General features: G+C 40.5%; 4 protein-coding genes and 1 non-coding gene across 11 annotated transcripts; 2 read left to right on the forward strand and 3 right to left on the reverse strand.

Moving 5' to 3' along the window:
- Nucleotides 1–12,366: 12,366 nt before the first annotated feature.
- On the reverse strand, nt 12,367–26,078 carry LOC121404392. The gene is made up of 4 exons (XM_041593732.1): nt 25,843–26,078; nt 25,485–25,800; nt 25,118–25,408; nt 12,367–12,477 (listed from the first exon to the last, which is right to left on the reverse strand). The coding sequence occupies exons 1-4, from the start codon at nt 26,076–26,078 to the stop codon at nt 12,367–12,369; spliced, it is 954 nt and encodes a 317-aa protein (XP_041449666.1).
- An 8,788-nt stretch (nt 26,079–34,866) lies between these two features.
- LOC111073820 (S-adenosylmethionine decarboxylase proenzyme) lies at nt 34,867–68,087 on the reverse strand. 7 transcript variants are annotated; one of them, XR_005967957.1, is made up of 8 exons: nt 67,921–68,078; nt 55,027–55,113; nt 53,055–53,223; nt 52,722–52,997; nt 52,570–52,662; nt 52,314–52,439; nt 52,191–52,250; nt 36,288–36,370 (listed from the first exon to the last, which is right to left on the reverse strand). XR_005967957.1 is itself a non-coding variant. In XM_041593727.1 (7 exons), exons 1-7 carry the CDS (start codon nt 68,022–68,024, stop codon nt 34,906–34,908), a joined length of 1,041 nt encoding a protein of 346 aa, XP_041449661.1. In that variant the 5' UTR covers nt 68,025–68,076; the 3' UTR covers nt 34,867–34,905. The 7 variants fall into 7 exon arrangements, 5 of the variants coding, with proteins under 5 accessions (XP_041449661.1, XP_041449663.1, XP_041449664.1 ...); XM_041593727.1 differs by lacking the exons at nt 52,191–52,250; nt 52,314–52,439 and adding an exon at nt 34,867–35,061 and having other exon boundaries at nt 36,215–36,370; nt 67,921–68,076; XM_041593729.1 differs by lacking the exons at nt 52,191–52,250; nt 52,314–52,439; nt 67,921–68,078 and adding exons at nt 34,867–35,061; nt 67,242–67,264 and having other exon boundaries at nt 36,215–36,370.
- A 5,175-nt stretch (nt 68,088–73,262) lies between these two features.
- On the forward strand, nt 73,263–85,457 carry LOC111073822 (protein daughterless). Its single transcript, XM_022366334.2, has 3 exons — nt 73,263–73,683; nt 73,789–73,897; nt 82,357–85,457. The coding sequence occupies exon 3, from the start codon at nt 82,396–82,398 to the stop codon at nt 84,442–84,444; it is 2,049 nt and encodes a 682-aa protein (XP_022222026.2). The 5' UTR covers nt 73,263–73,683; nt 73,789–73,897; nt 82,357–82,395; the 3' UTR covers nt 84,445–85,457.
- A 26,864-nt stretch (nt 85,458–112,321) lies between these two features.
- On the forward strand, nt 112,322–120,925 carry LOC111073823. Its single transcript, XR_005967958.1, has 2 exons — nt 112,322–112,714; nt 120,610–120,925. It is a non-coding gene; the product is annotated as an uncharacterized LOC111073823 (transcript).
- Nucleotides 120,926–138,760: 17,835 nt separating this feature from the next.
- On the reverse strand, nt 138,761–140,703 carry LOC121404393. The gene is made up of 2 exons (XM_041593734.1): nt 139,482–140,703; nt 138,761–138,921 (listed from the first exon to the last, which is right to left on the reverse strand). The coding sequence occupies exons 1-2, from the start codon at nt 140,701–140,703 to the stop codon at nt 138,761–138,763; spliced, it is 1,383 nt and encodes a 460-aa protein (XP_041449668.1).
- Nucleotides 140,704–144,179: the final 3,476 nt, after the last annotated feature.

Consider the following 144,179-nt stretch of genomic DNA (forward strand, 5'->3'; position numbering starts at 1 on the left):
GGATTCCCTCATTGCTGATCATATGGCCGAGATACTTGATTTGGGTTTGAAAGAATGCGCATTTTTCTGCATTTATCCTTAGGTTTGCTTTCCGGAGTCGGGACAAAACCACTTTCAAGTTGCGTAGATGTTCATTGAAATCTCGCCCCACGATGACAATGTCATCTAGGTACGCGAATGCATATGGCTCCATGTCTGTACCAATCACGGTGTCGAGAGCCCGCTGAAATGTTGCCGGTGCCGAGTGCAGACCAAAGGGCATAACCTTCCATTGGTAGAGGCCCCGGCCCGGTACGGTGAAAGCTGTTGCTTCTCTACTTCCGTCGGCCATGGGGATCTGCCAGTATCCGTTTTTCAGGTCGAGGGTGGTGATGAACCGCGCGTTTTGTAACCGTTCCAGAATATAGTTGATCCTCGGCAGCGGGTATGCGTCGGGGATGGAATGCGTGTTGAGTTGCCGGTAGTCCACGCACATGCGCCATTTCCCATTCTTTTTACGGACGAGTACAATTGGGGCACTGTGGGGGCTCCGGGAGGGCTCGATGAGGCCTTCCGAAATCAATTGGTCCACTTGTTCATCAATTATTCGCATCATTGCTGGGTTCTTAGGATAGTACCGCTGTTTTATGGGCCGGTTATCCCTCATGACAATAGTGTGCTTGGCGATGTCCGACGTTCCGTGGAGGCCATCAAATTTTGGTAACTCCTCCTCTAGAAATGCTTGGATCTGCGGCGCTAAATCTGGCGGCCACGGCTCCGGGACTGGTTCAGGCTCATGTTCTGTTGGGTCGGCGGCTTCGGAGTCAGGTGGTTGGCGTGGGTCTTCGGGTAAGAGGGTTGTATCGAAGGCGCTGGGCGGTTCGATCCTCCGTTGGTAGTCGCTTATGTGGGCGACGATGGGTGTGGTGTCGACCATGGGTACGATGTTTTGGTACGCCGGGTGTAGTACTCGTGTTATACTACAGCCAGACTGGTACGTGAACAGGTGAGTCGCGATGACGCCTCTGGTATCGCAACAACGACTTGTATGGGCGACGAAGATCTCGGACATGGCTCTAGGCATGGCTCGGTGCATGACGCTAAAAATCATGTCAGTACGCGGAAGGTACTCCATTGTGTGGGCGAGGATCGGTGTGGCGTCGGCCGTGGGTACGACAGGGTTGCGGTCGGTGTATCGTGGGGCCATCGTACTGGTTTCCGGGCCCGCGTTGAGGGGCTCTGTGGATATCAGTTCAATTATGGGCCCCGACCAGGGTGGGGTCAGCGTGGCTGTTTCCCTTGTTGCTGGGCTGTTGATCTGTTGCTGCCGTTGTCGGTGTCGATGTTGTTGTCTTGGTTCAGGGCTGATTGTCGTCTCTGAGGGTGTTTCTATGTTCACTTTCTCCTGGGAGGAGAGGGTACTTACATGCTCTGTTGCTGGACTTGGACCTGGGCTTCGTGTGTCGAGCGCCGGGTTCCAGTGCGTTAGTGCTTGTCTCGTGGGTGAGATTCTCGTAGTTTCTTTGGGGTATGTGTCCCCTGTGGTTGGCCTAGGACGCGGTTGCTCCGTAGTGACCGTGGGACTCGTTTTCCCGTTTGCTTGATTGTTGTTTCGTGTTGTTGGTTTCGGCTTCATGTTCGTGGGCCGGCGCTTTGCCTCTGCTGGGGCTGGGCTGGGTGTCGTTTTCTTCGTGGCGATATGGGTCGTTTTGTTCGTTGGGGTTGGTCGTGGTCGTGTGTTCGTTGAGGTTTGTATGGGTGTCATGTTGGCGTGGCTGGGTGCCGAAATTGTTGGGATAGGTTGCGGACGTATGACGGCCGCCGTTGGCTTCAGTTTCTGGTGTCGGGGTTCGTTGCCTTGTACTCTGTTGGTCGGAACGGTGTGGATATGTGGTGTGTGGCACTGATCTCGTAATTGTAGAAGTGTGGTACCGCACTGGATCGTTGTTTCAATGGCGCATAGGAAGTCCATGCCGACGATAACTTGATCCAACATGTTTGGTAGAACCAGGAGGGGTATTTGAACTTCTCTTTGATCCAGTCTGATGTGCGCCAGTAGAATTTTGGTGATCTCTCTGACCGAGCCGTCGGCCAGGCGTATGCGGACGCATGCATCTTGTAGGTTGGTGTTTTTGTCTCAGTTGTCGGGCGAGGTTTGCACTGATAAAGCTTCGGGATGCCCCTGTGTCGACGGTGGCTTCCGTTGCCTTTCCTCCTATGGTTACCATTGCCACTATCCGGTTCTCGTTCATGTGTAGCGGGGTTTTTATTCGTGGGTCGGGGCAGACGTCGTTCCCGGCTGATCCCGTGTCAGTCGAGGACGCGAGTCGTTTCCCGACGTGTTCTGGCGACAGCAATCGATGGTCCGGGTGCCGCGCTTGCCACATTCCCAACAGAACAGGATCGAGGGATTTTGGCATTCATATGCCGCATGCCCTGCTTCACCACACCAGCGACAGGCTGCGCGTGGGTTGGCGATGGGGGTCGTAATCATGCGATGTGCTACCTCGGGCTTTGCCGTACTCACTGGGTTGGATGGCTGTCTTCTTGGTGAGTCTGCCGAGTCCCAATGAGGCTTCCGAAATGGTGTCCGATTGGAATCGTCGCTCCTCTGATCTGTAGTAGGCCGTGCGTATCTGGGCGCGTGTCGTGGTGGTGCGAGAGTGCTCGGGATGGTCCGCTCTTGAATACTCTCAAACTCTGTGGCCAGCAGTGTTAGCTGTGACAAGTCCTGCAGTTCGTGGCGGCGCACGTACATCTGGTAGGCTGGGAGGGCGTTGTCGTAGATCCTGGTTAGCTCCTTGGTTGCGTCGTACCCAGCGTGGTGCATAAGTAGACGTATCTCGATGAGGAAATCTTTGAACAGTTCCCCAGCCAATTGCTTTCGGGCTCGGATCCGGTCTTCTAATTGTTCAAAATACCGTGGTGGCAAGAAGAACGTTAAGAATTCCTGGCGGAAATTTTCCCATGAGGAACTTTGTAGGCGGCTGGTGCGGAACCAACGACTGGCACGGTCTGTGAGAAGTTCGGCCATGGCCCGCGGCAGATGGTTTGTGTCCACCCCATACGAGAGCGCGCGTTCTTCGAGCAGTTCGATGAATGATAGAGGGTCATCTTGGCCGTCAAACTGGATTCCCCACTTTCGGATGCGTTCCGCCATTGGTGCAGCGTGGTTGTAGTGGTGCCCTTCCATGGGTCGGTCGATCGCTGGCAAGATCCTTGGCACGGGTGCTGGGTGGGTCTCTGTAGCTAGGGGCCTTGGAAACGGGGCAGCAGGAGTGCGGTATTCGGTGGCTGCGGGGACTCGTAGTCCAGTCTTAGGATCCATTTGGAGAGTGTCGGATGGTCCAGGAGTAGTGGGCCGTGGTGACTTGGAACGAGAGCGTGAGGCTGGCTTGGCATAGTGCCTCTCGAACTCTCCTAGGCGGACCCAGGCTTCTTGCGCGAGTGGCCCGGCGACTAGAGCGGCAAATTTCCTTCGGCGTTCATCGACCGTTCCTTCGCTGCCGAATCCGAATTCTTCGGCGAGGACTTCTAGTTCGTCCCGACGGAGTTTGTGGATCCAACCGGTGCTGACCCCTGGATTGGTAAAGTGTCCCGCAGGGTATACCTCCTCTGGTTGTTCGTCGTCGTGATGTTCCATGTTGATTTCTGTTGATTTTTGGCACTGAGTCACTGTTAAACGGCACTTTTAGGATCGGCACTGCGTATACTTTCGCGTTTGTTTTCGCGCCCGGATTATGTAAGTGCGCGGACTTGTTATCGATTCAATTTCCTTTTTGATGGCAGTGGGTCTTTAATCCACGAAGTCCCTGATTTCGGTTTTCTTGAAGTTTCCACGAAAAATCCTTTAAAGTCCCTGCTCGGGCGCCACTTGTAATGTCCTATTTCAGGCTGAGGTATGCATCAGTCTGTCCAGGGTCCTGAATTACAAGATATTTATAATTCACGAGGACTTTATCGGGAAACCAGGAACTTTGCCAGAAACTGAAATAGAAATCACAACACTTTTTGGTTCTTTTAATTTTAATGGTTTTCTTTATTTTTCCGTATGATTATTCTACCCGGTTATGTTATGTTTACTTGCACTACGACGCGGATGTTGATTTGACTGACTCTCGCGATGGCTGATTGACTGCCTCCGACGATGGCTGGTGGACTCCCCTTTTTATAGATCGGCCGGCCTTCCATGAATGTCTTATAGATATCTTATTTCTACTCCAGACCGTGGGAAGGGTTCTTACATAAATCTCTCTGGCCGAAGTATAGCCTGCGCGTGCAGACGGACTGATCGGTACCAGATGGTTACCAAATCATTCCCTGCAGTCAGTGTCCAATATCCGATAATCGATGGTTACCTAAGCACTCGCCTCCCAATGTCCCAGGTAAGGTGATCGGTGTGCACCAGTACCGTGGGAAAGGAATTTCGTTGGCACTTCGGGAATATATATTGTTAGGAATATTTATTTATTTAATATTATTTTAGGTTCTTATTGCGTAAACCCCTTCTGCTGGTCTCCTGTCTTTTGCCGTGTGCTGAGGTTGCATTTTTGCTGGGTGTTGATCGCTTCACCGGGGAGTAGCGTTGGCTGCTTCATCTGTTTGTGACGAACCATGGGATCCATGGTTCGTTACATCAGAAAAAGATGGTTTGGATCCTTGAGGAAAAAAAACGTTCGATTTTGTCGAGTAGTGTAATCAACATCACATCAAAGAAGTCTGGATACAAAATTTGGTTGCTACAGCTCTTATAGTCTCTTAGATTAAGGCGCTTATCTAGATAGATTGACGGACGGACATGGCTATATCGACTCATCTATTGATGCTGTTTAAGTATATATATTCTGGGAAACGCTTACTTACTTTTACTTTTACTTACTTTTGTTTGGCCTAACCAATTTAAGCACCACCCCAAGGCCAAGTTGCAATATGATGCAGTTTCGGCGGCGGTCATTGTCGCTGCCCAAAAGTGATGCGTCTGCATCTAAACCGTGAGAACCTTACGTAACGGGCATTGGGCAGGTACCACCGCTGACCGAAAGCTGACGCCTCATATTGCATATTGACTGTGGGAACCTTACGCAACAGGGCTTTGTTTCCCACGATAGAACACCTGCATGGAGGCAACTCGCCCCAACGATTTTGTATAAATATAAGCTTCATTTAAATAAAAATCAATTATAACTTTCACCTCCAAGCGTACTACATGGCGATCCTGCCATTATTATATATGTATCAGCGGCGTTATAGCGCCAGATATATAATATAATACAAGCTTATCAGCCAAACCGTTTATACCAGATATACCCAAAACCAGCCCAGAAATCACCAAAAACCAAATATTTTGAAGAAACCAATCTCAAGGGTGCCAATGCATCTGCCGGGGAGGTCGATAACAGCAGAAAAATCAATGTGGAGTCCTGTGTCGATGAGGTGCTGAACCATCGTCTACGGCGACAAGAAGTCGTAAACCCTCTACCTGAAGGATATTTTGTGCCGCTTCAAGGAGCTGAAGCTCTTCACAGACGAGTCCATGGACTGCGACTGCATAGTCTCCTTGGTGGAATTTCGTTACATTCTACATTTTGCTTAAAAAGACTCGAGGTCTAACCAATAAATAAAAATTCATGACATCGGAAGGAGAGATACAATTCTTGACAGGGGAGCCTTCTATCCAGAAGGACCCACCAGGAATAGAGGAAGTACTGGAGCAGTACCCGGAGTCAGGACCAAAAAGACTCACCATCGAGGAATACAAAGCAAGGCAGAAGACAGCCAAGCAGCAAAGGAGCGAGGAAGCGACCCCGAGTAAAACAATTATGAAGGCAAGGAGAGGAGGAAAACAGGCTCGCCTGATCCGCACTCGTCGCCTACTAATCGAGTGCGAAAAGGCCGCACGAGGATCACCGGATGACCAAAGGCGCTACAAAGAGCTGCTGGACGCCACCAAACTGGCGCTTCGCGATGCGAAGAAACGGCATGCTGGCCAAACAAACCAGCGCCCTAAATTAATTCTTAAATTTATATATATATATATAATATTTTTCCTTTTTATATGTATAAGTATTAAGTAAAATGATAAAATAAAAATATTTCTAAAAACAAACAAATTTTAATTAAGAAAAACAAAATTTTTTTAAATACTAAATATTAATAACTACAATGGGGAAAACGCAATTAAAAGTAGAAAACCCCAATGCCAATGTGGTGAACAAGATACAAATTGTTGATCACACAGATAGCATCAATGAATTGTGGTTTCTTCTGTTAATATTAGTAATCATGGCAGCAATAAATCGAATAATCAAAATTTACAACATGCATCATAGAAGCCTGAAAAAAAGGTATATGTTTCGCGCTGATGCACTAGATAAAATCTAGTTTAACTCTTGATAAAAATTCTGCAACCCAGCTACCACTCGGAATGGAATTGGAAACATTAAGACAAAAAATTAGAAACTTCAAGGTGGAATTTGATAAATCATATAAATGTCTAAATAAGACTGTTCGGCTAAGCGCCGGCCCATGGCAGCACAATGAGCAATGAGACCATATGTAACATCTCTTAAAAGTAACGTCTCTCTTTATTACTGTTTTGTTTGCTTTGCTTATGCTCTATCTGGTGCTTTGCTCTCTGTCGGCGTTCGACAGCCGCTGTGGGGGAGGCTCGTCAGAGAAAGCAGAAGAAACTTCAGATTCGATCATCACCGTAGTTAAACGTTTTGCTGTCTGGCACAGTGACCTGCCTGCCACAGAGTTCTAAACTAAACCTTACATAAACCTAACAACTTCAACAGTCTTGAACCGGCCCCCGCGTCTTCAATCGACCCATCGTTAACTCTCGTTATCAAATCCGCACACCTTTCGCTAGTTTTTGGATAAAACATATGTATTAACTTAAGTACAATAAACTGTGAATATATTAACTGAACAATCATCGTCTCTTAAATAATCTGGCAAAACAACGCTATTGAAGAAGCTCAGTAGCTCAACATTTGGTGACCCCGACGTGATAGAAACATAAACTCGTTAAATTTTATCACAAAAAACATAACATTTTCGTTGGATAAATTTGCTTTGAAGCACGGATTTTCGGTTTGTCGTATGTGCACAAGCAACAGAAACGGTTCTCGCGTCATCTGCTTTGGGGTCTGCTTGCTTGCTGCTGTTTCGTTTCGGTTTCGTGCTCTCAGTGTGCATGCCTTTGTTGTTGTCGGATGCACAAGTGCAGTGCGATTCAAACTGTTAGCTCACGCTGCTGATCTGTAAAACTGCAAGAACGTGTGTTTTGAACGCTGCGATCGATTGTACAGTTCATGTAAAACTGCTCGAGGTTATTCACCGGCTGTTAACCTCTACACTCGCTCAGTGACTCTAAACCCAGCTTTCTACTGAGCATACACGATGGCTTCTAATAGCACCCCTTCAATCTCGCACCCCTCACCTTTGTTCGTCGATTCGGAAGCTGCATTCAACAAGCGCAAGGTGCAATCCATGGTAGGAGCAGCATGGAGAATGGAAACTGCCGTCGGCAAGGAGAGGATTGGCGAACTCAGTGAGGAGGAGTTAAATGTGCGACTAAAGTTGCTAGCGGATCTGGTCGCTTCGTTCAACGAGCACCATAATGCCCTGGAGAGGATTGATCTCGATGAGATTGGCAGTCCCTTGAGGGAGGAGTTTGACGAATGCGTGGTCATGCTGGAAATTCGCATGAAGCGAACAAGCGGCAGCCCACAATGCTCCCATGCTCAACAATGCGGACGGATCATGTTGGAGAGGCCCCAGCTACAGTCATAGTGCAGAGTCGGCCTCGCCTGCCGGAATTAAAGCTTCCCGAATTCAGCGGGGGCTACGCGCAATATGATGCGTTTTGGGGCATGTTTGCTTCCATAATTGACAAGGATTCTGACCTAACGAATGTGGAGAAGCTGCAGAACCTACGATCCTGCCTGAAAGGACCTGCTCTAGACGCAATCTCTTCGCTAGAATTCAGCCACGCCAGCTATCCCATCGCCCTAGACCTTCTTAATAAACGATTCAATAACAAGCGTTTAATATTTCAGGCACATGTCACCGACATTTTGGGTGTGCAGCGTATTGAGACCTCGTCTGTGTCCCAACTCCGGTCATTGTCAGATACTGTGAATGCCAATCTGAGCGCCTTGCAGAGTGTGGGGACCAAAGGACCAGATAGCTGACTGCATTCTGATACATATCCTGCTACAGAAAGTGGACAGCGCCACACAAGCCAAGTGGGAGGAATGCTCGTCAATGGATAGCATACCCACAAGCCAGCAATTTACCGCTTTTCTGGAGCAGAGATGCCAGAGGTTGGAGACTCAGGAGCACGCTAAGGACATGTACACTAATAGCAATCGGAAACACTGCCTAGTTGCAACTACCTTCAAGCCGATTGCCTGCGCGCTCTGCGGCGACACCGGACATTCGATATATCGATGTTCTCAATTCAGCAACCTTTCTCCTCGACTTCGGCTCCAGGAAGCAAATAAGCTATCCCTATGCACCAACTGCCTCCGATCAGGCCATCAGCTAGGTGAATGTCGTTCACGATCCTGCCGAGTATGTGGTGCTAAGCATCACACACTACTTCATTTCGAGTCTTCGTCCTACACTTCTCAAGCCATTCTGCCTCAACTCGTCAAATCAACATCGACTCTACGAATTCCCGCGATACCCTCTGTCGCTGAACATGCCGTAACATCGTCAGCCACGTCGCTCTTGGCCCAAACTCATCGACGGGACGCTGTGATTTTGCCCACTGCCATAATCAGCGTAAGGAGTCGCTCCGGGATGTTGATTCCTTGCCGTGCCCTGCTCGATTCTGGATCGCAGGTGCATTTCGTCACTTCTCGTCTGGCTCAACAGTTGCAGCTACAGAAGAAAGAGTCGGAAGTTTCCGTTTCTGATCTAGGCGACTCGTGTGCCATATCCGAAGGATGCTGCGTCGATATCCAACTGGAATCACACGCGTTCAACTATGCCGCGACCATTACGGCACTTATTGCTCCAACCATTACGGGTAACCAACCCAACGGTATCCACGACATTAATCGCTGGAACATGCCCTCCAACATACCTCTGGCCGATCAGAAGTTTCACCAGCCCCAGCCAGTTGATATTCTGATTGGAGCGGCTCTGTTCTTCGAGCTTCTATGCCCTGGCAATATCAAGTTGGGAACTGGACTGCCACGTCTTCAGGAGACCAGACTGGGATGGATAGTTGCAGGAGAGGTTTCTCCGTCTCTCAAGGCAGCTCCACTTTCTGCTTCTCTATTTTCAGGTAGCTCATCTGAAGTGGCCCCTCGCTCGATCCAGCATAGGGTCAGAAATAAAGTCCGGAGTAGCGGTACTGAAGACGGAGCTGAAGACAACAACAGTGCTGCAAAATAAGGATGTTAAAGACCCGTGCTCTTCAATGGGAGGAGTATGTTCGGCTAAGCGCCGGTCCATGGCAGCACAATGAGCAATGAGACCATATGTAACATCTCTTAAAAGTAACGTCTCTCTTTATTACTGTTTGGTTTGTTATGCTTATGGTCTATCTGGTGCTTTGCTCTCTGTCGGCGTTCGACAGCCGCTGTGGGGGAGGCTCGTCAGAGAAAGCAGAAGAAACTTCAGATTCGATCATCACCGTAGTTAAACGTTTTGCTGTCTGGCACAGTGACCTGCCTGCCACAGAGTTCTAAACTAAACCTTACATAAACCTAACAACTTCAACAGTCTTGAACCGGCCCCCGCGTCTTCAATCGACCCATCGTTAACTCTCGTTATCAAATCCGCACACCTTTCGCTAGTTTTTGGATAAAACATATGTATTAACTTAAGTACAATAAACTGTGAATATATTAACTGAACAATCATCGTCTCTTAAATAATCTGGCAAAACAACGCTACTGAAGAAGCTCTGAACTCCATAACGGCCAGGTCACAGATGTTCTCAGACGGCTAACAGAGTGCCTTGAGAACATTAACAAAAGACACCATTTGCATTTAGTGATACCAATCGCGCTAAATAACCCAGCAGTTTTCACACGAGAACTGCTGCAAAATAGTTCAGATAGCGACGATAGTTCAGAAGGTGAAAAACCTTCAGGTTCAAATATGCCTCAAACAACAATAGAATTTCTTAATACAGCCAGCAAACTCATCCCAGAGTTTGACGGTAGGGCAGAAAACCTACAAAGTTTTCTGGATGCCTTATCTTTGGTTAACACCATCAAAGGTGAACATGACGCCACAGCAGTGTCATTGGTAAAAACCAAACTAAAAGGTGCTGTTAGGAATTTAATTAGTACAGAATGCACACTTGTATCCATTATAAATAGACTTAAAACAAACGTAAAAGGCGAATCAATAGATTCAATAACTGCCAAAATAATGAACATCCGTCAGATGAGTAAGACCGCTAACCAGTACACAAAAGACATTGAGCAATTAACAAAAACTCTTGAATGCGCTTTTATTTCTGACGGAATGACACATGAGCAGGCAGAAAAATATAGTACCCAGCAGGCGGTCAAGGCAATGATTCAAAACTGCACGAATGATAAGGTCAAACTTATCATGCAGGCTGGAACTTTCTCGACCATGAGCGAAGCGGTAGCAAAATTCGTTACCAGTTGCACCGAAGCAACAGGACGAGCAGATACCGTGATGTACTATTCAAATAGGGGGTATCGTGGAAACAGAGGCCGTTTCCAGGGTACCCGAGGTAATAACCAGTTCCGCGGAAACTACAACGGTCGGTACAATAACGGTGGCTATTACCGAAACGGAAATAATCAACAAAATAATAGACGAGGAGGCCACCAAAATGTCCGCGTTGTAGATAGTACAGAAAATGCGGAAAACGCATAAACTCCCCCACAAAAATAAATAGCGCTAAAAAATCCATATTCGTGTTCAATTTACATTTCAATAGTTTTATATCAACAAAAACTTCACTAAACAATGCGGTATCAACGTTTTTGGTAGACACAGGGGCTGATATTTCAATTTTCAAAATTGCCGAAATTACAAATAATATACAAATAAATAATTCAATTACAACGAACCTCAATGGTATAGGGAAAGGAACAATTAATACGCTAGGAATAGTGGAGGCGGACTTGATATGCGGCAATATTTTAATAAAACATACTTTTCATCTTGTCAAAGATGACTTTCCAATCAATTGTACTGGAATTATTGGTTTAGACTTCATTAAAAAATATAATTGCATTCTAGATTACCAAGATAATCAAGATTGGTTAACTTTGAGACCACACGACTTTCACGAAGACATAGCCATTCCTATGCGAAATTCACAAAATATAAATACAATAACAATTCCAGCTAGGTCCGAAGTTGTCCGTTTAATGAAAATATGCTCAGAACACAAAGAAGTTCTCATACCGAACCAGGAAATTCACAAAGGCATCTTCATTGCAAATACAATTACCACAAGCAAACAAGCTTTTGTCCGAATCATCAATACAACTGATAATAATTTCATAGTATCCGATGCAAATATTCAAACGGAAAACCTTGAGGATTATGAACTAATTAACAATAAAAACATAAAAATAAACAAAAATAAAGAAATTATGAAAAAACTTAATACGAATTTTCCGAAATTTATAAAAAAGGAAATGAATACCCTCTGTTCTGAATACGTTGATATATTTGCATTGGAGAGTGAACCAATAACAGTAAACAACTTTTGCAAACAGGAATTAAAACTATTAAACGATGAACCGGTTTACATAAAAAACTATCGAATACCCCATAGCCAAAAAGACGAAATAAATATTCAAATAAAGAAACTTTGCTTTCCGGGGTTTTTTTTTTTTTTTTTTCCCGGGTTTTTTTTTTTTTTTTTTTTTTTTTTTTTTTTTTTTTTTTTTTTTCTTTCTTTTCCCCCCCCCCCCCTTTTTTTTCCCCCTTTTTTTTTTTTTTTTTTTTTTTTTTTTTTTTTTTTTTTTTTTTTTTTTTTTTTTTTTTTTTTTTTTCCCCCCCCCCCCCCCCCCCTTTCCTTTCTTTCTTTTTTTTTTTTTTTTCCCCCCCCCTTATAAAAGATGACATAATAGAGCCCTCAGTATCAGCATACAACAGCCCATTGCTATTAGTACCAAAAAAATCACTACCAGGAAAAACTCAAAAACGATGGAGAATGGTAGTTGATTATAGGGGCATAAATAAAAAACTAATAGCCGATAAGTTCCCACTGCCCAGAATAGATGATATTTTGGACCAGTTGGGAAGATCAAAATATTTCTCCTGTTTAGATTTAACATCTGGTTTCCACCAAATTGAACTAGAGAAAAAGTCAAGAAATGTCACATCTTTTACGGCAGATAACGGAACATATAGATTCAAAAGATTGCCTTACGGCCTCAAAATAGCCCCAAACTCATTCCAAAGAATGATGACCATGGCATTTGCAGGATTATCACCTGCACAGGCATTCCTATACATGGACGACTTGGTCGTATTAGGCTGTTCCGAAGAACACATGTTAAAAAACCTTAGAGATGTGTTCACTATCTGCAGAAAATACAATCTAAAGTTGCACCCAGACAAATGTTTATTTTTTAGTCACGAAGTAACATACTTAGGCCATAAATGCACAGACAAAGGAATATTGCCAGACGACACTAAGTTCACATTAATTCAAAACTACCCAACACCAACATCAGCAGACGAAACAAAAAGGTTTGTTGCATTTTGTAACTACTATAGAAGATTTATTCCAAATTTTGCAGAACAAGCTCGTAATTTAACAAGATTAAGTAGAAAAAATACACCCTTTATATGGACGGAAGAGTGCAATACAGCTTTCAATTTTCTTAAAAATGCTCTTATAAGCCCTCAAATCTTACAATACCCAGATTTCAAAAAATCATTTTGCTTAACAACAGATGCCAGCGGTTTCGCATGTGGAGCAGTACTAAGCCAAGAGTACGATGGTAAGCAATTACCAGTTGCATATGCATCTAAGGCATTCACAAAAGGCGAATCCAATAAATCAACAATAGAAAAAAAATTAGCAGCAACTCACTGGGCTATAACATATTTCAGACCATACCTATACGGTACAAAATTCCTGGTGAAAACAGATCATCGCCCATTAACATACCTATTTTCAATGAAAAACCCGTCGTCTAAGTTAACACGAATGCGATTAGATTTAGAAGAATATGATTTTGTGGTCGAGTACATAGCAGGAAAAGAAAACTATGTAGCGGATGCGCTATCCCGCATAGAAATATCAGATTTGAAAAACTTAACTGCCAAGGCAGCCCAAATACTTAAAGTAACAACACGGTCAGAAGCCGAAAAAGTAAAAACAAAAAACACTCTTAATACGACTGGTAAAGAAAGTCTTAAGGTCCCGAAAATATATGAAGCGCTATATAAAAAAGAAGTAAAACGACATGTCGAGCTCATTCTGACCCTTCCGAATTTACTATTCAAAAAGGGAAAACGAATTTGTAGCCAATTTATAGTGAATGACCTGATTATTAACGAGAAAATTGACTTAGGACAATTCTTCAAGAGGCTTACTTTAGAAGCCGGTAATCTAGGCGTCACTAAATTACAACTGTCCTTAGAAGACAGAATATTTAAATATACCCGGGTAGAAGAATTTAAAGAAATGGGAAATAAAAACCTTACAGACATAACAATTGCGTTAACGCCAAAAACAACATACTTGCAAGACAAAAAATCGATCGATAAAATATTAAAACAATTCCACGACGACCCAATTACTGGAGGCCACCGGGGAGTCAATCGTACAATTACCAAGATTAGAGAAAAATACAACTGGAAAAACATGACAAGGGATATAAAAAAGTATATCAAACATTGTGACAAATTTTTGAAGAACAAAACTCTCAAACACAACAAAGAAGAAATGCAATTAACTGCAACGCCAGCAAAAGCATTCGATACGGTTCAGATCGACACAATAGGACCCCTACCAAGGTCAGAAAATAATAATGAATACGCCGTTACAATTCTATGCGATTTGACTAAATACCTTATTACAATACCGATCCCTAGCAAGCATGCTAAAGTCGTAGCCAGTAGTATCTTTAATAACTTTATTCTTATCTATGGTCCTATGAGGACGCTCATAACGGATATGGGTACAGAATATAAAAACAGCATTTTTTCCGAATTATGCCAGTTATTAAAAATTAAACATAGAACATCAACAGCTCATCACCATCAGACACTCGGTGCAGTAGAACGTACACACCGAACATTCAACGAGTATGTTCGCTCGTACATCTCTAGTGAAAAGAATGATTGGGACGAATGGCTAAAGTACTTTACATATTGCTACAATACAACACCATCAACAGTACATGGGTATTGCCCATTTGAACTGGTTTTTGGTAAAAAACCACAAACGTATGACTTTCTAGAAGAAGGTAAGGTTGGTCCAGTATACAACCATGAAGCATACGATAAGGAAGTAAAATATAGATTACAGATAGCTACGAGTAGATCAAAATTATTATTAGAAAAAGCAAAAACAAAACAAAAAGCATATTATGACAGGAACCTAAATAGCATACAAATAAATATAGGAGATTTAGTATTAGTTAAAAATGACACAGGTCATAAACTAGATAACCAATATAGGGGCCCATATAAGGTAATAGGAATAGACGATAGGAATAACTACATATTAAAGGATAGAAATAAAACCACCAACGTAAACAAAAATAGATTAAAAGTATATAAAGAAAATATAATATAAACAATTGGTTCTTTTTCACCATTTCATGGGCATAGAAAAAACGAGAAGGAACGTGTGAGTCGCTTCTGGGGACGCGACTCTACTTATACCCGTACTCAGTCAGTATATACATTTTTGAGCATGATTTTTTAGAATTTTAGAATTTAAAAAAAAATTTTACATTTAACATTTTTTTGCTACATATGATATCTACATCTACATATACAATGTATATTATACATCTAACATGTAGACTGTACATGTTCCAATTAGATTCTACATCTCCTCCGCTAGGGGTTGCTCGCGCACTGAACGCGGCAGAGTGTGCGAGCGAGAAGGAAAATGAGTTGCGTTGTCTGGGACGGGAGGGGGAGGGGAAGCAACTGAAAATGAATTTCTTCATTCTGGCTATAATTATGATCCGATCTAATTCAGATTCGGCAATCTGGTAGATATGGGCATTTTCTACGATACTGCGTTTTTAGTTTTATCGTATCTTTAAAAATGTGCCTGCCACAGATTTTCGTTCTTTGTGTGGGCGGAAGGGGGCGGGGCGAAATTTTGAAATACACTTGTAGCACTGTGATATCACATAAGTCTGGAAACCAAATTTGGTTGCCCTAGCTCTTATAGTCTCTGAGATCTAGGCGCTCAACAAGACGGACAGACAGACAGACAGACAGACAGACCGACAGACAGACAGACAGACGGACAGACAGACATGGCTATATCGACTCGGCTATTGATGCTGATCAAGAATATATATACTTTATGGGGTCGGAAACGTTTCCTTCTCTGCGTTGCACACATCCACTTTTACCACAAATCTAATATACCCCTTAACTCTTTTTTGAGTACGGGTATAAAAAAAAATGTAATAATAATTATATAAAATTACTTATACATACATATATACTTATACCCTTAAACAGAACTAAACAAAAAACGTACATTAACTTTAAAAAAAAAAAATAAAAAAAAAAAAATAAATAAAAAAAAAAATATTACTTCATACAAATACAATGTACACTTAAAGCAATTTACACCTACACAAATATATTTAAACACACACAAACACACTTTGTAAAACCTTGTAACACCTTAGAATAACTCCATTACTATATTACGTTATTCTTATAAAAAGGGAGGTGTTTCGTCATGTCGTCGTCTTAGTCAATGTTTTATGTTAAGATTATTTTTGAATTGTTTTGAAGTCTAGTGTGAGTAGGTTAGGGCAAGGCGGGAGCGCAATAAAAGCTCGCTCTTTCGCTCAAGGCGAATTCGCCCCGCTTTGCCACCGTAGGTTAGTTAGGCATAGAATGAAGTGTAATGAATTTTTAGAATATAATCGTTGAAATTGAATTCGATCGAGCGCACCTAAATTATTTCGTCCCCGCTTTTAATAAATCTTTACGCCACCCAAGTATTTCGGTTTTGTTTTATTAGAAAAACTATTCTAAATTTTCATGGCGCCCCCGGGTGGACGATAAAGAACAAAAATAAAGGCAACAAATAATAGTGACAGTGACACAGTGATAGCACAACCAGTGTAACAAAAATACGCCAACATTAGTTATAAATAATATAACTAATTAATTCTATATTATAGAATAAAAAGTATTGTATAGTTGCCCGCGTCGTGTGTGTATCAAATAACAAAAGACTTGCCAAATCCATCGTGTCGGCCGCGCAATACCCTCACCCGCTTGCTAATCGTTGCTGCTACCCTGCTGGTTACCTGCCGCTTCACCATCAGACACCGTTGCTGCAACCCAAGAGACCTATGGCCCCTTGTGATTGCACGGACTGCAAGAGGAAAGTGGCAGCTGGACTTAAAGATCCGAACGCAGAGCCTGAGGTATTTGTGCAAAAAATTGAAAGCTAGAGCCGAAGACATACATAAATACATATATAAATTGTCTTGTGCTGGAAAAATTGCACCTCGCTTTCAATTCTTGGCACAGCCGTATGATATAGTAGAGTTTGATTTGCATGCATTTAATTTTTTAGTGCACATACATACATATATAACACCATATAACACATATGTACAAAAACCATACCATACTCTATTTGAACCGCTATTTGGACGCACAATTATATATATATCGTTTACCGCAATCACTGTCGCCCCCCCCTTTCCCCTCTCGTTGTGTGAAATTCGCCAAAAAGTTGGTTCGTTAACCCAAGCCGCGGTGTATAACACTTACTTCCATACATACATACATACATACAAGCAGCTGCACCGGTGCATTCTTTTCGTCTCTCGCTTTCGCTTATCCACCGTTGCTTGCTGTGTATTTGGTGGGAGAATTTCGTTGCCGCGCTTGATCAAAACGGAGCGCCAAGTGACGCGCTACCCTGTTTTTCGAGGGTATATTGTTTTTCTTGTCACTTCGCAAGTGACGCGCTACCCCGCATTCTTAGGGTATATTGTTTTGGCTCTCAGTTGGAAAGTGACGCGCTACCCTACATTCTTAGGGTATATTTCTTTCGGCTCTCACTTGGAAAATTACGTGCTACCCTACAGTGTGAGGGTATATCGTTTTGGCTGTCACTTGCAGCCAACTATACACCTCGTGCCTCGACATTCAATTATTGTCGTTCTCGATTTTCGTTCTTGTTTGAACATTTATTATTTCTTTATCTACAAAAATATTGGTTTTCATCGCGTAGATTATAAATAGTAAAATGGCACAAGAAAATAAGTCTGTTCTCGATGACTTAAAAAGTAAGCTCAGAAACCGAGTCAAAAGCATTCGCCGCTTAGAGGATCGTTTAGAGGGTGGGTCGATTCCGTTGCAATTGACAAAGCTACAATGCAGACTCGATGTTCTGAATTCTGCTATTAACAAGGCCAACCTATTGCAGGAGCAAATAGAAAAAATTGATAGCAGAGATGAATTTGGAGCCGAGCTGGAAGAATTGGCCATTGTAACCAAGGAAAAGATAATGTCGCTTATCGATGCCTTGAAGCTAACAAGCGATCCGCCGCCCTCGGTATCAGCTTCTACAGCCTCAACTCGTGCTCGACTTCCGAAATTGGCACTACCAAAATTTAGTGGTAAATATTCGGAGTTTAAAAATTTTATTAGCCTTTTTGAGACTCTTGTTCATAATGATGAGAGTATACCGGTGATCGAAAAATTTAATCATTTAATTTCGTGCCTCTCTAATGAAGCATTAGGAACAATAAAGGCGTTCCAAGTCACCGAGGCCAATTATGCAAAGGCCATGGACAGCCTAAAGCGAGTATATGACAACGAATGTCTAATATATTTTCGAACCAAATCTCCGCACTGTTTAATCTGCCAAAAATCTCGCAACAGTCCGCATCGTCCCTAAGAAGCCTCATCGATACAGTGTCATCGATCTATGGTTCATTATTATCGATAGGAGACGATACGAAGATTTCGAATGCAATGCTCATTCATCTCGTTTTGAACAGAGTCGACCCAGTGACTAGACAGAAGTGGGAAGAACAGCTTGACTTCGTAAAGTTGCCGCTTTGGTCCGACTTTGAAAAAGTTTTAAATCGTCGATACCAGCATTTGTCTGCGGAAGAGTCGACAAAGCCAAGGCAAGAAAAAGTCATGCCAAGCAAGTCGCACAATCGCAGTTCATTTGCTTGTTCTTCCACTCCCCCCAAGCTCAGCGAACATGCAGCTATTGCAATTCGGGAGACCATGTAGTGGCCAACTGCACGCCATTTTCACGTCTCTCGGTTATGCAAAGGTTCGAGTTCACAAAGTCTGCGTCCTTATGTATAAATTGTCTGCAAAAGGGTCACACTGTTGTAAGATGCAAGGCCGCTCACATCACACATTGTTGCATCGATACACAGTGACTGATAATAGTCTCGCGTTGCCGCCACCCCCAGAGAGTTCGTCTCCTCCTTTAAATCAGGACCACCCTTCCACCTCTCATGCTCTGCATGCGACTTCGTTGGACAAGGTGATTTTGGCTACGTCGATCGTAAGTGTCAGAACAAAAAATGGTGATCACATTTTGGCCAGAGCTCTCCTTGACTCTGGATCCCAAACAAACTTCATCACGGAAGACCTCGCCCACCGCTTACAGATCCGTAGAGAGGAGTCGTGTATTACCTTGCTTGGTATTGGTGAATCCAATTCTCAAGTAAAGAATAAAATACACACTGTGGTGAAGTCGCGCATAAATGGTAGTGAGTTCTCCTTTGATTTTTGGATCCTGAAATCAATTTCAGGTTATCATCCTGACCAGTCAGTTAATGTAACTGATTGGAAAATCCCAGAGAACCTACCACTGGCAGACCCCTATTTCTACAAGCCACAAAGAATAGACATGCTGATTGGAGCTGAATCATTCTTTGAGTTATTAGCTGTTGGTCAAATCAAGCAAGGTCCTGACTATCCAACTCTTCAGAAGACCCTTCTTGGCTGGGTTGTTTCGGGAAAATATGTTTCCAAAAGTTCTGCCCCCCAAACGGCAAACAGTTTGAGTTGCAGTGAAGAGCTGTTAGTTTCCATTGACAGGACCTTGCAAAAATTCTGGTCACTGGAAGAAATGCCATCTCCAAAGAAAATTATTTCGCCTGAGCACACGTTATGTGAAAATCACTTTCGGAAGACGACTCAGGTATTGCCATCAGGTCGGTTTGAAGTAAGGCTGCCGTTTAAATCAGATCCAAATTGTTTGGGCAACTCCTTTGAGGTTGCTAAACGGCGGTTTTTGTCGCTCGAAAGAAGATTCTCTCGTGACCCTGAGTTGAAGAAAATGTACTTGGAATTCATGGAAGAGTACCTCTCCTTAGGTCATATGTCACCGACTGACAATACGGTTCCTTCTACTCCACACTACGTAATTCCACATCAGTGTGTTCTTCGGCCCCAAAGTACGTCCACCAAGCTTCGCGTCGTGTTCGATGCGTCGTCGAAGACGTCCTCTCAGGTGGCCTTGAATGAGATTCTGATGGTCGGACCGACCATTCAAGAGGAATTATACTCAACACTGCTCCGCTTCCGTCTGCACAGGTTCGCCCTGACTGCCGATGTGAAAAAGATGTATCGCCAAGTGATGGTGAATGAAGCGGATAGGCAGTTTCAGATGATAGTGTGGAGAAGAGACCCATCTGAGTCCTTGAGATTATACAAGCTTAACACCGTGACTTATGGGACTGGACCAGCCCCTTTTTTGGCTATCCGGTGTTTAAAAAGGTTGAGTGAGTCTGTGAAGCTATCATTCCCTAAAGCTGCTGACGTTATTGGGTCCGACTTTTACGTTGATGACATGTTGACTGGTGCTGCATGCGTAGAGGAGCTAAGGGCAATTAAGTCCGAAGTATCTCAGGTTCTTCAGACCGCAGGGTTTGAGTTAGCGAAGTGGTTTTCGAACTCACCTGAAATCACCGCATCTGAGAGCACAGCAAAACCCATAACGATCTCGGATTCAGAATCGACTAAGGCGTTAGGAATCTCATGGTTGCCTAAGGAAGATGCCTTTCAGTTTAAAATTGACAATGAAGTCATGGGTCTCCGAGCGACAAAACGGAACATACTGTCGGTGACATCGAAGCTGTTCGACCCCCTTGGATTGTTAAGTCCTATCGTCATAAAGGGCAAGATCCTATTGCAGGAACTTTGGCTTAACAAACTAGATTGGGATGAGTCGATTCCGATGCACTTGGAAACAGCATGGAATATGTTGAAAAATACACTGTCTCAATTGGAAGAGATATCCATACCTCGGTTTGTGTATTCCGATCCGATGTCACCGATCCAAATACATGCCTTCGCTGACGCCTCCATGAGAGCTTATGGAGCGTGCGTCTATGTCCGTAGCAGAACTGCAGAAGGTTTAAAAATATCATTGTTGACTTCAAAGTCCAAAGTAGCGCCGCTCAAGACCAAAACGCTCCCACGGCTTGAGTTATGTGCCGCTCACCTTCTCGCGGATCTCTGTCACAGAATCAAGCCCCTATTAAAGGTCCCTATCGAACGAGCTGTTTATTGGTCAGACTCTGAAGTAACTCTTCACTGGATTCGGTCGCATCCATCTTCGTTGTCGACGTTCGTTTCGAATAGGGTGGCTGAGATTCAGGAGTGGTCAGATGAAGCTACGTGGCGGCATGTCCCTACAAAACAGAACCCTGCAGATATTGTGTCAAGAGGTTGTGACGTCAAAGAAATCGTCCAGTCAATCTGGTTTGAAGGACCATCATTTTTGAAGGATGAAGAAGAGACCTGGCCAAAAAACCCTCATTTCGAGCCTACAGAAGATGTCGAGCTGGAGAAGAGGAAGAACGCGGTCGGGCTGACCGCTGCGGTAGAAATTTCGGATTTGGTAGATGTCTTCGAGGGATTCTCGTCACACCTCAAGCTGCTTAGAGTGTTTTGTTATATGTTCCGCTTTATAAAAAAAATGTAAAAACCCGAGCATAACGTTTGAAAAAACGGTTTCACCGACCGAGTATGATGAAGCCTTTCGCAAAATTGGAAATCGAGAAAGTTCGGAAAGGATCTAGAGTTGGTCCTAGTCTTCAGCGGTTGAACCCTTTCATCCATGAAGACACTGGTACTTGGTGTACTTTTTCGTTGTTGAGAGTAGGGGGGCGACTAGCTAAAGCTCCTATATCATACGATGCCAAGTTTCCGTTGCTTTTGACGAAGCGTTCGCAATTCGTGCGGAGCTATGTTCGTCATCTGCACCATATCAATTTTCATGTCGGCCCACGAGCACTTGTGAGCATCCTTCGACAGAGTGTTTGGATCGTAAACGCTCAGGAGGTCTGCAGTCAGACAGTTCGATCGTGTATCCGCTGCTTTAAATGCAAGCCTCGACTGCTGACGCAACTGATGGGAAATTTAACCGCAGACCGGCTCCGTGCTCTCCGCCCATTTTCAATTTGCGGCGTTGATTTTTGTAGACCCGTCTCGACGACATTGAAAATTCGAGGAAGGCCCCCATACAAGTCCTATATCGCGCTTTTTGTTTGTTTTGCGTCCAAAGCGGTTCACTTAGAACTTGTATCCGACTTGACCACTGACTCTTTTTTATTGGCTTTCCAAAGGTTCGTTGGGCGCCGAGGATATCCCCAGATCGTCCATTGCGACAACGGGACGAATTTCGTCGGAGCGAGCCGCCACCTCAGCGCTCTGCAGAAGGCGCTCGAGGACGGGGCGGACGCAGTTCGCGAATTCGCGTCAAGAAAAGGATGCGAATTTGCGTTCATACCGCCTCGAGCGCCGCACATGGGAGGACTCTGGGAGGCAGGTGTCAAGTCTGCGAAGAGCCTACTCCTACGGGCGGTAGGCAGCGCGCTATTGACCGCCGAAGAGCTCGCCACAGTCCTCGTCGGGATCGAGGCCGTCCTGAACTCCAGGCCGCTGGGAGCCCACAGCCAGGACCCCAGCGACGGCGAGGCACTCACGCCCGGGCACCTGCTGACAGGCGGGTCGCTCATCGCCCCCCCAGCACTGCGGACTCCGGACCAGGAGGGTCTCAGCTGCTTGCGGCGATGGCAACTTGCCTCGTCAGTCAGGCAAGCGTTCTGGCGGCGATGGTCCAAGGAATATGTCCTGGGCCTTCAAATTCGGGGCAAGTGGCACCAGCGGAAACCCGACGTCAAGGAGGGAGACCTCGTCCTCGTGGCCGAGGACAACATGCCTCCACAGGAGTGGCTCTTCGGGAGGGTGATCGCCACGCACGCCGGGGAGGACGGCATGGTCAGGGTCGTCGACCTTAGGAGGAGCGATGGGGGCATTTTTCGGCGGGCCATCCACAAGTTGGCGCCGCTACCAATGTGTTGAAGCCGCTCAGGCCTTCAACGGGGCCGGTGTTTCGTCATGTCGTCGTCTTAGTCAATGTTTTATGTTAAGATTATTTTTGAATTGTTTTGAAGTCTAGTGTAAGTAGGTTAGGGCAAGGCGGGAGCGCAATAAAAGCTCGCTCTTTCGCTCAAGGCGAATTCGCCCCGCTTTGCCACCGTAGGTTAGTTAGGCATAGAATGAAGTGTAATGAATTTTTAGAATATAATCGTTGAAATTGAATTCGATCGAGCGCACCTAAATTATTTCGTCCCCGCTTTTAATAAATCTTTACGCCACCCAAGTATTTCGGTTTTGTTTTATTAGAAAAACTATTCTAAATTTTCAATATTCATGCAGTGTGTTTGGCCTAACCAATTTAAGCACCACCCCAAGGCCAAGTTGCAATATGATGCAGTTTCGGCGGCGGTCATTGTCGCTGCCCAAAAGTGATGCGTCTGCATCTAAACCGTGAGAACCTTACGTAACGGGCATTGGGCAGGTACCACCGCTGACCGAAAGCTGACGCGTCATATTGCATATTGACTTTGGGAACCTTACGCAACAGGGCTTTGTTTCCCACGATAGAACACCTGCATGGAGGCAACTCGCCCCAACGATTTTGTATAAATATAAGCTTAATTTAAATAAAAATCAATTATAACTTTCACCTCCAAGCGTACTACAACTTCTACTTGACCAAAAAACTAAAACTCTTCAATTACCTGGTATAAAAATGACTTTTTAAAAGGAACTTTTAATTATCCTTTAAATTGATGCCTTAAAACCAATAAGTGTGAGCGAGATGCATATATTAACTCTCTTGAAAATCAACATTTGTGCGTTTATAAGAGTACAAAATGGCGGCATTCTTTGCGCTATCTTGTGTTTCTGTGTTTCAGATTCGGCAATCTGGTAGATATGATCATTTTCTACGATACTGCGTTTTTAGCTATATCGTGTCTTTAAAATTGTAGCTGCCCCAGATTTTTGTCCTTTGTAGGGGCGAAAGGGGGCGGGGCGAAATTATGAAATACACTTGTAGCAGTGTGACATCACGTGCGTCTGGAAACAAAATTTGTTTGCCTTAGCTCTTATAGTCTCTGAGAACTAGGCGCTCATCAAGACGGACGGACGGACGGACAGACAGACATGGCTATATCGACTCGGCTATTGATGCTGATCAAGAATATGGATACATTATGGGGTCGGAAACGTCTCCTCCTCTGCGTTGCACACATCCACTTTTACCACAAATACAATATACCCCTTAACTCTTTTTTGAGTACGGGTATAAACAGTGAAACAACATATGGGCATTTCTCTGAAATCGAACGGGACATTCGTACGCATTTCAAGTGGTATAAAGGTCAAAATAAGACGGATTTTCAAAATCGTTTTACCTTTATGATACACCTCATGACTAGGCCTATAAGTGGTGCTAGGTCGCTTTTGAGCCACTATTCGTTTTCGAGATTTTGTCAAAAAAACCGAACCATTTCCACGGGAAAAATATGAAAGTTGAGGCCATATGTTGATGCAAATTTCTATACATGTCGTGTTTTAATGTCTCTTTAAAATGGTAATATAAAACGCAAATAAGAGTCGTGGTTTTTTTTTAATTTAATGATGACCATATTCGCATGGGACAAAAGTTCCTAGGTTAATAACATTTTCCCAAGAATGTACTTTTTTATATGAGATAATAGTAATAGAAAATATGGCCAAACAAAAATATCAAAAAAGTGAATTTTTGCTTATTTGAATAAGTTTTCACATCAAAGTTATTGAAATTATATGTGAATTGAGTAAATTAGTTGCCGTTCATAAAATTTTTACTATAATATCGCAACATAATTATATGGAAATGTTTTTTTATAGACATTACATTTTTTGTTCTCGGTGGACCTCGTCAGGGAAATGCCCATATATGTATGTATATACTAATTCCTTGCATATATGTGGGGGTTTTGGTTTAATATTAAGTTTAATAAATGTTGAAATATAGTATTTGGTACAAGAAATAGAATTTAAGCGTCGTTCGTCGTCTGGTCTCTTTCCACAACCCTCTCACGTCGGCAGCTGGATCGAAACTCTCTCGGCCTCTCTCTTCTCGATCTGCTTTGTGCAGATGTCTTAATTCGCCATCGGTCGTGCTTGCTGTTGTGCTTTTGGAATTCCAACCCACATATACATATATATATAGAAAGATAAATGTGTTTGGCTATTAAGAGTTTTTAATAGCCGTTGAAACTCAGTTATTATTAAGAAAAAAGTCTAGCGTTTCAATAGGTAATGTTGTACAATTTGTTTCGTATTTTTAAGGGAAAGTAGGCTTCAGTATGATGACCGATATAATAAAGTGATGCGATGGATACGAAGATCTCTCAACTGGCTACAAGTGCAGATGGGCCGCTTTGCCAGCGCCCTATGCAGCAAGTCTTGAAATAGAGCGAAAGCGAGCGATGAGCGGGGCAGATGCTAAGCCGAGCACGAACGTCATATGGAACGCGAGAGACCAGCTTAGATGCAGCAACTGCAACAACAAAGCGAAGAAGGCGAGATAAAATGAAAGAGCGGCCGCTGCCTTGACCCGACATACTCCCCCGTTGGAAGCCTGACTTTCAACAGCATCTTTAAGGGGAAGCAGACACAGCTTGTTAACGGCTCGCCTGGTGATTCCAGTTGCAGTCTTCAGAACAGCGACTCGGGCGACGCTATCTCTTTCAGGTAGTAGTTCGACCACCCTCGCTAGTGGCCACTTCATGGGAGGTAGATTTTCATCCTTGACGAGGAACAGGTCGGTGACTGTTAAACTCGGTTTCTGAGTTCGCCACTTTGAGCGCTGCTGCAGCGACGTGATGTACTGCTCCTTCCACCGGGACCAAAAGAGCTGTTGAAGGTACGAAACGCGCTACCAGGCGTCAAGGCGATCGAAGTTTAGCTTCGTGACGTCAGTCTCAGCTAACGAAGCAGGAGGGTGCTGGAGTTAAAACGTCAAGATCGGCAGGACTCTCTGAAATGGGAACTAAAGGTCTTGTATTAATGACTGCCGTGATGTGGCATAACAGCGTCCGCAGCTCGTCAAATCCATGAACAGAAATGGATATCGCTCGATAGAAGTGGTACTTGGCCGTCTGCACTGCAGCTTCCCATAGGCCAGCAAAGTGTGGAGAGCACGGCGGGATAAACTGCCAATCAATAGACTCAACCAAACAAAAATCCAGAACCGCCTTCAGATGATCATCGCTGAGAAACAGGCGCCTTAGCTCCACGAGCTCGTTCCTTGCACCGACACAATTGGGTGCGTTGTCTGACCAAATTTACCGTGGCTTTCGTCTGGTGCATATAAAACGCTTTAGACCGTGGAGAACTGTCAATAGATCCTTGATCAGCTCCAGATGAACAGCCTTGGTCGCGAAACAAATAAGGACGCAGACGTTGCACTTGATTGGAGCCTTGTTGCGTGCCTCCGGCTTGTAGAAAAACGGGCCACAAAAGTCTACGCCTGTGATCTCAAAGGCATGAGAACCGTCTAGGCGCTCCTTTGGAAGATCCGCCATGATGTGCTCCAATATTCTAGGTTTCGTTCGAAAACATCTCACGCACTTGTATACGGCTTTGTTAACTGTCTTCTTCCCCCCAATATTGGGATCGGATTAATCCCAGCTAAGCTCGAGGACTGGCGTGCAGATTCCGCTCATGAAAGTGAGAGATAATTGCAAGAGTAAGCGGATGGCTGCTGGGCAAAATGATGTGATGACGGCCATCAAAATTCAACGAAGAATTATTCAGCCGACCCTCAACTCTGAGGAGTCCAAATGATCCATGAAAGGGCACAATGATGAAAGTGAGCTGGATGAGGAGACCACTCCCCTAGCGCGCAGTAACTTCATGTCTTCCAAGAGCTGTGTACGCTGGACCAGCCGCACCAATAACTGGGTTCCACGCTCAATGTCAGAGAAGGTGAGTCCAGGGCGCCGAATCCAGTTGCATAATTTTTGAATGTACCCAAAAACGCGTTGCAAAAAAGCGAATGAGTTCACATACTTGGAATTGGCTACAATGTCCAAGTAGGGTGATTTGGACAAGAAAACCTTTCGACGTAGCTCAAGGGTTGGCTTATCAGGCAACACCGTAGCTGGCCAGTCATCTGAAGAGCCACAAAGAAAGGGAAGTCCATGAGCCCAAAGGGGTGACTCACTCAACTCGACTGGTAGAGCCCCTCGCGAAAGAATGTCGGCCGGGTTCAAAGCTTTGGGAACATAGTGTCATTCCATTTTTTCAGCCAGTTCATGTATCGTTGGCACTCTATTTGCGACAAATATATTGAATCGGGACGGCTCGTCCCGAATCCAAGAGAGCGCAACAGCCGAATCACACCAACAGTAGCACCTTCCTTTGAAGACACTCATTCCGGCTACCTCAGATATGAGCCTAGCTAGCAATTCCCCTCCACAAAGCTCCAGCTTTGGTATGGTAAGTGTTTTCAATGGAGCAAGACGAGATTTTGCACAAAGCAAGTGACTGCTGGATCGCTGACCCTTCGACACAACATAAATGCAGGCACCATAAGCCTCTATGCTGGCGTCGCAAAATCCGTAAATTTCTAGCTCAGAGTTCGGAATGAGCACAAGCCGAGGAAATTCATAACGCCGAATCTTGCCAAAACTACTGCATATTTCCTGCCACGAGGTGTTGAGTGCGGATGGCAAGCTTTCATCCCAGGACAGACACGACCCATCCCAAACGAGTTTTCTGAATTGATGGCAATCCTGGCAGTAATTTGACCTGACCAACACAAAGAAGCTTGTAGAACAGACTGGCGCCAATTAAAAGATCGACACGCTGAGGTCTATGAAACTCTGGATCAGCAAGTGGTAGTTTTGCTGGAATGTTCTAGTCGTGAGTGTCTATTCCGAAACTTGGTTGACGATCGGTTATGTTACAACAGCAGTGATGAGAGTTGAGTAGTCCGTCGAGCGAGAGTTCAGGCTAATGTTGACAGAAAATCCATCCGTGACGAAGTTTGAATCACCTATTCCAGATACTGCAGTCGATGATTTTATTTTTCGAAGCTGAAGCTGATTGGCAACACGAGAGGTAAGGTGAGGTGCAGCTGAGAGCTGGAATCAAGCAAAACTCGGCAGGGAACGAGGACTCCTGAACGATTTTTAACCAAGACTGTTGCCGTGGCTAACAGAACAATATCATTACTGAAAACTTTGGCAATAAGAGCAGCAGAGGTAGACGATGAAGTAGAGGGTGCAGTGGCATTATGAGACAACGTGATGAGACTAGACGGCGCAGACGGAGATAGAGTTTCAAGTGCCACTGATTGAGTTTGGACTGCAGTGCCTGCGCCCGCAGATACGACAGCTGCTCGAGCTGCATTTAGACAGTTTTTAGACAGTTTAAGCATAGAGAGAGTCTCTTGACTTCCTTAAGGCAATTTGCAGGGGACAGGGCCTTGAACTTCGAGCAATAATGGATTTCGTGAGCAGTTTCACTGCAAAGAACGCAGCCTGATGAGCTGTGACTTGTGGCATCAAGTGCGGATCTAGAATGGTCAGTTTCTGTACTTCTGTCCACCTGACTGCTCGGCGCATAAGTTGCCATAGCGAAATCCACGGTTTCCAATGTCCTGCATCGCTGTTCCAAGAACGAGGCCACGCCTGCATATGAGAGTTGAACTTGTCCGAAATCTCCCGAAGCATAGCCACTGACCCATTTTCCACAGCCTGGAGCCCCAGGATTTCAGTGCCTGAAAGACCAACCGTCGATTATTAAATCTCTGTTCCAATAACTCTAATGCCATGTTATAGTTGCCATCCGAGAGTTCTAACGTTCCAATTGTCTCCAACGCCAAATCACGCAAGCAAGATCGCAGATGCTGTAACTTTTCAATGTTGGATAGGTCCGGATGATTGTCAATAATGGTAACAAACATAGAATAAAAATCTGACCAGTTTGCATACCCTCCGCCAAACGTTGGCAATTGCAAAGGCGGCAGGGACTGCCGACGGCGAGGTGGAGGCTGCGAACAGGCAAATCCAGCAGTTGCATTTGTTCCAGCCAACGTGGAATGAGAAGGCATGTGATCGCTAGCCCTGGCAATTTCACGACAAATTGACGGCTTCAATGTTCGGAAAAGTGTTCGAAACTTGTCGTGCAATCCACTGCTAAATTCTCGACAATCCAATTCTTCGAGCTCGTTCCACACGGTTTTGAACGTACCCTGCAGCTCCTCGATCTCCTCCAACCTTACCACGAGCATATAGTAATCGCAAGCCGACAATTCATTCTCCCAAGTCAATATTTGAATGCTAAATTGTAGTTTGTGATTGCACGAATATATTAACTGATGCACAATCACGTCGGGGTCACCAAATGTTTGGCTATTAAGTTTTTAATAGCCGTTGAAACTCAGTTATTATTAAGAAAAAAGTCTAGCGTTTCAATAGGTTATATTGTACAATTTATTTCGTATTGGTAAGGGAATGTAGGCGTCAATATGATGACCGATATAATAAAGTGATGCGATGGATACGAAGAAAATTATCTCTCAACTAGCTACAAGGGGAGGACTTGCCAGCGCCCTATGCAGCAAGTCTTGAAAGAGAGCGAAAGCGAGCGATAAAAGAAGAACAGCTCGGGGCAGATGCTAAGCCGAGCACGAACGTCATATGGAACGCGAGAGGCCTGCTTAGATGCTGCAACTGCAACAACAAAGCGAAGAAGGCCAGATAAAAATTAAAGAGCGGCCCCTGCCGTTCATAAACATAGGCTGATGCTGAACAATGATTTGTACAGTGGACATAGAAAATAATGAACATAATGAAATAATATTTAGGCTGCTTGACCCGACATACTCCCCCCGTTGAAAGCCTGACTTTCAACAGCATCTTTAAGGGGAAGCAGACACAGCTTGTTAACGGCTCGCTTGGTGATTCCAGATGCCGTCTTCAGAACAGCGATTCGGGCGATGGCATCTCTTCCAGGTAGTAGTTCGACCACCCTCGCTAGTGGCCACTTCATGGGAGGCTGATTTTCATCCTTGACGAGGACCAGGTCGGTGACTGCTAAACTCGGTTCCAAAAGAGCTGTTGAAGGTACGAAACGCGCTACCAGGCGTCAAGGCGATCGAAGTGTAGCTTCGTGACGTCAGTCTCAGCTAACGAAGCAGGAGGGCCGCCATTCAAGAAATGTGCTGGAGTTAAAACGTCAAGATCGGCAGGACTCTCTGAAATGGGAACTAAAGGTCTTGTATTAATGACTGCCGTGATGTGGCATAACAGCGTCCGCAGCTCGTCAAATCCATGAACAGAAATGGATATCGCTCGATAGAAGTGGTACTTGGCCGTCTGCACTGCAGCTTCCCATAGGCCAGCAAAGTGCGGAGAGCACGGCGGGATAAACAGCCAGAACCGCCTTCAGATGATCATCGCTGAGAAACAGGCGCATTAGCTCCACGAGCTCGTTCCTTGCACCGACACAATTGGGTGCGTTGTCTGACCAAATTTATCGTGGCTTTCGTCTGGTGCATATAAAACGCTTTAGACCGTGGAGAACTGTCAATAGATCCTTGATCAGCTCCAGATGAACAGCCTTGGTCGCGAAACAAATAAGGACGCAGACGTTGCACTTGATTGGAGCCTTGTTGCGTGCCTCCGGCTTGTAGAAAAACGGGCCACAAAAGTCTACGCCTGTGATCTCAAAGGCATGAGAACCGTCTAGGCGCTCCTTTGGAAGATCCGCCATGATGTGCTCCAATATTCTAGGTTTCGTTCGAAAACATCTCACGCACTTGTATACGGCTTTGTTAACTGTCTTCTTCCCCCCCAATATTGGGATCGGATTAATCCCAGCTAAGCTCGAGGACTGCCGTGCAGATTCCGCTCATGAAAGTGAGAGATAATTGCAAGAGTAAGCGGATGGCTGCTGGGCAAAATGATGTGATGACGGCCATCAAAATTCAACGAAGAATAATTCAGCCGACCCTCAACTCTGAGGAGTCCAAATGATCCATGAAAGGGCACAATGATGAAAGTGAGCTGGATGAGGAGACCACTCCCCTAGCGGGCAGTAACTTCATGTCTTCCCAGAGCTGTGTACGCTGGACCAGCCGCACCAATAACTGGGTTCCACGCTCAATGTCAGAGAAGGTGAGTCCAGGTCAGCCGAATCCAGTTGCATAATTTTTGAATGTACCCAAAAACGCGTTGCAAAAAAGCGAATGAGTTCACATACTTGGAATTGGCTACAATGTCCAAGTAGGGTGATTTGGACAAGAAAACCTTACGACGTAGCTCAAGGGTTGGCTTATCAGGCAACACCGTAGCTGCCCAGTCATCTGAAGAGCCACAAGGAAAGGGAAGTCCATGAGCCCAAAGGGGTGACTCACTCAACTCGACTGGTAGAGCCCCTCGCGAAAGAATGTCGGCCGGGTTCAAAGCTTTGGGAACATAGTGTCATTCCATTTTTTCAGCCAGTTCATGTATCGTTGGCACTCTATTTGCGACAAATATATTGAATCGGGACGGCTCGTCCCGAATCCAAGAGAGCGCAACAGCACTCATTCCGGCTATCTCAGATATGAGCCTAGCTAGCAATTCCCCTCCACAAAGCTCCAGCTTTGGTATGGTAAGTGTTTTCAATGGAGCAAGACGAGATTTTGCACAAAGCAAGTGACTGCTGGATCGCTGACCCTTCGACACAACATAAATGCAGGCACCATAAGCCTCTATGCTGGCGTCGCAAAATCCGTAAATTTCTAGCTCAGAGTTCGGAATGAGCACAAGCCGAGGAAATTCATAACGCCGAATCTTGCCAAAACTACTGCATATTTCCTGCCACGAGGTGTTGAGTGCGGATGGCAAGCTTTCATCCCAGGACAGACACGACCCATCCCAAACGAGTTTTCTGAATTGATGGCAATCCTGGCAGTAATTTGACCTGACCAACACAAAGAAGCTTGTAGAACAGACTGGCGCCAATTAAAAGATCGACACGCTGAGGTCTATGAAACTCTGGATCAGCAAGTGGTAGTTTTGCTGGAATGTTCTAGTCGTGAGTGTCTATTCCGAAACTTGGTTGACGATCGGTTATGTTACAACAGCAGTGATGAGAGTTGAGTAGTCCGTCGAGCGAGAGTTCAGGCTAATGTTGACAGAAAATCCATCCGTGACGAAGTTTGAATCACCTATTCCAGATACTGCAGTCGATGATTTTATTTTTCGAAGCTGAAGCTGATTGGCAACACGAGAGGTAAGGTGAGGTGCAGCTGAGAGCTGGAATCAAGCAAAACTCGGCAGGGAACGAGGACTCCTGAACGATTTTTAACCAAGACTGTTGCCGTGGCTAACAGAACAACATCATTACTGAAAACTTTGGCAATAAGAGCAGCAGAGGTAGACGATGAAGTAGAGGGTGCAGTGGCATTATGAGACAACGTGATGAGACTAGACGGCGCAGACGGAGATAGAGTTTCAAGTGCCACTGATTGAGTTTGGACTGCAGTGCCTGCGCCCGCAGATACGACAGCTGCTCGAGCTGCATTTAGACAGTTTAAGCATAGAGAGAGTCTCTTGACTTCCTTAAGGCAATTTGCAGGGGACAGGGCCTTGAATTTCGAGCAATAATGGATTTCGTGAGCAGTTTCACTGCAAAGAACGCAGCCTGATGAGCTGTGACTTGTGGCATCAAGTGCGGATCTAGAATGGTCAGTTTCTGTACTTCTGTCCACCTGACTGCTCGGCGCATAAGTTGCCATAGCGAAATCCACGGTTTCCAATGTCCTGCATCGCTGTTCCAAGAACGAGGCCACGCCTGCATATGAGAGTTGAACTTGTCCGAAATCTCCCGAAGCATAGCCACTGACCCATTTTCCACAGCCTGGAGCCCCAGGATTTCAGTGCCTGAAAGACCAACCGTCGATTATTAAATCTCTGTTCCAATAACTCTAATGCCATGTTATAGTTGCCATCCGAGAGTTCTAACGTTCCAATTGTCTCAAACGCCAAATCACGCAAGCAAGATCGCAGATGCTGTAACTTTTCAATGTTGGATAGGTCCGGATGATTGTCAATAATGGTAACAAACATAGAATAAAAATCTGACCAGTTTGCATACCCTCCGCCAAACGTTGGCAATTGCAAAGGCGGCAGGGACTGCCGACGGCGAGGTGGAGGCTGCGAACAGGCAAATCCAGCAGTTGCATTTGTTCCAGCCAACGTGGAATGAGAAGGCATGTGATCGCTAGCCCTGGCAATTTCACGACAAATTGACGGCTTCAATGTTCGGAAAAGTGTTCGAAACTTGTCGCGCAATCCACTGCTAAATTCTCGACAATCCAATTCTTCGAGCTCGTTCCACACGGTTTTGAACGTACCCTGCAGCTCCTCGATCTCCTCCAACCTTACCACGAGCATATAGTAATCGCAAGCCGACAATTCATTCTCCCAAGTCAATATTTGAATGCTAAATTGTAGTTTGTGATTGCACGAATATATTAACTGATGCACAATCACGTCGGGGTCACCAAATGTTTGGCTATTAAGTTTTTAATAGCCGTTGAAACTCAGTTATTATTAAGAAAAAAGTCTAGCGTTTCAATAGGTTATATTGTACAATTTATTTCGTATTGGTAAGGGAATGTAGGCGTCAATATGATGATTGATATAATAAAGTGATGCGATGGATACGAAGAAAATTATCTCTCAACTAGCTACAAGGGAAGACGGGCCGACTTGCCAGCGCCCTATGCAGCAAGTCTTGAAAGAGAGCGAAAGCGAGCGATAAAAGGAGAGCAGCTCGGGGCACATGCTAACGCGAGAGACCAGCTTAGATGGTGTAACTGCAACAACAAAGAGAAGAAGGCGAGATAAAAATGAATGAGCAGCCGCTGCCGTGCATAAACATAGGCTGATTAACAATGATTTGTATAGTGGACAGTGAACATAATGAAATAATATTTAGGCTGCTTGAACCGACAATATGTAATAAAACGTTCTCTGAAAAATAAAAGTTTATTCCTCTGCTAAAAAAAAAAAATTGGGTTTTCGAAGTATCATATTCACTTCGTGTGTGGTGTTTTATTGTGACATGTTTCTGTTAATCCCAACAGGTAAGTATTTTTACAATATTCTAGGGACAACAAGCTATCGAAATAAAAAACAAATTTTGCATAAAGTTACATGGCGTAGTTTATTTGCAGAAATTTTGTAAAAATGTATTGTTTGATGTTTCCCTATGCTTTCCCATGCTATGCTAGCATACCGAAAGCCCAACACATGCACATTTGTCTCTTCTCTGATTGGTGTTACCCGACTTTTGTTATGATTTTGTTGTTGTCTTTTCTTCGAGTTTGCACGGTTCCCTTATTGGTATTTGTGTTTTTGTTTGGGAGTATTGGTGAGTGCCCTGCCGTAAGCTGACTTTAGGCATAGCTGACATAAACCGTTCGTAACAAAAATTATTTTTATTCAATTTAAAAGGGTGGCTCACAATACCCCGAAACTTGGTTATCCTTGAAATAAGAGGCAATTTGCAATCGTCTGGGTATCATCCAATTTAGAGATATTCGATTAAACCATTTTGACTAAAAGAAAGGTAATTAATCATACTACACCATTCCGCGTTAAAATTTACAAGAAAACTTGATTTTATGGTCACCTGTTGAACATAAAAAAAGTGGCCAAAATACGCCGACCTCCCCTATTCAAATGTGCAATTTATTTTATTTTTATTTATTTCCTACGCCCACCCCCACCCACTCCGCACATTCCTCATCTATGATGCGGCAGGTCAGCTCAGGTCGCTACATCAGTTGGCACACTGTTGGCATTTGCAAAAAAATAATTTCATCATGACCTGAATTCTCAAGACAAATTCGGTTTCGGCAGCTAAAAAGTATTCCATGCATACAATCATATATTTTGGAGTGTTACACGTACACACATACATGCTTGCTGTCAGTCGGCTCGTGTCACGTCATGAACCGAACACGGTCGGTACCAGAGCCGAAGACCTGGAACCGTACGGTGAAACCTCAGCTGCGCCACTTTCGTTGTATGAACTGGCACATCTATATACTGTATGGTTAGTGTCTGGACCCTCTGGCATGAGAGAACGATATAGAACGGCGTGTTGGTGTGAGAAGAGAGACTTTATACGTGCCTTAAAACGTTACCCATCGTTTTTTGTTATTGTTGTTGGACTGCTCCCAAATTGAAAAAGCCAGACCAACGCTAATTCAGAAGAATATTCAATCAACGTTACCATTGCTATTGTCTGGGTAAAATGTTGTTGAATGTTATTTTTCGTTTAGCATTTTAAACACTCGCATAAATATTAATATTTATATGTTTGGTGTATTCTTTCAGCATTGTTTCACATACTACAATTATTTTTTCCATTATAAGAATATTGCGCAAAAAGTAGGTTGTATGACGGAAAATTACAGCATTGCATGTCCGTTCGTTTCCAATGCGACTCTTTAGAATATTCAACTTCCAACTCCTTCATTGTCTCATAAGCCAAAGAGCACTGTAATTAAAAACAAAATATATAATTTTCTGTTTATAAATAAGAAAGGCTGGACAAGCATTAAGTTGCCCTTAATTTAATACTTCCTCCAACGTATTATACTTAAAAAGCCCGATTTTATTTGTATAAAGTCAAATTTAAAAGCTAATCGATAATACTTAGTTTAATAGAAGAAATGGGAGGGTAATATTTTTATAAAATTGACGATAATCAAGAAGGCGGTAAAGAGATAGAAATAACGAGTGAGAGATTGCGCGAGGCAGAGGAGGGAGATACTGAACTTGTTTTCTTTACCCGGGCTAAAACAAGGATCCAGTCGCAACCATCTAGACCAGCGATGCCCAGGCCCATTGCCTTGCGACCCCTTTTGTTTTTGTAATTGCCCTTAGCATAGGAAACCAATTCTTGTATGCATACACAGTTTGTGCTGTGTACCAGCATACCGAAAGCCCAACACATGCAAACAACTTTGTGTATATGCGATCATTCCAGCAAAAACCGGTTTTGTCTCTTCTCTGATTGGTGTTAACCCGACTTTTTTTTATGATTTTGTTGTTGTCTTTTCTTCGAGTTTGCACGGTTCCCTTATTGGTATTTGTGTTTTTGTTTGGGAGTATTGGTGAGTGCCCTGCCGTAAGCTGACATTGCTGATCTAGACTTTACGATTTGAGAGGCTAAAACTTGTTTTAGTGTGAGATCAAAGCGTCCAAAGGGACGGACGGACATGGCTTTTTTACTCAACAAACCAAGTCGACTTTTTCTGCTAGATTTAAGGCTTTAAATTTTATAATGAATTGTTTTTTTTTTCCAAGGCAAGGTGTTTTTTTTTATGTTAGTTTAGTTTTTAGTTAGTTAGTTTTTAGAGTTAGTGCTTCTTTGTTCACATAACTTTAGTATCTTACATCTCTGTGTAATGATCTTTGCAATTCTAAAAGCTGATATATATAACTATATCTAAGTTGGACCTGAACATTTTATAACTTTAGCATAGTAATATTATTCGAGTATCCCTGAAGTTCGAAGACCATACCTTAGCAAATTTCGTTGAGTTAGCTTTGAAACTAAGACATTAGTTTGCATGAAAACAGACGGACATCGCTTAATCGTCTCGCCTTATCATTCGTTATATACTGTGTAAAAAAAGAATACATACCTTGTTTGCATATATTGTAACGATAAATTTTCCCGGCTTGAATGTATTGATAACTTGATTAATAAGGTTCCTGTAGTTTGTCATTGCCACGTTAGTTTCAAAGCTAACATAAGAAAATAAATTTTCTGGTGTAATGTGAATCGTCATATATTCTCCCTGTGGGTAAACAATAATTTATATGAATCGCCATTCCTTCAAGTAAATGAATAATTAACAATACAGAAATATCATCGAAACATACTTTTTCTAATAGACTACGAGCTCCACCAAAGAGAGCAAAAAATTCTAAATTTTGGATTTCAAAGCTTAACATTTTCCTAACCGTCTGGAAAGCTATAAAGCTATAAAGTTTTGGGTGCCCATAAGAGTCTATCACGAATCCAATTGAAACAGCAAACGAGACTCTCACATACTTACATTGACCGGTATCAAAACATGCCGTCTGACCAAGCATATCAAAGCAAGCATCATGTTTATAATTGCAAGAACAAGATGCTTGCCCAGGCTTAAAATGACGAAACATGCGAATGCGTGCGAAAGAATCAAAAACAACTTGGTGCTTGCTATACCTAGTACCATTTAAATGTATTTATTCGGTGAATACAAAAATTTTCAGTAAATGAAAGAGCATCACAAGACTCGTAAGCAGCGCACATGCTTAGAAGAAGCAAGACAACCCGCAAATTTTACCGTATATTGTTGATTCCTTTGCTCTCGTTCTTTTTCTTCGTGCTCATTCGATTTTCGATGATGCTTGGTATTTGTTTTGTTTGTTTGAAGCTGATTTTACTCAAGCCATGTGAAAACTAAAAACTTAAAACTAATTTCTTCATTCTGCTTATAATAACACTACTCGACACGATTTTTCCTCAAGGAACAAAACCAACTTTTTCTTAAAGATTTGGGGCTTAAAAATGGTTTGAGGATATTTTTTTGTTCTATGGCAGAACTTTTTTTTAAGTATTTTTTAAGTCTGGTATTTTTTTGAAGCTTTTTTTAGAGGTAGAGCTTCTTATTTTCACATAAAGCCTAGTACTCAGATCGAAAAACTGTTTGCTAGCAAACAGATGTCATATATTTTTCCAGCGACCAGTGGTGTGACCAGAGGTGTGCAATGCATTCCGGTTACGGTTATACTGCTTAGACCGCTGCTTGTTTAAAGTTAACAAAATGCACTTCTTCGGCTGGGGCCGCTCTTCCCCAGGCGTATCCTGGGCTCCCCAATATTTTATTGGCAAGGTAATGTGTCTGACTATCAGCAGCAACAGATGGCGACGCCACCCGTGCCGACCACCGTGAAGACAAACTGTTTTGAAAGCAATATTTGTTTTATATTTATAAAAATTAATAAAAATATTATATTATAATATCCATATAATTGTCCTTTATATAATGCTGCATTAATTAGATTCTATTTGTCTTCATTATTAAAATATTTCATTTGGTTTTTTGATTTCTTTTATTGCAATGTTTGCATCGTGTTTGCTGGCAAAAGATATCAAACTGATATCTTTTTCGAGGTTGGTCGAAACATACCAAAAAAACAAGCAAATACTTCTGATACTTTTCTAGTATATACCGACCTTTTTTTTGTTGATCTGAGTACTGCCTTCCGTACAGAGCCTAGAAAACAGTTTTTGCCGTAATAAATTTCTTATCGGTTTCATACGAATATCAACCCTGATTCTGTTCGCGAGGTGTTTTTTTCGATCTGAGTACTAGGCTTAACTCTATAGCCTTACGTCTGGTTGTAAAGAACTTTTGTCGAAATAAATATTAGGACACTCACTTATCATAGTTATTTTTTTAAATTATTAATATCTCGTAAGCATTTGTAACGACCCAAAAAAATTGTTTGAATGTGCATGTGTATCAAGAAATTAACGGAAGGTTAAAAGTTCGAATTTTTTATTCGGGGACTTTTTCCCTACCAGTGTTTTGAAATTTGTCTTTTTCTAGTAGGAAATTATTATGGGTACACCATCAAGAAAGTTGTTGTAATTGACTGTTTATTTCAGTTTTTCGTAAATAACCGTAAGTATTTGACTCTTACTATCTGTGTACACGTAAATTTAATTATCTAATACAGTGCGACACGTAAAGACAGTAAAAATGGCGAATGGAGCTAAGTTGTCGGATAATATGCAAAATAGTATCCTTAATCTGCGCAAGGAAGGCAAAAGCATTCGCGAAATAGCCAATATAGCAGAAATCAGTAAAAATACCCGGAAGCATATAATAAAACAATAAAAAGGGGCCGATCTTGCACAGTGTCTGAATGAACAAAACGACAAATAAAAAGTTTAGCTGTAAACACAGCGACTAGTTCACGGGATATAAAGGCTAAACTGTCTCTTAAGATCAGCCCCCGTCGTATTCAGCAAATATTAAGTTCTGATAATAACATTTAATATGAAAAAATGGTACACAAACCAATGCTTCTACCAAGGCATAAAACAGCTCGTCTGTTATTTGCAGAAAAGTACTATTTTGGACAAGTGAATGGGAAAACGTTATCTTCAGTGTTCGGAAATTTCGGGGGTGGCTCGCTTATGGTATGGGCTGCATTTGGACACGCCGGGAGATCCCCTGTATGTTTTGTATCATCACGAATAAATTCTCAGATGTAAATAAGCCCTATGGACGACGTATTAATACCGTTTAAAGAAACATACTGGGAGTAAAAGTTGATTTTTCAGCAGGATAACGCTGCAATCCACGTATCAAAAGCGACAAAGCAGTTCTTTGAGGAGCAAAAAATTTATCTTTTGGGGTGGCCTGCATGTAGTCCTATTTAAACCAAATCGAAAATGTTTGGGGAATACTCTCGAGCTAATTTTATAGCAATGGGCGACAATTTGAAAATTGACCGGGTTAAAAAAGGCAATTATCGAACAATGGGCCCAAATAGACGAGAAAACACTACAAAATTTGGAAATTTCAATGCCTAAACGCTTGGCGGAAGTCATTTCAAAGCATGGAGGCAATACCCACTACTAAGTAAGAAAATACATTTTTTCCCCTAATTAAAAAATTTTTAAAAATTATTTTCATTTCAGTGTACTTACCAATAATTATTTCTAAGGGAGCAAACATAAGGATATACATATTCCCGGAAAGGATCAGTATTTAAAAAAAATTTCATCTTATTTCAATTCATTTTTTCACCATAACAGATATGCAGGGGTGCCACAGAAATCACTTCCGCTGGAAAATCACCGCAATTCCATTCCGCCATGACACACACCGATTTTTCAGCGGAATCAAAATCGCTCACAAATATCCAGCGATTTGATTAAATACACCCATAAAACACACACCTAAAACGAAACACATACCTTCCCATAAAGGTTGTTCAATTGGTGGTTAACCCTCATCCAAATAATTTAACATTATACATGTTAAGTTAATAAAATAAGCGTTTTAGTAAATCACAATTCAATCCGCTGACTGAATTTTCACTTAACGATTCCGCTCTCAATCCGCTGCACCCCGAAGTTGCCACCTAGGGCGATTCGGACATTCGAAGTTAATACAGTAATGCCACCTTTTTTAAGTCGAATTCGGAGAAATATATTTATTATTAATTATATTGAAAGCATTCTGTTTTTCTTTAATTAAGCACTACAAAAAAAAGATCTTTGTAGTAAAACTTCCTTTACGTCAAAAGTGTGCATACTTTTGAGCAAAATTGTGAAAGCATTTGTAGTCATTTGTAGTTATACCAGGTGGCATCGCTTCAAAATGCCAAAACAAAACTAACAAACCATTTCTACACATTATTGCCATTGCATTTATGTCAAAAACCCCTGTTCGGCTAAGCGCGGACCCATGGCAGCACAAATACAAGCATAGCGATCATTATACCAAAAACTGTTTATTGTAATTAACTAAATAAGCAGTAGTTTGAGAAGACAATCACAATCGTCATTTCGGAGAGCATGCAGTTGGAAATTTCCGTAGCGTCCGTGTCCGCTCCCAACAGCTAAAAGACGTCCAGGACCACCGGATACTGGCATCACAGGTAATAGGCCTGTGGTGCCAAAACCACTGGTGGAAGTCCCACCAAAGCGACAAGTTTTTGTCTCGCGGCTAGACCCTGACCTCACATCCAATGATTTAACCGCTTTTATACAAAGCAAAATAAAAGCCGTCGGCTTAAAGGTGGAAAATTTCGAGATTAGCGTCTCGCCGACTCAATTTGAAACCATTTGTTCCGCCAAGTTTTGGCCGGAGCATTTGGTGGTTAGAGTTTAAGGCTAAGAAAAAGAATAGGCCCCCCCATTACTCTTCCTAGTAGTCAGACCAGTGCTCCATCTTTACCCTCGTCTTCCAGCTCAACTTCTACCCATCCAAAAAACTAACTTCCTCTCTTTTAGTTACCTACCAGAATTCTAGAGGCTTGCGTAGTAAGCTCAGCACTCTTTTTCTTGAGAGTCTCGCATTATAGTCCCATGTTATTGTGTTTACCGAGACCTGGTTAAAGCCGGACATCCTTAGTTCCGAGGTTTTTGCAGGTCGGTACACAATTTTTAGAAATGACTGTTCGTTTCGATGTGGAGGTGGGGTCCTCATTGCAGTGGATTCAAACTTCACATCAGAACATTTCATGGTCCAGGTTCAACAAGACCTGGAATTCCTGTGCGTCAAACTGATTCTCCCAGGCTTTTCCATTCTCATTACTTTCTCGTATATTCCACCTTCCTCGGATATCTTAATATACGCGCATCACCTGTCCTCTAAAAACTGTTTCTTCCACGCTATCAGATAAACACCATATTATAGTTCTTGGTGATTTCAATTTGCCAGGTACTGCTTGGTCTTCGGTAAACGAGTCTAATAATCTTGTGCCCATGTCACGACATGACTTTATCGACGGCTTGCTACACCTATCCCTGTCTCAAGTCAACCATGTGAAAAATTCCTTGGGTCGATTACTTGATCTGTGCTTTGTCTCGGATCCGACCATAGCGTTGCTAACCCGAGCCCTTCCGCTCACTATACCTGAAGACTCCTACCATCCTACATTCGAAATATTGGTCGGTATTGGGCCAACTGTATTGGATCGAATGGGTAGGCTATCTGAACGTGTCCGCTGTTTTCGAAAAGCCGAGTTTACGAAGCTTAATAACTTCATTAGGGATTATTATTGGTCCGCTCTGTACTTGTGCACTGACGTTATGAAAGGCACAAACATTTTTTACAATGTACTTGACACATTTTTTGATTCTTGTGTCCCACTTTCTTGTCCGGTTAGATCTGGAAAGCCACCTTGGTTTACCAAAGAGTTATCCAGTCTAAAAAACTTAAAATCAAGATTATAAAAAAGTTCGAGAAGTTGGTTCTCCCTCTTCTCTTTCTCGCTATGTAATAGCTCGGTCAAATTTCTCCGTTCTTAACGCTCAATGCTATAAAAACTACCTATCTCGATGCAGGATACGATTTTTACAGGATCCTAAACAGTTTTACAGCTTCGTAAATAGTAAGCACAATTGCCGATCATTTTGCCACATTTTTCCAAAAAACCTATTCTCATGAAAGCTTTTCTGGTCAGCAGCATCCATACAGTTTACCAAGGTCAAATTGCATTTTCAGCCCCTTGTTATATGAAAACTCGCTGCTTCATGATCTTCGACTAGTTAAGCCGGTGTTTTCACCAGGTCGCGACGGAGATCCCGACTGTGTACTCAGGTACTGTTCCGACGCTATATGTGGACCCCTGCTTAAACTATTCACCCTATCCATTACTTCATGCTTCCTTCATGGATTTCTAGCTACCTTCGTTCTAGATCGCAAAGAGTCCTCTTCAAAAACTCCTTCTCTTCACCTATTAAGGTTACTTCTGGAGAACCACAGGGCAGCCATCTTTTCAGACTCTTTATTAATGACCTGCCTTCAGTATTAACAAACTCTCGAGTACTTATGTATACGGATGATGTTAAACTCTGCGTCCATTTCATTTCACTCTCACTTGGAATCCGATCTCAGTAACTTTCAGTCATGTTGTTGTGCAAATATGTTACACCTAAATGCCTCGAAATGCAAAGTAATGACATTTCATCGCTCCAGCCCCTTTTTGGCTCCTTATAGCCTCTGCGGTGGTTCTCTTGAGAGAATTACCTTGGTTGATGATCTTGGTGTTAAACTAGACCCAAAGTTTAAGTTTTCTGAACACATTTATACCATGGTAAATAAGGCCAAGGGGGTGCTTGGGTTTATAAAGAGGTGCTCAAAGGAATTTGACTACCCCTACATAACGAAGACTCTCTATATCTCGCTTGTTCGTCCGATTTTAGAGCACGGCTCTTGTGTATGGTGCCCCCAGTACAAAGTACAGCAGGACCCTATAGAATCAGTCCAGAAAAACTTTTTGCTTTTTGCTCTGAGCGGCCTTAACTGTGATGCAGGTGTGAGACTGTCATCTTACCCTCGTAGATTGCTTTTAGTAAACCTTAGTTAGTCGTAGAAAAATGCTTGGGGTGAATTTTATGCACAACCTGATCAAGGGTGACGTAGATAGCCCTGACTTGTTGAGCCGCATAAACTTTACGATTCCTATTAGATCTAATAGAAACTTTATTCCTTTGTTCCTTCCGCTTTGTAGATCAAATTATTCCTTGCACGAACCATTTAGGGTCCTATGCTCGGACTTCAATTCCCTCTACCATATAATATCCACCACTAATTCCCTTCCTCTTCTTAAATCACTAATACTAACATACCTTTCCCGTAATTAGTACAATTTCTTAGCTATCTTTGCAAGTTTAGCTTTTTGAGTTGTGTTTAGCTCTAATTTTCCTCGAATTTTAGTCTAACACCTATCTTTCCTGCATGCTCGCGATCGGTTCGGTAACACGCGTCGCGCGACAGCGCCCCTCGGTCGGTTGGGCGGGAGGAGGGCTGCGTTTCTGCCTGGGTTCCGCGCGTAACAGGCTTCGGCTTGGTGTCGCATGGCAACTTGAAGGTGCTGTCATTGATCAGCATCAATGCCGAGTCGATATAGCCATGTCCGTCTCGATTAGCGCCTAGATATCAGAAACTATATGAGCTAGAGTAACCAAATTTTTTTCCAGATTCATGTGATATCACACTGCTACAAGTGTATTTCAAAATTTCGCCCCGCCCCCTTCCGCCACCACAAAGGACGAAAATCTGTGGCAGGCACAATTTTGAAGATACGATTAAACTAAAAACGCAGTATCGTAGAGATGGGGCCATTCACTAACTATAATTAATTTTAAATTAGATTATTATTATTTATTTATTTATTTTGCTTATTTATTCTAAAATCCAGAAATCCCGGCTCAGTTAAAGGTATTGATAATATATCTTATAAAATGCTACTCTTTCTTCTCTTGGACAGCAAGAAAATCTTCTCTATTTTTAAACGAAATTTTCTTCAGTGGAATTATTCCGGATAGTCTATTTCTGTACCAAAATAAAAGGTAGACGCCTCCATAGTCTCAAACAGCAGACCTATCTGCCTCCTAAGCGTTATATTTAAAAGTATGATAATATAGAATCTTTTATAAATAGGCACAACCTGCTGCCCAAAATATCTTATACCTTTAGAAAAAAACACTCCACTACACATTGCATAAATTATGTAATAAATAATGTACCCAATCTCAAAGCAAAAGGCTTTAAGGTTGTTGCAGCGGTTTTTCCAGTTGCTTCCCCCGCCTCCTAGAGCCAGGTGGTCTCTTGCTACTCATTCTCTTTCTCGCTCGCACACTCTGCCTTGTTCAGTGCGCGAGAATGCGCGCAGAGTGCGCGATGTAGAATCTAAATGATACATGTACAATAGGCCGGGCCAAAATTTGTACAAAAAATGTTTTGTTTTTTTAAGGGCACACCCCCCAATTCTGTTCTTTGTTATTCAATAAAATTATACCATTTTTTTTTAAATTTTTAGTTTAATGTTTGGGGTAGCTACCACGGAAAGAAAATAAAAATGTTTGGGTAAATATACATTTAAAAAAAATTCAATTCGTTGGTTTTTTCAAATAAAATTGAAACTTAGAAACTAGTTCATATTGATAAATAGGTATTTTTTTTTTTTATTTAGTTACTGTTAAAAAATTAACGATTGGTGAAAATCAAGAAGTTCAGCAAAACTTGTGCAGGTTTCTTACTGCCAATAACTGATTAATGACGATATGAATGGTATCAATATATATGCAATAGATTTCACCAATTATCCAACTCATTCAGCAAACATTTTTATACCCGTACTCAAAAAAGAGTTAAGGGGTATATTAGATTTGTGGTAAAAGTGGATGTGTGTAACGCAGAGAAGGAAACGTTTCCGACCCCATAAAGTATATATATTCTTGATCAGCAACAATAGCCGAGTCGATATAGCCATGTCTGTCTGTCCGTCTGTCCGTCTGTCTGTCTGTCTGTCTGTCTGTCTGTCTGTCTGTCTGTCTGTCTGTCTGTCTGTCCGTCTTGTTGAGCGCCTAGATCTCAGAGACTATAAGAGCTAGGGCAACCAAATTTGGTTTCCAGACTCATGTGATATCACACTGCTACAAGTGTATTTCAAAATTTCGCCCCGCCTCCTTCCGCCCCCACAAAGGACGAAAATCTGTGGCAGGCACAATTTTAAAGAAACGATAAAACTAAAAACGCAGTATCGTAGAGAATGACCATATCTACCAGACTGCCGAATCTGAATCAGATCGGATCAGAGTTATAGCCAGAATGAAGAAATTAATTTTCAGTTGCTTCCCCTCCCCCTCCCGCCGAGACAACACAACTCATTTTCCTTCTCGCTCGCACACTCTGCCGCGTTCAGTGCGCGAGCAACCCCTAGCGGAGGAGATGTAGAATATGAATGGAACATGTACAATCTACATGTTAGATGTATAATAGACATTTTATATGTAGATGTAGATAGCATATGTAGCAAAAAAATGTAAAATGTAAAATTTTTTTTTTTTTTTCTAAAATTCTAAAAAATCATAAGCTCAAAAGTGTATGTATATACTGACTGAGTACGGGTATAAGTAGAGTCGTGTCCCCAGAAACGACTCACACGTTCCTTCTCGTTTTTTTTAATTTCTTGACTAAAGTTTTTTTTTTAATTCGGTAGCAACCTCTAAAAAATAAAAACATGTAAATTACTATTAAATGCAAGGTAACAAAACTAGGGGGTGTCCCGTTTGAATTTCGAAAACAAAATTTTACATTTTATATGTAGAATATACATTGTAGATGTAGATAGCAGATGTAGCTAAAAATTGTAAAATAATCACGTAATCATCTACTAGAAATTACAAACTTTCGAATCAGGATGTAAGAATTTCAGCTTCGTTAAATGGTCTGACTTTTATAGGAGGCGACCTTAATGCCAAATCGTCTATATGGGGAAACATCATGCAGAATGCTAGAGGTAATTATTTGGATAAACTCTCTCTCTCTCTCTCTCTTGAATTCAGGTTTTTCTTGCATAAGTAATGGCTCTCCAACTTTTTCACCCAATCCTAATTATTCTTCAGCACTGGTAAATAGATCCAATAATAACACTACTCGACAAAATCGAACTTTTTTTTTCCTCAAGGATCCAAACCGACTTTTTCTGATAGATATGGGGATTTAACATTTTTTAAAGAATTATGGTTTTTTTTCTATGGCAGAACTTTTTTTGAAGAATTTATGAAGTCTGGTATTTTTTTTAAAGCTTTTTTCAGAGGTAGCGCTTGTTTTTTTCACATAGCTCTAGTATCTTACGTCTGGTTGTAAAGAACTTTGCTATTTTGAAAAGATAATTAAAACAGCTAGAAGTTAAGCCCAAACACTTTGTGATTACAGATTACCGTCTGGGAAATGTAAAGCATTGAAATGCAAAAATTATGATTTTTGTGCGGTATTTTTTACGAAATTTTGACTTTAAAAACTCAGGAAAAGTCGAAAAAAAATTATATCATGTGTCCTCTATACTTTTTTGTATAGGTGCATTAATTGGGCGTCGTTCAAGGTATCGCTCATTAAAATCTATGGAGAGACTTTGGAGCTAAAATTCGTTAACCAAACCTAAAATATGGAAAAAATTAACAAAAATACCTTTTTGAAGGTTGCGAGGGGTTGCTCGCGCAAAGAGAATGATTAGTGTTGGCTGGGGAGGCGGGGACAGCAACTGAATAATAATTTCTTCATTCTGGCTATAATTATGATCCGATCTGATTCAGATTCGGCAATCTGGTAGATATGGGCATTCTTTCAAACTATCTACGATAGTTTTATCGTATCTCTAAAACTGTGCCTGCCACAGATTTTCGTCCTTTGTGAGGGGCGGAAGGGGCCGGGGCGAAATTTTGAAATACACTTGTAGCTGTGTGATATCACATGAGTCTGGAAACCAAATTTGGTTACCCTAACTCTTATAGTCTCTGAGATCCAGGCGCTCAACAAGACGGACGGACGGACGGACAGACAGACATGGCTATATCGACTCGGCTATTGATGCTGATCAAGAATATATATACTTTATAGGGTCGGAAACGTTTCCTTCTCTGCGTTACACACATCCACTTTTACCACAAATCTAATATACCCCTTAACTCTTTTTTGAGTACGGGTATAAAAATACCATAAAATTATCTGTAAACGAGAAGGAACGTGTGAGTCAGTATATAAATTTTTAAGCTTTTGAAAAAAACACTCCACTACACATTGCATAAATTATGTAATAAATAATGTAGCCAATCTCAAAGAAAAAGGCTTTCAGGTTGTCGCAGCGGTTTTGGATATAAGCAAGGCATTTGACACAGTCAACATACCTCTGCTGTGTCGGAAGCTAATTGATTTGGAGTTTGACATAGACTATATTAGGTTTATAGTTAGTTTTTTGGAAGAAAGGGTTTTAAAATGCGGCAAACAGGAAAAAACTGTTCACAAGGGTGTGTGTCAAAAAAATGATGAAATTTGAATTTGAAAGCTTAATATCTTCCAGGCGTTAAGCTGCAGATACAAAGTGTCTCGGTCCGATTTATAGCTGCATTTTTCAGCTTTTCAAAACAGCAAAGTTCTATACAACCAGATATAAGATACTTAAGTTATGTGAAAAATAGGAGCACTACCACTGAAAAAAACATAAAAAAATACAAGATTTTAAAAATTCTAAAAAAAACTACATAATAGAAAAAAACCATAATTCGTTAAAAAAAAATTGTAAACTCCGAAATATATAAGAAAACGTTATTTTGGGCCACAGCCAAATTCTAGTGTTGACTAGTGTAGCCAGAGTATGTGGCATTTTTTCTGTACAAAAGTTTTTACTTATCTATAAATAGGTTCCTCGATAATTAAAAATTAATCAAAAAAAAGATATCAAATTTGGTCTAAAAATGTGTGTTTGAACGCCTATTGCAATTTGTGTAAGTATATTGGTTGCTTTTGATTACACTACTCGACAAAATCGAAATTTTTGTTCCTCAAGGATCCAAACCGACTTTTTCTGATAGATATGGGGCTTTAAATTTTTTTAAAGAATTATGGTTTTTTTTCTATGGCAGAACTTTTTTTTGAAGAATTTTTGAAGTCTGGTATTTTTTTTAAGCTTTTTTCAGAGGTAGCGCTTGTTTTTTTCACATAACTCTAGTACAGGGCTCGGCACGGCCCTATCCCATGGGTGCGGGACAAGGCGCTGCTGCTGCGCTGCCGGTACACCGACAGTATAAAAAAGCAGCGGCGCTTCGTATGGCTTCGGCAATGCGACTTCGGCACTTGTTGTCTCGTTTTCACACCAGATACAGAACGAAAATGGCATCAGTTGCTGATCAGCCGTCATCAATGTGAGACCACGCTACGCAACTACTGAAATATACACTGAGACAAAAAATGTTCGATGGGAATTGGGAAAACAAATTTTTCTTTGTCCAAAATATGGATGGCGATGCGCAATGCACAATTTGCGATTATGTTGCGTACCGCTGTAATTTATATGTCATTTTCTTTTTTATAATTTTACTCAATTTTTTGTATTATTTTGCTTTAAACTTTTGTTTTCCTTGAAAGTTTCAACACGAAATAATTGCAGCATCAACCACAAATAGATTCGTGCAGTGTAAAGCAAGAAACCGGTTTCGGCGTAGGCATCTTCGTGTTTTAGCTACGCACACAAGCGCACTTCACTGTATGGGTGCCGAGCCCTGCTCTAGTACCATACGTCTGGTTGTAAAGAACTTTCCTATTTTGAAAAGATATAATTTTTTTTTTACTTTTCCTGAGTTTTTAAAGTCAAAATTTCGTAAAAAATACCGCACAAAAATCATCATTTTTTCATTTCAATGCTTTATATTTCCCAGACGGTAAGCTGAAATCACAAAGTGTTTGGGCTCAACTTCTAGCTGTTTTTATTATCTTTTCAAAATAGCAATTAGACGTAAGATACTAGAGTTATGTGAAAAAAACAAGCGCTACCTCTGAAAAAAGGTTAAAAAAATAAAATACCAGTTTTCAAAAATTCTTAAAAAAAAAAATCTGCCATAGAAAAAAAAAAATATCATCAAACCATTTCTAAGCCCCAAATCTTTAAGAAAAAGTTCGTTTTGTTCCTTGAGAAAAATCGTGTTGACTAGTGTTATCATTGTTTAATTTCGATGAATTTCTAAACATTAAATGCATTTAATAAGCAGCGAAGCGCGCGGGTCTGCTAGTTCTAAATAAAAATCTACTGAAACTATTTTGCGACTTCCCACGGGAAGGGAACTATCACTAACAGTATATAGATACACTATACAGTATATTGATGTTGAATTGTTGAACAAAAATGGTTAATGGCATCCGATACAGCTAAAATTAATTTATATATAAAAACGTTCTATTTTAGGATTCGAATTTATTTTAGAATTAAAACCCTTAACAAAAGAATATCTATCTAAAAACAGAAACAACGTTTAATTTCAAATTCAAAATTATTAAAAATTAAATTATAAAAACCATCAACTCTTTTTATTATAACAGGCAACTTTAAACCCCATTGTCCATCTGAGGGTTAATCAACACGCTCTATTGTTTTTTCACTCACACTTACTGCGCTGAGCCCTTCCACTGTCACTTATTGTAAACATTGTTAAGGGAGTACTTTTGCCGACGAGACCACCTTATATAATGATGCCATGGCTGGGACCATTTGGCTGTGGAGCTGAGGCATTCGGGTCGAGAGCTGGGCCATTCGGCAAGTTGACGAAATGTTCTACTCATGACGGGATGCGAAAGCAAGAGGAGCATTGCAAATGTATGTGTGTACACAGACACGACAAAATATATATTTATCAATTCCTTTTTTCTTATTGAGCTTGTGTGGGGGTTCTACAATTTTTGGCCGCTTGAAACGAAAGTCGTTTTTCGTTTTGTTTTGAGGGCTGATGTAGCGACCTGAGCTGATCTGCCGCAACATATATGTGGAATGGGCCAAGTGGGTGGGAAATCAATAAAATATAAAAATAAATGCTGTTATTTGTTTTATTTATTTGAAATTGCACACTTACATATACATATCCCTATTTTAGACATATATATATTAAATTAAATGGTTATGTAAATAAACATTGTGCAAATGCCGTCGGCTTTCGACTTTGCAGCTTTGTCAATAAATTCCTTTTTTCAGAGAACTTTTATATATATATATATTATTTTTTTTTATATATATTTATACATATATGCAAAGAATTGTTATTTGTATATTCATATGTAGATTTTTTACCTTAAATCAATTATTTATCATATACATTGAGTTAACTTGATCGCAAAAACTTGTGCAGGTTTTTTACTGCCAATAACTAATTAATGACGATATTAAAAATTGCACAATGTAAAGTAGGTTAGCCTAGGTTGTCCCGGACGCACAGAGGTCGATTCTGCCTATCTGGCAGGCAATAAATCAAAAATTAAAATGTCGAATCTTGTTAATTTTTTTTAATTTTTGGAAAGTAAACATCCACTGATATTTAATGCTATATTTATATTTTTTTCGTATCGATAGTCCAGTACCTGCACGCGGTTGAATCGCAAAAAACTTGTATGTCCATACCTAAGTAAATTTTACCGCCTTTTTATGGCTTTTTGTAAAGCAAAATAAATATTAATTTTTTGTGAATTGTATTAAAATTACCATCCATTTTGATCATAGCTAGTAAGTATTCAATAAAAAATATATGTGTTGGTCCTGTGCTTACATGTATTAGTGGTAAATCGTTGTAGAACTTAACATTTCCTTTAGTGTGCTATTAATATCATACCCGACACTTGCATGGAATAGATCTTTTGACATCCGTCCCCTTCCGCCTTCAATCTTTTTTTATTTATGAAACCAGTCTTTTTTTAATCTTCTGTGTTAAAAAAAATTGCAACTACGTGCAACACGTTAATTTATTTGATTTTATAGGACAAATGTCAGTTTCGAAAAACGCGCTTTTTGCGATATGGCGTATGGAAACTGAGTAAGAAAGAAAAGCTAAAGCGAGTTTGATCCATGTTTTCACTCAATTAACTGATAATTGATAAAAACGAACTCAAAGAAAATGATTGTTAGCGAATAAAAAAAAAATTAAGTAATTTTGCTTCTGAGTGAAGTGTACCGCAGAAATTTAAAATACTTAACACAACAAAGCAAATTTTTTTTTTTGATCTATACCTTTTTTGTATTAATATAAAGTGTTTATAAAAACATTTCAAAATATTTTGAAATACAAAAAATTATTTTTTCTTTAAATTTATTTTTAAAAGTTTTTAAGTTAAAAAATAAAAATTCAAAATTTATTTAAATACTCCGCTGATTTATATTCTAAAATAAAAAAATATTTTTAAAAATATTACTTATTTATTTTTTGAGTAATTAATTATTGCCTGCCAGATTGGCAGAATCGACCACTGTGGGACGGCCCGCACGGGGCCACGCATAGGCCAATGGCCCTTTTTTGTACCGATAAGTGCGTATGGACCTTCTTAATGTTTTACGCGTCTTTGGCGTCCTCCTGGAGGCATCCTCCAGTGATGCCAGCACCGGGGCGCCAAGGTATTTGCTCCTTGCCCGTGAGAGAGCCGGGCAGTTGCAGGGGTATTTGATGTTCCAGGTTTTATTTTTATATTTTATTTATTACCCACCTCCACCCACTTTGCCCATTACACATTTATGTTGAGGCAGGTCAGCTCAGGTCGCTACATCAGCCCTCAAAACAAAACGAAAAATGACTTTTGGTTCAAGGCGACAATAATTGTAGAACCCACTCACAAGCACAATATATGAGCATACGTGGCACACACGTATTTACGTATTTACATTCAGCTGCGCCACATTCGTTGTATGAACTGGCACATCTATATACTGTATGGTTAGTGACTCAGATCAACAACAACAAAATGTGGGTATATATGGTATGTTTCTACCCCCCTCGAAAGTATTATCAATTTAATATATTTTGCCGGCAAACACGAAGCAAGCCTTGAAATATGAGAACAAAAAACCGAATGAAATATTTAATTAATCAAGGCAAATAGAATCTGATTAATGCAGCATTATATGAAGGACAATTATATGGATATTATAATATATTATTTTTATTAATTTTAATAAATAGAAAACAAATATAGTTTTAAAAACATTTCGTCTTCACGGTGGTCGGAAACGGGAGGTGCCATCTGCTGCTGACTGTCAGACACATTACCTTGCCAATAAAATATTGGGGAGCCCAGGATATGCCTGGAGAAGAGCAACCCTAGCCGAAGAATTGCATTCTATTAACTTAAAACAAAACTAAGAAGCTCTCTGAGTAGTGTAACCTTACGGAATGCAGAGCACACCTTTGTTAACACCACTGACCGCTAGAAGAATATATACAATTTGTTTGCTAACAAACAGTTTTTGGTTCTGAGTACTATGCTAAAGCTACAATATTATGTACTACACGTTAAAAATAGTCAACCAGAAGAGCAGACTTTTTCAAAAGTGATCCAGAACTTGAAAACCTACTTCCAAAATTGTGTAACGTAACAATCCATTTGAGTGCGCTTCTTTTTTTAGGTTTAACCTCTTAAAGAAAGTAATTGATAAGAATATGGATTTCGCCCTAGGCAATCAAAGTGGCGTTCAGACCTTCATGTGGATATGTACAAAAGTATCCACATTTTCCTTCACAAATGTCACGAAAGTTGTATCCTGCTGTGGTGTTCTGTGCTTTCCTCTACTATAACACAATTAATTGTATTATAATACAAAACCCTAAAAGACATATCATCTTTTTTACATATTCCTTTCCGGCTATTTTTGAAATGCAAATGCAAATACAAATGCACCCACACAGACTCACCAACTGCTGAGTTTTGCATTTATTATCTCAATACTGTTTTACCTTTTCATTTATTCCATTCATAGAGTAACCGCATGGATCAAACAGAAAATCGTCAATATGCATATTTGGCAAAATTTTATCAATTCCGGATGTCTAAAAAAAAGGTCGGAAATATTAAATTGCTTAAGAGAATTGTTTCAATGACTTCATACCGAGGTCGCTTCAAATGCACTTAGAATATTTTTTTTATTAAAGACCGACATAGCGTTTTGATCAAGATTCTGCATAAGAATTTCAATCGTTTGATCTGGATCAGACTCAACGAATTCATCCATCATGTGTCCTAGGGATAATTTCATATCAGAACGACTAAAGGTATAAAGATACCAACATTCCAAGTTCATAGAACCTAAACAATATGATCTTCCATTTGGGAAAAGGGTGTCAAGGTAAGAAACTTCCTCTGTAAATCCTTTATGTGGGGTCATCTAAATAATAAATAGTTCAACTAATATTTAATAAAACATATTAAAAAAGTTTCTAACCTGAGCCTCCGGTCGAATAAAGTTTTTTCGTGAATAGAACAGGTCTGTAACTATATTGTACCCGTTTACACTGGCCAGCTTTATCAATTGACTTAAGCATTTAAGTGGAGTGGTAGTTCCACATGTTTTCAGTATCCATCTTCGTTTTGATACAAACATACTGCTTTCACTGAAATTTATTGAAAATGCATAATTTATTTTGAAAACCAGTAAGGAAGCTATCTTTGACGCACAGAAGTCCGACGCCAAAAACAAGCTGTTAGGCTGGTAGCATGACCCTGAACACACCCTCGACCATCTTTCGAAGTGTGGTAAACAACTCTGTTGAGTTGATGTGTAAGAGCTCGTATTTGGAGTTTAGTTTTCGTAAATTCTCCCAAACCTTCAGGTCTAAATATGATTACACTAGTCAACACGATTTTTCCTCAAGGAAGAAAACGAACTTTTTCTTAAAGATTTGGGGCTTAGAAATGGTTTGATGATATTTTTTCTTTTTTCTATGGCAGAACTTTTTTTTAAAAAATTTTTGAAAACTGGTATTTTTTTTTAACCTTTTTTCAGAGGTAGCGATTGTTTTTTTTACATAACCCTAGTATCTTACGTCTGGTTGTAAAGAACTTTGCTATTTTGAAAAGATAATTAAAACAGCTGGAAGTTGAGCCCAAACACTTTGTGATTTCAGCTTACCGTCTGGGAAATATAAAGCATTGAAATGCAAAAATGATGATTTTTGTGCGGTATTTTTTACGAAATTTTGACTTTAAAAACTCAGGAAAAGTCAAAAAAATTATATCCTGTGTCCTCTATTTTTTTGTGTATATGTGCATTAATTTGGCGTCGTTTAAGGTATCGCTCATTAAAATCTATGGAGAGACTTTGGAGCTAAAATTCGTTAACCAAACCTAAAATATGGAAAAAAATTAACAAAAAATACCTTTTGGAAGGTTGCGGGCCAAACTGCCAATTGGGAACAAAAAATAGAGGACACGGGATATAATTTTTTTTCGACTTTTCCTGAGTTTTTAAAGTCAAAATTTCGTAAAAAATTCCGCACAAAAATCATCATTTTTGCATTTCAATTTCATTAAAGCCCCATATCTATCAGAAAAAGTCGGTTTGGATCCTTGAGGAAAAAATAAGTTCGATTTTGTCGAGTAGTGTTATTTACCACTCTGAATTGATCTGCTTTTTTTCTAAAGTTTTCTCAGTTGTTTTTGACCAGTTTCCGACTAAATCGGCAACCACTTAATTTAAAATGCTTCGTTGCGAACTTTTGGGACATTTGGCTGCCTTTAAAATATCTATACCGTTGATAGATGCCGATCTTGCTCATTCATTTCGCGCACATCAACGATATTTTGTGGCACAAAATCTGATTTTAAGCGACCCTCAAGACCTTGCCAATGCATTATAATTTATCTTTAAAAGTTGAACTAAACTAATATAATTATTCTTGGCTTAAAAATCCACATCAAATATGCTACAAAATCATGGCACAGAAATTTGCATGTTTAAATTTTAAATTATTTCCTGCGATGAATTTTTTGTTTATTGTTAATCGATATACGATTTTGCCGTACAAGAAAAAGTTAAATGCATGTTGATCTCAGAAAATACAAAACTTTTTAAAGCAAATGACCGGTCGAAATAGGGCTAAAAGTGACTTAAATTAGAATCATAAAAAGCAGGGTATCTTTCTTTACAATGGCAGCTAAATTAAATTATATACCGAGATGGTAGTACAAAAAATTAGCCACATCAAAATGGAAAAACCGAAAATCTGTTGGAAAATATAGCAGCTATCTCTCAAAATAAATATAGTTTTATATTTCTATTTTGAATAAACTTCTGGCAAAAAAAATTTCATTTTAATATCTTTTATGTGTTTAAAAGGACTTTTTTATGTCCTACATATATGTATGATTCTTCAAATAAAATCTAATATTCTATGAGTATCTTTTATACAAATTACCTTAACACAAAAGCATCAATTAAATCGTTTTTCGAAAAACTTATTATTTCACAATTTACATGTCTTAGTACATTTTCCCAATCACATCTGAAATTATAAGCGTAAATATAATTAGATCACACAAACATTAATTAAATTTTTGTTTACAAAATAAAGGCGAGTGTATTTATAATAAAAAAAAGAATAATACTCGTTTTTTTTTGTCTCAGAACCAAACTTATTTTGGTAGCTAGATTTTGGGCTCCAAACTACGAAAATATGTGTACAAATTTCTAATACGGGCTGCGACAGCTGTTAGCACGAAAACGGAATGTGTTGTTGAATTCGCCAATTATTTCAAGTTAAGTCAAGTCAAGTTATTTCAAGTAACGAAACAATTATTTTTGGAAAAAGCCCCAAGCCAAATTGCAGTGGTAATGGTGTCAATTAAAGGTTAATGCTTCACAAATGCATCTACATATTGACAGATTCGCTTTTTTGTATAAAAAACCATTTACTTTTAATTCCGACGAGGAAAATCTTTCCGTTTTGAAATCGGGAAAATATTGCGCTTTGTGGAAACGGGAGCACCAAACTTTCCGTTTTCTATAGTAAATCGGAAATTTTATTTTTGTGAAAACACGAATTTGCCGAAAAGTAAACAGAACGAGCGGGAAGGTCGGTCGTTAGTCCCGAAAAGGGCTTCTCTTATCACTCAGAAGTCTGTTACGTGTTTCATTGGTTGCTGATACTGAGAACTATCCACTTGTTGATTCAGTCTTACAAGTCTTTTATCCACAAAGTGGATCTTCTAATCGCCATCTTTAACATTTTAAGTTAAGGTCTATTAAAGCAGAGATCACTAAACTTGCAAACACACACTTTTTAAGTGGGTGCTATCTGGACGTTGCAAGTCTAAATGCCCTCCGGCTATACTCATGTTGCTGCGATTCATGTCTTTAGAATTGCGACTTTGCCACAAACCTGAATTTATGGAGGAATACATGGCGCTTGGCCATAGGAATGCAATATAAAATGCAATCCCTGTAGAGGATCAAGTAGCGCTGAATGATTTCTCATTGTTGGAGCAACCGTACAGCCGTGCCTACATACTACTTTTCTGAGATTTTTCTGGCGCAGCTTAAATTTCAATGAATTATTTGGAGACGCAAAAACTCTGATCAGTGGCAAATGTCTCAAGACTGTCCACTTCTGACACTGCCAGCGCACCATTTTTTTACCCGTACTCAAAAAAGAGTTGAGGGGTATACTGTATTTGTGGTAAAAGTGGATGAGTGCAACGCAGAGAAGGAAACGTTTCCGACCCCATAAAGTATTTATATTCTTGATCAGTATCAATAGCCGAGTCGATATAGCGCCTAGATCTCAGAGACTTTAAGAGCTAGAGCAACCAAATTTTTTTTCCAGACCTATATGCTACAATTGTATTTCAAAATTTCGACCCGCCCCACAATTTTAAAAATACGATAAAACTAAACATGCAGTATCGTAGAGAAACATCATATCTACCAGATAGCCGAATCTGAATCCTATCGCATTATAATTATAGCCAGAATGAAGAAATTCATTTTCAGTTGCTTCCCCACACCCTCCAGCAGGAGACGAGCTACCCATTCTCTTTCTCGCTCGCACACTTTGTCGCGTTCAGTGCGCGAGTGCCCACTGGTGAAGAAGATGTAGAATATAAATGGTACATGTAGAATATACATGTTAGATGTAGAATACATTGTAGATGTAGATAACAGATGTAGCAAGAAATGTTAAAATTTTTTTTTTTTATTCTACATTAATCATAAGCTTAAAAATTTATATACTGACTGATTACGGGTATGAAAGTAGAGTCGGGTCCCCAGAAGCGATTTACACGGTCCTTCTAATTTGCTGTAGGATTTTGAAGCATCTCATTCTTTAAAAAGTGTTGCGAAAAAGCTTTAAATATGCAAAGGCCAACTTGAATTTAATTTAATTGGGAAGAATTTGATTACACAAAATCTATTCTTTATTTAGTTAACGAAACCAACCGACTTCTTTGATAGATTTTGATAATTTTTTTCCAATGCAATGTTTCTTTAAAAGTATTTTACACCTCAAGGCAATGAACTTTCCTATAAATTGGACCAGAACACTTTGCAGCTTCAGCTTACCGTCTGGGAAATATAAAACTTTGAAACACAAAATTGTTGCTCAAAAAGAGTTAAGGGATATATTAGATTTGTGGTAAAAGTGGATGTGTGCAACGCAGAGAAGGAAACGTTTCCGACCCCATAAAGTATATATATACTTGATCAGCATCAATAGCCGAGTCGATATAGCCATGTCCGTCTGTCTGTCTCGATGAGCGCCAAGATCTCAGAGACTATAGGAGCTAGGGCAACTAAATTTGGTTTCCAGACTCATGTGATATCACACTGCTACAAGTGTATTTACAAATTTCGCCCCGCCCCCATCCGACACCGCAAAGGACGAAAATCTGCGGCTGACACAATTTTAAAAATACAATAAAACTAAAAACGCAGTATGGTATAGAATGACCATATCTACCAGACTGCCGAATCTGAATCAGATCGGATCATAATTATAGCCAGAATAAAGAAATTAATTTTCATTTTTTTTTTTTTTTATTTGACTTTAAAGTGTGTGTTGAGCTACTACGCGTTTTCAATAGCTGTTTCGTTTCACATAGGGGGCCGGCAACGATCGAGCTTATTTTATAAGGCGATATATTTATACTGCACGATTCGTAAGTCTGAGCTGATATTAGATTCTATTATATTATCCCGACAGTGTGTGTTTTATAATTTATTTGTATAGGTGCATTAAATAGGCGTCGTTTAGTCTTCTACTACTATGAAACGCTCTCTTAGAAAATTTTAGAAATCCATGAACTGATTATAAAGCAATGCGGGCAGTCGACACCGCGAATGGGAAGATGTTTATTACCCGATTACACATTTACTCACACATTCTTACGCATGCAGATTGCGTTGTTTTTTAGAAAACGTGAGAGAGACAGATATAGCAAATATATATTTTTTTTTTTTTATTGTTACGGGATTTTATTTATCGAATCTTCCCTATTAGAGACTTACGACAAGTATACAAATCTTAGCCTAATATATTTATTTAATAAATTACACTTAATTACTTAGAATACGTCCCTAGCTAAGTATTATTGCTGGGTGGGGAGGTGCCAAGTTAAAGACTGCGCAAGTCTATTAAGATGGGCTTGAAGCTTGGCCTGGTACTTTGCTTTCACTTTGGCAATTTCATCTTTAACTGATCCTACATTTAAGTCTTTATGGATATTTTCATTCCGTATGTACCATGGTGTCCCAGTGATATTTCTTAGTATCTTCGATTGAGCTCTCTGAATTATTTCTAAATTACTAACGCAAGCATTTCACCATAGCTCGGAGCCGTATGTCCAGATGGGTTTGAGAACTGCATTGTACAAAAGTACTTTGTACTCCAGTTTTAGTGGTGAACGGGTGTTTATTAGCGAAGGTAGATTACTAGCTTTAAATTTAGGTAGATTTCTATTCGCTTCGATGTGTTTACGCCAAGTAAGCCTTCTATCCAGATGAACACCAAGGTATGTTACTTCGGTGGTTTGTGGAATGTTGATATTGTTCAGACATAATGGAGGACAAGTTTGTCTGTTTAACGTAAAGGTGACTGCTTGCACTTTTGCTCATTTGCATATATCCGCCAGTCTGCTAGCCATTTTTCTAAGGCCACGAGATGAGATTATAAGTGTTCAGTGGCCCTTCTTGGGCACTTGGAGCGACTTAATATGGCAGTATCATCAGCAAATGTCGAAGTTGTTGTTAGGCTGTTTGTCGGTAGATCTGCTGTGAATATTATATACAGTGTCGGTCCAAGCACGCTGCCTTGCGGTACACCAGCTTCAATTGGATGATATTCAGAGAGGAAATGCGAAACTTCTTTGCTGTAGGTATGACTCCAATATTCCATGGATGTTCTGTGGAAGTAATATTTTGATTTTGTGGATTAAGCCATCTAACCAAACGCGGTCGAAAGCCTGGGCGACATCCTGAAAAACAGCGCAGCAATACTCCCGTCTTTCAAATGCATTTCGTATCTCAGAGGTTATACGGTTTACTTGTTCAATGGTTCCGTGTTTTTCGCGAAATCCAAATTGGTGCATCGGGATAGCACCGTTGATGTGTAGGTGCTGTTTGATACGATTCAGGAGCAGCTTTTCAAATATCTTTGATAGGCAAGGCAGTAGGCTGATAGGTCTATATGATGATGGCTTGGACTTGTCTTTTCCGGCTTTATGGATCATTGTGTTGACTGATTTCCTCCATTCTTGAGGACAATAGCCCCATTTCAACATGCTGTTGAATATCACAGTAAGGAAATACACTGCACAGCTCGGTAATTCTATGATCATTTTAGGGGAGATGAAATCGTGGCCCGGAGCTTTCTTTTGCTTTGAGATTTGGTCTTTAATGACCCTTGTGACTTCTCCTGATTGGAATATGATAGGCGGAGTAGCTTCGGGATTGTTGGTTGATGGGAGCACAAAGCTATTTGTTGCTGGGTGTGGTTTGAAGACGTTTTCTAAATGGACGGCAAATGTATTTGCCTTCTCTTTGTTGCTGCGAGCCCACTCCTCCACTGACCTATCAATGTCATCTTTACATTTAATGTTTGGGCAGCTATCAATATGAGAGCTTATGTACTTCCTGCATTTGAGCCAATCTCTTTTGCTAGAAGTTAGAAAGTGTGGGCGTTCCGAAAGCTGTGGATGGTCGTAAAGGTGAAGTAGAATGGACGAGTATCCGATGATAGATCTGTTAAGTGATCTACATTAATCTGAGCTTGCAGTACCCTTCGTGTAACTGCAAAGTCAATCAAGTCGGGTTGCTTGTTTGGATCTGTGGGCCAATATGTGGGCTTGCCCGGAGAGATAAAGTCAAGCTTGTTTCGTGGGGTTATTATAGCGTTATATAGTTGTCTTCCTTTTGGGTTGGTAAGTTTAGATCCCCAATGGGTGTGCTTGGCATTGTAGTCACCAGCTGCTATAAATCGGTTACCTAGTAGGTCGAAGAACGTTACAAATTCTGTTTCGGAAATGCAGAAGCGTGGTGGGCAGTATACTGCGGCTTGGTTTAGGTAGCCGCTCTGAATTTCAATATGTATTGCTGTTGGCTGTAGATAAGGTGTAGCAAATGAAGGTAATGGATAATGCCTAATGCGATTCTTGATCAGAACGCCAGTACCTCCATGTGCCTTACCATCGGGATGATTTGTCGCATAGAAGTCGCATAGGGGTGAAAATAGTTTTTTAGCGAGGAACTGTAAGAGCTCGCATTTGTGCTGCGAAATGCCATTTGCATTCCAGAAACATATATTTAGACAGGCCATTTAAATAGATTTCTGTTTGATTAGGAGCTCCAGGAGGAGATTTTGGTTGCGCATTAGCTCCTGCATCGTTTGTTGTATTGCTACCATTGTGTTTGCTATAGTTACCAGCATTGACTCAATTCCACTAGGCAATTGGGATGGATTAGCAGGGGTATGTTGGGCAGAGATTTCTGGGATCTGATTTGATGCCTGATGCTGCATTATTCCAGCTGTGGTTGGTTGAAGTGTCGGATTAGAGACTGAGGCGTACGACCCGTTGTTGTAACTTAACGCCTGAGCAAAAGAAACTCGTAGTTGATGGTATATATGTTAAGTTTTGTCGGACGACCGGGTTTCGAGCTGCAGTTATTTGTTGGTTTAGGCGATTTTTCAATTCTTTATAGACAGGACAACCTCTATAGTTGGCAGTATGGTTTCCCCCACAGTTGCTACATTTTTTGGCAGATTTACGGGGCAGGCCTCAGTGAGATGAACATCACCACAGGCAACGCAGACTGCCCGTAGAGTGCAATAGGTTTTCGTGTGTCCATATTCCTGGCAATTTGTGCATTGGACCGGTCCATTTCGGTTGTGTGGTTCCTCAACGGTGATCCTACGGTGCAGTAGGAATTGAAGCTTGTATATTGGGTGAACTTCATTTTAACTTATATGCATACTTTCAGGTGTCAGTTCTACTTTGAACATTGGCTGGGGAATTTTATTTCTATTTATTATGTTCATAGCCATTTTGACTTCGAAGCCCTTATCGTTAAGTCCATCTATTATCTCATTGTTTAGGACTGTTGGTTCGATTCCTTTGATAAACACTGTTGAGCTACTGAGCTTCTTCAGTAGCGTTGTATTGCGATATTATTAAAAAGGCGATGATTGTTCAATATATATATTCACAGTTTATTGTGGTGAAGTAAATAAGCGATACAGAGTCGAAAGGATAGTTAGCTGGATTCAAGACGTGGTCAGATTGAAGACGCGGGGGTCGGTTCAAGACGGTGTCGGATTGAATAGCTCGATTCCAAGACGATGCGCAGTGATTGCAAGATCAAGACTAATTCAAAGGGCAGGCGGGCCGAATTGCCTGTGCCCTAATGCGAACGAGAGAGCGACAGATCGACAGAGTGGTAGCGAAAGGCGATAGAAAGAAAGGTGTGGGATGAAGAGGCGAAAGAGAACGGCTGCATAGGCTGCTGCCGTGAGGGAGCATGAATGCGTGCATGAGTTTGTAGGTAAATGACAATTTAGTACAGTGGGCAGTGCAAACAACGAACAATAATAAGAATTATCTACTGCTGCACCACTGGCTATAATCTATGCATTTGTCCACTATTTGGCTGCGTAACCAAACAAACACTTTTAATCCTTTGCTACTTTTAAGTTGGTAGGTGTAGTAATTCATTTTTTCATTTTCGAGGTATTTCGCAACTGATCGATAGTTTTGTTCGTCATTGACTTGTATTTTTGTTAAATTTATGTTACCCCTTTTTATGGACGTGACATAGAATGTGTTTGCGCCAATTGTATCAGTTATTTTTTTGACCAGTTCAGCACAATTTGCCTGTCGAACATAAATAGGTGGCGGTCTTAATTTTTTGGCCTTGGGTGTTTGGGCGATCTCATCTTCATTTGGGACACTTAATGTCGCAAATCTATTGTTTGCCAGTGCCTTATGTGGTACAGTGTTCTCGGTTATTTTAGTTATTTTAGCTGCATTGTTGTTCTTCACATTTTGTGGGCTCAATTTTCTTTTGATTTGCACATAGCGATCGAGCCCAGTCTGAATTAACGCTCCGTTAGCATTTTTTGAACTTATTGGTTAGGAGAGGTGGGACTTGTCGCAGTGGGTCGACAGTATCGGGCGCTGATCAATTACAGTGGTTGTTGTTGTGGTTGTTGTGGTTGTTGTCGTTGTTGTGGTCGAACACACAGTTTTGAGCGAGGGCATTGTACTAGTTGTTGTCGATGTTAGCAAATCGCTGGTTAGGCAGTACGAGTCGGGGGATGGGCACTGAGCACTTCATGAACCACTTTGCAATGCAGGGGAAAGAGAGCGTGCTCTCTCCTCGTTCACTTGCAGTGATGCGGTTTTTGTTGGTACTGCTGCCTTTGGCGAGCGTATAGAGAAGTACGCGTTGTTTTTTGCTTGCGAGGGCCGACGCTCGTCTTGATGTTGTTGCCGGGCTTGGCTCATTTTGGCTTTGGTTACAGTGCTTGTGCTCTTTACCGAACTGGTGCTCTTATACGTTGACATTTTTTTTTTTCTATTATTTCTATTAATCTTTATTACACGATTGGATGGTATTCATGGGCAGCACGATCACTAGTACCCATGCCTACCCGAGCGCTTTTTCGCGAATTAATTTATAATTAATCGCGATTAATTGATTTTCACGGCGGAGCGATACAAAAATACGTCTGAAGTCGTTGAAAAAATATTTTGAAATTGTAATCAAATAGTTCATTAGGTGGAGAGGGGATAAACGAAAGCGTTTTCTAAGGTTTTTCGCCTCTTGTTCAAGCATGAACTCATTCATTTATTTAAATAATAAAATTCTATAGACATTCATATTTACTATTGTAACAAAAAACCGATCCCTAAATTTAAGTGAAGGGATTACATAAAATATATAGTTTACGACTGTTCGGGTAAGCGGAGAAATATCTGTAAGCCCATTTATAAATACGACAGCCAAACACAAGTGGGGAAAACTCATACGTATGAAAGCGCGCAACATCGGTTCATTGTTGCATTGTTCGAAAATAAAAAAAAGCCCTTTCACTCGTCGGTAGATCTAAAAAATTATCTTAATGCACGGGTTAGTAGTCGTACTATAAGGAATAGGCTGATTGATGTCCATTTAAAAGGTCATATGGCTCAAAAAATACACCACTACTTTCCAAAAAAAAAGTTTAGAAACCGAGAAAATTTCGAGAAGGTGCAACTATGTCGTCCAAGTTAGAAAAATATGTTAAAGTCATATGAAACTTAGGTCAAAGGGCTTATATTTGTTAGGGAACTTCATATTAGGCATCTTAATACTACTTCTCACGACTCAGGTATTCTCTTAAGGCTTTATCCATGCTTAAATGCTTTATCCATTCGGTTATTGGTCCCAATACTTTGGATATAGAAAAAAATGTGTGCCTCCGACTATGAAAATATACTGGACAGTATAATTCTGAATAGGAAATACCATTGTGGTAGTTCGTAGTTCGATCAGGATAATGACCCCGAATAACTCCTAAATGCTGACCAAGAAATGGTGCCTGGACAAAGAAGTTTCCCTGATGTATTAGCCTGATGGAATACCTTAATCCCACAGATCAACTTTGGGAGATCTTAATGAAAAGGACTGGTGGCTATAAGACTAAAAATAGGAATGATTTTTGTCAAAAAGTTAAGTACGAATGGTACTCCATGGATCCATCCATTTGTGACGAACTGGTGGATTCCATAGGTCGCAGATGGGTCGAGGTCACTAAAAATCGTGGTGTCACTTCCAAATATATAGCCTTTGGAGTTAAAAACGGGTTTCATAGCTTTAAGTCGGCCGTTTCTTTTACTTTTTTCAGGCCCTAAAAATGAAACAATTTATTTTTCCTACACTAACTTTTTTAAAATTATTATTTTGTTATGTTTTGATACATAACGGTACTGACTTTTAATCAAAATTATTAAACTTTATTATTTTTTCCATCACTGTATATGGCTCCGATTTTAAGAATACATTTTTGTTTGAATTTACAATCAACTCAACAAATATGTGGACTCTTACGTAAAGGTCATAACACCTCTTTCATGACAAGTGCGAACAGTATTGAAAGATTTCGCAATCCATTTCAAAAGCGCGGAAATGACCGAAACCTATTGGATTTACAAGCATTACATATCAGATTGATTTTCGATATTTTGTAATTTTTTTTTCTTGATTAAAAACTATTTTGCCCTTCAGAAAAATTATTTTTATTCAAGTTAAAAAGGTGGCTCACAATACCCCGAAATTTGTTTTTCCTTGAAATAAGAGGCAATTTTCAATCGTCTGGGTATCATCCAATTTGAAGATATTCGATCAAACTATTTATATATATCCATAATTAATCATACTACACCATTCCGCGTTAAAATTTACAAGAAAACTTGATTTTATGGTCACCTGTTGAACATAAAAACCTCCCCTATTCAAATGTGCAATTTATTTTATTTTAATTTATTTCCTACGCCCACCCCCACCCACTCCGCACATTCCTCATCTATGATGCGGCAGGTCAGCTCAGGTCGCTACATCAGTTGGCACACTGTTGGCATTTGCAAAAAAATAATTTCATCATGACATGGATTCTCAAGACAAATTCGGTTTCGGCTGCTAAAAAGTATTCCATGTATACAATCATATATTTTGGAGTGTTACACGTACACGCATACATGCTTGCTGTCAGTCGGCTCGTGTCACGTCATGAACCGAACACGGTCGGTACCAGAGCCGAAGACCTGGGACCGTACGCTGAAACCTCAGCAGCTGTATGAACTGGCACATCTAGAGCCTAGAAAATATAGTTGGGTAAAGAGTGTTCACTTTAGTGAACAAGTACAGTTCCTCACTTTTAAGTGAGTGAACAACTCACTCACTTTTCTCAGTTGCTTACTTATTTACTCACTTGTTCAGTTGTTTCCTGTTCAGTGGTTCACTCACTTGTTCAATTTTTCCCTGTTCAAGATTAGTCTGCGATACACAAGACAAAATTATTTTGCAGATCTTGCACTTGGCCTTTTGGTCGTCCAAATGCTCATCTGCGTTTTAGATACAAATTCTGTTCACTTGTTTAACGGTACCTAGTAAAGAATTTCGATTTGGGATCAGTGAGTGAACCACTGAACAGGGAACAACTGAACAAGTAAGAGAACAACTGAACAAGTGAGTGAACAGGGAACAACTGAACAAGTGAGCAACTGAACCATGGGGAAATTACTAATAGGTGACGGATTCACCACAGTGCCTTCTCATTCGAGGCCCACCAGCTTGTCAGTTGTTTGCCAAACGTCGACGAAAGAGGTTGTGTAGCGCACGAATTTGTTTCATTGTCTTCTTCTTCTTTTTCTTCATTGTTTACGAATGAAGACGTAAGCGGAAGACAATGAAATTAGCATGCAAGTACTATTTTATTTTGGATGTGTATTTCTTTAATTTTAGAAATGAAAAGAATTAAAATTCAAAAGCAGAAACAAAGACTAATTGGTCAAAAAAAATATCTAAGATTTTATTATAACATACCTATTAAAATGTTATTATTTGTTTTGAACTATTTCGTTTTATTTATTATCGAACATCTTTTCTTTGCTGTCAGCAGAAACAATAAAAACGAAGAGTGCAGAACGTAAAACGTTTGCTATCTGCTAGAGAGAGATAGCTTGCCTCTGTGAGCAAAGCTGCCAACTTTTCATCAGGAAAAAAAGCCATTTCTGACTTGTACAAGACACAAAAAAAGCTGAAAAATTACAGAAAAAAGAACAAAAAAAAAGCGTAATTTTTGGGATTACCAATTTTTTTATTTCTGTAGTATTTCATAGGGTTTTTACTGTAAGACCGCCATTAATTCGTCTAACTCAGCGTAATTGTCTTCAGGCTCGCAATCGTACGACTTGGTCGTACCAATCAAGCGAAGATAATTTTTGGGCACATCATAATCGAAACAGCATTTTCCCAGTCTTCGTAGTTTTGTGACGCTGATATCTGTTGATTCGTCGAGTAAGAGACTGAATTTGGAGTCCCCAATATCGCTGCACAAGTCTTCGAAAAAATGACGCGCCAGAACATTCTTAATGATGCTGGTGCATTTCGTTCGATGCAGCTTAACTCGTCCTGCAGCTCCAACTTCAAAATGTTTGTTGCACAAGTTGCCCAAATGATCAACTTGTGCCATGGATGCATGTTGAGCAATAAAGAGACACAACGCTGCTTCCTGCTCAACAGTTTTAACAGGCAAAGTTCCAAAATCTATTTTGTTTTGTTGTGTGAAGCCGGTCGTCGAACTCGTGTGCTTCCTCGTTTTCGCATGAGCCCGCAGATCACTAAGTTTGGCTATTATTGTGATTTTGCAATAGCTGCAGTACACCCTATGCTCATCAGCATCGTCCTTTCTTGCCCAAGCTTTAAATTCATCGCTTTTAAGCCAAGCATCGCGGCACTTCTGCTTATATTCTTTAGGCATTTCACAAATTGTTATACGTTAACATTCACTTTCGCGCACATAGGGATGGTAGAATTGTATGGAGATGAAATTATTCTTAGAACTAGTGGTGGAGTTGCAAATATCGATACAAAAATATGACAAGTCTCATACTTTTTGATTCAAGTATAGCAACAATAAAAAAAAGCGGAAAAAAGCCAAATAATATTCTAAAACATCCAGAAGTCCCGCTTCCCGCAATTGCCAAACTATTCCCGCAGTTGTTCATCAAAAAAAGCCAGATTTTACGGGAAAAAAGCGGAATCGGCAGCACTGTCTCTGAGAGCTGAGAGAGCTGAGAGGTCCTCCACTCAGCTGACGACGTCACCTATTAGTAATTTCACCATGAACTGAACAAGAATTTAGTGAACATGTTCAGTTCACTCAGTGAAGTGAACAGCTCTTTTTGTTCACTCACTCATGAGCAACCCAACTCTACTAGAAAACATTTTGTGCGCGAAAATATTTCTTATCGCTTTCATACGAATATCAACCCTGATTCTGTTTTCGAGCAGTTTTTTTCGGATCTGAGATTTGCCCAACAGCAAAAATGGGATTAAAAGCTTTACCGAATCTTTGGTGTGGATATATGTATAACCTACCTGATCATGTTCCTTTGGCATTATATGTTGTTGACAGTTATTTTTATTCGTTATACCAAATTCAAGGCAGGGATAACTTTGGTTGCTTTTCTAGTATGTATCGGCTTGTCTGAGTACCGATCTTCGAAAAGCCTGCTGCGAAATTTTCGGACAACCGAAATGCAGGCATGCAATTTTATTGTTTCCATACGAATATTATCCCTGATTCGGACGACGGAAAATTAAGCGTATTAGGCTTTAATCCACAGATTTATATGATTGATATCTTAAACGACGGCTAATTAATGCATTCATATTATAACTTTTTCGGAGTTTTTGAAGTTGTTTTGAAAAAAAATATCGCACAAAAACTACATATTTTGAATTTGAAAGCTGTATATTTCCGAGACGGTAAGCTGAAAACACAAAGTGTTGAGGTGCAATTTATAGCTACATTTATTATCTTTTCAGAATGGCAAATATGATTAAATCAAGATGTAAGATACTTAAGTTATGTTTAAAAATCACGCGATACCTCTGAAAAAAGGTTCATTCTGGGTCACACCACAAAACTATTACAAATGTACATACATATGTATATTTAAACATAACGCAACTCTATAAATTTCTATAAATTGGCCAAAATAAGTCTCTTGTAAATTGAAACCTCTTGTTTTAAATTACATATTACAACACATACCGGGTAATGTTTCGCAGGTCATTATTACTATTCGAGGTTTCTTCAAACCAAATTTCAAGAAGTTTTTCAGCTCCTTCAAAAAAGTGTTCTTCGTTCCCCAACATAATCAGTAGAAGTACGTAAATCAATGTGCTTATCGTACGCTGGACTGGGAGCAAACGCAGTAAGGGACCACATTTTTCATACAGATATATAAAAAATATGGTATTCTTGAGCTCGATTTTGACTTGCCTTGGGTTCGCTATTAGCAATTACACTGTCACTGCACAGTCTGCGAAAACTTTACATACGTTAAAAGAACAATTCCAAACCGAACTCTGTAAGCCAATGAAAAATTGAATAACATTCTGAATTCTGGAATTGAATAGCCTTTTCACAATGTAGAATACATCTTATCCGAAAAGGTCGCGCATTGCACAGCGCAGAGTGTGTGCAAGCGAGAAAGAGAATGAGTGGCCTCGTGCTGGAGGAGGGGGAAGCAACTGAAAATTCATTTCTTCATTCTGACTTCTGGCTGTGCCAAACAATTTTTTTTTCGAAATTTAAACGGGACACCCCCTAATTTTGTTACCTTAGATTAAATAGAAATTTAAATGTTTTAATTTTTTTTTTTTTTAATTTTTTAGAGGTTACTACCAAGTTTTACAAAACATTTTTAATTAATAAAATTTTTAAAAATTGTTGCTGGATGAGATGGTTAATTGGTGAAATCTATTGCATATATATTAATACCATTCATATCGTTATTAATCAGTTATTGGCAGTAAAAAACCTGCACAAGTTGTTGCGAAATAGCTAACTAATTATATCAACCTCAGCAGAACTTATTGATTTTCACCAATCGTTAATTTGTTAACAGTAACTAAAAACAAATAAAAACAAAAAATACAAATACCTTATTATCAATATGAACAAGTTTCTAAGATTCAATATTATATGAAAAAACCGACGAATTAAATTTTATTTAAATTTATAATTACCCCAAAATATTGTATTTTCTTTTCGTGGTAGCAGCCACCAAACATTAAACTAAAAATTTGAAAAAAAAAATTGTGTATTGTTATTGAATATCAAAGAACAGAATTGGTAGGGGGCACCCTTGAAAAAACAAAAAAAAACGAGAAGGAACGTGAGTCGCTTCTGGGGACGCGACTCTACTTATAACCGTACTCAGTCAGTAAATACATTTTTGAGCTTATGAATTTTTAGAATTAAAATAAATTTTACATTTTTTTACATTTTTTTGCTACATCTGTTATCTACGTCTACAATGTATATTCTACATATAACATGTATATTATACATGTACCATTTATATTCTACATCTCCTCCACTAGGGGTTTCTCGCGCACTGAGCGCGGCAGAGTGTGCGAGCGAGAAAGAGAATGAGTGACTGGTTCTTGCAGGAGTGGGCGGGGGAAGCAACAGAAAATGAATTTCTTTGTTCTGGCTATAATTATGATTCAGTCTGATTCAGATCCGGCAATCTGGTGCATATGGTCACTCTCTACGATACTGCGTCTTAGTTTTATCGTATCTTTAAAATTGTGTCTGCCACACATTTTCGTCCTTTGCGGTGGCGGAAGGGGGCGGGGTGAAATTTTGAAATACACTTGTAGCAGTGTGATATCACATGAGTCTGGAAACCAAATTTGGTTTCTCTAGCTCGTATAGTCTCTGAGATCTAGGCGCTCATCAAGACGGACAATCGGACGGACAGATGGACATGGCTATTTCGATTCGGCTCTTGATGCTGATCAAGAATATATATACTTTATTGGGTTTGCTATTTAGTCCCTATTGCTATCCCTATTTACGCAGCAAAATTGTCTAAGTCTAATGTCATATGGCTATAACCCGACACACTAATCTTAATTTTTACATTTTTTGGATACATCTGTCTACGTCTACATCTACAATGTATATTTTACATCTAACATGTACCATTTATATTCTACATCTTCTCCGCTGGCGGGCACTCGCGCACTGAACGAGGCAGAGCGTGCGAGCGAAAAAGAGATTGAGTAGCATGGTCTCTTGCTGTCTCTTTCGTCATTCTGGCTATAATTATGATCCGATCTGATTCAGATTCGGCAATCTGGTGGATATGGTCACTCTCTACGATACTGCATTTAGTTTTATCGTATCTTTAAAATTTTGCCTGCCACAGATTTTCGTCCTTTGTGGGGGCGGGGCGAAATTTTGAAATACATTTGTAGCAGTGTGATGTCACATGAGTCTGGAAACAAAATTTGGTTGCTCTAGCTCTTATAGGCTCTGAGATCTAGGCGCTCATCAAGACGGACAGACAGACATGGCCATATCGACTCGGTTATTAATGCTGATCAAGAATATAAATACTTTATGGGGTCGGAAACGTTTCCTTCTCTGCGTTGCACACATCCACTTTTACTACAAATACATTATACCCCTTAACTCTTTTTGAGTACGGGTATAATTACTTCGGGCACAAACTGTTTTCTAGACTCTGTGCGGACGGCAGTACTCATTTCACCAAAAATAAGAAGCCGATAGATACTCGAAAAGTATCCGATGGTATTGGGTGTTTGTTGGTTTGTTGGTCTGTTGCTAGCCCCTAGCCACATTGCTTTGCCATCAAAACGAAAAAGTCAGTCGCTCCTGCACTCGTAAAAAGCAAGACTTTTCCGTTTTCAAAACGGCAACATATATCTCGCTGAAATGATATGTAAACGCCTTTTTATACAACAAAACTAATCTTAATCTTAATCTTAAAATGAAAAAATAGATGTCTTATTGATGCAGTGACATGAATTTGACACCATTACCAGTGCAATTGAGCTTGTGCCATTTTTATAAATAATTATTTTTTTAATAAACCTCAAATTTTGATCTGAAAAAATATTTCTGTGCAACAACAAATAGTGAATTCCTGATCCCGATTTGGTTAAATCTGTTATATATAACAGATTGGTTTTTGTATGAGCCGACGCGTAAGTATAACAACAGTAAATTTTACGCTTAACAGCACAGGGAGTTAATATATCGACTATTGCAGATTCCAGAGCACGTTGAAATTAAAAGTGTGACCTTTCTTCTAGCGGCCAGTGGTGTGACCACAGGTGTGCACTGCATTCCGAACGATTACTCTGCTCAGACAGCTGCTTGGTTTTGTTTAAAGATAATAAAATGCACTTCTTCGACTGGGGCCGCTCTTCCCCAGCCATATCCTGGGCTCCCCAATATTTTATTGGCAAGATAATGTGTCTGACTATTAGCAGCAGCAGATGGCGACGCCTCCCGTGCCGGACACTGTGAAGAAAAACTGTTTTGAAAACAATATATGTTTTATATTTATGAAAATTAATAAAAATAATAAATTATAATATCTATATAATTGTCATTCATATAATACTGCATTAGCTAGATTCTATTTGTCTTCATTATTAAAATATTTCATTTGGTTTTGTGTACTCTTATTGCAATGTTTGCGTCGTGTTTGCTGGCAAATTATATAAAATTGATATCTTTTTCGAGGTGGGTCGAAACATACCAAAAAAACAAGCAAATACTTTGGATAATTTTCCAGTATATACCGATCTTTTTGTTTTTTGATCTGAGTACTGCCACTAACCATACAGTATATAGATGTGCCAGTTCATACAACGCGGGGTGTTTTTTTTTCGATCTTAAAGCCTAGTACTCAGAAAAAAAAATAATTTACGGCAAAAACTGTTTCCTAGGCTCTGTACGGAAGCACTAAACATACAGTATATAGATGTGCCAGTTCATACAATGAAAGGGGCGCATACAGATAACAAAAAAATTTTGTTGAAAAAACAAAACTCCAAATAATGAATAAAAAATATAATAGCCACTGAGAAATATACAAAATAAAGGATTGATGGTTGCCCAGGGCCCGGTTGAGGGTTGATACGGCCCTGAATAGGTCGAGTTTGGTTTTAAAGTTGTTATTTGTTTGCATTGTGTGTATTTCAGTGTCAGCCAAAAAGAGGTTGCAAAATTAAAAAATATTTTATGAACGCTTTGAATAAAATAAATGTACACATCTAGTAGAACATTTTCCAGAGCTTTAGCGAATCTAATTTTCAAAATTTTATAGTTTTGGAGATATGAGCAGAGATAACATCCTTTATTTTTATATATTGTATTTATTTCCCACCCCCACCCACTCTGCCCATTCCTCAGTTATATTGCGGCAGGTCAGCACAGGTCGCTACATCACATCAGCCCTCAAAACAAAACGAAAAACATATTCAAGCGGAAAAAAATTGTAGAGCCCACACACAAGCATAGTATGTGTGAATACATGGCACACACACATTTACTTAACCTGGAAACGAAACTCAAAACAAACTCAAAACGGTTTCGGAAAATAAGAATTAATACAAAATTTTGTCGTGTCTGTTTACACACATACATTTTCAATTCTCAGCTTGCTTTCGCTTCCCGACATGAGTCATACATGCCGAACGGCCCAGCTCCCGACCCGAATGTCTCAGCCTCACAGAGCCGAAGCGCCTGGGAGCCGGGACAGAACACTCAGCTGCGCCCCTTTCGTTGTATGAACTATGTTTAGTGCTACCGTACAGAGCCTAGAAAACAGTTTTTGCCGTAAAACATTTTTTTCGATCTGAGTACTAGGCTTTAAGATCGAAAAAAAACACCCCGCGTTGTATGAACTGGCACATCTATATACTGTATGGTTAGTGGCAGTACTCAGATCAAAAAACAAAAAGATCGGTATACACTGGAAAATTATCCAAAGTATTTGCTTGTTTTTTTGGTATGTTTCGACCCACCTCGAAAAAGATATCAATTTTATATAATTTGCCAGCAAACACGACGCAAACATTGCAATAAGAGTACACAAAACCAAATGAAATATTTTAATAATGAAGACAAATAGAATCTAGCTAATGCAGTATTATATGAATGACAATTATATGGATATTATAATTTATTATTTTTATTAATTTTCATAAATATAAAACATATATTGTTTTCAAAACAGTTTTTCTTCACAGTGTCCGGCACGGGAGGCGTCGCCATTTGCTGCTGCTAATAGTCAGACACATTATCTTGCCAATAAAATATTGGGGAGCCCAGGATATGGCTGGGGAAGAGCGGCCCTAGCCGAAGAAGTGCATTTTATTAACTTTAAACAAAACCAAGCAGCTGTCTGAGCAGAGTAACCGTTCGGAATGCAGTGCACACCTCTGGTCACACCACTGGTCGCTCGAAAAATATATGACATCTGTTTGCTAGCAAACAGTTTTTCGATCTGAGTACTTGGCTTAAGAAATAGAAAAATATGGTATTCATTTAAAGTTGAAAAAATCAAACTAGATAATAAGTGAATTCTATTGAGAAAAATATTTTTATAAAATGTTTTAACATACTAATAATCTGAAATTCCCATCTGAATCTGCCCATGTCATATATATCGAAATTCCTATCAGTTCTTATCGAGGAAAGCAACCCTACATATGACGCACGAAGAGAACAAAGATGGCGTTCCCGAGCACACGAAAACTAAAGCAAGGTGAATGCTAAGTAAAGAATCTATTAATGTATATTAAAAATGTTCATAACGTTTGGAAATTATTAAATAAAATGTATATTTACAATGTGTAAATTAAAAAAACTATTATGTAATTCGTCAATGTTACTTTTTTGAGTTTAATGTAATAATAAACATACATATATTGCCTGTAGTTGTCCTGGACTGAAATTACGAATCGAAAAATTGTCTTGCACAAGGTAACTTATAAATCTAATCTAAACTTAAAGATTTCGGATATTTAAAGAAATTAAACATGCCCTATACGTACATTTGTAAAGATATACCTATATTTATATATTCAGATATATATATGTACGTATACATAGGCTGTGGCTTTACATCGGTACTCTCGCTGCAACAAAAGGAATCCCAAAATACGTAAAAAAAAAGTTCAATTAACTGGATATTAGCGTGAGTAAAGTTATATTGATAGTTTTGTGTACATATTTCCTAATGTTAAATATTTATGTGTATACATTTTTAAAAACCACCATTTTTGTGTTATAATCAAATATACATTTGTAAATAAATATGTATGTACACATGTACATTCGTAAACAATACTGGTTACTGGAGCCTTTGGAAATATCACTGTATGTACATAGAATGTGTATATGTGTATAAATACGTATGTGATATGTACTATCTGTATGGACAGGCCTGTAAATTTACATTGTTTGGTTTTTAATTGGCCAAAGTGTATCAAAGCCGAAATTCTATATAAAGTAGCTACAATAATGAGTATTAAAAGCTTGTCTGGTGGTAAGGTAAAGCGTGTTCTTATCAGCTTAGTACGATATATTAGGCAGATATATAGTATACATACGTATGAATATTTTTCTTGGTTAAGATGACAAGTGGAGCCGTTCGAGCAATTTTGGTTATGGCTGTTCCATGGTAGTCCTCTTTAAATTCAATGTTTTCTCGTTTGGATTCCAGTTGCACATACATCTGGAACAGTTTAATGAATGTATTCCGTCGATTGAAATGTAATCTGATGCTACAGAAAATGCTTCTGCCTTGCAGCAAAGTTAATTAGCCTCTCTTCATTTATGGATATTGTAGACGCAAGCCAAAATCAGCCAGCTATCCATCTCTAATGTAGCATACTATACTAGCCTTACAGTTGTTAGGTTTCGAATTTTTTGATATATTCTTCTTTTCATGCATATCGTATAGCCACAATAGTAACCATGGTTGAAAAAATGATCGTGACAGAAATCTGCCGTTCTAGCCGTTCCCATACGAAATGCCTTCGTAATTTGCTCCGCCCATTACCAATATCGCATGCAATCGCTCAAAATACTCAGCATTGAAAAAACGCAGCTCGTGCTGGCTTCGTTCGGATCACTTTCTTGCTTATTGTGTTTATTTCTTTACTCATATATAAGCCCAGCTCGTGCTGGCAAACGCCTCGTTCGGATTAATTCTTAACCACTCACCCAAATCGCAGCTTTGTTTACAATACGATCATAGCTAACATGTGTGAGAACGGGTTGACACTTATACTTGCAAATGCAAAGAGAGTCGAACGTGAGAACAAGCCGAAGGGGCATGTCTGTTTGCCGACTCCTTCACTTAAATAAAATCATGCGAGCTGAGTTTACTCATTCCGTCCTTACTTATAATCAATACGATCATTATTGAGCCGAAGTAACAAACACCCGAAATAAGAATGAGCATGATGCAAGTGTGTATCCGTCAACACTGAGCGAGTTAATTCCGGTTATTTTTAAGTTAACGTTTTTGCAATCACCCAATGCCGCATCAATAGCCAAGTCGATATACCCATGTCTGTCTGTCCGTACATCTTATTTGTCGCCTATTTCTAAGAGACTATAAAAGAGCTAGGGCAACCTCATTTTGTATCCAGACTTCTGTGATCTCACAATGTTACAAGTGTATTTCGAATGTTCGACCCGCCTCATTCCGCCTCCACAAAGGACGCAAAGCTGACATCCACAATTTTGCAGATACGATAAAATCAAAAACGCAGTATTGTCGAATTTGAATCAGATCGGATCATTATTATAGCCTGAACGAAGAGATTAATTTACTGTGGTTAAGCTACCCCCTTCCAGCTCTGCAGCGCTTACTCTTTCTCTCTCTCGCTCGACCTAAAATTTCGTTACATAAAACAGAAGTGGTTTTCGAGGTTGGTGTACAAAGTGGCAAAACTCTGCGAATTGGGAGGTCTAGGTCAGGGATCGGCACGCACTCACATATTTTTTGGTGCGTTTGTGTGCGAAGACAACAGACACGAAGGCAAAAAGTTTCTTGCTTTTCGCTGTAAAAAATTATTTCAGATAAAGCAAGATGTTTTGTGCCAAACAAAATAAAAAATCATAAACAACCATAATTAACCAACAAAAAAGTAGTAAAATATAAAAAAACGTAAGAAAAAATAAGAAATAACTCATAATAAAAAACTAAAGAGTAGTAACATAAAAACTAATAAATGAAGAAAATCATTAGCAACAAAAAAATTTAATTAGTTTATCGTCTGAGTTACCGAGTCCAAATCTATTGCTCCTCTGAATTCCTTAATACGCATGAGATCGGTTGGATGTGAATCGCTTATTTTACTTCTGAGCTTGCTCAGAATTATTTTAAGACTAGAAAATGCAGCTATACATATGTTGTACCAAACATTGAGTAGAGCCAAAAAAATTAAGTTTGGAGGTGCGGATACTTTTCATCATCAATCCCTACCCAAAAATGTTTTCCTAGCATCATTCCGTAATTGAACAAGCTCTTCACGTAATGCGGTTTCTAGATCTTATAGTTCAACGGAAAATGGAAAATCATGTTACACAATTGCATGTCATTCAATCTTAAAATCTTGAAACCTTTCTCGAAAATTTTCGGTTAAACTCGGACTACAGCTGCAAATTCTTGAATTTTATCGTCACTTTTGATTTTTAATTCGGAAAATATATGCGACGTTATTGTAAAACGACAATCATGGGGTGCCACAGAAATCACTATTGAAATGGGAAACCGCGCAGAGGATTTCCGCTTAAAAATTTCCGCCGTGCCACAGAATTCCGAGCGATTTCATTTTCCTTAGCATTGTCACAAACCAAATTCGAACTAAGGCTAGGGTTGACACCTTTCATTGATTGATTTTATCATATCAAAACAATTGGTTTTTCTTTTTTTCTTTTATGATATAAAAAGCAAAAAAAACATCCCATATCGTGCGAGTCAAACAAAACAATGTACTCGGCAACTCTAGCAGTTGTCTGGCAACTCTCCAAGCATGGCAGCAATCAGCTGTTAAAAAAAAACACACATCTGAATTTTACGGTGAACTTAATTAAAATGCTTTTACCGAGACTGTTGGCCATCGAAGAACTACGGAGGCAACATATTAGAATACAAACCATGCGTCGCAGGCTTCTCAGATGCGCATCGGACTCGTTTTCGCGTTCAGACGATACGTATATGGTTTTTGTGATTGTCTTCTCAAACTACTGCTAATTTAGTTAATTACAATTACCATTTTTTGGTATAATGATCGCTATGCTTGTATTTGTGCTGCCATGGGTCTGCGCTTAGCCGATCAGGGATTTTTGACATAAATGCAATAGCAATAATGTGTAGAAATGGTTTGTTAGTTTTGTTTTGGCATTTTGAAGCGATGTCACCTGGTAGAACTACAAATGACTACAAATGTTTTCACCATTTGCACAAAAAGTATGCACACGTTTGACGTAAAGGAAGTTTTATTACAATGAGCTATTTTTTTTTGGAATGCTTAATTAAAGAAAAACAGAATGCTTTCAATATAATTAATATTAAATATATTTCTCCGAATTCGACTTAAAAAAGGTGGCATTACTGTATTAACTTCTAATGTCCGAATCGCCCTAGGTGGCAACCTCGGTCTTCAGCGGATTGAGAGCGGAATCGTTAAGTGAAAATTCAGTCAGCGGATTGAATAGTGATTTACTAAAACGCTTATTTTATTAACTTAACATGTATAATGTTAAATTATTTGGATGAGGGTTAACCACCAATTGAACAACCTTTATGGGAAAGAAAGATTCGAATCGTTTTAGGTGTGTGTTTATGGGTGTATTTAATCAAATCGCTGGATATTTGTGAGCGATTTTGATTCCGCTGAAAAATCGGTGTGTGTCATGGCGGAATGGAATTGAGGTGATTTTCCAGCGGAAGTGATTTCAGTGGCACCCCTGAATATTGTTGTTTTGAAGGCTAGTGGGCAATAACGAAAGTTTTGTATCGAAATGGGCTATTGATCGAATAAGTTCCAAAATTGTCTTGTTTTTACCTTGCAAGGAAAGATTAAGTGTAATGTAGAATCGAAATGCATCGAAAAGTCAGGATTTTCTATAGATACAAGGAGATCTGCAGCGTTGTTTCCAATTGTTTCAAAAAAGCTTGTGACTTCTTTACGCAAATTAAAGAGCCGTTCGATGTATTTCCCCCTACTTATCCACCGTACTTCTGTGTACATTAAAAGGTCACCATATTTAGCTTCTAAACTTTTCACAAACTCAACAATTTGAACTTCATATGAGTCAAAGCATTGTGTCCACCTCTTATTTTGTTTATTATTTGCACAGAAATGTTCATAACAGAGATCATTTTGAGTTTTCTAGCAAGAAGGGCTTGTTGTCTTGGTGTATCATACAATGGAATGAGGGGCAATGAATTCCATCGGTACATACTGCACTTAATTTTTTCGAATCGACAAAACACAAAACTTTCGATAATAGTTGGTGAAATAATACCTCCCCTGTAACATGACCATGAAGAAAAATCAAGTCAAATAGTTTCTCAAAGCAGACTAGATTCTTATCGACTGTTTTTACGCAGATGCTTTTGTCTAGCGAAACAAACAAATATTTGCAATTACTCATCCTTTTTTTCGCTTGACCATGAATAAATGTACTAATTTCTTCGTGCGATCGTACGGGCAGGTAAAGCTATATCATCGAATGTTTGAACTATGGCACTTTGTTCTGCATCTAAGCATTGTAAAACATCCAACATTAATGTTTTAAAGAACACACCGTCTGTAAAGGTGCGACATTGTCTGGCTAATGCAAGAGCTACGCTATATGAAGCTTTGAATATAGGAGCTGGAACGTTTGGTAATGCAATACTTCAATTTTCTGCGCATCATATGTAAGAAAAAAATACGTTTTCCAATTCCGCCATAATAAAAGCCTGAAAATATACTGTTAGCCGAGATTGGAGGAGAAGGAGAAGCTTTTATCAAGAATTATCTTTTTTCTAGGAGATAATAGTAAAGGAAACATGACTGAAAATAACAAAAAATCCCGAAAAGTTAACTTAAGCTTATTTTAGGTCAATAGGGTTAGATCATTGCGCGCAACTCACAGTGTTCCCCCCGTTTTTACTATGTGCCTTCGAAAAGCTAAGTTTTTTCTTCACTCACAATCCACGTGATTTTCTGGTAGAGAGAACGAGAAAACAACACACAAATTTGATGTTTTATACCCGTACTCAAAAAAGAGTTAAGGGGTAAATTGTATTTGTGGTAAAATCGGATGTGTGCAACGCAGAGAAGGAAACGTTTCCGACCCCATAAAGTATACATATATATTCTTGATCAGCATCAATAGCCGAGTCAATATAGCCATGTCCGTCTGTTCGTATGTCCGTTTGTCCGTCTCGATGAGCGCCTAGATCTCGGAGACTATAAGAGCTAAAGCAACCAAATTTTGTTTACAGACGCACTGCTACAAGTGTATTTCAAAATTTCGCACCGCCCCCACAAAGGACGAAAATCTGTGGCAGGCACAATTTTAAAGATACGATAAAACTAAAAACGCAGTATCGTAGAGAATGTCCATATCCACCAGATTGCCGAATCTGAATCAGATCGGCGCATAATTATAGCTAGAATGCTGAAATTAATTTTCAGTTGCTTTCCCCGCCATCTTCAGCGAGAGACCCGCTAAATGGTACATTTATAATCTGCTGTAGATAACAGATGTTGCAGAAAAATTTAAAATGAAAATTTTTTTTAAATTCTAAAATTCTAAAAAATCATATGCTCAAAAATATACAGTTGGGTTCAATGAAATAGTAGTGCCGCACCTCATCACTTTCAAAACTCTTTTTGAGACACTTCCAGCTATCCAAATTGAACAAATGATACCTTTTTAAATAGACTGGACTGTTACCATTAGAAAACCGAAGAAATGTCAATTCATTTGAATTCCATTTTCTTGTTTTACATGACATAAGCCGAATACCCATGAAATTTTCTGTTCAATGAAATAGTAGTGTTTTTTTTAGAACATTGAAAAAAACAACGAATCTCAAATAAAAACATATAATTCATGTTTTTCATGTTTCCTGAGCTTTAATATTTAGTTTTTAATCAATTTGGTTTTCATTTCGAACTTGCACCGGCCGGATATGGGTCATTAATCTCTTGCCAACGCTTCAATAGGATTTGAGCCAATAATCCATGAACCACTTGCTAAAACTTGGCTCTGGTTCACGGATTTGCAGTTGCAATAATGTATTTGGTATTCCCCCATAAGATTTCGATGAGATCAATATCCAGTTGGACAGTTGGCCATGGAAAAACGTCGATCTTTTCCGATAAAAATCTATTCCTAGCGAGCTTTTATGGGTGTTTCAAGTCATTATCCGGTTAAAATATCCTTTTAGCAGGAATTTTTCAACTGTAATATGAATGTAATGTATTCTAAAGTATGCCTACATCCTCAGTTTTGCTCAAAACCATACTATACTCAAACGCCAGGCCAGAAAGTACTAGCTCATATGAGCTGGGCCCCATAAGGCTCAGCCTAGCATGACCAATGCTAATTTTTTCATGATTTTAGGTGGTAATCGGATTTCTGTGAATGCCAAACATAATCTTTTGAGTTTATCTTACCATATAATACAACTTTACTATCTTTAGTCAAAAGTATTTTTGTCACTGTGACACAGGCCATTCCACATGCGTTTTTCCAAACTGAAGTCGTGCACCCATGTACTCTTAGACCCAAACGCGGTGCTTTCTGGGACTTCTTGCATTCAATTGCATTCATTCTTGTAATCAACCGTCTAAGAACCGTCACAGTTCTTTAAAATTTTTTTCATAATTTTTGAGGATATTAAAGGCCTGGTCTTGCCTTCGACCATCGCCGACCATCCTCTAAAATATAAGTTTTTCGCATACAAAATCGATTTCCAGTCTACTTCTTTTAGTTAATTGGGTTAAATACAGTAGTGAGAGTGCCTACAACTTAGTTTTCAATCCCATTATACCTCCTGCCTTAAGTTTTTAGTCTAAATCTTAGGTCTCCTCTTCTGGACGGAGCAATGATTTCTTCAACGCTTCAAAATCAAAAGTACCGCTATGTTCAAAACTTTCTTTCATCAAATTATTCGATATCTAAATTGAGCTACGGATGGTGACTTATTTAAAAAAATTAGCTTTGCTTTTTCATTTTTAAAAATTAATTTAACCCAGCACTACTATTTCATTGAACAGCAGATATCATGGGTAGTTGTCTAAAGTCATAAATAACAAGAAGATAGAATGCAAATGTAATGGGGTTTCTTCAAGTTTCTAATGCTTACATTCCAGGCTTTCCGTAAAGGTATCACTTGTTCAATTTGAAAGACTAGAAATATCTCAAAAAGGGTTTTGAAAGTGATGAGGTGCGGCACTACTATTTCATTGAACACAACTGTATATACGGACTGAGTACGGGTATAAGTAGAGTCGCGTCCACAGAAGCGACTGCCTACTACTTATGCTACTGCCTACTGTGCGTTTTCCTGCTTCACACTGAAAACAATAAATTTCTGAAATAGCAAGAGAATACGTGTTCCAAATAAAAGAACCGAAGAAAAAAGAGACAAATTTGCTAATCCGGAAGGCACACTAGCTCCGTGGCATGTTTTGAAGCATTTCAAAGAGATGCGAACGAAACTTTGTGATTTTAGTCCGCATTACTCGCACTCTGTATTTCGTGATTTGCGTTGTTTTGAATCTGACTGAAGGAAGAATTCGTAATGGATTTCTTTGGATTCCAAAGCATTAAACAGTCATGAGCATGAGTGCCGAGAGTCTTGATATGCCCAAATTCCTGGCAGTTTTTGGATTGTACAGTGGTTTTCGTTTTACGTGTGTTGATCATAGGGACTGCAATTAGTAGATGGCAAATTTTCTGGAGTTCCTTAAGTTTAAGTTTTTTTCCAGTGGTTACTCTTAATATTAAACAGCTCAAACTAAACGGTGATGTTTTAATTTGAGCTTAATTTCTTAGAAGTCGTTTTTAAAACCAGCCGACAGTTACAGTCAAATTTGTTATCTGTAGAAGTACAACATGAGTGTCTGGGGAGCACGACCGACCGTAGATATTGAGGGATCTAGTTTGGAGCTAATCTCACTGGATGAATCCGTGGTCTTTGGCAGACTTTAAAACTATCCGGATCGATTATAGATATATTTGCGCATGAATTTGAAATCTTATGACTTTGAAGAGTCGAAGTTAAAGCACGGCTCTGAACGTCGGGCTAAAAATTAAACCCGAATCAATTGATCAAGAAATTCGATCATCGAACAGCAACTGCGGGGCTACTACAATGGATGTAGTTCCAAAAGCTTTTTTATTTGCTTAAGCGACCGTGGCTTTTCGCTCAGCTCGAAACCGAAGGCCTTTGTCGTAGCTCATATTGGACGGTGTCAGGCTGCATTTAATCTCATACACGAACGATTGATTTGCAAAGGGGAATAATACATTTAAAAAATATATATTTCCGAAAATAAATGTAAATCTTAATATACATATTTATGTATGCATAAGCTGTACATTAATAATTTATTAATAACTTTTCCATTTCAGATCCATTGCCAAAACTCCGTCTTTAATTGTGGTGCAGATATGGCTACCAGTGATGACGAGCCAATGCACTTGTATGAAGTGTTTCAAAACTGTTTTAATAAAATAGCAAACAAACAACCAACGGGCACAGCCGGATCTGACCGTGGAGGTGGAGGGGGGTATCACTCACCTTACGGAAACCTTGGAGTAGAAAATGGCATGTATCCAAATGATTTTAACTCAATTCATGACGCCAATGGAGGAAACAATCGATTTCCTAATACAACAACAGTTGACCAGTATTTTGATTCAGCTGTTACGAGTAGCGGTGCATGGTGTCCATCCCAAATGAACAGTGGTAATAATTATATGGGACACACCTCTTATCAAAATACCGTTCCACTGACTTGTCATACTTTGGACCAGCAAGTGCATAATGCGGACGGGTTGTCAAGTGCAACAAGTATTGGTATCAACATGGGTAGCGAAAGTGGTCATGCTATGCATTGTTCGGTGTCAACTTCTCTTCCGCCAATGAGTTCTTTTAGAGCTAGTGCCGGTAGTTTGCCTAGCATCAGCGGACAACCACCTGTCCATCCACCAGCCATATTCAACTCACCACAGGCACACAATCAAAGCCAAGTAGTACAAGCACAGCATAGTTCGTTATCCACGGCTGGACCGCATGGTCATCATTCGCTCAATCACACTTCACATTCTCATGCACATTCCCATCACAGTCAGCAAAACAGTCCTGCGGTGCAGAGTGCAGATACATTCAGCGGAGTTAGTGCTGGAGTTAATGTGAAAGTGGCTGGAGCTGGTAATTCTTCGGCAACATCATTGAGGCAACAAATGTATTTACCAGCTAATGTAGCTGATCAAAGTATTAGTAGTTTCGGTTCAAATCCTTCTACGCCCGTAAATTCACCACCCCCTTTGACTCAATCTGTTGGGGAACCGTCTGTTACTGCTCCAGGTGGGTGGGGCCATTCTGTGTTAAATGGTGGCACAAATTCGAATTACGCGAACGATATGGTTCCTGTAACTAGTTTACATACAATGGCTTCTGTATTTCAAGGCGTACGCATGGAGGAAAGATTAGATGATGCACTTAACGTACTGCGAAATCATTGCGAGCCCGAAATTACACCAAACGTTAACCCATCTATTGCATCAATTGACAATATAGATGCAATGTCTTCATTTGTTCCCAATTCCCCTTCGCATCTTTTAAACGTCACCGCCTCCGGAAGTGGAAGTTCTTCTGTTACCAACACGTCCAATACACTTGTTCATGAAGTTCTGTCTATGGGAGCTGCCGGAACATCAGTTCAAACAGTTGGCGAAGATGGATTGGCGCATTTAAAAACAGATCGAAATTCATTAACTTCAACAACTAAACAAACAAAAAAACGGAAGGAACATACTGTAACCAATACTATATCATCAGTCTGCACCACCTCGAACCTGACTAGCTTAGAAGTTTCCGATACAAAACCAACAAGTTCTATAGAATCATTAAATGCAACCCAATTGCAACAGCTTTCGCAAGGTGTAAAATCATCAAAAAGACCACGCCGATACTGCTCTTCGGCGGATGATGATGATGACGCAGAACCTGCTGTAAAGGCGATTCGAGAAAAAGAACGTCGTCAGGCCAACAACGCTCGCGAAAGAATTCGCATACGAGATATCAATGAGGCATTGAAAGAATTGGGTCGAATGTGTATGACTCACCTAAAATCAGATAAACCACAAACTAAGTTGGGAATTCTTAATATGGCTGTTGAAGTTATTATGACCCTGGAGCAACAGGTTCGCGAACGAAATCTGAATCCCAAGGCAGCATGTCTTAAACGACGTGAGGAAGAAAAAGCCGAGGACGGCCCTAAGCTGAGTGGCCAGCATCACATGATACCACAACCACCGGTTGGAGCGTCCGGAAGCAGCTATCACAGCCAATCGACGCAGCTTGTGCCACCGTCATCGCAGACTATAAGTACCATGACCATATCCTTACCTGTTAACAATGCTACCAGCGTCTTACCACCACATTTACAGCAGCAACAACAATCACAACTCGGACACGGTCAGCTTCCGCAATAGCATGCACTTAGAAACCCCTCTGAAATCGCCCCTATCTTCCATAAAAAACCAATGTATTCAAGACTCTACCAAGTACTCATCAAACTCGGAACTCGAGCATCAGATTTAAAAAAAATATATTTTGGCGTTCCTTTCCAAAATGGCAGTCTCAAGCAACATAACTCTTTTAAAATGTACAACACTTTTAACAAACATCGCCTAAACGATTGTCAATATGACCAGGTTTACTTATTAATATGATTGTATATAGCTATTCCACTATTTTTTACCTGGGAAGATATTTTACGTTTCATAGATAATTTGATTAAATAATTTGTTTTAATTTTATATCTGTACGATATTACCGTAGCCATATTTTTTATATACAATTACAGCATACATAACGACATAATTAACTGTAAGTAGTTAAAGAAAACTACAATGTAAAAACATAGGCCTATTTCTTTTTATTTCCCAGAGATACAGGAATAAATATGTCCATATTCATTTTTTATTGGGTTTGTGATTAAAGAAAATTTATTGAACGTAAGGGTAATAAAATATGAAAGTAATCGTTAATTAAGATTAGCTCATAATTGTTGTATTGTAACTTAAGGCTTCAAAGGAAATTTGTAATATGGTTATCAATTATATAGTTTTCTACTATAGGGGACTGGAACTTTCAAATTATGGCGATGTAATATAATCTGGAATATAGTCATGACATAGTGACAGCGAGACGGATAAATTTCAGAAGACTGTCTAATATTTTGAACTCATATATGGAAGTGATTTCTAAAGTTCATCGTCAGAATTTAATGCAGTGATCGGCACGTAATCACTCGCATGTTTTGCAGTGCGCTTGTGTGTTAACATAGGATCAACCCGAAGTTGTCCGCGGCCGACCCCGATTTATTGCTTTACACTGTGCAACACGATTTGTAGTTCACGTTGCAAATATTTCGTGCTGAAACTTTCCCGTAAAATAAAAATTTATTTGATACTGAAGATATTGGGATTTCCTGGCAGCTTTACAATTTTTTCCTTTTTTTTTTCAAAGTAACTTGCATCACACATGATATTTTTTAAAAATTCCCATCGGTAAAGAGTCGGTTTTGCTTTGCTAAGCTAGTGCAATAGCTAAACTTTTATCTTCAGCTAAACATAATTTTAAAAATTTAGCTTACAGTTCCAAAACTTTTTGAACGCTATCAACCCCCATGAATTGGCTGTATTATTGCTTTATGTTGTAATACAAAATAAATTACATTTACAGGCAAATTACATCATACAATTGCACTACTCAACTAAATTGAACTTGTATTTTCGCTTCGGGCCATCCCTTCTTTTTTCTGAGAGATTAAAATACAATTTTTTTTTAAGAACTACGCTTTTTTGTATGTCAAAAAAATTTGTATTTTAAAGAATTCACTTTAAAGCTTAATATTTCCAAGACGGTAAGCTGAAACTACAAAGTGTTCAGGTCCACTTCATGTTGCATTTATATACTATTCATAATGAAAAAGTTTTTTACAACCAGATGTAAGATACTAAAGTTATGTGAAAAAAATAGGCGCTACCTCTGAAAAAAGCTTAAAAAAATACCAGTTTTAAAAATGTATTAAACAAATTCTGTCATAGAAAAGAAAATGTGTCATAAAGCATTTTTAAAGCCCCAAATCTATAAAAAAAAAACGTTGGTTTGGTTCGAAGCGGAAAAATGGTGTTGGATGAAAAAAAATGTTGTATACTATTATTAAAAATGTTGTCTTCCAGTATGCTATCAAATAGTTGTGGACCATGGTAATGCATTGTCGACGACTGACAAAAAAGCTAGATAATAAGAGCCGAAGACACTCGAAGGCTAGCTGTTTTTATACCCGTACTCAGAAAGTTAAGGAATATATTAGATATGTGGTCGAAGTGAATATATGTAACTCACAAAAGGAAATATTTTCGTCCCCATAAAGTATACACTTATGGACAAAATAATAGGTTTTCTTTTTCAACTTTTAGTTTCTAATTAATTTCTTCTCTAATCTCAACAAATCAAAGTTTTTCCAAATCTTATATTAATGGTCTTTAAAGAAAAATTAAAAACAGTTTCACGGACCCTTTACCCTTTACAAGAAAATTAAATATTTCCTTAAATCCGTCAATTTTGGCTGGACACAATAATAGGTGTATGAAGCAAAACATTAACCTGTAGTTTATTAAAATAATTATTTGATTGCAGAAGGTAAGGTATTAGGAAAATATAACTAAATATGGACTTAACAACCATTAAAATTATAAAAGATGGGCCGTGGGCGTCACTGCAGTGCGGAGGAGATAATGCTCATTCGATGACTCCGAGATGAAGGAAAAACTTATAAATCCATTGCCAGGTTAATAAAACTATCTCAAAACTTCGTAACCAATGCCTTAAAACCGGAAAAATAGGTGGAAATCGGGGAGCACCTAGAAAATTATCATCTAAGCCCGACGATCGCATGGTTCAGTTGTTTAAACGCGACCCGTTCAAGTCTTCCAGGACGGTTGCCAACGAAATTGGGAATATTGTGTTATTAAATCGGAAATAGCAAACCTACCAGGTAGGATTGCTCGCAGGGTTCCTTTGCTTCGTTCGGCAAATTAACAGATGAGGAACAAATTTGCACTAGATCGTAGAACCTGGTGCGGACCGGAGGGTGAGAAAAAATGGCGTAATATTCTCTGGAGTGACTAAACCAAAATAAATTTATTTGGAAATGATGCCAAAAGGAATGTTCGTCGTCCGTAAGGCAAAGAATTTGATCCCAGGTACACATGTAAAACTGTGAAACATGGAGGTGGTAGCCTAATGGTGTTGGTCCGATTCATCGTATTGACGGAATAATGGACAGATTCGTATACAAAGATCTATTGGAGACGGTGATGCTACCATATGCCGAGGATAATATGCCACTTTTATGGAAGTTCCAGCAGAATAATGACCCGAAGCACGCCTCTCGAGTATTAAAGGATTGGTTCCGAGAGCAAAGTGTGGATGTTCCCATTAATCCCATCGAGAATCTCTGGGGTGAACTCAAAAGAGAGGTCGGAAAGACTTTTTGTGAAAATAAAGATCAACTTTGGTATATTGTCCAAAGAGCATGGTACAAAATTTCATTTGGAACTTGTCGCAAGTTAATATCTTCCTAATATCCAAGACCTAAAATAGTGAAATATCGATTTAATTTAAACATTTATCTTCGTACACCTAGTATTGTGTCCAGCCAAGATTGACGGATTTAAGGAAATATTTAATTTTCTTGTAAAGTAAAGTCTGTGAAACTGTTTTTACTTTTTCTTTGAAGACAATATAAGATTTAAAAAACTTTGATTGGGTTGATATTAGAGAAGCTATAAATTAGAAATAAAAAGTTAAAAAAGAAAAATAAAGCACACCTATTATTTTGTCCATAAGTGTATGTTCGGTTAGTGCTAGTGCGCACTACCTAAATATAAGGTCGTCAAAAAAAAAAAAAAGCTAAAATATGAGATGAGATTCATTTTTCTCTGATTTCACCTATACGCATTCGGATTAAGACGTAAAACTCAAAAGTTAGCTTTTCCAGTCCTTCCGTTCCAAACTTTCGCAAAATATTTATTTTGACAATTTTTCTGGCATTAGGCGATTTCGAAGTGGGATGATTGTCCTAACAGCATGGAACTGATTTAGTTAAAAAAGGTAATGCATCAAGCGCAATTTTGTCAAAAGATTGCCATATTTTGGCCTGCTTTTATATTATTCTGAAAGGTACCCATCAGAGAACGGCAATGAGTATGGTCGAGCCTGTTCGATACCCCTTCAAAAAATTGTTATTAACTCAACTCAAACGCTCAGCAGAAATATGTTCCTTGGGGTTTACTCAGACCACTAACCATACAGTATATCAGGGCTCGGCACCCATACAGTGAAGTGCGCTTGTGTGCGTAGCTAAAACACGAAGATGTTTTTCAATGACATATAAATTACAGCGGTACGCAACATAATCGCAAATTGTGCATTGCGCATCGCCATCCATATTTTGGACAAAGAAAAATTTGTTTTCCCAATTCCCATCGAACATTTTTTGTCTCAGTGTATATTTCAGTAGTTGCGTAGCGTGGTCTCACATTGATGACGGCTGATCAGCAACTGATGCCATTTTCGTTCTGTATCTGGTGTGAAAACGAGACAACAAGTGCCGAAGTCGCATTGCCGAAGCCATACGAAGCGCCGCTGCTTTTTTATACTGTCGGTGTACCGGCAGCGCAGCAGCAGCGCCTTGTCCCGCACCCATGGGATAGGGCCGTGCCGAGCCCTGCAGTATATAGATGTGCCAGTTCATACACCGAACGTGTTGCAACTGAGTTTTCTGTCCCAGCACCCCCAGGTCTTCGGCTGGGGTGCTGGGACCATTCGGCTGTGGTGTTGTGACGTTCGGGTCGTTGGATTTATGACGAGATGCGAAAGCAAGCCGAGAATTGCAAGTGTCTGTGTGTACACAGACACGACAAAATATTTATGAATTCTTATTTTCCGAAACGCGTTTTGAGTTTGTTTTGAGTTTCGTTTTCAGGGTACGTAAATGTGTGTGTGCCATGTATTCTCACATACTGTGCTTGTGTGGGTTCTAAAATTTTTGGCCTTCGTAAATACCTCGGCCCGTGTCGAGTCGAATTTTTCGCCTTTGGGACGTCGTATATATCTCCTGAAGTCATAACCAACGAGAAGGAACGTGTGAGTCGCTTCTGGGGCCTCTACTTATACCTGTACTCAGTCAGTATATACATTTTTAAGCTTTAGATTTTTTCGAACTTTAGAATTACAAAAAAAAAATTTACATTTAACGTATTTTTGCTACATTTGTTATCTACATCTACTATGTATATACTACATCTAACATGTAGATTATACATGCACCATTTAGATTCTACATCTCCTCCGCTAGAGGGTGCTCGTACATAACGAGGCAGTGTGCGAGCGAGAAAGAGAATGAGTGGTGGGTCTCTATCTGGTGGAGGCGGGGGAAGCAACTGAAAATTAATTCTTTATTCTGGCTATAATTATGATCCGATTTGATTCAATCTTGTAGATATGGTCATTCTCTACGATACTGCTTTTTTAGTTTCATCGTATCTTTAAAATTGTGCCTGCCACAGATTTTCGTGCTTTGTGTGGGCGGAAGGGGGCGGGGCGAAATTTTGAAATACACTTGTAGCAGTGTGATATCACATGAATGTGGAAACCAAATTTGGTTGCCCTAGCTCTTATAGTCTCTGAGATCTAGGCGCTCAACAAGACGGACAGACAGACAAACAGACAGACAGACAGACATGGCTGTATCGACTCGGCTATTGATGCTGATCAAGAATATATATACTTTATGGGGTCGGAAACGTTTCCTTCTCTGCGTTACACACATCTACTTTTACCACAAATTCAATATACCCCTTAACTCTTTTTAGACTGAATCTCCTTTTATACCCGTATAGGAATGTGAGCTTACGATTGATGTGGAATTTAAAAAATATTGTTTAAATTTTGTTGCTGCATCTGTCGTCTACATCTAAGATTAAGATTATACATACATCTCCTCCGCCTGAGGTCGTACACTAACACACTCTGAGCGAGAGAGAGAATGAGTAGCGATGCAGCGATGTGACGGGTGGTCTAGCAACTACAAATTATTTTATTTATTCTGGCTATAATAATGATCCGATCCTATCCAGATGCGCTTTTCGTTTTCTCGTATCTTCCAAAGTGTGGATGCCACTGATTTTCGTCCTTCGCGTCGGCAGAATGGGGCGGGAAAATACTTTGAAACACAATTTCGTTGCTCTAGCTCTGAGAACTGAGCTACGCGCTCATCAAGACAGACAGACATGGCTGAATCGACTCTGCTATTGATGCGGATCAATATATATACTTTACGTTATACAAATCCACTTTTACCAAAAATCTAATATACCCCCTAACTCTTCGAGTGCTGTTATAAAAAACGACGAATAATATTTGCAAACTGACCTGGAGAAGCGAGCAGTCAAGGCGCACCATGTAATTAGCAGCGTCTCTGACATGCTCAGCCGGTTCTCTGATCTTGGACTATGTTAAAGCATGTTAACATGCTTACCTATGTTAAGCGATTCATCCAACGATGCAGAGTAGAGTCAGTCCACTTCTCCAAGGATCCAAGCGGGGCAGAGGTAGCTGTCGCACTGCAGGCTGTCACTACAGCGACGCAGAGCATGCACTTTGCGGACGAACATCGGTGCCTTGCAGCCAGACGCCCTCTCCCTGCGTCTAGTTTACTACGGAATCTCAATCCGTTAATTGATCAGTACGGTGTCGTGCGAACATGTGGTCGAGTCAAAGCCTTCGGATGTCCTACAAAGAGAGGCATCTAATCCAACTTCTCCGCGCAACGTACTGGATCTCTCGACTACGTCACGCAGTCGCAAGCGACCTTCGACGGCCTAGATAGCCTCGTTGGCGAGGTTATCCACCGCGGCGAGTTCCTTTGCGAACACCTCTATCGCAATGTCGTCTGCAAAGCCTACCAAGCTTATTCTGGCTGGCATCGGAAGCCTCATCACTCCATCGTACATGGCGTTCCAAAGCAGGGGTCCTCAAACGGAGCCCTGCGGGACTCCGGTTGAGACTTCGTATGCCCTGAAACCCAGACTCGTGTCCATCGTAAGCACCCTGGCTCTGAAATAGCTGTAGCCAACAGGTAACCCGGGATGTTGAAGCCTCTCAGGGCTTCCAGCGTTCAGCCCCAATCTGCCGAGTTGAAGGCGTTCCTGATGTCTAGCGTCACCACCTTTCCACCACTGATTGAAAAGTCCAGCAAGTCTATCTTAAAGAAATATTCCCTTTTTGCTGTCCCTGAATGCAGTCTTCAGCTCTTTTTTAGCGCTCGCTGCAGTGATCTAAGCGCGAAGTACCCCTAGCTCGTTAAAGTAGCCTTTGGCGCGGAGGGATGTTCTGCGGAGTTTTGCGATCTACTCGCTCCACCAGAACACTGGCACGTGGTGCTTCCGGAATGTCCGCCTTAGGAGCATGCTTTGGTTGGAAGTACCTTCATCTGCGGCAGCCAGTCGGTTCGCCCTCTCGTTGGATCCGTCCGTCTCGTTTGCCGTAAAGCTCTTCAGCGCGCCTGCAAAGGACTGCGTCCTCAGGGTGTCCTGCCGGTACGCCTTCCTCTGCCAGGGTGGAGTTCCTCCCTCTCGCCGAGACATGCCCACAGTCGCTGGCTGAAGGTCTCCAACGAGAGACTGGGCACCAGGTAGCAGCTGTACAGCCATGTGCCGCCTACGTTTGCTCGGACGAACCATTTTGCCGAATTGGTGTCGCGCGTCTGTGGAGCCTACGCTCTGCAGAGCCACAGGGCCACTTGCGGGAGAGCGGGCTGGCAGGGTTGCGAAACCTCTTGGGGATATCTTTGTAGTCTGGGACCGCCATTTGTCCTGCTGCTGGAGTTGAGGAGGATGCTGGCGATCTGGTGAGCTTGTTGCACTGTTTGAAAGCCAATGCACCTCCATCAGACTCTTCTTCCGTCGGTTGGCGTGGCGGTCTTGCCAACGCCGAGCTTCCCACAGATGAGTTTTCATCTCCCATCTCTTCTACCGCTTCTCGGTCTGCACAAGGCGGCTTCCGCGCTGCCTACAGAATTCCCCTTGGCTTAACGATGGGGGATATATCGCCCTCCCCGTTCCCCGACGTTCCATAGACCCGGACACCGCCGGAGCGGGGGATCGAAGGTTGGTCGGATCCGTGACCTTTTCCAATTTGCCACCTGTACTGCCTTGCTAAGCCTCGAAGTATGCACTTCTTTATTCGCCTTGCTTGCTACGGTGGAGTAGTAAAGGATATGTGCCAGCTGGTATTCACAGTCACAGCATTAAGAAAACCCGTGACTCTGTTGACTCGGCCAGATATGTGCAGCATAAGCGGGAGTTTGATTTTTTAAACAAATTTTTATATAATCAGTATATTGCTGACGTTGAAAGGGGACTTAAGGTTAATCCCAGGTCGGTCTGACATTTCATAAATTCAAAAAGGTCGACGAGTGCCCTTCCTTCAGCCATGAACCTAGGTAACTTGAGCTCAAATACTGATAGTGGCATAGCAAACCTTTTTGCTTCTTTTTTTAGCTCAAATTTCGAGCCATACACAGTTTGGCATGATTCTGATGTCTTAGACTCTATCCCTTCAATATTGGTTCGCTTGATGTATCGGAGGTGGACATTTTGGAGGCAATTGCTGATTTCGACAACTCGAGTAAGCCCGACAGTGATGGCATTTCTGCCTTTATGCTTCGCAACTGTGATCTTGCTTTTTGTGAGCCTCTTAAAATTCTGTTCAAAAATTCTTTGGTAACTGGTCGGTTTATTAAAAAGTGGAAATCTGCCACTATTACTCCCGTTTTTAAGAAAGGTGCTAAGAATTGTATCTCTAATTATAGACCAATTGCCAAACTCAGCAATGTCTCAAAACTTCTTGAGCGAATCATTGCCAAAAAGGTCTCTTTCCTCATAAAGTCGTACATAAGCCCAAATCAGCATGGTTTTATGCCGGGTAGATCAACGACCACTAATTTGGTAGCCTTCAGTAATTTTTGCACACATGCCTTTGAAAGGCATTCTCAGGTCGATGTAGTTTACACTGACTTTGCTAAGGCCTTTGACAAAGTCTCCCACTGTGCCTTAGTAGCCAAGCTGCATCGGTTGGGGATTCATTCAAGCATGCTTTGTTGGTTCATGTCGTATCTGGAGCAGCGAGAGTATGTTGTGTTGGTAAACGGAAAGCAGTCGGACCCATATTTGGCTACTTCCGGCCTTCCACAGGGAAGTGCTCTTGGGCCGTTGCTGTTTGCTATTTTCATTAATAACATATGTTTCAGCATTCAATCTTCTGAACATTTGCTTTATGCTGATGATCTGAAAATCTTCTGTCCTATCAAAACTTTAGGTGACAGTATCCGTCTTCAGCGAGACCTGGATGTAGTCGCTCGTTGGTGCACACATAATTCTCTCCCTCTCAACATTAACAAATGTAACTTTGTGTCCTTTAGCAAGTGTGTATTCAATGTTCAGGCCTCATATTCGCTAGGTGGCCTTCCGCTCTTGAAGCATACAGAGACACTTGACCTAGGGGTCTTGTTCGATTCAAAATTTCTTTTTATCGAGCATTTGAACTTCATTTTGCCAAAAGCCTATGCTATGTTCGGCTTTGTTACGCGTAATTCATCCCAGTTTAGGGACCCATATACGAGGCTAAGTCTTTATTCATTTCTTGTGCGCTCGCGTCTTGAGTATGCTTCGGTGGTTTGGAACCCCACTGGGGCCGTTCAAATTGCGCGTATCGAGAGATTGCAAAGGAAGTTTTTGAAGTTTGCACTCCAGCCTTTGCAACTTTCCGTTCCGTTGCCGTCCTATGAGTGCAGATGTCGCCTCGTGCATCTCTCCTCTCTCGAGGATCGAAGGACCATTGCGGCTCAGTTATTTATATACGATATATTAGTGGGTAACATCGATTGCCCTGACCTGCTTGCTAGGATTAGCTTTAACACGCCTGCCAGGAGCCTTAGGGTGCATGCCCTCTTTGTGGTTGATCTTCACCGGAACAATTACGGTAATAATGAGCCAATATGTAGGGCTCTTCGCCGGTATAATTCGCTGCCTGCTGGGATGCGATTCGATTTTTGCCTTGGGAAAGGAGCCGTCAGACGGTTGCTTTCTGAGTTTTTCTCGTTTAATTGTTAGTTCCTTATATTGTTTGTTTATTTTTTAATATAGAAATAAGTTAGTTTAGCCAGATAAGGTTTATCCGTTGGCGAATAAATAAATAAATTATCTGTCACAGTCAGCTGTTTGGCGAGTCGGCGAGGAAAAATTAAAAAAGTGGAAATTCGTTTTTGTTGTTGTGCCTGGTTAGAAGAACACAATAGAGAACGTGGAACAATGTGTGAGTGTTCCCTCCCCCCCCCCTGGGATGGAGCACTGCTTTCCGCCTGGTAATAGCGCTCGGAGATTTTTTCCTGGCGCGTAGGCCTGACTCGGTACGTACCCCTTCCCTTTTTATGTTTGCCTAAGCAATTCGTATTGTATTATCCATTTCAATATCAATGCATTATTAGGATGTGTTAATAAATTCCACTGCGTAAAGGGTTGTTGTGTAAGCGAGCAAAACGACGATCGACCCACCTCTCAGCAGGTTCCCGGGTGTTAGTGCCTCGGCGTCGCACAGTGGGGCCTTCTGCCATTTCAGCTTGCTAAATTAATAACTTCTGAACGAATCAAGATATCTTCATGAAATAAACTGCATTTGAAAGAAAAATGTTTTAAAATTTAGTCTGCAAGGTAAAATGGTGCTAAAATGTCTAGAAGCTTTATAATAAATAGTAAAAGTTGAACTTTGATTCCGGTCAAATTTAATATAAGTCAAATTTAATATAAACGAGAAGGAACGTGTGAGTCGCTTCTGGGGACGCGACTCTACTTATACCCGTACTCAGTCAGTATATACATTTTTGAGCATGATTTTTTAGAATTTTAGAATTAAAAAAAAAATTTATATTTTACATTTTTTTGCTACATTTGTTATCTACATCTCATCTACAATGTCTATTCTACATCTAACATGTAGATTGTACATGTACCATTTAGATTCTACATCTCCTCCGCTAGGGGTTGCTCGCGCACTGAACGCGGCAGATTGTGCGTTTTTAGTTTTCTTTTCTTTAAAAATGTGCCTGCCACAGATTTTCGTCCTTTGTTGGGTCGGAAGGGGGCGGGGCGAAGTTTTGAAATACACTTGTAGCATTGAGATATCCACATGAGTCTGTAAACAAAATTTGGTTGCTCTAGCTCTTATAGTCTCTGAGATCCAGGGGCTCATCGAGACGGACAGACGGACGGACGGACAGACGGACATAGCTATATCGACTCGGCTATTGATGCTGATCAAGAATATATATACTTTATGGGGTCGGAAACGTTTCCTTCTCTGCGTTGTACACATCCACTTTTACCACAAATCTAATAAACCCCTTAACTCTTTTTTTGGGTACGTTAAAAAATTTTTGAATAAACATTTTTTTTATTATAAAAATTTTTTGTGATTAAATCATCGCATGGATGACTGGGGTTTGGTCGCAGCTATATTGCCGCATTGAAAGTTAAAAAATATGCCAAAAACTAGATGGTTTGGAAAATACGTACCATTTTTTATTGAATATTGATAAAAATTAATACGTCTAGTAATAAATATCAAAAATAGAATGATACCTCACACAGTTTACTTCTTATTTTACCTGAACGATGCAGTATTTTAATAAAAGTTGAATACATTTTTGCACACGGAAAAAATTTTTAACTTTGATATATGGGCATATCCGCGGGTCGCGAACGTACGTTCGCACGCTTTTAATGCACAAAAAAGATAGAAAACAAAAACTTTCCAACACTTTTTTCTGCGTTTGAATAGCATTTTGTTAGCTCTATGCTTAGTCCAAATGATGGGGTTCATCGAGTTTTAGTTTTTAAAATAATTAAAAAAAACATGTGGTCGCGAACGTACGAAAAATAGAAGTCGACTTTGACTTAATCTAGAAAAATGCAATTATCTGCGATTTGGAACGGAATATTCTAAAACGATAAATTGACTTTAAAAGAGGATTAATGTAGCTTTCTATAAAGTATATTCACATAAAATTATCTCCATTGGTTTTAAAAAAAATTAAATTAAGTACCGGTCGCGAACGTACGGGTCGCGAACGTATGATTTTTCCATATGTATTTTAAATTTTTTCACCTTACGTTTTCCCTTGAATCAGTTCATATTTCCCTTAAAACCAACTTATTACTCCATTTTATGTACGTTATAACATTTATAGTAAGAAGAGAAAATTGTATTTAAAATGAAAAAAATGAGCTGCTTTTTCGCGCAATTCATTTAACTTTTGTGGATCGCTTTTAATTTTATGGAGATATCGGGTCTGTTTTTCACTTGTTTTAGCCATCTACGAATATTTATATGCATGTTAAACAATTAAAAGTAAAAGTAACAAATAAAAAAATACTTACGGTCCCGAACGTACGCTACTTCGAAAATCAAAATAAAAAGTTTGGTTAATAGTAACCCCAAAGTTTTTTTATATTTAAAATAGTTACACTAAACTTATTTTACACATGCAGTTTTAGCCACCTGCTTGCATTCAATGCGAGGCAATTACAATAAAATGATGTTTTCGGTCGCGAACTTACGATTAGAACATAGATAAGAAGCAAAATAAAAATTAACCGTTAACTGAAGATTTTTTCGGACTCTTTGCATTTTTCTCTTCTTAACAGATTGCAAAAGAGAGATTTGGTAGAAAGAGTGCAAACATATCATATGTTTTGCATGCAAAATAATTAAATATAAAAATGCCTTTAAAAAACGCTAAAGATGAAGAAATCACATTTTTCAAGTTTTCAGGCAAATTTTCTCATGAAAACCACTGAGATATGCCATAAAACCATGGCATTATGAAAATTTGGACATTTCTTTATATGAATACACAAAAAAATACGATGATTATGAACATTTTATTTTTCGGTCCTGGTTGACTATTCGGCGGATATGCCCATATCATATCTGTCATATCTCCTAAGCTATTGGATTTATCCAAAGCGTTCAAAAAATTCATTGACTTTTGCCACCTCTTTGCGGCTAAGGCCCCACTGTACGTCGCTTGGGTCCAGGCTGAGGGGTTCGTTTTCCAAAACAATCCTTTTCACTTTTGTGTAAACTTTCGCCATAACAAGCAATCAAAGTGGAAAAAGTTTACCCGCCATACAAAAAATGTGGTAAGTGTAATTAATTAAATAAATATATTAGGCTAAGATTTGTATACTTGTCGTAAGTCTCTAATAGGGAATATTCGATAAATAAAATCCCGTAATAATACAAAAAAAAAAAAATTGGCAGACGTGAATTGAATTGATTTGAATTTTGAATTTTGATTTGGGTGCTTGATGACAAGGAAAGGAAATAAATATTGAGAAATCAACAGAATTATTCAAGACGACAAGAAAATGGAAGAAAGAGAATTGATTCTCATATTTATTTATTATTTTCAGACATTTCTTTGTAGAGTTTGAGGGAGTTCTTCTTAAAATTATGAAAGCCATCGAAATTCGTCTCCAGCAGTGTCATAATGGCATCAGGAGGTCACAAAAATGTCGTATGATAATAATACAATCAGTTTCAAGTATTTTATTTCATGATTTTATGTATATTTTCACCTTTTTGCACAATCATACATTTTTAGCGCCAAAATTTGATTTTTGAACTACAAGTTTTTGTTGTTCTTAGTGATGATAGTTGCGCTGATAGGCAGAAAAGTGCAAAAATGTTCAGTTAAGCGCAAAAGCAATCGAATATATCGACGCACATCAATCAGAGACCGACGCAACTTTTTGCCACCACTAGGGCCCTATGCTTAACCTATGTAAAAAAAAATGCGTCTCCGCCAAGACGCAAAAGAAGCATGACGCAGTGCCAATGCAAACAGCCTATAAAATGTACTTTTTTTTTTAAATTCTAATATTTGTAAAAATCATAAGCTCAAAAATGCATATACTGACTGAGTACGGGTATAAGTAGAGTCGCGTCCCCTGAAGCGATTAAAACGTTTCTTCTCGTTTTCTACAAATTTTTAGTATAGATATTTTATTTTTACTATTTATTTGAATTATGAATTACTCAGTTGTCTCTTCCGCCAAACCCTGCAAGTAACAGGTCAACCACAACCAGGCGAGCATGCTTTGCTGCCTCTGAGACTCTGGCACTCTGTAGTGCACTCAAAATGCGCTGGGTTTTCGGGCATCGTGGGTGATCTCAAAACGACATGGCCTGCATTACAGTTGTGAGGCTTGTCGTGTGGTTGAGAATGACATGGTCATGTTCATGAGGCAGACGCGAAAGGGCTTTAGCGAGCTGACCGTCGGCATTAAACAGCAGTACGATAAGCTCTTAGCCATGGAGTCTCAATTTGGCGGCTCTAAACTGCTGAATGAGTCTCCTGGGCGCAAAAAGGTAACTCCGCGGGATCTGCAAGTGCCAACTGTCTCTCGGCCACTAAACTACAGTGCAGCAGGTGACATCGTTTACCACTCCAAGGGCTACGACAGCTGCTGGTGATGCAGATTCGGAAGCCGAATTGAGTACCTCGGAGAGCATGCAGCCATAAACGTCTGTAGCGTCCGTAGAGTCTGCACCAATTAATGTATCTATTCTATCCAGCTTGATCTGACCAGTAAACCGACGTCCAGGACCACCGGATATTGCCATCACATGTACCAGGCTTGTGGTGCCAAAACCACTGGTGGGAGTGCCCCCAATCAGACAAGTTTTTATCTCGCGGCTAGCCCCTGACCACACATCCAATGATGTAACCGCTTTTATACAAAGCAAAATACAAGCCGTCGGCTTAAAGGTGGAAAAATTTAACTTTTCTTACGCTTCTATCTTTCTTCAAGATAAGCGTCTTCCCGACTCAATTTGAAACCGTTTGTTCTGCCAAGTTTTGGCGAGAGTTTAAGGCTAGGAAAAAGAATAGCACCCCCATAACTCTTCCTAGTAGTCAGACCAGTGCTCCATCTCCACCCTCATCTTCCACCTACACTTCTACCCATCCAAAAAACTAACTTCTTCTCCTTTAGTCACCTACCACTATGCTAGAGGCTTGCGTAGTAATCTCAGCACTCTTTTTTCTTGAGAGTCTCGCATTCTCGTCCCACGTTAGACCTGATTAAAGCCGGACATCTTTATTTCTGAAGTTTTGGCAGGTCGGTACATAACTTTTAGAAATGACCGTTCGTCTCGAAGTGGAGGTGGGGTCATTGCAGTGGACTCAAACACCACTTTGGAAAATTTCATAGTCCAGGTTCAACAAGACCTGAAATTCCTGTGCGTAGAACTGATTCTTTCAGGCTTTTCCATTTTCATTACTTGCTCTTATATTCCACCTTTCACCTTCCTCCACCATATGATAGTTCTTGCCAGGTACTCTTTGGTCTCTGGTAAACGAGTCTAATAATCTTGTGCCCATGTCACGACATGACTTTAAGGACGGCTTGATAGACCTATCCCTGTCTCAAGTCAACCATGTGAAAAATTCCTTGGGTCGATTGCTTGATCTGTGCTTTGTCTCGGATCCGACCATAGCGTTGCTAACCAGAGCCCTTCCGCTCACTATACCTGAAGACTCCTACCCTTATACAATCGAAGTGTTGGTCGATATTGGGCCTACTGTATTGGATCGAACGGGTAGGCTATCTAAAAGTGTCCGCTACTTTCGTAAAAAGTAGTAGTAGTAGCTCATCAATCAGGCAATTACCGATCTGTTTGCCAAATTTTTCCAAACAACCTATTCTTATGAAAGCTATTCTGGTCAGCCGTATCCATACAGTTTACCAAGGTCGAACGGCATTTTCAGCCCCTTGTTAAATGAAAGCTCACTGCTTTCACCAGGCCCTGACGGAGTTCCTGGCTGTGTACTCAGGTACTGTGCCGACCCCTGTCTTACCTTTACCAAAATACCTTTCCCGTAATTAGTACTATTTCTTAGCTATCTTTGCATGTTTAGCTCTTTGAGTTGTGTTTAACTCTAATTTTCCCCGACTTTTAGTCTAACACCTATCTTTTCTGTATTGTCGCGATCGGTTCGGTAACACGCGTCGCGCGTCATGCGGAATTGCTCCTCGGTTGGTTGGCGGGAGGAGGGGCTGTGTTTCTGCCTGGGTTCCGCGCGTAGCAGGCTTCGGCTTGGTGTCGCATGGGCCACTTGATGGTGCAGTCATTGCATATCAACGTCCAGACAAAAAAGAACGCAGTCCCCAACTGCCAACTGGGAGAAATCCAAAACAGCGAAGAGCAGCGGCCCAAAGGAAAATCCTGCTCGGTTTCGCGCCCAAGCCAAAACTTTACTTAACTTATGCCGAAAAACGGAGCGCTGGCAATATCCTCCCTCAGCAGAATGCCATCAAGATGTCGAGCCATCAAGATGTCCAGCCTTCGGACCAATGGCTGAAATAGGTTGAGTGGGCCTCGAAGGTGCTCCCCAACTTCGGCAAAGAAGGGCCAAAGGAAGTCCCTCAGCTTAAAAGGCAGCCCTCCAAAGACCCCTGGGAGACCTGGAGACCCCTGGGCCAGCTCCAAAGCACTCCAGAGTCGTGCCAAATGTCTCGTTCGCGCAGATTGCCAGAAAAAGGACGGTAATCGGCGTCCTGGACAAAGGCAGCGCGGACTTTAAAATTCCCAGGATCCGGTGGAAGTGGGTGGAAGCGGCACTGGCCGACCGCTGCTTCGAGCTGCTGGAAGCCCGTACAGCTCTTTAAGCTACTAATAGACAATAGATGGCAAACAGTGCAACTATGTCGCATTACTCGGCAAACATGGCCTAATATCGCACTGCTGAGCTATGCAAACTCAGTAGAAAAAGGTGCAGCTCAGTCATACGTTCCCTCTTGATACATTGGCTAATATGCACCCATGCAAACAGGCTGGATGTCCCCTAGAACGACTTCTGTCGTAGTTGTAGAGATGAGGTCGAGGATGAAACGGTTGAACATCTCTTCTGGTCCTGTCCGGCTTTCAATAGAAGGAGGCACCAATACTTGGGGTCATTTTCATAGATGACATTTCGAATATGCCTTCAAAGAGTCCCAAAAGGATCGCAAACTTTATAAGGGCTTCCGGTTGGGATAATTGTGCTGTCTCACAAGGGAAGAGGACATGATCCATGCGGTATCACAACGGGCCGTTACCGGCTTAATAGCCTTTTTCCACACAGCACATCTATGAGGAACGGTGGGAATTTCTGCCATATGTGAAACTCCGTTTCCGACTGGCACCATCCACCATCCATGAAAAATAGCTGATGCACACTATTTGGTGCGGCGGAAAATTTTTTCTTTTATAATTTAAATGAATACTAATAGTATTGCAATGGTTGTGAATTTGATTCAGCACCAAAATATATTCTTGCACAATCTAATCATGTTGCTGGACATGGGTGATGGGTCAACATTGACGAGGAGAATTTATTGGAATGGATTTGATTTGATCACTGAAGCGTGGTCATTTGTGGCTGCTTCTACTAAATTCAATCAATGTTTTAAACACAATTATATGTTCTATGTTTTTTGAGAAACGGTTTGGGAGGAAGATGTACCCGAAAACAACGAGGCGTTTTTTAAGAAAAGCTATGGAATTACCATAGCATTGTATACTTTGGGTTTTTTTTCTGAGTACAAAACAGTCGGAAGGCTGTCAGCAAACAGCGTGTGCAATATACTGCATGCGTTTTGCAGAGCATTCATAAAAGAATTCACAGAGGATAGTCCACAAACGGAGTTTTTGTGCCTTAGACAATTCTGACATATCAGATGTTTTGTTGTTGTTTTTACCATTTTCCTGTCTGTCATTGTTTACATTTTCGTAGTTAATTCCGATTTTTTGTTGTGAATGTCAAATATTTATGGTTGCATTTGACAATTATCGAAAAAATACCGCACAGAAACGTGTGAATTAGGAACATCCCAGATGGTTGGTGGAATAACTGGGAAATTTTCGAGACGACAAATCCTTACGGACCATCCCCGAAATGGATGGTGGCGTGTGGGAATAGGCTATAAGTGTGTCGGGTTCCTAGTGATCCCGATAACCGCCTCAACCTAACCTAATCTAACCACAAGGGAAAGGACTACCGTTGTTACAGAAGACACATCTAGGATGGATTCTTTCTGGTGGCGGGCACTCGAGCCACAATAACTCGTCGTTCATCGCAGCCCAATCTTCGGATGACACCAATCTCCAGGCTCGGCTCGGCTCGATGAGTTGGTTCGTCAATTTAGGGAAGTGGAGCACATCTTTGAGCCAATCGCTAGGGCAACAAAGGAGGAGCTGCACTGCGAGGACCACTTTGTCAACCATCACACTCGATTACCCTCAGGGGAATATTCCGTTCGCTTTCCCATGAAGCGTGGTATGGAGTGCTTAGGCGATTTCTACTTGCAAGCAAAGCGACGGTTGGAAAATTTGCAGCGCCAGTTCATGCGTAATACAGCTCTGTATATATAGATCATATGTCTCTGGTGCCCAAAGAAGATATTCACAAGTGCAGATATTTCTTGCCGCAGCATTGCGTCATTTTCCATTGCTTTTACAGGTGATATCGGTCAAATGTATAGGTTTTTTTTTTTTAATTCCATTTATTTAATAATCTATTTATCTATCTATATACAATGAATTTAATATAATTGACTTGACTATGCGAGCCCAACAAGTGTGGTACGGCCGTGAAGCAAGTGGAGGCGTCGCTTAGCCTATATGCTTTCTTCTCTGGCGCTGAAGAGCGCGCAGTTCTGCCATGATGGTAACCGCGAAGTTGCTCGTCGCCTCCCAGTTACCCGGGGACCTGAGCATGTACGGCACCAGGCTATGTTTGGATATCGCGCCGCCCAGGCTATTCGAAGTGAAGAGAGTCGGTGAGTGACACCAGACCTCTGGTGTAGCTCGCTGTCTGGAGGGCCTATGTCCAGATTGGCACCGCGTAAAGCATCACCGATCTTGTCACACTCGTTAGTAGATGTCGTCGCCTTTGCTTGGGTCCTCGGGTATTCACCATTATCCTTGATAGGGCTCTGTTGCCGGATGCCACCTTTGAGTTCATGTAGACCAGATGCTCTGGAAAACAGAGCCGTGTGTCACGACGCCAAGGTACTTGATAGCCCGCTTTGATGACACTAGGGTTCCTGCCACTGTGATGTTGGCGGTCTCCATTTACTTCCGGCTGGACACCAGAACTACCTCTGTCTTGTGAGGTGCAAGTTCAGGCCGAACTAGCTCCAGCCACTGTTGTATGCGCGTATTCGTCTGGTTGCAGGTCGTCTCTACTGCAGCCAAGTCTTTGGCCACTAAGGAGCCTTCTCCCAAAGTAGTTTTGTACCATGCGCTGAAGGTACATGAGTGTGTTGAAACTTCCTAGCGCCCTCAAGATGCAGCTCCATCTCGCCTTGTTGAACGCGTTCCTGATGTCCAGCGTGACCATTAGGCAGTACTCCTTGCACCTTTCCACCGGGTGCCGGCGATTGCCCTAAATGCAATGTGTACCACTCTACCAACGGCGTCAGTCGTGGATCTGGCCTTGCGAAAACCGTATTGGTGCGGTGATAGGTCGCCAGCATCCGCAATAGCTCGTTCCAGTCGTGAGAAGTCGTTCGTCCAGCCGACTTTGAGCTTACCTGCTTTCAGCAGGACTCTTGCTTGCACCGAGGGCAGGCACACAACTGCCAGTTGTGTACCAGCAAAGGACGGTCGCTGGCTCTTAATAGCGCCAATGTACACGCTGGGTGCGTCTTTCATTGCGGCTATCGCTACTGCGATGTCCTCCTTCGTGACCAGACTGTCAAGATCCTTAATCTCCACGCCCAGCTCCTCTGTCACCGCCCTAATGCCGACTGCAGTCCCAGTGCCGCGCTAATGTCCTCTTTGAGATTCGACGTGTTGCTTTTGCTAGCGCCGCTGAGCTCTAGCAGCAGTTCGCCCTTTGCGTTCTTCCTGATTTTTTTGACGTTATTGCCAACTTCTTGGAGCATTCCGTCCTGTCGCCTGGTGACCATACGAAGGATATTTGCTATAGCTAAGTTCTCTTTGGGGCTGGATAATAATCGCATTCGGTCTTGGCACGCGCTCTCGTGGCTCCCTTTTTTTTCCTTGCCTTGGTGCCCACCTGTTGCCACTTGAGTGGCTTTTTTGCGGCTGGAATGGCACCGTGGTCCACTGTTCCAGAGGGAGTTTTCTCGCCCTAATCCGCTCTGCGCTAATCTGTCTTTTGGTAGGCTCAGAAGCCAATTGCGGTGACTAGCGCAGCCTCTTTGTGCCGGTGAGAGACGGCTTCGCAGCTGTTTGGGTGCCAACTTTGGTGGTACCGATTGCCCTGTTGTGCAGCTTGTCAAAGCTGTTGAGTACAAGCGCCTGCAGGGCTACAACACTCAGAGCTAGGTCCTTCATTGGGATGTCCACGTGCCGCTGGTCGTTCATCCTTTGGACCAGTTCATTAAGTTCAAATGTATAGGTGCGTGCGTGTCACAATGCGCGACACCATGCTCCAATGCATATTGTGGTGGGACTCTCTTGACAACGACATACAGATCTAAGCCTGCTTAGTTTTTAGCTATTCGAGCTCTGCATCAGCTGGCCATGGATGAGTCGTTTTCGTATCCATTGGGTTCGGAAACCATTCTACAGAACTTCTACGTGGACAATATGATATCTGAAGGAATTCAGTCGAAGTGCTGGATTGATGTTCCTTGTGAAGTCCCAGAGGCCGAAAGGGAAAGTTTTCTGAAGCTCAATGATGGCAGCGATGTGACCAAGGAGCTTGGACTCATCTGGGAACCCCACAAGGACAACTTTATACTTACATTTGCACCTCAAATTGGTGTTGGCAAGCACATGGTTTGAATACATGGCTCTTGCAGTCTAGTTTGTGGATAAATGGGCCTTCCTTCTTGCAAGGCGAAAGAAGTAGCTGGCCTGAACGTTGTTCGCCCGAACTCAGTCTTCCGGAAATTAGACATCGAGTATTGCTGTCATTGCTCATCCCGCTTTCGCTTAAGCACATTGACTCATTCGGAGTGATTACGCGCATTTTTGGATACGTTCATAACTTCAAAGGATCGCATTTGCTGTGTCGTATCGTTCAAAGAGCCCACCTGTATCCTGAGTACCGTGCTCTGCGGAAGGGGAGTCCTCCAGCAGCATTATGTCTCTCTTGCCTTTCATAGATGACGTTGGTTTGATTCGTGTTGGTGGTTGCTTGCGGCACTCAACTCTTGGGTTCGATGCACGCCACGCAATCATTTTGCCCAAGGATCATCCATTGACGTCGCCATCATCACGCACTTTCATCGAGAGCATTACCACGCTGGTCCGTAGTCGCTACTGGAACCTATTCGCTTGCAGTTTGGCCCATCGGCGGCATGAAAACTATTGCTCGAGTGTTGCGGCAATGCATCATCTCCTGCAGATCCAGACCTCGCCTTGTGGAACACATCATGGCTAACGTATCGAAGGATTGAGTGCAGGGTTCGCTTACATTCAGCGTCACTGGAATCGACTACTGCGTTCCGTTCTATTACAAGCCAGATGGGCGCAGTCGAACGCATACAAAATTCTATATCTGCGTCTTCATTGTTTTGCAACAAAGGCCCTCTAGTTGGAATTGGTGAAGGACTCACAACTACTGGATTTTTCCCCTATGCATTTGGTCGAACAATGCCTACCATTTTGTGGGCGCAGGAACGAGTTGAAGGACCTTCGGCGGCTGTTCATGAGCGAGAAGCATCGTGCTGCAGTTCATAATTATTGCATCTACAATGGCTTTGACTGGAGATTTATACAGCCACGCTTGTCCTACTTTGCGGGCTTATGGAAGGCAGCAGTGAAGGCGGCCAAGAAACATTGATTGGGTTGATGGTGCTGTGGGAGTTGCCATTCTTCGGAAACCATCTGGAACCACTTGTCAAGCTGTCAACAAGCTGTGCGTCCTACCCGTTGAGGATCCTGTTAAAAGTCCTGGTCTTTCGACGGGAGGGAGTATTTTTGGAGCTGCAGCCTTTACATCACATCTCTTATACGGAAGGTCTTATTTATGTATGTCTAAAATTAAATGAAAAAGGGGATATAAGAAATAATTAAAAACTAGAGGATGGAGGTACAGGTATCTTACTGCCTATAATTTTAAGGGATAATTCAGGGGATAGGCTATGATAAAGATTATTATAATTAGAGCATCAAATTCGAAAAGGGTTGTGTTGAGCGTAATTAGACCTACAGAATGGTAAACGAAACGGACAAAAGGTACGGGTAGGTCTAAGGGGAACAGAAAAGTCAAGCAGGCCAAGAAGTGATTGTGAGTCAACAAGCCCAACTAGGAGCTTGTGTACAAACATAACGCCGTTACAAATTCTGCGATGGCGCAATGAAGGGAGGTCTAAAATATGTAGCCTCGATTGATAAAGTGGCAAGATTTTATCCGAGTCCCAGTTAAAACTCTACCTTTATACCCGTACGCAGTTAGTATATACATTTTTGAGCCTATGATTTTTCAGAATTTTAAAAGAAAATTTACATTTTACATTTTTTTTCTACATCTGTTATCGACATCTACATCTACTATGTATATTCTACATCTAAAATGTAGATTATACATGCACCATTTAGATTCTACATCTTCTCCGCTAGAGGGTGCTCGTACATAACGGGGCAGTGTGCGAGCGAGAAAAAGAATGAGTGGTTGGTCTCTATCTGGTAGAGGCGGGGGAAGCAACTGAAAATTAATTTCTTCATTCTGGCTATATTTATGATCCGATCTGATTCAGAATCGGCAATCTGGTAGATATGGTCAATCTCTACGATACTGCTTTTTAAGTTTCATCGTATCTTTAAAATTGTGCCTGCCACAGATTTTCGTTCTTTGCGGGGGCGGAATGGGGCGGGGCGAAATAAAAAAAAACACTTATAGCAGTGTGATACCTCATGAGTCTGTAACCCAAATTTGGTTGTTCTAGCTTTTTAAGTCTCCGAGATCTAGGCGGTCATCAAGACGGACAGACGGGCATGGCTATATCGACGCGGCTATTGATGCTGATCAAGAGTATATATACTTTATGGGGTCGGAACGTTTCCTTCTGTGCGTTACACACATCCACTTTTACCTTAAATACAATATACCCCTTAACTTTTTTTGAGTACGGGTATAAAAATTGTTTTTGGACCGATTCCAGAATGTACTGTTGTTCCTTGTACTGTGGAATCCACACACAAGAACAATATTCCAGTTCGGACGAACCAAGGAGACGTACAGACCAACGCTTTATAAACGCTAGAACAGCCTTAGCTTTATTTACAGTTACAGCTATATGGCTATTAAAACACAGTCTATGATCGAAAAGAACCCCAAGGTCATTTGAGCTCGAAATTCGTTCGAGGGCATGATTTCCTAGAGCGTACCAGACAAAATGTGGAGCGCGACTGAAAAAAATCATAAGTTTGCATTTAGAAAGGTTCAAAAAAAGGAAATTTTTTTAACACTGTTTGCAACTCATTTAGGTCGAGTTGAAGGCGTTTGTGCAGGTACCAATCAGGGTAGGAGAGATAGATTTTAACATCGTCAGCGTAAATTAGTGTAGAACTAGAGGAAAGTCATTCACAAATAAAATAAACAGAATTGGACCCAAATGACTACTTTTTGACACTCCTGATGTAACATTAACGACATTCGACCAAACATTAGTAAACAAAACACGTTGTGTGCGGTTAGAAAGATATGGCTTGATCCAGTTTAGAAAATTAGTGGGGAAATCAATTAAAAAAGCTTGTGAATGGTTTCTGCAATTAACCGAGGACTTCAAAGCTCACTGCAAACAGACTTAATTTTCACGCATTTTACCAAGGCTTTTGACTTTTGACGGAAACCAATTAAAAAAGCTTGTGAATGAGCAGATAATTGTTCACGGAGCCAAAGCCTTGGTAAATTGCAGAAGAGAACTCGAGAAGGTTTGTCGATGTTGATCGATGTTTAAAAAAACCGTGTTTCGATGGATAGGTGTTGCAATTGCCCTGTAACAAGGATCTCAAGCAGCTTCGGCATGGCGGAAAGCTTAGCAATACCTCGGTAGTTCTCAATGTGAGCGTTTGAACCCTTTTTGTTAAGCTGAATGATGTAGGATTCGTTCCAAATGACTGGAAGACAAGACCGTTCCAATGATAGGTTATAAAGATATATCAAGGGTCTACATAAGGACTGCGCACTGTGTTTTAAAATACAACTTGGTACCTTGTCTGGACCCGCCGAGAATGATATGTCAATCGTTGACAAACCTTCTAGAACCTCACTTTCCTCAAAGAAAGGCAGAAAAATGCTGTTGGCATGAGGTAAATGGTAGGGATACGGAGTGAATGCGTGGTACACTGATAGAAAAAAGGCATAGTAAAAATAGCTACAATCATATTTGACTTTAAAATGCCATTTTTAAATACAAACATAGTAAAATTTAATAGAATTCACTTTGATTCAAATATAAATGTATTAAAAATGCTTTTTAATACGGTCATATTTAATCTAAATACAAAACACTTCAAAATAACTATAATATATTAAATTTGTAGTTTAATATGTTTCATATTTAAATTGAATATTATTATGACTTGATTTCAAAATTTTTCTTTTAAAATCCAAAGGAAAAACTTTTTATTTTAAATATTCCATATTAAATGAAATCAAATATTTTTTGTATTTATTTTAACTATGTTTATATTATTTTTTTATGTCCCTCGAATTCCAAACTAGTTCCAGCTGCTGCTGCCTTGAATGCACAGTAAAATTATCTTAGCGCAGGGGCATAATCACAACCAATGCAGTCCTACTCATGTTGCGATTATTTCTAGTTGAAAACTTTAACCAATTCACACCATGAGGACTTGAAATGTAATTTGCGTACGCAAAATAATAACCAATTAGTTAAAAATGAATATAAATATAAATATGAAACATATTAGATTTAAATATTAAACATATTAAATTTAAATATGAAGCATATTAACATTAAATATGAAACATATTAAATTTGAATATGAAACATATTAAATTTAAATATGAAACATATTAAATTTAAATATGAAATATATTAAATTTAAATATTTTTATATTAATATCAAAATTTAAGTGAAAAATATTCAATTTTAATACAACCACTCTTGGATGAAAATCAATGGCATAAATATTAAAATCTAAGTGAAAATATTAAAATTTCAGGGCTTTTTTCTATCGGTGTAGATATGTGACGAGAACGTTGATTGGAGAAAGGTGGCAATATCAGCAGCAGAAGATTCTGGTTTGTTTTGATAATGAAGGGATGGAGGAAATGCTTTGGACTTATGTTTGCAATTTACAAACGAATAGAATTTTTTTGGATCACTACGGAAATTTTTACCACACCGGGAACGGCATTGATTATAGCACAGACTATTAACAGTAATTGAGAACGAACAGATGAATATTGGGCATAGACAGACATAGATCCAGTATTCTGATACTTTTTATATGGCCTAGTTTTTCTATTCTTTAAATAAGACAATTTCTTGGAGAACCAGGGAGGTTTTGACGCAACAGATTTGTTAACAGGAACATATATATTAAGGGCGTCGTTAATATTGTCATAGAACGAATTGACTGTTTCGTCAATGTTCTGTAACGCGTGGAGAAAAGACCAGTCAACGTGCGAGAGGTGAAGACTTAGCTCAGCAAAATTAGTTGTCCGAAAACACTTTATTGGGCTGGGGGCCATGGGATTGGCAGCACAACTGGATCGGACACACTAAAGGGATATAGCTAAAGTTGGATGGTAGTGGTCTTCAGGAAGTGATACTGGACTTACTCTGGAGACCGTAGCTAAAGCAGCATCACAAACAAACATAAGGTCTAGGAGTCTGTCCCTACTATTTCTTATAAATTGATTTGGACAAGGGAGACAAAGGTAAGCCCGTCGATAAAATCGTTGAAGTAACGTAGCCAAGAAAGAAGTGGTAAGATAAAATGATCCATGACAATAATGTGATCGTTAAAGTTAAGCCAGGTTTCAGTTAAAGCGACAGCGTCAAAGTCAAAAGAGGCCCTATTCGTATGAATTTGACACAATTTGACTAACATACTGGGTACGTTCTGGTAATGATTGATAAAAACGTTACTTAGTTTTTTGAACTACCAGGGACGGTAATATTATGACTCTGGATAGAGTCTTTATGTAGGAACTCATGCATAATTGTATTTTCTAGATCTAGATCTAGATAGTAAAGAATCAGGAAGAAGAATCTTAAAGGCGGAAATATTGCGCTTATGTCTAAGAATTAATTTGGTCACAATTATGTCATATGTTGTTTAACATCCTCTATTCTAGCCTTCGGTATAAGACGGGAAACAAAGATAGCCTTTCGAGGTACCACTGCTCTTAGTTGAAGTCCCGAGCGAGAGAGAGCATGTGGGGCCACTCCCAAAAGAGATCTCGTGGCAGAAACGATGGCAGCGTCGCTAGCAACGGAAGGAACAGGACCGGTGACAGGAACAGTGCGGACATAATCAGCAGCAAGCACTCCCACTGGGAGCACTCACAGCGGTGGCGACAGTGATTCCGAACGTAGTAGTAACTGCTTCATGGATATTCGGTGTAAGAAACACCGGAGCAACTGATGGCGGATTGACTGACGGCGAGGCATGACCGCTCGGAGTAGCGAAGAATTCGGATGTATGTAGATGTGAAGCAGGCGCCCCAACTCCAAAAGGTTACAAGAGGTTTTTGTTATCGGTATGAGGAATTTTTTCCGTCTAGGAGATTTACTCAAGAGTTTGAGGCCAAGGAATTGTGATTTCAGGGTCAGGAACTTCTCGTTGAGAGCGATAAATTGCTTCCGGACATCCTGACAACTAGTACGAGTCTGTCTTATAAATGTTTGCATTTCGCCCTCAATCATCCGGCAGGCCAAACATTACCAAGTCAGACCCATACGTTTTGAGATGAGATCGTGTAGCCGTCCAAAATTACCACCAACAGAACATTTTATATGGGCGACATTGTCGCATATCCAGGAGCTGAGGAATGAATCGCCGACTATGTTGCCACCGAATTCGCATTTCTTTGCACTGCAGACTATAATAATTTTTGACAGCAGTTGAATCACTGTGCTCGAAGAAAAACGCAAAGGGGGAGCACAAGCGAAATAAAAGAGCAGGCAGCAGAGCGAGCGACGATCAGCAGCAGCGGCAGACGATTCAGCGAAGTGACGAAAACAAACGGTAAAGCTCATGAAAGCAGAGACACCGTGAGAGCAATTGAGAGTGAGAGCTTGCACCATGCTCTCCAGAGCGTGAGCACAGAGAGCAATGATCCAAATCGGAATGGATAAAAGCACTAACAAATTGCTTGCGCAAGTCTGTTTCACGTTCGGAATATAAAGTTATCATTAACTCAATTGTTAACTAGCGAAACACAGCTAATAGGAACAAAGAAATATCAATTATGATGAGTTTAAAGATGTACACGATTAGTTGTAATTAATATTGAATTAAATTGGAAAAAAGGCAGAAAATGCAAGATCGAGGTGAAAAGGCGATCGACTTAAGCAAGAGCTAATTAAAAATTATTAAATTATTAAATTTACCAACGGAGTATATAATTTGTAAATGTGGAGTCAGAGTTGCCGAAGTTGCTCGGTTGCTTCCAATAACTAGCATATCTTTCCCGTAATTAGTACTATTTCTCAGCTATCTGTGCATGTTAGAAATTTTCAGAACGAAAAAAACGTACTTTCTCATGCAACATCTTTTTATTTTATAGTCTTTGATACTATAGCATTTTCACACTGGAGCCTATCCATTTCGGGTATGCCGATGCGAAAACTTCACAGTTTTCCACCATCCATCTGGGATGTTCCTAGCTCGCACGTTTCCATGCTGTATTCTTTCGATCATTTCCACAGCGAAAATGTAAACAGTAAATGACAAGAAGTAATGGAAAAAAATAACACACAGTCCAACAGTTGTTTCCGTTATTTTTTTTAGAATATATAAAAATGGAAGGAAACGAAAATGTTATATATAATATGTTTAATGGATATATGTATTTGCTTTTTATTGCCATGCATTATAGTTTACAGAAATTAGAAAAACAACAAGCTGCAGGTTGAAGTGGTGCTTTGATTAATATTTGGCAGGAGAGTATTGAGGATTTGGACGTAGTATGAAATCCTATGTTAATATGGAGATTGCCCAGTCCATGATAGCGGTGGGAATCGAAAATATTATTCATATTATTCCATGGATGGTGGAAATGTGAACAGGAGTATACATTTGTTCAAAATCTCACCGTTCCCCCGAGATGCTCTCAGTGTGCTGTGCCTACTAGGCTGATATATTGAGAATGAGATTTCAGTATATTTCTGAGGGTCTGACGGTATTACTTATCGATAAATCCACGGTCACACTATTAGTCGCATTGGTAACAAAAAAGTTGAAATTCATATAGCTCAAAATGGACCCTTTAATTCATGATGAAACCAGTACAAATAATACCAATTTGAGACGCGATCTTCGCCGAAAGAAAGTATTGGATGAGGCAAAAAAACGTCTTGAAAAATTAAATGGCAGAGCTAATTCACGCGAAACGGATCTTTCCGGTAATATTTTTATAGTACATCACCATGATATGTTTATGTGCATACATGTGTATACATATTTATAAGCGATCCAAAAAACATATGGGTTCCCCAACTGCTCTTGACAGATATGGTCATTTTTTTTTTAGTGTGTAATTAAAACCGCGTTCTGAAGATTAAAACGAGAAGGAACGTTTGAGTCGCTTCTATGGACGCGACTCTACTTTTATACCCGTACTCAGTATATACATTTTTTAGCTTATGTATGTAAAATTTCTGGAAACAAAATTTGGTTTCTCTAGCTCTTATAGGCTCTGAGATCTAGGCGCTCATCAAGACGGACGGACGTACATACGAATAGATGGACCTGGCTATATTGACTCGGCTATTGATGCTGATCAAGAATATATATACTTTATGGGGTCGGAAACGTTTCCTTCTCTGCGTTGCACAGATCCACTTTTTCCACAAATGTAATATGCCCCTTAACTCTTTTTGAGTACGGGTATTAAAATGTTGACTACCTCTGGAATGAAATAGCAATTCAACAGCAATTTTTAGTGTTACGTAACAGTCGCAGATTACACTACTCGACAAAATCGAACTTTTTTTTCCCTCAAGGATCCAAACCAACTTTTTCCGATAGATATGGGGCTTTACAGTTTTTTAAATAATTATGGTTTTTTTCTATGGCAGAACTTTTTTTTGAAGAATTTTTTAAGTAGCGTATTCAGCGGATTCAGAGGATATAATTTTTTTCGTCTTTTCCTGAGTTTTTAAAGTAAAAATTTCGTTAAAAAATACCGCACAAAAATCATTTTTGCATTTCAATGCTTTATATTTCCCAGATGGTAAGCTGATCTCACAAAGTGTTTAGGCTTAACTTCTAGCTGTTTTAATTATCTTTTCAAAATAGCAAAGTTCTTTACAACCAGACTTAAGATACTAGAGTTATGTGAAAAAAAGCGCTACCTCTGAAAAAAGCTTAAAAAAATACCCGTTTTCAAAAATTCTTTAAAAAAAAGTTCTGCCATAGAAAAAAAAATATCATAAAAACATTTCTAAGCCCCAAATCTTTAAGAAAAAGTTCGTTTTGTTCCTTGTGGAAAAATCGTGTTGACTAGTGTTATTAAAAGTTTTTTTTTTTTGTAAAATATATTGTATTAACAAAACAAAATACTTACTTTGGAAAAAAATAAAAAATTAAACGTCAAAACAAATAAGACAAAAAAGCTTGAACCCATTCAGGAAAATATGAAAATTTTTTTCATTTTATGGATTCCTGGTACTCCATGAGTATTGGGGTAGGGTATATTGGATTTTTTAGATGCCCTGCAGTACGGGTCAGCGATGTGTGAGAAACCACACATCGATGGCAACGTCATGCAGCTCGATGACATAAGCTATGACCTGTCATACGATGGACACAGAAAAAGTCGAAAAAAAATATTTCTTGACATGAATTTGGTTTTAGATGAACGGATTATTTAGGCGTCGTTTGTAGGAATCGATGGATAAACGGCCAAGTCGCAGCCGTTTGACCAAAACGACTCAAAAGTAATTTTACTTGAAAAAATACCGTCCGGTACATTACGGGTCCAACAGCCAAAATGGGATTGCAGGAAACAAAAAGGACCTGTAATTTTGGTTTTACCGAGTCCTAGGTATGGATATATACCATACCATATACCATATGGATATATCTCGGATATACCATACCTGATCATATCCATTTGGTCTGTAAATGTTGTGGACAGTTACTTTTACTCCAATGCTGTTGAGAAAACCAGAGATTCACGGCTCTGAATGTTTATTTTGTTCATTCAAAATAACTGGAATCGGGAGATCCATGAAATGGGCTTACCCGAAACAACCTAGTCAAGGCTTTACGCATCCTGCTCCTCCTTTAGAGGAAATAACGCCACAACGAAACAACAGATTTAAGTAATGACCAATCAGGAGAATATAAATATTGCAAGCCTCTTTCACAGGAAGAATTGAACGATTTGGTGAGGATCCTGGATATTCCTAAAAGTAAAGCCGATCTTCTTGGATCTTTGTTAAAGGATGTCCTTTTATTGAAGGAAGATGTCAAAATAACTCATAAGGAAAGTTTAAAGACTGTTTTGTTACACAATGGAAACAGTGGAAGGTCGCGTGGGACTTAAAAGTCGTGGGATAGCAGAGCTAAAACTTAGCATTACTCTAGAAAACTCTAGCCAAAACGGGAGGAACGACGCTATTTTACCACCATTACACATTAAGCTGTGACCAATTAAAAATTTTGTTAAAGCACTGGATAAGGAAGGTGAATCGATGAGTTACCTAAAAACTGTTTTTCCACGTCTGTCGCTGGCAAAAGTTAAAGAAGGCGTCTTTGGTGGCCCCCAAATTCTTAAACTACTAAAAGTTGATGGATTTGAAAATATTTTATCTACGAATGGAAAAGCAGCCTGGTATGACTGGTTACAACAAATTTTCTTGGTAACAGCAAGAGTGATGATTAGGTTAATATCGTTCAAGACCTAATTAGGAATTATGAAAAAATTGGAGCTAACTTGTCAAAATCCATTTCCTGCACTCCCACTTAGACTTTTTTCCGACAAACCTAGGGGACGTTAGTGATGAACACGGAGAGAGATTTCAACAACAATTAAAAGCTATGGAACGACGATATCAAGGTGTTCGGAATGAGAATATGTTGGGCGACTATGTGTCGACTCTCATAAGGGAATCTTGATTCTAATGACAAAGGAATACAGCCAAGTTACCATTTTAGAAATAGTAAAAAGCAGTAACAAAGCCAATTTATCACTAATCTTAAAAATATTGTAGTAACATAACACTTAATTAAAATATTCTTTATTTTATTAAAACTAACTGAAAATAACTGATGTTTGTGTGGGTTGCATGATATCTCAGCTACTTATGGGAAGTTGGACCATAACGGACGGTATTTTTCAGGTAAAATGAGTTTTGAGTCGTTTTAGTCAATCGGCTGCAACTGTTTATCCATCGATTTTTACAAACGATACATTAAACGAAGCCTAATTAATGCGTCTATCTAAAACCATTTTCATGCCAAGAAATATATTTCTTTTCTACGTTTCCGGAGTTTCTAAAATCAAAATTTCAGGGAAAAATACCGCAAAAAAAATCGTCAAATTTGAATTTGAAAGCTTAATATCTTCAAGACGTTAAGCTGCAGCTTAAAGTGTCTAAGTCGGATTTATAGCTGCACTTGTCAGCTTTTCAGAACTGCAAAGTTCTATGCAACCAGATATAAGATACTTAAGTTATGTGAAAAATAGAAGCACTACCTCTGAACAAAAAAAATGAGATAACAAATTTTATCTATTGTTTTCCTATGCAAATGTAGATTACAATTTTTGTTCTGTGTTTTCTTTTTTGCCACAGAACCTTTTTATACCCGTACTCAAAAATGAGTATATATTAGATTTGTGGTAAAAGTGGATGTGTGCAACGCAGAGAAGGAAACGTTTCCGACCCCATAAAGTATATATATATTCTTGATCAGCATCAATAGCCGAGTCGAAATAGCTATGTCCGTCTGTCCGTCTCGATGAGCGCCTGGATATCAGAGACTATAAGAGCTAGAGAATCCAAATTTGGTTTCCAGACTCATGTGATATCACACTGCTACAAGTGTATTTCAAAATTTAGCCCCGCCCCCTTCCGCCCCCACAAAGGACGAAAATCTGTGGCAGCCACAATTTTAAAGATACGATAAAACTAAAAACGCAGTATCGTAGAGAATGATCATATTAACCAGATTGCCGAATCTGAATCAGATCGGATCATAATTATAGCCAGAATGAAGAAATTAATTTTCAGTTGCTTCCCCCGTCTACTTCAGCTACTCATTCTCTTTCTCTCTCGCTACCCCTAGCGGAGGAGGTGTAGAATCTAAATGGTACATGTAGAATATACAGTGTAGATTTAGATGCAGATAACAGATGTAGCAAAAAAATGTAAAATGTAAAATTTTTTTTAATTCTAAAATTCTAAAAATTCATAAGCTGAAAAATGTTATATACTGACTGAGTACGGGTATAAGTAGAGTCACGTCCCCAGAAGCGACTCAGACGTTCCTTCTCGTTAGTTTTGTTGATGTGCTCATGTTCCTAAGGCCGTCTTGCTCATTCCGGGCACTCATACTGAATAGCCTCTGAAATAAGATGGGTTAATTAATATATTTCTATTCGAAATTTCTAAAATCTGTTTAATTTGTTAACAATGCTCTCAGTAGATCATGGTAAACAACCAAAACACCCGCCAAAACATGTACCTGCTCGACTCGAGTCTCGCTTTTAGGGTCGTTTGTAATTGAATTTTTATTTAAGTTTTTCGTAAATTAAGGTGAGTATTTTATTCTTACTATCTGTGTACAAATAAATTGAATTATCTAAGACTAAAAAATGTCAATTTAATACAGTACGATACGTAAAGACGGTAAAAATGGCGAATGGAGTTAAGTTGTCGGAGAGTATGCAAAATATTATTATTAATCTGCGCAAGGAAGGCAAAAATATTCGCGAAATAGCCAATATGGCAGAAATTAGTAAGAATACTGCTCAAAAATTTGTAAAAAACCCGGAAGCATATAATAAAACAATAAAAAGGGGCCGACCTTGCCCCGTGTCTGATCGAACAAAACGACTAATAAAGAGTTTAACTGTAAATACAGCGACTAGTTCACGGGATATAAAGGCTAACTGTCTCGTAAGATCAGCCCTCGTCGTATTCAGCAAATATTAAGTTCTGATAATAACATTAAATATGAAAAAATGGTACGCAAACATATGCTTCTACTAAGGAACAAATGAATGGGAAAGCGTTAGCTACAGTGACGAAGAAAAGTTCAACTTTGATGGTCCTGACGGAAAAATGATGATATAGAGATATACGCCGCACAGTGGCTCATTTTCTCAAAACACGTTGCAAAATTAATAACTTTTGAACCCGGCTAGGTATAATTCATAAGTCTGAAATTTAATACATATATTTGCAATACTTAAAATAATTTTTTAAAAGAAAAATTAAAGTAGGCGTGTCACTGGAAGGGGCGTAATTAACGGTCAAACTCGAAATTTCGTTTTTATACCCGTACTCAAAAAGAGTTAAGGGGTATATTAGATTTGTGGTAAAAGTGGATGTGTGTAACGCAGAGAAGGAAACGTTTCCGACCCCATAAAGTATATATATTCTTGATCAGCATCAATAGCCGAGTCGATAGAGCCATGTCTGTTTGTCCGTCTGTCCGTCCGTCTTGTTTGACGCCTGGATCTCAGAGACTATAAAAGCTGGAGGAACCAAATTTTGTTTCCAGACTCATGTGATATCACACTGCTACAAGTGTATTTCGAAATTTCGCCGCGCCCCTTCCGCCCCCACAATAGACGAAAATTTGTGACAGCCACAATTTTGAAGAAAATTTACCATATCTACCAGATTGCCAAATCTGCCTTAGATCGGATCATTATTTTAGTCAGAATGAAGTAATTAATTTTCAGTTGCTTACCCCTCCCCACAAGAGACGCAACTTATTCTCTTTCTCGATCGCACAAACTTTGCTCTGTGCAGTGCGCGACCTTTCGTGGAGAAGATGTAAAATCTACATTGTAGATACAGTATATACATTTTAGATGTAGAATATACATTGTATATGGGCAGTTCCGCCAAAAGGCCAAAAATCATGAAAATTCAATAAAACTCGATTTCCATATAATTATTTCGGTATATTATTTTCTAAATTTATTGAACTGTAACTAATTTATTTTAATGATATTTAATTTCATTACTTTAATGCAAAAACCTATTAAAATAAGCAAAAGTTAACGTTTTTGGTATTTTCTGGTATTTATGAACATGTTTTCTTTTACTATTATCTCCTAGGAAAAATATGATTCTTGAAAAAATGTTTTCCATAAAGTCTTTCTATGCCCAAACTCGGTTAACAGTATATTTTTAGGAGTTTATTAATTGGAATTTGGTAACGTCACGCCAGTAACGTTCGTCAGATGCCTCCGCCGACTTATAGCAAAAAAAACAGGGAAGGTTTTGACATTTTATGACTTTGAAAATTAACACTACATATTTCACATAGTACATGCATACAGTTGTATTTGTATTTATATACCTACCCAATTCGCAGAGTTTTTCCACGTTGTACCCTAACCTCGAAAACTTCTGTTTTATGTAACGCAATTTTAGGTGATATTTTGGTTTATAGTTTTAAAACCGTACGCTCAATAATTGCCAAATTTTTGGTGAATATAGGCCTAACCAATTCATATTCAACAAGGATAATCCCTTTTACAAATGTTGAATTTTTGACTATATTTTTTAATATTTTGTCGTACGATGTAGCAACAAAATTTTAAATGTAAAATATTTAAAATTTCCACATATGGGCATTTCTCTGAAGTCGAACGGGATATTCGTACACATTTCAAGTGGTATAAAGGACACAGTAAGACGGATTTTCAAAATCGTTTTAGCTTTATAATACACCTCTGGACTAGGTCTATAAGTGGTGCTGAGGTCGATTTTGGGCCACTTTTCTTTTTCGAGATTTTGTCAAAAAACCGAGCCATTCGCACGGGACAAATATGGAAGTGATTTTCGCGGCGATCTATTCAAACTCAGATTTCAGCGAAAGTTGAGGCCATATGTTGATGCAAATTTCAGTACATGTTGTGCATGGATGTCTCTTAAAAATGGTAATAATTATACGCAAATATAATTTACATTTATTTTTAAATTTAATTAATACCATATTCGCACGGGACATGTCGCACGGGACAAAAATTCCTTGGTTAATAACATTTAAAAATATACCATTAGCCGGGATTAAAGCATTTTTCTCGTATTTTTTTAAGATAGTCCAATACGTTAGAAAGATTATGGAAAAAACTTTTCCCAAGAATGCACTTTTTTATATAAGATAATAGTAATAGAAAAAATCGCTAAAGCAAAAAAAAATACCAAAAAAGGAAATTTTTGCTTATTTGAATAGGTTTTCCGTCAAAATTATTGAAATTTAATGTCAATTGGGGAAATTAGTTGTCGTTCATTTAATTTAGACTATAATATCGCAACATAATTATATGGAAATGTGTTTTTATAGACATTACATTTTTTTGTCTCGGTGGACCTCGTCAGAGAAATGCCCATATGTACTTACATATAATCATAATCATATACATAATCTCACATATTTATATAATGACATAATGACATATTTTACATACATAAGCTAAAAAATGTATATACTGAGTACGGGTATAAAAGTAGAGACGCGTCCACAGAAGCGACTCGCAACGTTCCTTCTCGTTTGAACTTGTGTTCCTTCACATTTTTGCCGTTAAATTGGTTTCACAATGTTTAAGTCCAGAGTGTACGGCCTTTCAAGCAAGTCCACATTTTGCTCATGTATCCACTTCCACTAACCATGTTTTCGGTCCAAAAATATTCTTAAAAATATGAGAAACCTTTTGCATAACAGTTTTTTACACATCTGCAATCATTTTTGATCAAAGTACCTGTCGCTCCCAAGTCCCATTATAAGAACTCGCACCCCACACCATAATGCCACCTGCGCAACTGTGGAAAACCACAGTCAAAAGACTTGAAGCACATTCCTCCTTTCGTAGGTCATGGTGGTAGTTATTATAACCGCCCTGTCCATCTGGGTTGTCCTTTTTTTATAAAAAACACAAAACTTTGCCACTATAAGCCCGAAATTTACGTTTGGCAAGTGGCAAAAAGGGGACAAAATGGACCTCTATGATTTATACAACCTTTTCTTCAAACACACTGAACTGATATAACCATCTATTCGCGAGGCCAGGGATAATATAAATCCTAATATTAAATTCGATTTTTTCTTTCAGACAATGGAACACCAACTGTACTATATTCCGATCCAGAGGTTGAACCAAATATCCAAAGTGGACGTATTTTTTTGCCTGATAGTAAATTTTCTAATACTGGAAAATCAAATATGATAATAAAAAGAAAAGGTCATATATTTTTATCATCATGCCTGGGATACTTATTAGCTTTTTACACAGAAGGCAGTGTATTTTTTCCGGTAATTTTTTGTACATCTTTGGAATTAGTCTTCAGCAAATATATAAATCGAAATATATCTGCACATACCAAGTCATTTTTTCTGTTGTCTTTGGGTACAAACTGTGGCGCCAAGATTCAGAAGATCAGCAATATTTTAATAATTATTCAATCCATCTTTGCTAATTTGGCAGTTACTGTTTGTATTTTATGTACTGTCAGTTTTTTGTTCTTAACACTAAACGAAAATATTATTATTGTAAAATAAAGTAAAAGGTATAGTGTATAATTATAATTAAACTATAATTATAAATTAATTGAAAATTTCTTATTGTTACTTGTCACCGTGATCATAGGCTATTTTTTGGTATTATCCTTAAGGACTTTCTGGATGAATCAATAAAGCTAATAACTCTCTTGGGCATGTCTTAGAACTCTTAAGGTAGCAGCGAGTAATTTAGAAAGAAAATGCTCTGTTTCCTATATTTGCACCCGATAACAGTCAATACAACTCGAAAAGCAGACAAAATAGTGCTGCCGCAGTTATAAGAAGAACAAAATGTAAAAATAATACAACAAAATTTGAATTAGTATTTAAATATTAGCTATAATTCATTAGCAGTTAATATAATATTATAGCGAAATAGAGTACCGAGTAACGTGACATTAAGGCTAGTACTCAGTACGCGCTACATTTTCCGTCCATTTCTGTACGTAAATTCTTGATAAATCGCGGTCCATAGACAGTATATTTTTATTCGCGATTTTAGGGGAATAGGCCCGTATATCGAACATTTGCCAAAAAAACTTTTACATAAAGCCTAGTAGGGAAGTGCGCAGGTTGATCTGAATTTTGTTTGGACGTTGATATGCAATGACTGCACCATCAAGTGGCCCATGCGACACCAAGGAGAAGTCTGTTACGCGCGGAACCCAGGCAGAAACGCAGCGCCTCCTCCCGCCCAACCGACCGAGGGGCGCTGCCGCATGACGCGCAACGCGTGTTACCGAACCGATCGCGAGCATGCAGGAAGGATAGGCGTAAGACTAAAATTCTTGGGAAATTAGAACTAAACACAACTCAAAGTGCTAGAACTAGTGTTAGTCATTTAAGAAGAGGAAGGCAATTAATGATGGATATTATATGGTAAAGGGAGTTGAAGTCCGAGCTTAGGACCCTAAACGGTTCATACTAGGAATAATTTGATCTACAAAGTGGAAGGAACAAAGGAATAAAGTTTCTAGTAGATCTAATAGAAATCGTAAAGCTTATGCGGCTCAACAAGTCAAGGTTGTGCATAAAAATCACCCCAAGCATTTTGTTTGGTTACGCAGCCAAATAATCAGTACATCATAGTCCGTGGTGCAACAGTAGAGTAAATATCAATTATTGTTCAGCATTTCTACTGCCCACTGCTTAACTTTGTCATCTACATACATATGTACATATTCATGCTCCCGCACGGCAGCAGCCTATGCCGCCGTTCTCTCGCATCTTCAACTCACAATGTCTTTCTATCGCCTTTCGCTATCACTCTCTCGATCTGTCGCTCTCTCGCTCGCATTAGGGCACGGGCAATTCGGCCCGCCTGCCCTTTGAATTAGTCTGGATCTAGCAACCACTGCACATCGTCTTGGAATCGAGCTATTCAATCCGACACCGTCTTGTACCGACCCCCGCGTCTACAATCTGACCCCGTCTTGAATCCAGCTAACTCTCCAACCGACTCGTCATCAATCTAACTGGAACCTTTCGCTATCTCTTTGACTCTGCATCGCCTTTATACTGTTTACAACAATAAACCATATTTAATCTAAACAACCATCGTCTCGTTAATAAACATATAGCAATACTACGCTAGTGAAAAAGCTCGCTAGCTCAACACATTTTTCTACGACTAACTAATAGCCTATTCCAACAGGCCACCATACACCATCCATTTCGGGGATGGTCCGTAAGGTTTTGCCGTTCCGAAAATTGCCCAACTATTCCACCATACATCTGGGATGTCCCTAATTTGCACGTTTCTTTGCGGTATTTTCTCGGTAATTGTGAAATGCAACCATAAATATTTGACATTCACAACAAAAAATCGGAGTTTACTACGAAAATGTAATCAATGACAGACAGGAAAATGATAAAAAACAACAACAAAACATCTGATATGTCAGAATTGTCTCAGGCACAAAAACTCGGTATGTGGACTATCCTTTGGGAATTCTTTTATGAATGCTTTTTAAAACTCATGCAGGATATGGCACTCGCTTTTGGCTGACAGCCTTCCGACTATTCTGTACTCAGAAAAAGAGCCCAAAAATACAATGATATGGCTCCCAAAATGTCCCAAACCACTTCTCAGAAAACATAGAATATGTAGTTTTATTTAAAACATTGATTGGATTTAGTAGAAGCAGTCACAAATGACAACGCTTCAGTGTTTTTAAAACATATATATCGTCAATGTTAGCCGCATTATCATCATCCATGTCCAGCAACATGATTACATGGCTCTTGCAAGAATATGTTTTGCTGAATCATATTCACAACCATTGCAATATTATTCATATTCATTTAAATTATAAAAGTAAACAAATTTTCCGCCGCACCAAATTGTGTGCATCAGCTGTTTTCATGGATGGTGGATGGTGCCAGTGGAAATCGGAGTTTCACATCTGTCAAAAATTCCCACCGTTCCTCATAGATGTGCTGTGTTGGAAAAGGCTATAAGGTTGGAAGGTTTATTAAAAGAAATCTACGAGGGTAAGATGCCAACAAATGGCTGGAGCGATGAAATGTCATTACTTTGCATTTCGAGGCATTTAGGTTTAACATATTTGCACAACACCATGACTGAAAGTTATTGAGATCGGATTGCAAGCGAGAGTGAAATGAAATGTCCCTTTACTGGACACAGAGTTCAACATCATCCGCATACATGAGTACTCGAGAGTTTCTTAATACTGAAGGTAGGTCATTAATAAAGAGTGTGAATAGTGGGGGGCCTAGATGGCTGCCCTGTGGTACTCCAGAAGTAACCTTAACAGGTGAAGAGAAGGAGTTTTTGAAGAGGACTCTTTGAGACCTAGAACGAAAGTAGCTAGAAATCCATCCCAAACGATTAGGCGGAAACCCTAAAAGGTCGAAATTTTGTGTGATAGGAGGAAATGGTTTACAGAATCGAATGCGGCGAGTTACCTTGGAAGACTTTAATGATAAAGAGGGAAACTCTAATAAATTTGTGGTAGTTGATCGTCGCCTTATAAATCCGTGCTGAGATGGAGATTTAAGTGATTTGGAGAGATGTTGCAAATGCAGAGTTAAAATTTGTTCAAAACATTTTAGGAATAGCGGATAACTTAGATATAACTCTATAATTTTTTCCATCAGACTTGCTACATTTCTTATGCAGCGGAATAATAAAAGATTCCTTCCAGATTGGGGGGAAGCATGAAGAGTTAATGGATAGGGTGAATAGTTTAAGCAGGGCTCCACACAGAGCGTCGGAACAGTACCTGAGTACACAGCCGAGAACTCTTTTAGGACCTGGTGAAAACACCAGCTTAACTAGACGAAGATCATGAAGCAGTGAGCTTTCATTTAACAAGGGGCTGAAAATGCCATTCGACTTTGGTAAACTGTATGGATACGGCTAACCAGAGTAGAAATAGGTTGTTTTAAAAAATTTGGCAAAAAGATCGGCAATTGCCTGATCATTGTTTGCTGACATATGGACGTTCTACGCTTACTATTTACGAAGCTATAAAACTGTTCAGGGTCCTGTGAAAATCGTATCCTGCATCGATATGGGTAGTTTTTATAGAACTCAGCGTTAAGAACGGAGAAATTTGACCGAGCTACTAGATAGCGAGAGAGAGAATAATTAGAACCAACTTCTTGAAATTTATTATAGTTTTTAAATTTTTTCAGACTGGATAACTCTTTGGTAAACCAAGGAGGCTTCCCAGATCTAACCGGACAAGAAAGTGGGACACAAGAATCAAAAAGTGTCTCAAGTACATTGTAAAAAATGTTTGTGCCGTTCATAACGTCAGTGCACAAGTACAAAGAGGACCAATCAACATCCCTAGTGAGGTTATTAAGCTTCGTAAACTCGACTTTTTACGAAAGCAGCGGACTTTTTTAGATAGCCTACCCGTTCGATCCAATACAGTTTTTTTTTTTTTTTATTATTATTACGGGATTTTATTTATCGAATCTTCCCTATTAGAGACTGACGACAAGTATGCAAATCTTAACCTAATATATTTATTTAATTAATTACACTTAATTACTTAGAGTACGTCCCTAGCTAAGTATTATTGCTGGGTGGGGAGGTCTCTTTGCCGGAGTCGTGTATGGCTAGTGTGCCAAGTTAAAGACTGCGCAAGTCTATTAGGATGGGCTTGAAGCTTGGCCCGTCTTTCAAATGCATTTCGTATCGCAGAGGTTATACGGTTTACTTGTTCAATGGTTCCGTGTTTTTCGCGAAATCCAAATTGGTGAATCGGGATGGCTCCGTTGATGTGTAGGTGTTGCTTGATACGATTCAGGAGCAGCTTTTCAAATATCTTTGATAGGCAAATCACTAGGCTGATAGGTCTATATGATGATGGCTTGGACTTGTCTTTTCCGGCTTTATGGATCATTGTGTTGACTGATTTCCTCCATTCTTGAGGACAATAGCCCCATTTCATCATGCTGTTGAATATCACAGTAAGGAAATACACTGCATAGCTCGGTAATTCTAAGATTATTTTAGGGGAGATGAAATCGTGGCCCGGAGCTTTCATTTGCTTTGAGATTTGGTCTTTAATGATCCTTGTGACTTCTCCTGATTGGAATATGATAGGCGGAGTAGCTTCGGGATTGTTGGTTGGTGGGAGCACAAAGCTATTTGTTTCTGGGTGTGGTTTGAAGACGTTTTCTAAATGGACGGCAAATGTATTTGCCTTCTCTTTGTTGCTGCGATCCCACTCCTCCACTGACCTATCAATGTCATCTTTACAATTAATGTTTGGACAGCTATCAATATGAGAGCTTATGTACTTCCTGTATTTGAGCCAATCTCTTTTGCTAGAAGTTAGAAAGTGTGGGCGTTCCGAAAGCTGTGGATGGTCGTAAAGGTGAAGTAGAATGGGCGAGTGATCCGATGATAGATCTGTTAAGTGATCTACATTAATCTGAGCTTGCAGCACCCTTCGTGTAACAGAAGCATATCCAGAAACATATATTTAGACAAGCCATTTAAACAGATTTCTGTTTGATTAGGAGATTTTGGTTGCGCATAAGCTCCTGCATCGTTTGTTGTTTTGCTACCATTGTGTTTGTATAGTTACCAGCATTGACTCAATCCCACTAGGCAATTGGGATGGATTAGCAGGGGTATGTTGGGCAGAGATTTCTGGGATCTAATTTGATGCCTGATGCTGCATTATTCCAGCTGTGGTTGGTTGAAGTGTCGGGGTAGAGATTGAGGCGTACGACCCGTTGTTGTAACTTAACGCCTGAGCAAAAGAAACTCCTGGAGTCGTAGTTGATGGTTTATATGGTTAGTTTTGTCGGACGACCGGGTTTCGAGCTGCAGTTATTTGTTGGTTTAGGCGATGTTTCAATTCTTTATAGACAGGACAACCTCTATAGTTGGCAGTATGGTTTCCCCCACAGTTGCTACTTTTTTTGGCAGATGGGTTCTCCTTATTTACGGGGCAGGCCTCAGTAAGATGAACGTCCCCACAGGCAACGCAGACTGCCCGTAGATTGCAATAAGTTTTCGTGTGTCCATATTCCTGGCAATTTGTGCATTGGACCGGTCCATTTCGGTGCAGTAGATATTGAAGCTTGTATATTGGGTGAACTTCATTTTTACTTATATGCATACTTTCAGGTGTCAGTTCTACTTTGAACATTGGCTGGGGAATTTTATTTCTATTTATTATGTTCATGGCCATTTTGACTGCGAAGCCCTTATCGTTAAGTCCATCTTTTATCTCATTGATTAGGACTGTTGGTTCGATTCCTTTGATTACCACTTGTAATCCTTTGCTACTTTTAAGTTGTTAGGTGTAGTAATTAATTTTTTCATTATCGAGGTATTTCGCAACTGATCGATAGTTTTGTTCGTCATTGACTTGTATTTTTGTTAAATTTATGTTACCCCTTTTTATGGACGTGACATAGAATGTGTTTGCGCCAATTGTATAAGTTTTTTTTTTTGACCAGTTCAGCACAATTTGCCTGTCGAACATAAATAGGTGGCGGTCTTAATTTGTTGGCCTTGGGCGATCTCATCTTCATTTGGAAAACTTAGAATTGCAAATCTATTGTTTGCTAGTGCCTTATGTGGCACAGTGTTCTCGGTTATTTTAGTTATTTTAGCTGCATTGTTGTTCTTCGCAGTTTGTGGGCTCAATTTTCTTTTGATTTGCACACAGCGATCGAGCGTTTTTCGAACTTATTGATTGGAAGAGGTGGGGCTTGTGGCAGTGGGTCGACACTATCGGGCGCTGTGGTTGTGGTCGAAGACACAGTTTTGAGCGAGGGCATTGTACTAGTTGTTGTCGATATTAGCAAATCGTTGGTTAGGCAGTACGAGTCGGGGGATGGGCACTGAGCACTCCATGACCCACTTTGCAATGCAGGGGAGAGAGAGAGCGTGCCCTCTCCTCGTTCACTTGCAGTGATGCAGCTTTTGTTGGTACTGCTGCCTTTGGCGAGCGTATAGAGAAGTACGCGTTGTTTTTTGCTTGCGAGAGCCCACGCTCGTCTTGTTGCTGTTGCCGGGCTTGGGTCATTTTGGCTTTGGTTGCAGGGCATGTGCTCTTAACCGAGCTGGTGCTCTTATACTTTGACATTGGTTTTTTCTATTTTTTCTATTATTCTTTATTACACGATTGAATGGTATTCATGGGCAGCACGGTTGATCCAACACAGTAGAACCAATATCGACCAACATTTTGATCCGAGACCAATCAAAGATCAAGCAATCGAACCAAGGAATTTTTTAATGGTTGACTTGAGACAGGGATAGGTCTAGCAAGCCGGGGCTAGCCGCGAGACAAAAACTTGTCTCATTGGGGGCACTCCCACCAGTGGTTTTGGCACCACAGGCCTTGTAGTACCTATGATAGCAGTATCCGGTGGTCCTGGACGTCTATTAGCTGGTGTGAGCCAAACTGATCGGATAGTTAAGGAGTTGGGTGCGGACTCGACGGACACAGATGCTACAGACATTTCTAACTGCATACTCTCCGAAGTGACGCATTCGGCTCCCGAATCTGCATCACCAACAGCGATCGTTGCCCTTGGAGTAGCAAACGTAATCAACCGCTGCACTAAGGGAGTGGTCGGAGCAAGTTTTTCAGACGCCGGCGGACATGAGGCAGTCGGCACTTGAAAGTCCCGCGGAGTAGACTTTTTGCACCTCGGAGACTCAGCCAGGAGCTGTAAACTGCTGAGCTGAGTATCCAGGGCCAATAGCCGATCATCTTGCTGTTTAATGCCTACGATCAGCTCTTTGAAGCCATTCCGCGTCTGCCTCATGAACGAACGCATGTCGTTTTCCACAGCACGGCATTCCTCACAACTGTAACGAACCATGGTTCTAGCCATGGCTCGTCACAAACGGCGGAGTGTCAACGGATCTACGCAGTTCGGGAACCATAATCAAACTGATATACACAGAGCCAACAAACCACGGTTCTCCACAAATAGAGGTGCGTCAGCACATCCGGAAAATAAAATAGTCTTAAGCAACGCACGCAATTACTAAAATTAAGAACTCTCGATCAGCGAAAAACACAGCACGAAAATCTAGGTCACCCACTTCTTGGCGATATTTCGCAACCACTCGGGCTCGAAACATTGACCCAAATTCAGATATCACCTTTCCCAACTGCAGCCCGCACCTACTGCGATGCTGCCTCAGCTAAACACTCTCAGCAAAAACACACTGACCCACTAGCAATTGTCAACGAAGCACCAAGCTTCGACCCACTTACCACGCCCCACAATTATTGTCACCAATAATCAAAGTTAGCAATAAGCAATTATTTCCGGGTCTCAGATCGCCAGCTGCATAAAAGGGCCAAGATCGGCCGAAAGAGTAGGCAGTCCATCAGCCCAAACACAAGACACTGCACTACGCATTCCCTCAGTCACACACCCAAGACACTGCACTACGCAGTCCACCAGCGCACCATACACCTACAAGCCAGAGTACCAACGTAAATAACTAAGTGAATGAAAAGTACTGAATAAACCAAGAAACAACCAAACCCAAACACTCGCGTCATCATTTCTCCCTTGCCTACTGCATTTTCAAGCCAGCCCGACAACTGAAGTCACCTGCGATCTACAAATTTTCTTGTCCTGGACAGACTGAAGCATACCTCAGCCTGAGATAGGACCTCACACAACTATAATGCTGGCCGTTGTTTTGGGAAATGGCATCTCCTACACGGCCCGAGATCCCTACACATTTTGCATGTACTACGCTTTCGCAAAGCCAGCAAGGGATATTGGTCTGGTCATGGGTGATCTGCTTCTTGCAGGTATTTTTTTTGGCACAGACGATAGCCAAATCCATAATAATAAGTCTTTTTATTTATTTTTGTTCGTAAAAAAAAAGTTTAAAACAAGTAGCAATCAGACCAATGTGCAGAGCAAATGCTGAAAACGAAATCGTAAATACTGAGTTGAGAGAGGAGAGTGGTTGCAGCAACAGCTTATAAGGGAGAGCGTTACTGCACAGAAAGTTACGAGAGCTAGAGAGAAAGAACAGTTATTGAGATTTAGGTGATAGAGTGATAGACGGCAATAGCTACGACAAATAGCGGCTAAATGTAATGATAGGGCGTACTTACGAAAAGCAACAACACAAACACACGACTAAGCGACGCACAAAATTAATTAAATAAGTTGTGTGTTTTACACAATTATTAGGCATGCACCCGCGGTAAAGATTGATTTTAAGATAAGTTAGTTAGAGAGTTAATTTGAATATAAAACACCGGCTGTTTAAGTAAAATAAATGGAAAATGCGGAGCGCAAAACAAAAACACGTCTGGTCACTACGAAAGAGAACGAACGAAGTGTTCATAAGCATGGTTTGTTGAAAGAACGCAGTTTTCGTGTTGATAACGAAATAAATAAATATTTATTTGTATAGTACCTTTGAGCATAATTCAGAAAATTTGCAATAAATAAACAGAAAAGATATTTTTATTTATTTTTAATTTTAGACGGAAGAGGATGGAAATAAAAAAGTTACAAAGTTACGATAAGGAGCTTATGCATTAACATCACACCATTGCATGTTCTGCGATAGTGCAATGAGGATAGGCCAATAAATTTAAGCATAGATCGGTATGGTGGTAAGTGTCTGCCAGAGTCACAGTTCAGATTATGATCATTGAAGCACCTTGTTACATACTACATTTTTTGTAGGGGGGAACTGAAATCTATTAAACTCAATGGGCATATCCGTTTGGACACTAACCATACAGTATATAGATGTGCCAGTTCATATAACGAAAGGGGCGCAGCTGAGTTTGCAGCGTATGTTCCCAGATCTTCGGCTCTCGGAATGACCGCGTTCGGCTCATGACGTCACACGAGCCGACTGGCAGCAAGCATGCATGTGTTGTGTACGTGTAACACTCTAAAATATATGATTGTATGCATAGAATAATTTTTGGCTGCCGAAACCGACTTTGTTCGAGATTTCAGTGTACGTAAATGTGTGTGTGCCATGTAAGCACATACTGTGCTTGTGTGTGGGCTCTACAATTTTTGGCCACTTTAATTGGTTTTTCGTTTTGATTTGAGGGCTGATGTGATGTAGCGACCTGAGCTGACCTGCCGCAACATAAATGAGGAATGGGCAGAGTGGGTGGGGGTGGGAAATAAATACAATATATAAAAATAAAGGATGATATCTCTGCTCATACATATCTCCTTAACTAAAATTATCTTGAAAATTAGATTCGCTAAAGCTCTGGAAAATGTTCTACTAGATTTGTACATTTATTTTATTCAAAGCGTTAAAAAAATATTTTTTCGTTTTGTTTTGAAAAGCTGATGTTTTGACGGGCGCGCGGGGTATTTCTTCCATTCTCTTTTAGCCTTTGCCTCTGCTTTCGGCTTCGGACCCGCGTCGAGTCGAGCGACAGAATATGCCAACAAAATATGAAGTCTGACGACGGGAATAGGTCCAGGGCCGGATTAGCAGTTGCCGAGGGCCCCCCTAGGGCTAACAGAAAAATTTGTTGAAAAAACAAAACTCCAAATAATGGATAAAAAATATAATAGCCACTGATAAACATACAAATTAATTAAACAAACATTAAATTTATAAGTTTTTATTTCAAATGAAAAAAGAAGGAACTGGCGTGAAAAAATGAAGGGCCCCAGGTTGAGGGTTGATCCGGCCCTGAATAGGTCGATTTTGGTTTTAAATTTTAAAATTTAAAGTTATTATTTGTTTGTACTGTGTGTATTTACATTGAGGACTCAGGTGAAAAGAGGTGGCAAAATCTGGTTGCACTAGTCAACTCGACATTTAGGCTGTGTCCTAAAATGACTTTTTCTCGTGGTTTAAAAGAACCTTTTTATACCTGTACTCAAAAATAAGTGTTTATTAGATTTGTGGTAAAAGTGGATTTGTGAAACGCAGAGAAGGAAACGTTTCCGACCCCATAAAGTATATATATTCTTGATCAGCATCAATAGCCGAGTCGATATAGCTATGTCCGTCTGTCCGTCCGTCCGTCTGTCCGTCTCGATGAGCGCCTGGATCTCAGAGACTATAAAAGCTAGAGAAACCAAATTTGGTTTCCAGACTCATGTGATATCACACTGCTACAAGTGTATTTCAAAATTTCGCCCCGCCCCCTTCCGCCCCCACAAAGGACGAAAATCTGTGGCAGCCACAATTTTAAAGATACGATAAAACTAAAAACGCAGTATCGTAGAAAATGATCATAGCAACCAGATAGCCAGAATGAAGAAATTAATTTTCAGTTGCTTCCCCCGTCTACTTCAGCTACTCATTCTCTTTCTCGCTCGCACACTCTGCCGCGTTCAGTGCGCGAGCTACCCCTAGCGGAGGAGGTGTAGAATCTAAATGGTACATGTAGAATATACATGTTAGATGTAGAATATACATTGTAGATTTAGATGCAAATAACAGATGTAGCAAAAACATGTAAAATGTAAAATTTTTTTTAATTCTAAAATTCTAAAAATTCATAAGCTGAAAAATGTATATACTGACTGAGTACGGGGATAAGTAGAGTCACGTCCCCAGAAGCGACTCAGACGTTCCTTCTCGTTAGTTTTGTTGATGTGCTCATGTTCCTAAGGCCGTCTTGCTCATTCCGGGCACTCATACTGAATAGCCTCTGAAATAAGATGGGTTAATTAATATATTTCTAATCGAAATTTCTAAAATCTGTTCAATTTGTTAACAATGCTCTCAGTAGATCATGGTAAACAACCAAAACACCCGCCAAAACATGTACCTGCTCGACTCGAGCCTCGCTTTTAGGGTCGTTTTTATACCCTAATAGGGTGTTGTAGTAATTGAATTTTTATTTAAGTTTTTCGTAAATTAAGGTGAGTATTTTATTCTTACTATCTGTGTACAAATAAATTGAATTATCTAAGACTAAAAAATGTCAATTTAATACAGTACGATACGTAAAGACGGTAAAAATGGCGAATGGAGTTAAGTTGTCGGAGAGTATGCAAAATATTATTATTAATCTGCGCAAGGAAGGCAAAAGCATATAATAAAACAATAAAAAGGGGCCGACCTTGCACAGTGTCTGAACGAACAAAACGACTAATAAAGATTTTAACTGTAAATACAGCGACTAGTCACGGGATATAAAGGCTAACTGTCTAACTGAATTTCGGTTTTTCGTTTTGTTTTGAAAAGCTGTTGTATTGTCGGGCGCGCGGGGTATTTCTTCCATTCTCTTTTATGCTAGCCTTTGCCTCTGCTTTCGGCTGCGTCAATGCCTCGACCCGCGTCGAGTCGAGCGACAGAATACACCAACAAAATATGAAGTCTGACGACGGGAATTGGTCCATGGCCGGATTAGCAGTTGCCTAGGACCCCCCCTAGAGCTAAAAGAAAAATTTGTTGAAAAAACAAAACTCCAAATAATGGAAAAAAATAGAATAGCCACTGATAAACATACAAATTAATCAAACAATTTATAAGTTTTTATTTCAAATGAAAAAAGAAGGGAGCTGGTGAGAAAATATGGAGGGCCCCAGATTGATGGTTGCCCAGGGCCCGGTTGAAGGTTGATCTGCCCCTGAATAGGTCGATTTTGGTTTTAAACTTTAAAATTTAATGTTGTTATTTTTTTTTAATGTTTGTATTTACAATGGGGACTCAGCCGAAAAGAGGTGGCAAAATAAAAAATATTTTATGAACGCTTTAAATAAAATAAATGTACACATCTAGTAGAACATTTTCCAGAGCTTTAGCGAATCTAATTTTCAAAATATTTTTAGTTTTGGAGATATGAGCAGAGATAACATCCTTTATTTTTATATATTGTATTTATTTCCCACCCCCACCCACTCTGCCCATTCCTCAGTTATATTGCGGCAGGTCAGCACAGGTCGCTACATCACATCAGCCCTCAAAACAAAACGAAAAACCAATCAAAGCGGCCAAAAATTGTAGAGCCCACACACAAGCACAGTATGTGTGAATACATGGCACACACACGTTTACGTAAACTTAAATCTCCAACAAAGTTGGTTTCGGCAGCTAAAAATTATTCTATGCATACAATCATATATTTTGGAGTGTACACGTACACAACACATGCATGCTTGCTGCCAGTCGGCTCGTGTGACGTCATGAGCCGAACGCGGCCATTCCCAGAGCCGAACGCGGCCATTCCCAAAGCCGAAGATCTGGGAACGTACGCTGCAAACTCAGCTGCGCCCCTTTTGTTGTATGAACAGGCACATCTATATACTGTATTGTTAGTGGCAGCAACCAGATATAAGATACTTAAGTTATGTGAAAAATACAAGCACTACCTCTGAAAAAAACATTAAAAAATACGATTTTAAAAAATTCTTTAAAAAAAACTAAACCATAAAAAAAACGATAACATTAAAAAAATACCAGATATTTAAAAATTCTTTAAAAAAAAACTAAACCATAAACATATTCGTACATCCTTTTGGGCCACAGCCTATATGTCGTGTTGACTAGTGTAATTAGTGGCTGCAGTTGCTGATTGCAGTGTACCAACGATTTGGTTCTGAAATTTAAAGTTTATGTCATTCACATCTGTATTCTTAGTCGCCAAAATTACATGCTCGGTAAACCTTTTGTTATTTTTTATTTTTATGGTTAGCAATGATGTTCGGGAATTCTTTGCTGATAAGCTAGTCAGCTGGGAGAAATCGTTCAAAAATGCAACTGTCATGTTTGCATCCAGTTGAAGTTTGTTCACATAGAACACCGGATTTGATGATTTGAGGCAAGGGTCTGAATTTTATTTTTTATTTATGTAACACTTTCCATACAAAAAATCAAGCAAATTCTTGATAGCCCTGGAAAAGCCCACTTCATATAACAATACTAATGTTGTCCGAGCGCGATTTTTAGTCCCGAGATCGCTTCGCAAAAATATTGTAAAATTAGTTTGTGGTATTTAGTATATATATTATAATTAACATCCAAGTAAAAACAAAAATCTATAAATGTAGGGCCTCTTATATGGAAATTATAAAAATAACACTCAAAACAATTTTTAAAACAAATCAGAAATTTATGTAACACTTTCCACACAATTTTCCAATTTTTTTAAACCCGTACTCAAAAAAGAGTTAAGATAACAGATGTAGCAAAAAAATGCAAAATGTAAATTTTTTTAAAATTCTACATAAATCATGAGCTCAAAAATTTATATACTGACTGAGTACGGGTATAAGTAGAGTCGCGTCCCCAAAAGCGAGTCACACGTTCCTTCTCGTTTTTTTTTTGTTTTTTGTTTTTTGTTTTTTGAATAAAAAATAGCCAAATCGGTCTAAAAAGATTAATTTCATCTATACTCTATAAGCACTTTAAACCAACTGAATTTATTTTTTTAATGATGTATTACTTTCCTCCATATATTAAATTATCCAAACGTTTGATAGCCCTGGAAATGCCTACTTCATAAAACAACACTAACGTTTTGCGATGTTTTTAATAGTTATTGTGCTATTTTGGATAAACTAAAAAACGAAAAACAATGAAAATCAGTCCAGCCGTTCTAAAATCGATTTTCCGATCAGCCGTTCCCGAGTTATAAGCGGTTTAACGGACACGACTTTGTTGCACCTAAATGCATTTATCATGCGAATGATAATAGGGTATTTTGGCCCGACTTAGCGTCTGCTCAATGCGCCAGAACAACTCTGGAGGCTCTTGACCACTTGATCATTAAGTTTATGCCTAATCTGCAAAACCCTTCAAATGTGCCTCAGTTAAGGCCAATTGAAGAGTTTTGGGAAAATTTGAGAAGGAATGCTCACAGCAAGGGATATAAGTTAAAAAACAGACTGTTTAATATTAAAAATCAACAGAAAGCTTGCTGAAATGGATACAAAGGGAATTCAGGTGGCTATGCGCAAGGTACTTGAAAATATAAGGATGGCTGATAGCTATGACAGGAATGTTTTTTTTTTAAATAGCTTATAGTCTAATAAAAAACATATGAAAAATTTAAGTTGATCAGAATTGGAATACATTTTTTATTTGTATTACAACAGTTGTTCGTATTTCATTCCGCACACCTTACAGTTTTTTAGTGACATGGATACAAAAATACACCACATTTTCTTCCGATGAGTTGACCAATTATTTGATTATTTGATGAGCATCACTTCGAAGCGACTCATATCTATAAAAAGGACGAATAAGGCTTTTACTTTAAATGGAACGCGACATGTCGGAAAGCTTGAGCCCGCGGAAGCGTAACGATGATCACGAAGGCGATAACATAACCTAACCTGCTGCTGGCAACAGCATTTCACCGTTATCTATTATTCCTTGGTCTGACTAGATGTGCGTTTGAACGTTATATGCGACATTTAGTCATTTGTGTTAATTCTATGCCAGCTTCTTTCATCTTGCTGCTTCTCAACAACGATTCGTCGCATTTATGCATTGCAGCCATAAATTTGTTCGTTGCCAATGGATTGCACATTCTCTCCTTTCCACAGCAATGCAGTCAAAAATGGCAGCCATTGGACGTGTCTGTCTTCGGACCGCTGTAGACTTATTACCAGTCTCATTGTACTCAAACTACATTTTTGCCCGCTCTCTTGTCGTAGCTGTTCTATCACTCTCTCCTTTTAACCTATACCTAACTAACTGTTCTTCCTCTCACGCAAACAATACTTTATGTGCAGTAGCGCTCTCTCTCTCTCTGTTGTTAGCTGCTGCTGCAACTGTTCTCCTCTGTCAGTCTTTACCGATTCCACTTTAAGCTCTTACTTTGTACTTTGGTCTGATAGCTATTTGTTTTGAATTTTGTAATAATATTATTATTTTTTACTTCAACTATGGACTACATAGTTGTCTGTTTCGGCAAAACCTGCAAGAAACAGATCAACTACGACCAGCCGGCATCAATTGCTGCCTCTCTGACTCTGCCACTCTGTACTGCACGTAAAATGCGCTTTGTTTTCGGGCATCGTGGGTGATGCTATTTCAAAACGTAATTGCCTGCATTACAGTTGTGAGGCATACGTTTTTAAAGCGGACAGGAGATGCTCTTATATTAAGATATCCGAAGAAGGTGCAAGTAATGAAAATGGAAAAGCCTGGAAGAATCAGTTTTACCCACAGGAATTCCAGGTCTTGTTTAACCTTGACTATGAAATGTCCCGACGTGAAGTTTGAGTCCACTGAAATGAGGACCCCTCCTCCACGTCGAGACTAAAGGTCATTTCTAAAGATTGTGTACTGACCTGCCAAAACTTCGGAACTAAGGATGTCCGTCATTAACCAGGTCTCGGTAAACACAATAACGTGGGACGAAAATGCGACACTCTTCAGAAAGAGAGTGCTGAGCTTTCTCAGCATTCAGGTAGGTAACTTAAGGAAGTTAGGTTTTTCGACTAACTTGTTGCTTTGGTGAGACTCCCACCAGTGGGCGTGCTAGACCTTTCCCTGGCGTCGACCAAGTCAACCATGTGAAAAATTCTTTGGGTCGATTGCTTGATCTGTGATTTGTCTCGGATCCGACCATAGCGTTGCTAACCCGAGCCCTTCCGCTCACTTTACCTGAAGACTCCTACCATCCTACATTCGAAGTGTTGGTCGATATTGGGCCTACTGTATTGGATCGATCAGGTAGGCTATCTGAAAGTGTCCACTGCTTTCGTTAAGTCGAGTTTACGAAGTTTAATAAGCTCATTAGGGATTTTCAATTGTCCTCTTTATACTTGTGTAATGACCTTATGAACGGAACAAACATTTTTTTATAATAAATTTCAAAAAGTTAGTTCTCCTCTCTCGCTATTCTCTCTCTCGCTATCTAATAGCTCGGTCAAATTTCTCCGTTTTTCACGCTCAACGCTATAACGCTATATACGCTATATAACGCTGAAGGCGACGGTGCCGAAGAGGAGCCAGCGGGGCGCCGAGACCCGGGCAGGTGGAGCAACGTGTGGTGGTTGCGGGTGCACACCTTGCATAGATCCCCACTGCGGCAGTTCTTGCCCGAGTGTTCGTGAGCCAGGCAATTAGAGCAATATTTGTGTAGGAGGACGGCTCGGAGTCTTTTCTCTAAGCTCAAGCGGATAAATTTCCAGCAGTTCCTTAGCGGATGGACTCCTGGGCACACTCGGCATTGGAAGGCTGTATTACCTCGTGCCCGTGTGCGATCCGACCTGCGGCTGGATCGGGACCGTGAGGAAGTTTGAGGGGTCATGTTTGGATTCCGGAAAAATACTAGGATGAAAGAAAGGAGTCAAGGAAGCATTAGTAAAGAGCTGGCACGGGTTGTCAACTAATCGAGCAGTGAGATCTTGGAATTACTAAAGAGATACGGAGAACTAAGCGGGACTTAAGCATAAAAAAAAGGACGGAGTCTTATGGATCGGAGTCTACGCGAGAGTAGGTGGAATGGACCTCCGATTCCATAGGCAGCAGAACCACCTTCGTGATCGGTCTCTTGATAAGGCCGCGGGCCGTGAGCAGGTCTACCACACGGACCTTATCATCGGCTCCAGGTTACGCGTTCTGTACACGGCCGAGACGCCATTCCTGAGAGGGGATGTTCTCCTCCTTGATCACCACGAGGTCTCCAACCTCGAGGTCTCTTGTCGGATGCTGCCATTTGTTACGCTTGTGCAACTCTCGCAGTTACTCTGTCTTCCAGCGCGAACAGAATTGCTGGTTGAGAGCCTTGAGATGTTGCCAGCGGTTTAAGATGGAGGAGGAGCTCGCTTTTATTTCTGGCTCTGCCACGGATAGTAGCGGACCACCAATCAGGAAATGGCCTGTGCTCAAAGCCAACGGATCCGTTGGATCCTCAGACATAGGAGAGATTGGTCGCGAGTTAAGACATGCCTCAATTTTTGAAAGTAAGGTCGAAAGTAACTCCTCTAATGTGTATTTGGACGTTGTGAGGTCCTATTTCAGGCTGAGGTATGCATCAGTCTGTCCAGGGTCCGCTACAAGAAAATTTGTAGTTTGTAGGTGACTTCAGGTGTCGGGCTGGCTTGAAAAATGCAGTAGGCAAGCGAGAAATGATGATGCGAGAGACACGATCCATCCAAACACTGTGCTTTGAGCCACGGGAAGGCCGTCAGCGCGGGCGAGGAACCCAGGTTGGATGACCCTCGGATACAGATCCGCACCCAAGACGAGCGAGATGGTCGTCGGATTATGGAATGCTCATTGGCCAGCTTCAGGTCGTCGAAACGAGCACGGACGGTGTCGCTCAGTGAACGTACGGCGTACGGACGCGCAGACGGGGCTCGATCTTGAAGAGTGCCTCCACTTGGAAGTCTACCGTTTTAGCCCGGGTCATTGCGGTACACACCTTCTCATCCCCGATGCAGGTGGTGGGCAACTTGAACGGCTCGGAGTCTCTTCTCACCGCTTAAGCGGATAAATTTCCGGCAGTTCCTTAGTGAATGCACTCCTGGGCACACTCGGCATTGGAAGGAGGTATTACCTCGTCAACTAATTGAGAAGTGAGATCTTGGAATTACTTAGGAGATACGGATAACTAAGCTGGATACAAGCATACAAAAGGACGGAGTCTTATGGATCGCAGCCTACGAGAGAGTAGGTGGAATGGACCTCCGATTTCATAGGCAGCAGAACCACCTTCGTGATCGGTCTCTTGATAAGGCCGCGTGCCGTGATTAGGTCTACCACACGGACCTTATCATCGGCTCCAGGTTACGCGTTCTGTACACGGCTGAGACGCCATTCCTGAGAGGGGCTGTTCTCCTCCTTGATCACCACGAGGTCTCCAACCTCGAGGTCTCTTGTCGGATGCTGCCATTTGTTACGCTTGTGCAACTCTCGCAGGTACTCTGTCTTCCATCGCGAACAGAATTGCTGGTTGAGAGCCTTAAGATGTTGCCAGCGGCTTAGGATGGAGGAGGCACTCGCTTTTATTTCTGGCTCTGCCACGGATAGTAGCGGACCACCAATCAGGAAATGGCCTGGGCTCAAAGCCAACGGATTCGTTGGATCCTCAGACATAGGAGAGATTGGTCGCGAGTTAAGACATGCCTCAATTTTCGAAAGTAAGGTCACGAACTCCTCTAATGTGTATTTGGACGAACACATCGACCGTTGGAACAGAGCCTTGAAGCTCTTCACACCCGCTGCCCAGAAGCCCCCCATATCTGGGGCTCCTGGAGGGATAAAACGCCACGATAGCCTCTGCTGGCTGTACACCGCAGAAGTCCGAGTGCGAATGGCCTCGAGAAGATCCGCAGCCAGAGAGCGGGATGCGCCGACAAAATTCCTGCCGTTGTCGGATTGAACTTCGTGAGGACAACCTCGTCTCACGATGAAACGAGCGAAGGCGGCTAGGAAGGTGTCGGTGGATAAATCGGACGTGGCCTCTAAGGGGATGGCCTTCGTGCCAAAACAGACGAACTCGCACACATACCCCTTTGAGATGCGACACGCGCCCTGTGAAACTTTTAACGTCGAAGGGACCGGCTCCGGTGTATGTGAACGGCCTGGAAAATGTGACTCGTGAGGCAGGAAGGTTGCCATCAGTTGGGTTTGGAGTCGTTTACGATGGATGACGCAAACCTTACAGGTGTGGATCACTGCCCTCACTACGTGACGTAGTCGAGGGATCCAGTATGTTGCCCGGATAAGGCGGATGACCAGCTGGTTCCCACCATGCAGGGCTATGTGATGGGTGAATCGAACCAGCAGGCCAACCAGGAGACATGCGGGTGGCAACAGGATTGGATGCCGTTCATTGCAGGACATGGACGCTGAGGCTTGGACTCGTCCAGATGCCCGCATGACTCCATTCTGGTCAAGGAACGGATTATGATTTTGAAGAGAACTCGTAGTCGGGAGTGGCTGCTTGTTTACCAGGCACCGATGCTCCCCCGCATAATGGACGCGTTGGGTCGTTATGGTGACAGCTTGGAGAGCTGCAGCGACCTCCTTTCCGTTTAACTCCTTGGAGACAAGGGTTGGCGTTGACTGCCCGCTGACACGCTGGATGAACCGCCGAACGTAGGCATTCACGCGCAGAGCTCGTCCGAGTTCGGAGAACCTGCTGAGGATATCCGAGGCGCTGCCGGTGGCACGGTGCACCTTGACGGCTCGCTTCTCCAGGTCATTCTCAAGGACTGGGTCCCGTGGACCACGCAACCAAGCAGGGCCATGCCACAACATGTCATTTACGACCAGGTCAGTGGGTCCTAGCCCTCGACTGGCCAGGTCGGCCGGATTGTCCTCGGATCGGACGTGGCTCCATCGCTCGCTCGGCCAACATCGAGTGATTTTGGCTACTCGATTGCCCACGAAAGTGGTTCAATCGCAAACAGGTCTGTTCAGCCAGGCCAATACAATCGTGGAATCGGTCCAGAAGGACACCTGTTTGGTGTCTAGTGGCAGTTGAGGATGGCCTCGGAAAGCTCTGTCAGAAGGACGGCTTCGCACAGTTCGAGTCCAGGCAAGGAAACCGTTTTCACGGGAGCCACGCGGGTTTTTGCTGTGAGAAGGGCACAGACAATGCCCTGCGGTCGCTCAACTCGGATGTAAATCGCTGCCCCATAGGCACGTTGAGACGCGTCGCAGAAGCCATGTATCTGTACCTTGGCCATCGGACACACGTGCAGCCACCGCAGAATACGGATCCCTTGAATGGCCGGAAAGCTTCTCAGGAACGTATCCCACGATTGAGACAGATCGCTAGGAAGGACGTCATCCCACCCTAATCTGGGACAGAACATTGCGCTTTGTGCAGGATTCTCGTTGGATTAAAGAAAAACTCGTCGGCACTGGCTTGCCATCGGATCCCCAAGGTCTTAGCGATGCTACTTTCTTCAAGCTCTAGGAAGTCAGCTCGGAGTAAGTGGTCGACCGGAATGTCGCGCAGAACGCCCTTATGGCTTGCTGTCCATTTTCGGAGTGGAAACCCCGTGGAGTCGAGTGCTTTGCGTAATTCTGAAATGGCGGAAATTGCCTGTGACTAAGTGTGAGCACATGCTGTCTACGTACTTGTAGCTCTCCAGGATGTCGCTTGCCATTGGCAACTGTGGACGCAGCTCTTGTGCGAGTTGCTTAATGACGCGAAGGGCGAGGTACGGTGCGCAATTGACTCCGAAGGTGGCAAGCTCATAGTTACAAACGTCCCCATTACGGTTGCGAAAGAGTATTCGCTGATAGGGTGTGTGTTGGGAAGACACTTGGATCTGGCGATACATCTTGCTGATGTCGGCATTGAAGACATAGCGGAAGACTCGCCACCTCAGGATTTGCATGGTCAAGTCAGACTGAAGGACTGGCCCCGAATGCAATGTGTCGTTGAGGCTTTTCCCGTTGGAAGACGGTCTGGAGGCGTTGAAGACCACGCGCAGTTTTGTTGGGGTGCTGTCGGGCTTAAACACGGCGTGATGTGGAAGGTAATAATGGCCGGAGTCATGACTGGGTGTAACCGCATTCATGTGGCCTAGCTCTAAATTTTCTTGGATAACGGCGTCGTACTGCTCTTTGAGCGTCAAATTGCGCTGCAGACGCTGCTCGTTTCTAAGGAACTGGGCCTGTGCCGCGCATCTGGAGTGTCCTAGATCGACATTTTCTGGCCATTTGAAAGGGAGAGTAACAATGTTTCTCTTATCGGGGGCTCGTTTAGTGGTCTGGAGGAAGTTTTCCTCGCACACAGAATCTGACTCACTCGTCGGTCTCCCCGGAAGGTCCTCCACCTCCCAAAATTTGGTGAGAAGCTTCTCGAGTCGGACATCCGAATCTAACGAGAGCTTCGTGGTGAAGGCGGAAACCGTACGAGTCGAGTCAGCTGATACCGGACCGGATAGAACCCATCCGAAGATGGTCTCTTGTCCCAACAGCGAGCAAAAAAACAGAATAGAAGGAAGGATGTCAGCGTCTAAAAGCATATCAATCTGCGAGCTTCGGTGGAAGGAGGGGTCTGCCAACTGGAGGTTTGGAAGCTTGTCCAAGAAGTTCTGCGGTATCGGATATAAGGGAAGGTTATCTACTAATTGAGGCAGAACATATGCCATGGTCTCGATCTTGAGACCAGGCCTGGAGGCGGCCCCGATCAGGAAGTGACATCACTTTTGCGCCTTAGCCGCTACGGTTTGGCTTAAACCCACGACTTGAGCCTGGATGGCTTCGAACGGTGGCTTAATAATGTTAAAGAGACGTTCAGTGATGAACGTCGCCTCGGAGCCTGAGTCAATCAGAGCGCGGGCACGGAAATTGGTCCCCAGGTGGCAAATATTAATGAGTGCCGTGCCCAGAAGAACGGTACTTGTGCTGAAGGCGAAATAGCTCTGTACGTTGGGCTGAGATTCGGACGAGCTGGGGGTTTCGGCGGATGTCGAAGCCGCCATGCTGGACGAAGAAGCGGCACGATGCAGAAGCGTGTGATGCCGTCCTTCCAGGGCGACACCTCCTTTTGGTCCGTTACGTACGCTTTCCACAACGCCCGTCTCAACTTCGGCAATTTGGAAGCGCAGATGGTCACAAACAGACTATCCCAGTTGTCCGTGCAAACGTTGGAGACCGCTAGCGCATTTATGACTCCTTGCATCGTACTTTGAAGATCCTTCAAGGCATGACTGCACTCGGAAGTCACGCGGGGAAAAAAGAGGAGGATGTTAATTTCGTTGGTCACCAGAAGTTGATTATTTTCATATCGGCTGCGGAGAGCCAACCATGCGCACTCGAAACCGTCATTGGTGAGGGGGGATTTTTTACGATGGCCTTCGGATCGCCCCGGGTCTTCTCGGTGAGGTAGTACAATTTCTCTACCGGAGATATTTGGATTATTAATCACGACCGCAGTGAACAGATCCCGGAATGTGGGCCAGCGGACGTAGTCCCCTAAGAAAACCTCAATGTTGACGGGAGGCAGTCGACAGCCGCCCTGTTGGTCTGGCTGTGCAGGAGGAAGGACTGTGGATGTGGCCAGCTGAGCATTGAGGTCACTGAGGCACTGCTCAAATACCCCATAGCATTCGCTGTATGTGTCACGGATGTCCGCTTGGATTTCTGGATCCTCGTCAGTCATCACCGCGGAGCAGGCCTTGTACTCGGCCTCGACGTCCGTCCACATGCTGAGGATTTGGCCTCGACGGACCTCGGACAGAGAGGCGGATGGGGCGGCGGTGATGCGCTCTGCCAGGTGCGACAGTCGGCCAATAGCGGCGATCAATTGAGCGGCGGATTGAGCCATTGTGATGCAGTGGCGAGAGCTGACGGGGCTACTGACGAAGGAGCCTTTCGGATCTTGTTTGGTCACAGCTGGAACCTTAAGAGTGACAGGAGACGGAAATAGAACCGATTTGGTCCTTGCCGCAGGGCTGCTTCTGGCTGCTCTCGGAATGAGGGATGCCTTGATTCTCTGAGTCGGCGTAGTTCCGGAGGCGGACGATGTTCGTAAACGGCTTGAAGAGGACACAGGCAAAAGCTTGCTGCTGTCCTTGTGACCTGTTGGCACATTACGAACTCACACACGCACAGAAAATCGGATTTGGAAGTCTTGGAGGGACAGAAGACTGCTCTGTGTAGAATTCAAATAGAAAGACGCCAGGAAACAAATATTTGTTCGGAAATATAACCCACTTATGGAAGGCTGCCAGGAAAAAGGCCTCGAGCTTGTTGGAAAACAATAGTCGGGTCGA

The sequence above is a fragment of the Drosophila obscura genome, unplaced genomic scaffold (genome assembly GCF_018151105.1).
Source record: "Drosophila obscura isolate BZ-5 IFL unplaced genomic scaffold, ASM1815110v1 contig_199, whole genome shotgun sequence".
NCBI classification, from domain to species: Eukaryota; Metazoa; Arthropoda; class Insecta; order Diptera; family Drosophilidae; genus Drosophila; species Drosophila obscura.

Coding starts and splice junctions, on each gene's coding strand:
- LOC121404392 (XM_041593732.1), bottom strand. CDS start 26,078: ATGGCGGATCTTCCAAAGGAGCGCCTAGACGGTTCTCATGCCTTTGAG. Junction 25,801..25,842: donor TGCACCAGACGAAAGCCACG/GTAAATTTGGTC, acceptor TGTCGGTGCAAG/GAACGAGCTCGTGGAGCTAA. Junction 25,409..25,484: donor CTCCAGCACCCTCCTGCTTC/GTTAGCTGAGAC, acceptor TACCTTCAACAG/CTCTTTTGGTCCCGGTGGAA.
- LOC111073820 (XM_041593727.1), bottom strand. CDS start 68,024: ATGTTGGGGAACGAAGAACACTTTTTTGAAGGAGCTGAAAAACTTCTT. Junction 55,114..67,920: donor GACCTGCGAAACATTACCCG/GTATGTGTTGTA, acceptor TTATAATTTCAG/ATGTGATTGGGAAAATGTAC. Junction 53,224..55,026: donor ATTGATGCTTTTGTGTTAAG/GTAATTTGTATA, acceptor AATAAATTTCAG/TGAAAGCAGTATGTTTGTAT.
- LOC111073822 (XM_022366334.2), top strand. CDS start 82,396: ATGGCTACCAGTGATGACGAGCCAATGCACTTGTATGAAGTGTTTCAA.
- LOC121404393 (XM_041593734.1), bottom strand. CDS start 140,703: ATGTTGTGGCATGGCCCTGCTTGGTTGCGTGGTCCACGGGACCCAGTC. Junction 138,922..139,481: donor CCCAGGCCATTTCCTGATTG/GTGGTCCGCTAC, acceptor TATCCGCTTAAG/CGGTGAGAAGAGACTCCGAG.